Genomic DNA, 138,457 nt, shown 5'->3' with positions numbered 1-138,457 from the left:
ATTATAAACATAACATGTACATAAAGAAATGCACATAACTGGTAATAAGAAAGTTGTTGGTTCAATCCCCACAGCCACCACCATTGTGTCCTTGATCAAGGCACTTAACTTCAGAGGGATTGTCCCTGTAATAAGTGCACTATAAGTCGCTTTGGATAAAAGCGTCTGCAAAATGCATACATGTAAATGTAAAATAAACTGTTACCCATCTGTACATGTCAATTGTCGATAAATACAAAAGCTGAAAGTGACAGCACTGCACCTTTGACAGTCATTCAAATTTATTTATTTGTTACCATGTTAATGATTTCTCTACAGGTTACAAATATGTTTCTGTTGCATAACACATGGCTAATATCAATATTTTCTTGATCTTTAAGTCCTATAAAAAGTTTTACTGGAAAATGCATAAAACAATAGCATGCACAATCACTCCCTCTGTGCAGCTAATATATTTTTAAATTATGTCTTTGTAAAGATGGCAAGGAACATTTTAGCTGGTTATGAATTTTTGCCACTGTGGTTAAGTGTGCAGTGAGGGTGTATTTAGGGGCATCTCTTTAAACACTTTCAGATTAGAGTCATCTGACACACATGCAGGGAAGTACATTGAGATCACACACACAATTTTAGGACACTCATTTTAGGAGACAAAACAGCAACAGGATGAAATTTTAGTTGCATTCATAAAACAACATTATCGTGATTAGTTGTCTGTCTATACATACTGAGAGCTCTGCAGCATGTTTAACTATAATGAAACTCAGCTAGAATTCAGTGCGAAATAGCACAATAGATGAAGTAATGCAGCTTAGTCTTTGATTATGATAATATATGTACATATTACTCCGATGATTAAGAGAAGCAAATGTGCAATGCCCGACATGGTCAAAAGCATTTAACACATCTAATATCCAAGGAATAGAGGGTAGTAAGTGTTTGGGGGAGGTTTGCTGCAGCACAGTCCTGCACACAGGGTTCAAGTGGTGTAGTGGTTAAAGCTTGTGGCTTAGTGAACAGAAGGTTTCTGCTTTGAACCCCAAATTGAGCAATTAATGATATCCTCAAGAGGGAATTCTCCTTTAATAACTTCATTGTAAAGGTATATACAATGATATTGTGAGAAGATCACATAAGTGAATCCTATAGGAAAGACTAATCTCAAATGTAATCTTTTAAATCTCAATTGTTTTTCCTAGAGACCAGCTAGATTAAATGTAGAGCTAATTTGGACTATTAAATCTCCTGCATGCTTCTCAAATTTTTCTCCTGAGTAATAATACCTCAGTAATATTACATTTGTAGAGTTGCAGAAGAGATATCTCACACTCTCCTCAGATTTGCCAAGTCTTCAAAATGAACTCTGAATGAAATTACACATACAGTAATTCCGAACTCTTATTTTCCTGAATGATGAATGGTGACCAGCTTTCCGGATTAATCTATTACAAGAAAAAAATTAAGAAAAAAAACAGAGATGTAGCTCAATCTCAGGTGGGTCAGCATCCTCTGGTTTGATCATCTCTGTGTGAAACTATTTTAGAAAGTGTTTAAGGCCTCCTGGAAGGAGAGGTGTTGTGGTTATCTGTCTCAAATGTGAGAAGAGAAGAGGAAAAAGTAGAGAGACAGACAAGCTATCACATGCGCAGCACCCCCCTGATGACCCTCATCTGAGCTAAAGATGGGAAAAGGCAGAAATTGAATGCTCTTATCATTTCACCGGAACAATGATGGGGTGTACCAATCCAAACCAGCACCTTATCTCCACAGCAACTTCGAGCTGACACATGTGTAAAGTGGGTGACAAGGCACTGGGGTGTGGATCTGGAGCCCTCCAGCAAGGCCATCTGTCCATACTCATCACACCAGCTCTAATGAGGCAGCTAAAGGTTAGCTTAACAGCGTTCCAGTCAGGAATGCCCTTGGCCACCCCATGGGACTGGCAGGAGTCCTGATTACACAAGAGTGCTGTATTACCAAAGGTGACAACTGGAACAATGCTCTGTTGAAAAAAAAACAAACAGGTTATTTATTTAGAAAATATGGGTGATCTTAAAATGGCATACTTCTATATTTTTACAGTATGGATATTTTCTGTATGAATGGAATACCAAATGACAAAAATAGATCTGACTTTACCCAAATTTGAGTCCCACAATGCAATATTCTCAAACTGAACCTCAATTTGTAACGAATGAACAGATTTATTGTTTGATTGAACTGCCAAAAATGTAAGACATATTTACACAAAACTGACACAAAATAACAACATAGTGAGGTCACAAAACAGCAATGCAGCTTTCAAAATTTTGAAACATTTGTTGCATAAATCATGCTGTTCAACATAGTCTCGTGACAACTAGTACATGACAGAAAATCATAAGATACTGTATGACTTGGTTCATATGAAAAAGTATTACTTTTATTCCCATAGAGACACAACAATCAACAAAAATAATAAAAAAATCTATACAATACAGGCATCAGTTTTTACTGGCCTTCTAACCAGTGAACAGATTGTGTTACTCATTCCATATTGATTTATATAATACATATAAGTATGTTAATAACCTGTAACATATATTCTTTATCTCATTCCAACCCCAATGTTATTTGTTTTTCTTCAGTTTGGGTGAGGGATAAAAGGAATAATTCACCTAAAAATGAAAATTTGCTGATAATTTTCTCACCCTCAGGCCATCCAATATGTATCTGAATTTATTTCTTCTTCGATTTTTAAGATTTAGTTTCAGGCCTCATCCTTTAAACAATGCAATTGAATGTACTTTTTGATAGTCGTTAATGCATATTTAGGGTGCATCAACTTCAGTCAACAAATAAAGTTCTTCCGAACCCAAACGATTGATTATTTTTAGAAACAAAACTATACTTATATACATTTTAACTACAAATGTTCACTTCCGTACATCTCAGACGTAAGCTCGTTGGTAAGGTCACCCGTTACATGGAGAAGGCAGGAAGCACGTCATTATTTCAAGAGAAACTTGCACAGATCAAGTGCCAATCACAAACCAAAACAGTCCAAAACAAATTCAAAACAATATAAAATAATACAATAATAATTTCCTAATAATAATAAAAAAAAACATTACTGCAGTAAATAACCATCCTTTATTTTGGAGCAATGCTGTTGCGTTATCTACTTGTGCTTTTTCTTTAGCAGAAATATGTAGACTATATGACTGCCAAGAATTCAAGCCACACAAGTTGTAGTTAGTGAAACCAAGTGCAAGAGCGTTTTACACTGTGAGATCAATGGTACAGGTGATATCACACAGAAGAGAAGCTTCACAAACTGAAGAAGAGGTAACAGGCAAAACAGCAGGGTAAGCACTAAACAGATATCAATGAAAATCAAGAGCAAATACAGACAGGTAAATAAACACTGCAAGTCCTTTGTGTGAGATTTGACAGTGAAGTGGCGTGAAGGTGAGTTATTTATGCAGTGATGAGCAAGTGAATTGTGTGCAGGTGCAGTGAATTAGAAATCGGTTTGTTCTCTCGCACATGGTTTTGTTTTGAAATATTTTTGGACTATTTTGGTTTGTGAACGGCTCTTGGTCTTTGTTCTGTGAAAGTTTGTAAACAATGATGCGATTCCTGCCTTCTCCATGTAACGCGTGACCTTACCAACAAGCTTACGTCATTCCTCTCATGAGTGCGCGTCACAAAGATGTACGGAAGTGAACTTTATTTGTCGACTGGAAATGTGTGGATTATTTTGATGCACCCTAAATATGCATTTTGGACTGTCAAAAAATGGAGTACATCCACTTGCATTGTTTAAAGAAGGAGGCCTGAAATTAAATCTTAAAAATCTTAAATTCTGTTTTGATGAAGAAAGAAACTCATATGCATCTGGATGTCATGGTAAATTATAAGCAAATTTTCATTGTTGGGTAAACTGTTCCTTTAACTGCATTTTAGACTTTAAAAAATCGTATGAACACTCATTCATAACCCAGATGTTTTGTTTTTTTCTGTCTTCCATTCTACAGCAATGATTTTCCTATTAAACTCATGATTAGTTTTAGGCTTTTGGTAAGGGGTCATACAGTATGGTTAGGTTTAGGTTTGTAAAAAAAATCAATCATAGGAACCATTTCAACCAAACAGCCACTGTAGCCAAGTAGATTCATAAAAAACTATTTATATGCACCAAAACACATGATAATAAATTACATAATTTTGTTTAGGTTTAGGATTGGGTTAGGGGTTGAATTTAGGAAAATTTGCAATTACATTGTTTTTTGCTTGGATTCTTTTTTCTAAGGGAATATTTAGATTTTTGGAGAGCAGAATGACCACTTGTGTGTATTGAACTTACAAACTACATCTCCATCGGTCCAACTTCACATCACACTGACTCACCGATGCACTGACAGTCACACACTGCATTGCACAATAATCTTCTCTCTCATTCTTCTGTTCCTCAGTCATTGGCAGCTGCTCTCATATCCAAGTCATTATCAGTATTGAAGCCCATGTGTTTATGGATCAGAACAGAAGACAGATGAACCCTCCTGCAAAGAACCCATAGCACCAGACATTGTCATCATGACATGAGTGGCGCAAAAATATATTTGCCCCCGTTGCCCAGAAGCAGGGGACTGTGACAAATTGAAATCTGCTGGCCATGAATCTTCAATTAGGGTGCAGAAAATATGGAAATGTATTACTGTAACTTTCCAGCTGTCACAAAAGCAGATTAGCCATGATAATGACTTATGGTAGACCCATCTGAAATAGAAATATTCATAAAATGATAGCATGTCAAATGAACTGGTTTCATTACTCTCATCGCTTGAATATCTATAACTCCACATGCATCTCATTGCACTATTATAATACTTTACATGTAGTTAAAAATAAAGCAATTAATTATATTTTCATAGATAATGAAAGAAATAACAAAAAGCTAATTTTAAAAGAATTATAGAACTTTATTTGACTTTCAATTTTTTTCATTAGCTTATCAAGTCTGGGTGATATAGCCAAAAATATATAATTTGATTCTTTTCACACTTTTGAAGATAATCAGTATACAGTATTTATGCATTTTATCTGAAATTGCTTAAATAGTTTAATATATATATAGGAATAACAAACAGTAATGTTGTTCCAAAAGTCATGGTTTATTTAATCAAAATGAGAGAAAGTGTCTCTCTTGTTGCTAAAATATGGGACAATAGCTGCCCACTATGGGACATCTAAATTTCAATCAAAACACAGGACATTTTGCAAACCTTAGCTAAAAGGACATTGATAGTACTAAATCTGGATAAGTATTTAGCCAAACATCTAAAATCACACCATGTGAAACTGGGACTGTCCTAGGTAAAACCGATACACCTGGTCACCCTTACATAAGACTATATTATATAAGACACATCACAGAAGAAAAAATAAAAAAACCTACTTCACACATACTAATCTCTCATATGTGCTAAACATAATACTGCACACATACTCAGTCACGCACATACACAATGTCAGATGTGCAGAGAATGTTTAATCTTCTTCTTGACCTCAGATCTCGCCTCACATGTTTGAATAGTCAGTCCCAGAGCATCAAAGTAAATGTTAGCATTAGCATTTTGGCATTTGAAACACTGAGAGACACACAGAGAGAGAGAGAGAGAGAGAGAGTGTGTGTGTGTGTCATATGAAGAGGTACTTCCACTGATATGCTAGCCTGTGTTAAGTGGTGTACACAGGACAGTTGAATTATATCTGACCTATGCTGTGACAAAACCGTTAGCTTCCACTTTGTGGAATAGCAGGAATGAGAAAAGCCCAACAAAAAATGTTTTAGGTCTCATCTCAATACGCACACATGTTGACCTCTTTGACCCAGCTCAATAAGGCACAAAGGAAGATAGACAGTGTTTCTCAATGCCAAGAATAAATTCTCATTGTTGTGAAAATCAGTCTTGCCTAATTACCTTGAAAGAGCGAGCTCGGAAGACATGCAATGTGACTTTTGAGATGTGCTGCGATATTTAGATTCAAAAAACTATTTTTTGTAGGATTGTAATGATGTCAAACAAGTCCACAAAATAATGCAAAAAGAACAGACAGCAAGAAAGGCATAGAGAGACAAATGGGAAACAGAAATGCTGTAAAACCTGAAAAAAAGAAGAAATTAAAAAATACCTCACTCTGAAGGTATATGGAATTTTGGTCATAAACATGGCTATGTATATATATTATATATATATATATATATATATATATATATATATATATATATATATATATATATATATATATATATATATATATATATATATATATATATATATATATATATATATATATATATATATATATGTATATATATATATGTATATATATATGTATATATATATATATATATATATATATATATATTGTCAGGGTCCTGTCACCTTGTCAGTTATGTTTATTGTGGTGACAGGATCCTGACACATGTTCTGTGTTTTTAATGTGAGTGTTTTGGTGTTTTATTCATTGCCATGCACTCTTCTGTCCAGTCAGTGTTTGCATGTTCGAAGTATGGTGTCTGGATCCTGACTCTTCAGTCTGATTTGTTTTGTTTCTGAGTTGGGATCTGGATACTTGTGCTCGTCTTTGTGAGCACATGGCTTTAGGATTGGTTATTTTTCCATGCACTCCTCTGTCTTGTCTTTTATGTTTTGTTTGAGCACATGATCAGTGATTGTTTTGTTGGTCATGTGCTCTACTTGATGCTCGTTGGTCAGAAGCTCTGGCTTCTGTCAGGTTTGATTTTCATGTGCTCTCTTGTCTGAAATATGCTGAAATTCTATCAGACCAAAATACTGTGCAACAGATCTAGAGGGACAAAATTCAATCTTCAAATGAATCAGTAATTTTATAATTGTATGGTCTTAAAATGCTTATTTTTAAAAAATGGACATGAAAGGGCAAATAAATAAAGAACATGCTTAGAGCAGTTTGAGACAATGAATGGAAAACAAGTCATAACATAAATGTTGCCTTATAACATCGCCTACACACCATGATGCATGTAGGGAATAGCCTTTAGCTGGTTGCAGCTATAATTGTGTGTGAGCATGTGTATGCAGTTGTGTTATTTTGGAATGCAATCATAACAAGGAGTTCAGATCCTACTGTGTCAGTCATTCATGGTGGTCTTTTCTCATTCTAGTAATCATTCCACACATTGGAGGCTAAAAGTTTGATCTGAGCACGTCAGAGAGATATAATTAAACTTTCCTGTGTAGAACACTTAGCTTTGGCTTGCACATCAGCTGAATTGCCACTTCATATGAGATACAAGTACACATAATGGCTGGCTTTATCATTTCACAGTTAATGAGGTATATTTCAGACATATTTCATGCATTTAATGCTACATCCCTACAGATCGTTTTGAGCATTATATCTGACTGGCGTTCATATAACTCAAGTACAGGTGAAACTCGAAAAATTAGAATATAGTGCAAAAGTTCATTAATTTCAGTAATTCAACTTAAAAGGTGAAACTAATATATTATATAGACTCATTACAAGCAAAGTAAGATATTTCAAGCCTTTATTTGATATAATTTTGATGATTATGGCTTACAGCTTATGAAAACCCCAAATTCAGAATCTCAGAAAATTAGAATATTACATGAAATCAATAAAAAAAAAGGATTTTAAATACAGAAATGTCGGCCCTCTGAAAAGTATAATCATACATATGTACTCAGTACTTGGTTTGGGCCCCTTTTGCATTAATTACTGCCTCAATGCGGCGTGGCATGGATGCTATCAGCCTGTGACACTGCTGAGGTGTTATGGAAGACCAAGATGCTTCAATAGCGGCCTTCAGCTCTTCTGCATTGTTTGGTCTCATGTCTCTCATCTTTCTCTTGGCAATGCCCCATAGATTCTCTATGGGGTTCAGATCAGGCGAGTTTGCTGGCCAATCAAGCACAGTAATACCATGGTCATTGAACCAGGTTTTGGTACTTTTGGCAGTGTGGGCAGGTGCCAAGTCCTGCTGGAAAATGAAGTCAGCATCTCCATAAAGCTTGTCTGCTGAAGGAAGCATGAAGTGCTCTAAAATGTCCCGGTAGACGGCTGCGTTGACTCTGGACTTAATAAAGCACAGTGGACCAACACCAGCCGATGACATGGCTCCCCAAACCAACACAGACTGTGGAAACTTCACACTGGACTTCAAGCGTCTTGGATTGTGTGCCTCTAAATTCTTCCTCCAGACTCTGGGACCTTGGTTTCCAAATGAGATGCAAAATTTGCTCTCATCAGAAAAGAGGACTTTGGACCACTGAGCCAGACCAGTTCTTTTTTTCTTTAGCCCAGGTAAGACGTTTGACATTTGAAGCCCATGTCCAGGACCCGTCTGTGTGTGGTGGCTCTTGATGCAGTAACTCCAGCCTCAGTCCACTCCTTGTGAAGCTCCTCCACACATTTGAATGGCCTTTTCCTGACAATCCTCTCCAGGCTACGGTCATCCCTGCTGCTTGTGCACATTTTTCTTCCACACTTTTCCATTCCACTTAACTTTCTATTAATGTGCTTTGATACAGCACTTTGAGAACATCCAACTTCTTTTGCAATTACCTTTTGAGGCTTTCCCTCCTTGTGGAGGGTGTCAATGATGGTTTTCTGCACAACTGTCAGGTCAGCAGTCTTCCCCATGATTGTGAATTCAACTGAACCAGACTGAGAGACCATTTAAGGGCTCAGGAACCCTTTGCAGGTGTTTAGCTGATTAGAGTGTGACACTTTGAGCCTACAATACTGAACCTTTTCACAATATTCTAATTTTCTGAGACTCTGAATTTGGGGTTTTCATAAGCTGTAAGCCATAATCATCAAAATTATATCAAATAAAGGCTTGAAATATCTTACTTTGCTTGTAATGAGTCTATATAATATATTAGTTTCACCTTTTAAGTTGAATTACTGAAATTAATGAACTTTTGCACGATATTCTAATTTTTCGAGTTTCACCTGTATATGTAACTGTCATTGAGCACGTTTACATGCACACCAATATTCTGATTACTCTCTAAAATCAGCTAATTTAAAAATCTTCCAAAGCAAAAATCCATTTTGACCTGGCATTAGAAATAATCACGTTATTCTCTGCTATTAAAGTCAAACCATGATGAGGCATGTGCTCAACAAGTGCACACATTAGATAAGCTGGTAAGAACACCAGTTAAGGTGTTTACATGCCATGTGATATCGGCAAAAATCAACCCGTGTTGATCGGTTTATTCTTACGCCTTTGATTGCGCTTACATGACGTGTTGTCGGCTTATTAAGCATAATTGGTGCATGTAAACAAGCTCAATGTTTGTTTATATGATTCATTCCAATACTACAAAGCAGTGCGTGTTTGTGTAGGGACATAAGCATTTAAGTAAAAGACCAATGAATTTCTTTCTTTTTTATATTTAGAACTTTTTAATATCCGCAGGGCTGTAAATATAGGGCTACAGCAGTGCTTCACACAACAACACAATAACTAAACAAGAATGCGGCATACCATTTATGAATCCAATTTTCTCTCCTGTAGAAATGTAGTAAAAAGTTGACAGTTTTCTGTTAGCAATGCCATTGCATAAATGTGCTAATCTTCATCTAGTGTTTCTTGTCAAACGTCACAGTATTTCTTTATTTAAATATTTTTTTAATGAGGAAAGCATTACTGAGTGCAGCTTTAAGGACTGAAAATGACTATTGAAAGGTTGAAGAACGTTTGGTTACGTATGTAACCTCCGTTCCCCGAGGGAGGGAACGACACGTTGTGTCAGAGAAGCGACACTAGGGGTCTCTCTTGAGCGCCGATATTCACCTCTGACCTATTGAAAAGGGCCAATGAGAGTTGGCAGTCAGTATTTGCATACCCGCCCCGCGATACGGGTATTTAAGCGGGGCAAATCCGAAGTTTAGTCAGGATTTTTCTGAGGAGCCGAAATGGTCCGCCACAACAGTGGCTCGGTTCAGCGACATGGCGGAGGAAAGACACAACGTGTCGTTCCCTCCCTCGGGGAACGGAGGTTACATACGTAACCAAACGTTCCCCTTCTGTCGCTCTCTCCACGTTGTGTTGGAGAAGCGACACTAGGGGACCCATTCCAATCTTGCCATGCGCTGAACCGTGTACGTGAACTGCCGATACAGAGGCGGGCAGGGATTTCATCAAGCCTGGCTGGGCCTCTTTTCTCTCTATGTTTCTCGCATAGAGCAATCACGGACGGGGCCCTTACACGCATATAGGGAAGGGGGTCTTACCCAGACCCTGCGGAGACCACACCTGCCCTTTTTCTTGGGGAGGAAAAGTGGTAGACACGTCACACGGTCGTCTTAGGGCTCGTGTGGAAAGTATGGTGCGGTGGTAGATCCAGCCTCGAAAGGGGGGAGTTGCTACAGCACCGCGACCGGGGCAGCTGTAACTGCCTAAGGGAGACACGGGGGTCCGCTCGTAAGGGGACAGAACCGTGGAATTACACACAGGGGGAGTCAGAGCAGGAGGCCTTACCTGTGGAGCACCTATACCAGTATAGGGTAGCCATCAGGGTACCCGCAGTGGCTTGGGTCGGCGAGTTCCTCCGCTGAACCGCAGACCCGGAGGGCTGGGGAGGAATCGACCAGGGTCCCGACTCGGAGTGGGGCACCCTTGGAAGAAGGCGCACTACTTTACCTTGAAGTCAGGAAAAGGGCGCTGGGCGCAAGCGATCCACCCGGCCGGTCGGTCTCACGTGTTACCGAAGTTCTACGGGCTCGGACCTGACAAAACACGAGACGCAACCGACTCAACGCGGAGGTTGTAAAACCTCGCGAAGGTGTTGGGTGTTGCCCAACCCGCGGCTCTACAGATGTCTGCTAGGGAGGTGCCCTTGGCCAGTGCCCATGAGGACACAACACCCCTTGTTGAGTGAGCTCGGACCCACAAGGGTAGGGGCACGGCCTGGGTGTGATAAGCCAGTGTGATGGCATCGACAACCCAGTGGGCGAGCCTCTGTTTGGAGACGGCATTCCCTTTCTGCCATCCCCCAAAGCAAACAAAGTGCTGCTTAGAGCGTCTGGTGCTCTGTGTGCAGTCCAGGTAAATGTGCAGGGCGCGCACTGGACATAGCAATGAAAGGGCTGGGTCTGCCTCCTCCCGGGGCAGTGCTTGCAGGTTCACTACCTGATCTCGGAAGAATGTGGTAGGAACCTTGGGCACATAGCCCGGTCGCGGTCTTAGGATCACAGACGTATCTGCCGGACCGAACTCCAGGCAAGTGTCGCTGACAGAGAATGCTTGCAAGAGAGAGGGCCCTGAGTCCAATTGATTCAAGTGGCTCGAAGGGAGGTCTCTGGAGTCCTGCCAAGACTACCGAGAGATCCCAGGAGGGAACTAGGCCTGGCCAGGAGGGATTCAACCTCCGGGCGCCTCTCAGGAACCTGAGGATCAGGTCGTGCTTGCCCAAAGACTTGCCGTCTACAGGATCGTGGTGGGCGGCAATAGCGGCAACATACACCTTGAGGGTGGACGGGGACAGCCTCCTGTCCAGCCTCTCCTGTAGGAACAGGAGCACTGACTTGATCGCGCATCTCTGCGGGTCTTCAGTTCGGGAAGAAGACCAATCTGCGAACAAGCGCCACTTTAGGGCGTAAAGGTGCCTGGTAGAGGGGGCTCTGGCTTGGTTGATTGTATTCACAATGGTCGCCGATAAGCCAGCTAGCTCTTCCGCATCCCGTCCAGGGACCAGACGTGGAGGTTCCAGAGGTCTGGGCGCGGGTGCCAGAGCGTGCCCCGTCCCTGAGAGAGGAGGTCCTTTCTCAGGGGAATTCGCCAGGGAGGAGCTGTCGCGAGAAGTCTGAGTTCCGAGAACCAAGTCTGAGTGGGCCAGTAGGGGGCCACTAACGTGACTTGCTCCTCGTCCTCCCTGACCTTGCACAGCACCGGTGCAAGAAGGCTCACTGGGGGAAATGCATACTTGCGCAGCCCCGAGGGCCAGCTGTGTGCCAGCACGTCTGTCCCGAGGGGAGCCTCTGTTAGGGCATACCAGAGCGGGCAGTGGGAGGTTTCCTGGGAGGCAAACAGGTCTACCTGGGCCTTGCCAAACCGTTCCCAAATCAGCTGGACTGACTGGGGGTGAAGCCTCCACTCCCCACCGGGCAGGCGTTGTCGTGATAGCGTGTCCGCTACGACGTTGAGCTTGCCGGGGATGTGAGTGGCACGCAGCGACTTGAGTCCATAGGAGGAGACGGCGGGCGAGTTGCGACATGTGGCGGGAGCGTACGCTGCCTTGGCGATTTATGTACGCCACCACTGTGGTGCTGTCCGATCTCACGAGGACGTGTTTGTCCCGAACTAACGGGAGGAACTTCCTGAGAGCAAGAAGGACGGTCAGGAACTCCAGGCAGTTGATGTGCCAATGCAGCGGGGCCCCTTTCCAACGGCCCGCTGCTGCGTGCCCGCTGCACACGGCACCCCACCCGGACCGGGAGGCGTCGGTTGTGACCAGAACGCGTCGGGACACCTGCTGCAGGGGCACTCCTGCCCGTAAAAAGCAGAGGTCTGTCCAGAGCCGGAGTGTTTTGAGGCAGGCGGGGGTGATCCTTACCCGATGCGTGCCATGGTGCCGTGCTTGTCTCGGGACTCGAGTCTGGAGCCAGTGCTGGAGTGGTCTCATATGCATCAACCCCAGCGGCGCGACCGCCGCGGAGGACGCCATATGCCCCAGGAGCCTCTGGAAAAGTTTTAGAGGGACCACTGTGCCTGGCTTGAAGGAAGCGAGGCAGTCCAGCACCGACTGAGCACGCTCGCTCGTGAGACGTGCTGTCATTGAGACTGAGTCTAACTCCAACCCAAGAAAAGAGATGCTCTGAACCGGAGTGAGCTTGCTCTTTTCCCAGTTGTCCTGAAGCCCAAGCGGCTGAGGTGCCAGAGCACCTGGTCTCTGTGCGGATGCCGGCTACTCGTAGCGAGGCAAGGGCCGCCTCTGCAACCTCCGTTAAGACGCGAGGGGACAGAGACAGGCCGAAGGGGAGGAATTTGTACTGAAACGCCTGGCCGTCGAACGCGAACCGTAAGAAGGGTCGGTGTCGTGGCAGAATTGAGACATGAAAGGACGCGTCCTTCAGGTCTACCGCTGCGAACCAATCTAGATGCTGAACGCCAGCCAGAATATTTCTCTGTGTGAGCATTTTGAACGGGAGTTTTAACAAGGCCCGATTGAAAACTCGCAGGTCCAGGATTGGTCGTAAGCCGGCGCCTTTCTTGGGTACAATGAGGTAAGGGCTGTAGAAACCCTTCCTCATTTCCGTTGGAGGAACGGGCTCTACCGCGCCCTTGGCTAAGAGGGTCACAATTTCTGTGCGCAGGGAACTGGCATGCTCACCATGTACTGCGGAAAAGCGGACGCCCCTGAAGGGGGGCGGGAGCCGGGCAAACTGAATTGCGTAACCGAGTCGAATGGTCCGGTGCAGCAGCGTGATGCATTGGGAAGCGAAAGCCACGCTTCCCAGCTCTGCGCTAGGGGCACCAAAGGGACGAGTATTTTGGATGTACCCGGCGGGGCCTCGCAGCGGGGCGGAACAGATAATGCAGCGTCGGGTGGCTTCGTTGCGGCCTGAGGCTGAGGTGCTGAGAATAGACTCAAAGCACTTACCTTGCTCCGCGCACCCGGCAAGGGGCGGGTTCGTGACTGAGGAGGAGGTCTGATGTTGGCGTCCTCTGGACTCGTCTGAACCGGCCGGCCGGGGGACAGTCGTGGGCAGGCGGAAGGCGGGATCGCCGCGTCCGGTGTACAGGGACTGTCGTAATCTGAAAGCACATTGCCGTGAAAAAGGCATTTGCGGGCCAGGTGACCCAGAGGCAAAGGAAATAGCTCTTTTATTGAGAATGTGGGTAGCACAGCCCCCGTCAGGGGTTGTGGCAAATGAAAAAACAAATTCTCCACCCGGCCCTCCACCAGGGGACGGAGCGGTCTTGCCACCTCCGGAGCTAATGTCTTCAGCTCTGGGTCGACTGTCTCAGGAACGCTTGGGAGCATTCCGGGTCCTAGAGGGGGTTCGTGAGACAGGGGGCGTGCGCCGCCTCCGGGGTGCTCGACGCTGGTGCTGAGATCTGGGCCCGGGTTGAGGCAGAGCAGGAGCTGGTTTCTTCGCAGGGGGACGCCCTCGGCGGGCAGACGGGGTAGGGCCCATAGCGGCAGGTCTGCGGCGGGGCATGATGTGAGAGATGGCCTCCGTCTGCTTCTTCACCGTGGAGAACTGTTGGGCGAAGTCCTCGACGGTGTCGCCAAAAAGGCCAATCTGAGAGATAGGTGCGTCCAGGAAGCGGTTCTTGTCGGCCTCACGCATCTCGACCAGATTGCGCAAAAGATGGCGTTCCTGGACCACTAGGGTGGCCATCGCCTGTCCTAGTGCCTGCGCTGTGGCCTTCGTCGCTCTCAGGGCGAGGTCGGTCGCTGAGTGCAGTTCCTGCAGCACATCAGGATCAGGTCCACCCCCGTGCATGTTTCTGAGTGCTTTGGCCTGGTGGACTTGCAGGAGGGCCATCGCATGCAGGGCGGAGGCAGCGCATCCAGCCGCACTGTAGGCCTTCGCGTTGAGCGAGGATGTTGTCCTACAGGGCTTGGATGGGAGTACGGGGCGGCCATGCCAGGAGGTAGGGCTACCGGGCTTCATAGATGGTACGCAACTGCCCTATCGACCTGGGGAATCGCCCCGTATCCGTGGCGCTCTCCGCCATCGAGGATGGTGAGAGTGGAGCGGATGGCACCTAGACGGGCGGAGAGCGGGGCTCTCCACGTAGACGTCAGCTCGTCATGCACCTCCGGGAACAACGGGACTGGGGGGATGCGAGGCCGCGAACGGCGCGCTGCCCCCAGGAACCAGTCATCCAACTGTGAAGGCCACAGCGGCCCGGGAAAGCATGTTAGACATCTGAGCGTCGGCCTCAGCCTGGGCCTGCTGGCCCGAAGGCGGCAGTCCAGGGGAGTCCTCGGCATCAGACATCACACTCTCCGATGCAGCGGCGAGCTCATCTGCTTCGGGCTCGGGAGGATAGACAGCCGGGCCGTGAGGCGAGCCGTTATCGCCGCCAGCGTAGGCAGGGACCAGCGAGCGTGTCGGGAACGGGAGGTTCGCGGAGGGCTACCCGGCGAAACTGCACCCGCTGCCGCCCCCAAATCGCCCCCAGCGCCAACCGCATCGTCCTCAATCCCGTGGGAAGAAGGAGCAATGCAGGGTGCAGCTGGGGTGGCTTGCTTTCTGTTCAGCATGCAGATCGTCAGAGGAAACAGGAACGTTAAAAAGTGGTGTGTAACTCGCAGCAAACTGCAGACAGACCATCGGCTCCGAAGAAATGTTCTGACTAAACTTCCGTATTTGCCCCGCTTAAATACCTGTATGCGGGGGCGGGGTATGCAAATACTGACTGCCAACTCTCATTGGCCCTTTTCAATAGGTCAGAGGTGAATATCGGCGCTCAAGAGAGACCCCTAGTGTCGCTTCTCCGACAAAACGTGGAGAGAGCGACAGAAGGGGAACCTGTGAGCATGTCAGAGGGGCTATACACTAATGTAATTTTGGCTTAAATTTTCTTAAATATTTTTCTTCATGTGGATCTAATCAGTAAAACAGCAAAGACAGAAGTATAGCAACCAATTCAGAGATTCTATAAGGCAACAGAACAAGAGTTGTGTCCTTATGCATGTACGTACTGATTCTTATTTCACAGCTCAGTGAGATTTTGAGATAAAGGTCATCTATCATATGTGTAAGTGTTGACGAGCTCTGTGGACTCTGTACAAATGAAATGCATAGCGTACCAACTCACTTGTTTCTGCTTAACTGCCTTTTCCTTTATCGTACTGTTTCGAGAATTCCTCAGAAGCACCAAATATGTTTTTGTGTGTGTTTATTTGTGTGTGAGAGTGCTCCCAAATACATTTCATATGCCAGCTGTCGAGTTTGTAACAGCCAAACTGGAAGCTCTTTGAAGTGTGAAACGCCAGAGCTGAGCTGCCTTCAATTATGTGCAAAATGCCTTTAACACACACACAGTCTGTGTTAGGTTCATTGAAGGATGGGTTTCATAATAAGGCGTGTATACACCACAAACTCCCAATTACTGATTAGGCTTATACAGAATGTATAATGCTCTCAAATGCATGTACATGTATACACAAAGACACATCCAAACATAAACACACTATTGTGTCACAAAACAAATGTCTATCAATACAGGATTTTCCATTGAATTCTGTTGTTTTTATACATAGTTAACAATATTTTCTATACCCTAAACATATCCCTAAAACTAAGTCTCATACTGTATAAACCCTTTTGCATTTTTCAGTTTTCACTAAGATATTTGTGTGAATATTCAAGGTGTGGCTCATGCATAAATGAAATTTCTGTGATCTTTTATCACCCTTGTGTTGTTTCCAACCCAGTATGACTTTCTTTCTTCTGTGGAACACAAGAGGACATGTTAGGCAGAATGTCAAACTCAGTTGCCATCCACTATTGTTGTATGAAAAAAAATGTAGTGAAAGTGAATGATGACTGATAGTAACATCTACCATCTCCTTTTGAGTTCCACAGAAGAAAGAATGTCATTGGATCTGGAACAGCATGAGAGTGAGTAAATTATAATAGAATTTTCATTTTTGGGAAAACTAAACTGTTTTTTATGAGGACTGTTTTCTTTTCTAATGTACATCAAATGGTGACTCACAGTACTTTTTTGTGAACAAAAGTAAAAAAAAAAAATCATCCCTAAAATCAAACATTGAAATATATTAACATTATTACTGCAGAGGCCCGATTAAATGTTAAATTGTGATAAAGACGTAGGCTACAATTAAGCTGTAAGTGAAGCTATATACTGTTTGTACTTGTAGTTTGGGTCATACATTATTTTACCTTGCACAGTTTTGTTTATGGTTTTGAGGATGAGGGACTGTCATACAACCTGTCCATGTTGGCATCTACCAAAGTTGGTTAGATTCCACTAAGTGACAGATGAATTTGTGCCTAAATAAGTGCTTAAATAAGCACACAGCATTTGATATCAAATGGAAGAGCCAAACCAATCATTTGTGTAATTTATTTATATTAATAATATTTGCATTTTGTTTATTTTCTTTACATTTAAATATTATGGGTTTAAAGAAGAACATCATTTGTTTCTTTGTAATGTAATGCAAGAATTCTTATTTTATGCCTATTTGTGTATTATTGGTATCGGTTTCAGTTTCGGCTGACCACGCCTGCTGGATGGAACAATTCCAGTGTCTTCGAATAGGTTAAATGTGTGCAAGCAGTATGGAAAGAGAAATTATCTTGGCGGCTGATGTACGGTACTGCCACCATGTTGTCCATCCGGACCAACACATGCTTGTCCTGGATCAATGGTCAAAGCCTCCGCAGGGTGAGAAATACTGCAAGCAAAAGCAAAATTGTTGAGTCTCTGAAATTGTTTCAGTAGGACCGGCATTCTCCACCTGAACGACTTTAGGCAGTTCAGCACCTACTGCGCTCATAGAGACTGAGTCTAACTCCATCCCGAGAAAAGAGATGCTCTGAACCGGGGAGAGATTTCTCTTTTCCCATTTGACCCGAAGCCCCAGCCGGCTGAGGTGCCTGAGCACCAGGTCCCTATGCACACACAACAAGTCTCGAGAGTGAGCTAGAATCTGCCAGTCATCAAGATAGTTGAGGATGCGGATGCCCACTTCCCATAGCGGAGCAAGTGCTGCCTCTGCGACTTTCGTGAAGATGCGAGGCGACAGGAACAGGCCAAAGGGGAGGACCCTGTACTGGTATGCCCGGCCCTTGAAGGCAAATCTCAGGAAGGGCCTGTGTCAAGGCCTTGTGGTGGGGCACAGCCGGAGGGTCCACATCGAGGGGGCTCGAACCCTGAACTCGTGGCCATGCTGAGTCTAGAGACATCGAAGCACTTACTTCCCTCCTGGTACCCACCATAGGACATTTCAGCAACGGGGAGGAGGAGACCCATCCTCGCCATTCATCGTGGGTGTGTTTGTGCCACAGCTGGGTGAGCAGGGGTAGGGGACCCGCCTCCACAGCACTGTGCCTTGAACACGATGGCCATGAACACCAGATGTATGACCCAGGGAAGAGGAAACCACTCTTTTTCTAAAAATGTGGTGCAAAATTAAAAGAAAAGGCAACAAAGGATTCTCCTCCTGGCCCTCCACTGGGGGATGGAGTTGTCTGTTCACCAGCTCCAGGCCTGTAGCGGGTCTCCATGTCCCTGAGTCACCTGTCTCAGGGGCACTTTGAAGCCTCAGGTTCTTGGCGGTGGGCCGCGAGACGGGGAGCGTCTGCTTCCTGCGGGGGGCTGTATGCCAGGGCCGCCCACAGGGGTGGGCTTCGGCGGAGCCAGTGTCGTTGCCTCATGGTAATGTCCCTGGGTACGGGATCTTGATCCATGCTGGGGCAGGATGTGCTGAATAGCCTCCGTCTGCTTCTTAACTGTGAGATCTGATGGACAAAGTTCACGATGGTGTTGCTAAATAGGCCAGCCTGGGAAATGGGGGCAGTCAAGGAATGATCGCCATTACAACGTGTAGGTGCCACATTTGTTTTTTCCTCCCCCTGTCCCCTCCCTCATCCAGGTAGATGCGGATGACCTGCCGGCAGATGGGGCGGAAGGCACGCCCCTCCCCAGGGAGAGGGGGGGGTGTACGTCATGAGAGACGTACCGGCCTGAGAGAATGAGGGAGGAATGCAGCAGGGTGGAGGGCGGGGCCAGGTCGTAATTCCGCACATCTGGCCCCTAATCAGGCTAATAAGCCTCAGAGAGTGATAAAGGCCAACTGGAAGCTGCAGTGCGAAAGAGAGAGAGATTTACGAACAGCTATCCGACACCTGTGTGTGTTTTTCTGTTTGGTTAGGTTTATAATTAAAACATTATTTATATTGTCAAGCAGGTACTCGCCTCCTCCTTTCCCTTCAACCCCTTTACAATATTATAGAGGGCGGGCCGGCTGGAACAATGCACGCCTGGTCCCCAATCAGCCTGATGGGGCGCACGAGGGATAAAGGCGGCCGGTGACGACGGTACGAGAGAGAGAGAGAATTACAGAGAGAAATACATAAAGTATTTATGTTTGTGTGTTTTGTGTGTTTTTGGTTCAGTTTATAATTAAACTACATTTGACAAAAATCCAAATTTGTTTGTGTGGGCAAGGGTCTGCAGTTGCGTGTCTGTGCTTGACAAACAAACAAAAATCTCATTCACCCTCAACCCTCATCAGCCAATCATCAAATAAACGCAAAACAACTATACAGTCCAATCAGACGGTTAGGAGGTAAAGGGGCACAGATGTGAGAAAGCCAATCAGCATGAATAATGAGACCCGGTTATCCAACAGGCCGATGCAGATGTGATTACTGGGTGTAAGATCTAGAGACCAAATGATTGCATTATCCTTGAATTTCTGAGGTGGGAGAGAGATGCATTGTGCTTTCCAGTGCAGTGTAGTTAGTCACAGATTAGAAGAGAGAAAGACTAAACGTGAGATCTTGTGTTTTTTAGTTTTTTTTCATGTTTGTACAGACACAATATACTCTTTTAAAGCACTGTGGCAGTGGTACTGTACAGTGATAGTATCAGATAGTACTGCCATGGTACTGGATTTTCATGCTGCATGGAATTCACATGGCACTCCAAGGTACTTCATGAATCATGGAACCATGGTGCTTTTTTTGTAAGTGTAAGATGCTATTTACACTAAATGTAAAGGAAAGTAAATGCTATTTACACTTAGTGTGTACATTTCATGTTTGTACATTGCATGTCCTTGGGATACATATTTGATTCATTTTAATCAGTATATAGTACAAATATATATATATATATATATATATATATATATATATATATATATATATATATATATATATATATATATATATATACATATATCATTAAACTACGTGTTTGTTTGATCAGTAACACAGTTGACAAATTAAGCAGCTAACATGCTTTTTAAGAAAAATATCTTAAATGAGGCTACCCCGAGTATGCAAAATTGCAAACATATTGAACTGTAAGGGTGCTTTATAAGATCATGTTTGTGTTTTGGGGGAACAAGTTTTTGTTCTTACTGTCAAAAGCCAAATGTACCCCTAATTACAGAATGACTCATTACACTTAGGGCAGAGGGGGCAGATAATTTTGAACAGAACAGATGACAATAAACCAGTGACAGAGTTTTTCTAAAGGCTTGAGGATTTTTCCACTGCATGCTCACTGTCTTCTGTTAGCAAGATTAATTACGAAGGGTTTCATTTGATGTCTGTTTTCTGCACCATCTGGAGTTTCATGTAAAAGAGATCACTCTGGGAACTGCGATCCCTCAGGAGGTTATGCTGTGTTGTTTTTGAAAGATCACTGTGGGGTCATTCTAATAGCATCATGTTCCCTCGTTTTGCTTAATTTTGTTTTAATATAGTGCTGTCAAGCAGAGAATCATATGCCAGAGTCATCTTACAGAGACACTGTACCACACATATGGGTTCTATTTGCTTATAGAATATAAACAAGAGGTTTACTGTACCATCATACCAATAGCATGAGTTAGAATCAAATACTTTCCATTCCAAATATGATTTTCTGTCCATGAAACACAAAAAGGTGAAAGTTTGATTTAATGAAAGTGAGATGGTATGGAGTCTATGCTCCAAAATGACAAATAAGCTCCATAAATATATATTAAATGTAGTCCATATGTCACAGTATATTCCAAGTTTTCTGAAGCCATACAATAGCTGTGTTTGAGGAACAGATCAAACTTTAGGTCATTATTCATTAAAAATCTTCCTATCCATTGAAGCTCACAAATCATATATGGTGCATTATGTCAATTATATTTGTTGACGAGACAGTGAGAACCAATGGCATTTGGAGTCAATGGTGTTGATGTGCTTTTGTACTCCATTTTAGAGCTTCGCTGGAGGAGGAGATTCACAAGCTCTTGATTCGATTCAGTTCCAATTTTGATTTGATTATTTTAGATATAATGTTAATTTTACTTATATATATTAAAAACTCCCTCAGCTAATGCTGTTAATAATACAGGGTACATCATCTTAACTGAGCACATTATGAAAATATAAATGTAAAAAACCTATTAGTTTGATAACATTTTGATCACCTTTAGCTTATATACAGTATATATAGTAATATGTGTTATGTTTGCATGCAGAATGTGTACTATCTACAAGTATTTACAATTATTTGCAAAACATGTTAAAACGGTTCTGTCTCTACGAATACCGGCAGTTCAGTGTGTCACCAAAGTGTTTCGATTGAGCACACATTAACAACGTTTTTACCTCACGTGTGTGATCAGAATAAAATGTTTATTTTTCCATCAACAACTGACTGCAAAGAACATAAAGGATATTAAAAGAGACAGTATTCAATGACAAATGGAATGTGTGAATCTCATTTTTGGATGCTCATTACTTGGAATGAGTCAAACCAAACGTTTACACTCAACATGCAGTTGGAAGGCTCCTTCGCCACTATACTAGTCAATCACTGGTGACTGAAATGTATACATCTACAAGCCAGTGGCTATGCACAGATATGTTTAATCTCATGGAACAAAATATGGTTGCATACAAGTGATTTTCATCTTTATGTTCCACAGAAGAGAGAAAGTCAACATAGAACAGCATGATTGTGAGTAAATTGTTTCTTGAAGTACAGTCACATGCTCAAAACAGCATAGTGAGGTGGACCAAAAACATGCACAGTGTGGGAATGTGTTTGTGTGACTGTGTATCCCCTAGGTTTTCTTTCATGTCTGTTTAAGACAGCCAGCATAAGGCGAGCATAAAAGAAGGAGTTAGCTTCTCTTCAGTAGATCCCCTCAGAGAGAGACAGAGAGAGAGACAAAGAGGAAATGAGTGAGTGTGCATCTGGGGATCTGGCTTACTTATCACACACTGGCAGGACAGACCATTCACCACAGGGACCTGTAATCTTTACTCTTAGTAATGCATGTTTTGGATATATAAAACAAATACTCACAAACACATACAAATATAGAAATACCCATGCATTACTAAATTAGATGACATGTTCATATGCTCCTTTTTAAATATACCAGGGATCGTAAAGAAATAGGAGAGACTGGGAAGTATAACAGCTATGGGTCTCTAACTTTGATGTAATATAATATGATATAATAATTGTAAGTAGTTAGTAAATCTATTTCTTATTCCTAAACTGTGTAAATCTAGTTGACACAACTTAACATGCTAGCAGGGTGGGTTTTAACACTAATAGGCAATATGGCCATTTTACAATATATGCATTAATTTATTGTGGTAATCATCTCTACTTGTTTAAAATAATTGTTATGCCATCCCTATCACCACCCCAAACCCAACCACATTTCATGGAATACGTATTAATTCAAATTGGCAAACATATAGAAAGCATATAGAAAACATTTTAATATATATATATATATATATATATATATATATATATATATATATATATATATATATATAACTAGTCTAAAAACATAACTGACAGTGTGTTTATGTCCGTCACTCTCACAAATGTTGGCCAATACACTGTGCCATTTTGTTCAGTCTTTGTGTGTCCAGATAAAATACTTTGAAAAGCAATGTTACAACCCGCCATGTCTGGTCAGTCATGATATTTCTAGAATAGGTGAAAATCTTTAATGGATGTTATATTTAAGGGATAATCCATGGCTTGGTGTACATTAAACGATTTTAATGCTTGATGTGGAGGTGAAGAACCATCCAACGCATTCAAATCATTAAATGCACACCTAGCCGTGGATTATCCCACTTATAGTCACTTTAGTCACTTGCCAGCATTGCTTAGTTATAGGTGTCATTGATCTTTACAGTGCATATTACAGTGCAAGACTAACATTTTGACTGGAAGAATAACGGTAACGGTTAACTTTATCTATAGGCTATTAGATCTAGGGTTGTAATATTTAATTTCTATTCTTTGTCATTTTCACATAAATGTTAAAAAACTGTCATTACTGACATGACAGTAGCACTTACTCTAAACCTGTAGACTTTAACCTTTGAGACATACATATGGCATTCATTAAGACTGCATGATTGATTTAATTAATAATGAAATCACAATGTGGTCTTACACGCTTAAAGGGTAACTAAACCTTAAACCACCTTTTTTTAGTTAATGATCTGTAAGCATGGGGCTTTATTAGTACTGGTCATTGATTCAAGTAATTTTTTTGACATTTGTGTATAAAGTGTTTTAATTCTACAATATATGGTGTAAAAACATCTGAGTGCTGCCCTCTTCAGGTTGAACGGTGGCTACTGCAGTTGAATTTTCCTATTGGCTGTTGCGGTACTTCGTGACGTAAGCGGTGACAGCTGACGTAAGCAGGTTCCAGCTCACCACGCCAGATTCATGTACATGTCGTCTTGCGACCGTGTGAGGAATAATAATAACATAGAGTCTGACAGCAGCTGTCAATTAATCCGTCACTACGAGTCTCAGGTGACCCCCCCCGCTCAGCCCCGCACTCGGTTCGTTCCCTCTATCCCCGCCGGGGTCTGCCCACTTTTCCTGCATTTTCAAATATTTCTAGTGGGTGGAGTCAGACTTCTGCGCAGGTGTTTAGTTACCCTTTAAAAAACAGCAAAAGGCTGAGTGTAATGAAACAGTCTCAGAGCTTCAGTCAGTGATGTGTGACTGTGGGACACCCTTAAGTGCACATGTTGAGCAGGGCAGCAATTTTACATGATGTTTATCATATTACAATCCAAATCATCTTGCCTTGTCTTGCAGGACAGCGAATTATGCATTTAATATGTCCTGGTTGCCTTCTCTCCCCCTTTATCCATAACAACTGAATGTCAAAGCATCCATTCCTTACAAGCACTTTGGGTAAACAGGGCTGATTAACACATTTGACTTTTCCATGTTTCCTGTAGCTCTTCACAGTTGATTTAAAGATGGCACTGCATGACGTGATGTTATTTTGTGATGTAATGGTTAATCTCATCTCTGAGACTATATTCGGACTCTACTGAGGTCAACTATTTGAGCCTCATCAATCAGGATTTCGAAAATTATACAGCACTGAGACTGCATTGGTGAAAGTCGCTAATGACTTACTAATTGCCTCTGACTCCGGCTCCACGTCTATTCTCATTCTCTTGGATCTCAGTTCAGCCTTCGACACTATCGACCATGCCCTATTACTCAATCACCTCGAACATGTTTTTGGTTTATCAGAGACTGTTCTTGACTGATTCAAGTCCTATTTCACTGACCGCAGTCAATTTGTTTTTATGGGTGGTTATAGGTCCAAAGTTGGTTCTGTTCGTACGGGTGTTCCTCAAGGATCAGTCTTGGGTCCTTTACTCTTTAGTATGTACATCTATCCACTTGGTCAATTACTAGATTCTCTCAACCTTAACTATCACTGTTATGCTGACGATACACAGATTTATATACATACTACACCGGGTCAGCAAGTGAACGTTGGGCATCTTTCTAACTGTATTGCTGAGATAAAGACTTGGATGTCCAATAATGTTCTGTCACTAAACGGCTCAAAAACAGAAGTCATGCTCCTTGGATCTACTCATCAACTGCGAAAGGTTGGGTCCCCTTCTCTATCTGTTGATGGTGTTGCATTGGAGTTTAAGACCAAATTAAAAAATCTGAGTGTCATATTTGATGCCACACTGTCATTTGAGCCTTTTATCCAAAATACAGTTAAAACATCATTTTATCACCTCAGAAATATAGCTCGGCTACGTCCCATGCTGTCCTTCTCGGTAGCTGAGAAGTTGATAAACTCTTTTGTCTTTTCGCGCATTGACTACTGCAATGGTATTCTAGCTGGGGTATCTAAATCATCATTGGATAAATTGCAATATCTTCAAAATTCAGCTGCTAGAGTACTGTCTGGGGTCAGGGCCAGGGACCATATAACCCCGGTCTTGGAGTGCCTGCACTGGCTACCTGTTAGGTACCGTATTGATTTTAAAATCATTATGCTGGCCTATAAATCTCTGCACAATCTGGCACCTCAGTATTTGACTAACTTATTAATCCCTTACTTACCACGTCGCAATCTGCGCTCCTCTCAGAGTGGTCTTTTGGTTGTTCCGAAGACACGGCTTCATACGTGGGGTGACCGAGCATTTTCTGTCTATGCTCCTAAGCTCTGGAATTCTCTTCCGGCCGACATCAGGGAAGCAAAAACTTTAGTGACTTTTAAATCTCTTCTTAAAACATTTTATTTTAGGATCGCTTTTACATGATCATAATGTTATGTGTTTATTTTTGTATTTACATTGTCTTATTCCTCTGCTGTTATGTCTGTCTGTAAAGCGCTTTGAGAAAGCTACTTTTAAAGGCGCTATACAAAATAAATATATTATTATTATTATTATTATTATTATTTGAATAGAGGCATATAACTCTTGCAAAATCTCATTGTGGCAAACAGGGCAGGGCCGAGCAGCGTCTTAGCAGAGCGAGTTCAGGAAGATAAGTGGTGTATGAGTTCCACCTGTGTGCCACAACGGACTCACGTTCCAGTGAGGAGAGGAGACAGTGGCAGACGAGAGAGAGGGACACACGGAGCTGTGTGTCTGTTCGACGTGTCTGCGGAGAAGCAGTACGTGGAGTTATTTATGTTATATTTAAGTGTAAAATAAATGTCTATGTGTTTGTCAAGCCGGTCCCAGCTTCCTCCTTACCCATCTTGTGAACGTTGTTACACTCATTACGAAAGACAGTGATAATAATTTACTGGAACTACCAGTGCATTAAACGGTTTTAATGCATGCATTCCATCCAATCAGAATCGAGTATTTAAATAGGCCATGGTATAAATCAAATTAAACAAACCTCAAATCTAGAAGAAACCAGTTCTATCATGTATATGACAACATCCATTTACATGATCGCAAATTACATTTTTAACCAGACATTTTACTTTATAATCTCAAAAAATTTTCTTTTTTTTTTCGTCTTGTAAACCCTTCATATTTTTGTAGTCCAAAGGTGCTTTCAGATGATTTGCATCAGGATGACAAGTGCCGCTTTGATCTCCACTTGAAAAGTGCTGCAGAGAAAGGCTTGTTTTGATTTTTGTGCTGGCATCACCCACGAAAGCATACGTCATCCCAATTGCCTGTAAGTAGGCTGACACTTCGGAAGGTCAGTGGCAACGGGATCAAAGTTGAAATTGTTGTAAATATGAGGACCATGTTAAAACCATCTACGTGGTGCAGAACGCTGGTTAGTACTGTCGCCACACAGCAAGATCGAGTCCCAGCTCAACTAGGGCCTTTCTGTGTGGAGTTTGTATGTTCTCCCTTTGTTTGTGTTGTTTTCCTGTGGGTGCTCCAGTTTCCCCCAAAAGTCCCAAAAAATGCAGGTAAGTGACTTGGAGACTCTAAATTACCTGTATGTGTGTGAGTGAGAGTCCCCCAGCCACTAGGGGTTGTGTCAGGAAGGGCATCTGGTGTAAAACTTGTGTCAAATCAAATATATAAATGTGCACTATCACAAAGCGGACCCTGCACCTACGCAGGACAAACCTAGGAGAGAGAGAGACGGGAGTCAAATGGAACCACTTGGAACCCCCATCAGGAAGGTAGTGCATGTGTATGGTAATGATTTCAACATGGCAAATCATTTCTTACTGATTAAACTGGCTGACTTGCATTGCATTACAATACAAAGTGCAGGTGCCCTCTACACTTCTCGATAAAAAGCTTCTCAAAACAGACTTCTTGTATTAATAAAGCTGAAACGATTCAAGTAGCAACTCAGCTACTTGAGAATGCAAGGCCAGTCTGCACTGATTTAAGGAAGTCATTTGACAATGTGCAAGGCTTTCCTTCCCTACACACTTATTAAATCCCTTCGATATTGCAGTAGAAAGGAAATCTAATGTAAAACTCCCCTATAGACACACACATGCACACCTCTGAATGTGATTAGCATTGAAACCAATGCCCCACACATGAAAAGTAATTAATTGCTTTGATGATTAGATTTATGGTTACTGTTTAATCATTCTGGTGGGGTAGGGATGGGTCAGGGCTTTTCATGTTGCTTAGTGCTGCAGAGAACAAGTAACGTACTAATTGAGAAGCCATGTTGTGGATCTCTATTGTGTAATAGATCTTCATCAGCACAGCGCTGGACAACCTCTTGTGACAGAGGAGAGAATTAGAGGGACAGAGATATTAATGCTCATGAAGAAACTGCTCACATGTGAAATTGGATTATATAAACTTTGCTGTTTCAATGTGATTGTGTGTTTTCATGTATGTGTGTGTGTAGAACATGAACATAAAGTCTGGCTTTACACCTACATGTGGCATTCACTCTCCACTGTATGAGATGATGTTAAATGTGTATGTACAGTATGTGTGTGTTTGTGATTGTGATTGTGATTGAGATTGAGCAAGAGGGGGTTTATATATCTTAAAGCTAAATAAAACACCTTTGCCATGCAGCCTATGATATAGGCAAGGCTCGAGTTGAGGGGGGATGCGGGGGATGACATCCTCCATGTTCGAAAAAATGACAAAAAGCATCTCCATTGTAAAACCACCTTTCCCACATACCATCCCCTTTAGATTAATTGTGTTGTGTATTATATAAAACTTATCATGCAAATGAAATATTAAAATTCTCTGTGTATTATAATTTACGAACTATAAATAATGGCAATTGGCCAGTCAGAACTCAATATTCCAACAAGCTGCACACAAGGTCACTCAAGTTTTGGTCAGTTTCGTGCTCTTCATAAATGGCCAAGAGAATGGTGCAAGGAATGCTTTTTATATTCTTTAAAAGGAAGAGAACAGAATAGAATATTGGCGTTATTGTAGAGAGGTTTCAACTAGGTCGTGTAAGAAGGCACTCCACATATTCTTTACTACGCATTGTCTCATTCCCCTCATCTCAGGCAATCAAGGTTACGTAAGGAACCGAGACGCTTGTACCTTTCTTTAATAAAGCATTAACATCCATAACACTAAAAAGGAATTTCTGCTACATGGAGCACAAGGAAGAATTTGTATGACTTAACCCTGTGCCTGTAAATCATAATGTTTTTTGTTGCTCCTGCACAATAGACGGATAACACGAATAACACTCTGTACCATAAATACATTAAATACATCTGTGGCAGGGCGGAGGGAGGGGCCGGGTCGTGATCCTACACACCCAGTCCCGTATTAGGCAAATTAAGCCACCGTGAGGGATAAAGGTTGACTGCAGGGGATCGTGCGGGAGAGAGAGACCGTTTACGGACATGTCCGTCATGTGTGTGTTTATGTTGTCTTTTAAGTTTATCATTAAACCATTATTTATATCGTCAAGCCAGTTCTCGCCTCTTCCTTTCCATTGATCCCTTTACAACATAAATTGTATTTTTTAAATAGATTTATACTTATAATTATAATTCACGTGGGTCATTTCTTTCTCCCCTTCCCAGGCACACATCATCCCGTCTGCACCTGCACTCAGCAAACAAATCTTGTCCCGCACTGCTCTGTTGCAGGATGTGTGCTTCTGTTTTTTTCTTTAAGGCTGTAATTCTACTTTATCTAAAAGTGTATTCCTTTATTTTGTTTCTTGGTAATGTAGGTAGTATACTAGTGCATGTGCGTGTGTGTGCATGTGTGTGTGCATGTGCGTGCATGTGTGTGTGTGAGTGTGTGAGAAAGAGAGAGAGAAAGAGAGTGTGTCTGGTGCTCAGTCATACAGACTACAGTTATACATGAATAATCCCTATGTAGATTTGTATTCTCCTCTTTTATTGTCCCCAGATGAAAGGCATGGTCAGGATGAAATGGGAGGTTGCAGCTGAGGCAGTAAGAGTAGGGGAAGAAGGTGTGATTATTCTTAAATCTGATGTTCAGATCTTCACACACCCAAATTTGACTGCTGTAAACCAGTGTTTGGTGGTAATGTATTACATGTAATCTGGATTACAAAATAACTCTACTAATGGATTCTGGAATACTAAAATCAATTACTTATAATTATTTTACACTTATAGTCTAAAATTTGTTTCATCAGATTAGTTAATACAGTTATAGTACTTAGAATTAATGATATTCATTACAATAAGTGATACAAAACTATTATGTATTACCTAAAAAGTGCAATCTAAATGATTTTTACAGCCGGGTTAAAATTGCTGTTGTTTATTGTGTTATCAGTACCAGATTACATTTCAACAATAATCTACCCAACACTGCTGTACACTACAGTAAACAAATTCAAATGTATTTGCAATCTTGTTGCTTTTGTAGAATTCAGTAAGAGGAAAGACGTAGCAGCAGATTTAGACAGCTCTGAAGACGCCAGTCACAGTGAAGACAAGAGTGAGCAGGGAGAGATATTCAAGATTATTTCCCAGAATGCTGGACAGCACAAATGTTGAGAGACAATGCCTCCATGGCTTATTTGCCAAAACAAAAGTCTTGGCTGCTCCATTTGTCAGAAGGTGAATGCATCTGGGCCAGAGGCAGGTTCTGGACACATGCATGTCGCTGAGGAATGGGCCAAAGTAAAAGTGATGCCTTAGGGTTAGGGTTAACCCTAGCCCAACTAAAAACGCACAGTAGAAGTCTCACAGAACATCAAATTACATCAAATCTGCAGAGAAAATTTTACAAAAAGCGCAAGACAAAACCTTAGAAATGTTAACCACTGATATGATGAGGGATAATTTCCTTACCACTGACAGAGTTTTACACAGGGTTTATAAAATTATCAAATCAGGAAGACCTTTCACTGATCTGCTGACTGATTGACCTGCTGGTCTTAAATGGAATAGACATGGGAAGGAATTTACCCTCTTACAAATCTTGTGCACAAAATAGTCAGCACATAGTTTGTGAAATGAGAAAGACAGTGGTGGCAAGGGTCCTTGAAAGTGGAACAAAATTGTTCATTCTGATAGATTAATCCACAACTTTAAGTAAGAAATCTGTGTTGATCATCTATATTAGAGCAAGCTTAGATGGAGATGAAGAGCTGGTTTCACAGAAGCTGTTCAGAAAGAACGTTTTGTTTGTTGTGCTTCAGATGGTGCCTCTGTCATGCACCAGGTAAATTAGGTGTTGCAGCAAAAATCATTCAACTGTTTCCCAATATGCTTATCTAGCACTGCATTAACCACTGCCTTGAACTAAGTGTTGGAGATGCTGTAGATTAGGTTGCTGGCTGAACCAGTTCCAGTTGTTTTTTGACAAGGTCAACCGTCTTTATTATGCTTCTGCTAAAATCCACCGTGAACTAACGTCATGCTATCTAGAACTTGCATTGCAGTTTCTAAATGTAGGGAGGATTTTTGGTACTAGATTGATAGCCTCTAGTTAGAATCATCAAAACTGTATTGCAACAGTACCCAGCACAGTTTCACAAACACTTTTCAGATGCCTCGACTGATCCAAAATGAAGCTCAACAGAGAGATGCCTGTTTATTGGTTTAGCAAATCGTCTCTGTAGTGTCACCTTTGTGCACAGTCTTGCAGTCATGTATGATGCCCTAGAAGAGCTATCACAATTTTCAATGTTACTTCAGGACAGAAACATGATGCTTTCAAGGGCGGACGCATGTCTCGCTGTGCAGGTCCGTGTGTTAAAGTCCATGGGTGAGATACGGAATGTCATTGGAAATCATACGAGGAACGATAGAGACATCAATCAGCAGCTGTTATTTGATGCTTTAGCTAAAAGTCTAGAGAGTAGAATGTGTTTTCTGTCTGGTTATCAGAGCAATGAACAATATGAGAGTTCCCTTCCGAGGGAACTCGCACTGCGTCGTTGAAAACGACTCTTTGGGGAACGCTCCTTAGCGTGCGCCTCTGAAGTATGAATGAAACTATTCCAATCTTGATTGGTGTTGCGTCATGACGTAACATGTGACGGCATAACTGGATGCATAAAAGTGACGCCGGCACACACACACACATTAGCTTTCGCTCTTCAGCAAGTGCTCTATGTATATTGTTTGTCTTATTTGGTGTTGTTTGTCCTATTTAAAAGAATTATGGCCACCGAACAGTTCAAGAAGTGCGTGCACCCCTGCCCTCGTTTTATTACGGGTAGGGACACACACGATTTGTGTGTGAACTGTTTGGGAGCGCAGCACGCACAGGCAGCTCTCGAGGGATCTGCCTGTGAAAGCTGTGAAGCACTACCCATGAGAGTGCTGCGCTCCCGGTTGGCGTGCTTTGATGAGCACGGTCAGGCTCGCGTTCCCCACGGTTCTGGTCCCGCATCTGTTGAGGCAGCGCGGCGATTGAGATCGTGGGGTTCACAGCGGGATCTTGCAGATGAGAATGAGACTGCTCCGGCACTTTCTCATTCTTCGTTTGAGGATCCCGAGCCTACTGTGAGTGGTGCAGAAGCCCGCGTCGCGGCTTCTTCTGCCCACGATCAGGTCCCAATGCTCGAGCTCTCTGCTTCCGAGGAAGTGGAAATGCTCAGCATTGATGTGGACGACCGTGAGCCAAGCACGCTGGGTTTCGGCCAGGCTTATGAGGAGCTGGTTCAGGTTGTGACGCGTGCTGTGGCCAGACTTAACATTAGCTGGCCACAAAATGAGCAGGGAACGCACGTCGGAAGCAAATTAGACGAGCGTTTCCTGCAGCACACGTCACAACCCCAGCGCGGGGTTTGCCGTTTTTCCCGATCTCCACAAAGAGATCTCGAGATCGTGGGATAAACCACATTCGTCCCGTGTCTCCACCCCCAGATGTGGTCGATTACAGCTATGTTTTAGGGGCAAGGGATATGGGCTATGGGAAGATGCCTGGTGTGGAGGAGGCTTTAGCCGGTTACCTCTCTCCTGAGTCGGCATCTTCCCTTAAAACCCCAGCGCTGCCTAGTAAGCCCTGCAGAGATACATCTGCATTAATAAGCAGGGCTTACATGGCGGCAGGTCGGGCTGGTTCATGCCTGCACTCAATGGCGATTTTGCAGGCGTACCAGGCCGATCTCCTGAAAGATTTAGACGAGGGGGAGGGGCCAACTCCCGAAGATATCGCGGAGTTGCGCAGAGCCGCAGATCTGTCTCTCCGGGCCACTAAAGAGACGGCCCGCGCTATTGGCCGCTCTATGGCATCTATGGTGACCACGGAGAGGCATCTGTGGCTAAATTTGTCGGGAATAAAAGAAAAAGACAGCGTTTTTTTGCTTGATGCCCCGCTCTCGCCCTCTGGCCTGTTCGGCGACGCTGTTACATCGGTCGTCGACAGGTTTCAGGAGGAGAGGAAACAATCTGTGGCGTTCAAGCTGTTTCTCCCCCGTAAATCCAAGTCTAAATCAAGTAGGGTGGGGCAAACAGATCAGCCCCAGCCTTCAGTCAGCTCCTCGCACCGCGCAGAGCAAAAGGAGAGCGTTTCCTCTAGAGCTCCTCCTCCAGGAGCTTGGCAACAGAGGAAACGCTCCCAGCGGAAGCCCTCCAGCCAGGGGGCCGACCTGAGGGACGTCCTTTAGGCTAGGAGGGCTTCGGGGAAGAGGTCCTAACCGGGGTGGTAGAACCTCGGAGTGCTGCACCCCCCCAATGCACACGTGCCGTTCTCTTCAAAAAAAAAAAAAAACACACATCAGTTGTGGTCACAAGAACTGTATCGACCAAATCCTGCCGGTATCCCGCTTCAGGAGGTCGAGAACAGTGCGCGAAAAACACCCGAGACCAGCCTCGAGAGGCTGGTTCCCTTAGTAGATTTTGTAGAGGCATGGAATCATCTTCCCAACATATCTGCATGGGTCCTGCATATAATAAAATCAGGGTACAGACTGCAGTTCGGGCACCGCCCCCCCAAATTCTCTGGGGTGGTGCAGACTACAGTGGTTCCGGGGCAGGCTCAGGTGATGGAACAAGAAGTGCAATCTCTGCTGCTGAAGGAGGCCATAGAACGTGTTCCTCATTCAGACAGGGAGTCCGGTTTTTACAGCCGGTACTTTATAGTTCCAAAAAAGGATGGGGGGTTGAGGCTGATTTTAGATCTCAGAGTTTTGAACCGGTCTCTGAGGAGGTTCAGGTTTAAAATGCTTACTATTCCTGTCATCGTGAGTCAGATCAGATCCGAGGACTGGTTTGTCATGATAGATCTAAAAGACACCTATTTTCATGTATCCATCATTCCATGTCACAGGAGGTTCCTGAGGTTCGCTTTGGGGCTGAAGCTTACCAATATCGGGTTCTTCCGTTCGGCCTAGCACTATCTCCCGCACATTCACCAAATGTATGGATGCAGCTCTTGCTCCACTGAGACTTCAGGGCATCCGTATACTGAATTATATCGACGACTGGCTCATTCTGGCCCAGTCTCGAGAAATGGCGGTTCGGCATCGAGATGTCGTTCTTGGCCACATTCGAAGTTTGGGGTTGAGACTCAACACAAAAAAGAGTGTGTTACAACCATCCCAGTGCACAACGTTTCTGGGCGTTGTGTGGAACTCGGTTACGATGCAGGCACGCATGTCTCCTGCACGTATCGAGTCCCTTATGGCGATGGTGGCCGGGTTAAAGCTAGGCCAGGCCATCACTGTAAAGCAATTTCAAAGACTGCTGGGCCTCATGGCAGCGGCATCCAACATTGTACCTTTGGGCCTTCTACACATGAGGCCCCTCCAGTGGTGGCTGAAAGCCAAGGGGTTTTCCCCCAAGGGGAATCCATTTCGTATAATCAGAGTAACGCGCAGGTGCCTTCGTTCTCTGCTAATATGGAAGAAACATTGGTTCATGTCCCAAGGGTCAGTGTTGGGAGCATCATGTCACCAGAAAACCGTTTCGACAGACGCCTCCCTCACTGGCTGGGGCGCGGTCATGGACGGCCGCTTTGCCAGGGGTCTGTGGCAGGACCATCATCATTCTTGGCACATAAACTGTCTAGAGATGTTGGCTGTGTTCAGGGCTCTGAGGAGCTTCCTTCCAGACATCAAAGGTTACCATGTCCTAGTACGTTCGGACAATACATCAGTGGTAGCTTATCTGAACCAACAAGGAGGACTCAGATCGCGCCCTCTGTGCAGACTGGCGCATCAGATAATTCTTTGGTCCCAAGGGAAAATACTGTCTATCAGAGCAATATATTCCGGGGGTTCAGAATCAGGGAGCAGACATCCTGTCGAGGCAGGGGCTGAGGCCCAGGGAATGGAGACTTCATCCAGAGGTGGTGAAGTTCATGTGGGACAAATTTGGACCATCGAAAGTGGATCTATTCGCGTCTCGAGACGTCCCACTGTCCACTTTGGTTCTCCCTCTCACATCCAGCCCCACTGGGGTTGGACGCCATGGTACAGGCTTGGCCGAGGCTTCGCCTGTACGCATTTCCCCCGATCGCTCTGCTCCCGGGAGTCCTGGAAAGGGTCCACCAAGAGGGCATCAGTCTTCTTCTGGTTGCCCCGATGTGGCCGGCCCGAGTATGGTTCTCAGACATAATTTCACTCCTGATAGCTCTGCCATGGCAGATTCCTCTGAGGAGGGATCTGTTGTCTCAGGCAGGGGGCACAGTCTTCCACCCTCGTCCAGAGCTGTGGAAACTGTGGGTCTGGCCCCTGAGGGTGTTCAGTACCTAAATGCTGGTCTATCAGCGGGGTGGTTGAAACCATACTTAGCTCTAGGGCTCCGTCTACTAGGAGATTATATGGCCTCAAGTGGAATGTGTTCTCCACTTGGTGTAGAGAACATGAATTAGATCCAGTTAACTGCCCGGTGGCTTCAGTTCTGGAGTTTCTTCAAGATTGTTTCTCTCGTGGTCTCTCCCCTTCCACACTTAAGGTGTACGTGGCTGCCATTTCGGCGTTCCATGCACCACTGAGTGATGGGCCTCTGTGGAGGCACCAGCTGGTCATTCGTTTTCTCCGTGGTACATGGAGGTTATCCCTGGCCCCCTTCGAACCCCTTCAGTCGGCAACCAGGACCTGGCGTTCAAGATGGCTTTCTCTTAGCTATTACCTCTCTAAAAAGGGTGGGTGATCTTCATGCCCTGGCAGTGATGCCAGCTTGCTTGGAGTTTGCCCCTGGCGGAGTTAAAGCCATTTTGCACCCGAGACCTGGCTATGTGCTGTGCTAAGGTGCCGTCTAACACGGCACAGTCTACGGTCCTGCAGGCATTTCATCCTCCACCTCATGTGTCGGCAGAAGAAGAGAGGCTCCATTTGCTCTGCCCTGTCAGAGCTTTGAGCGTTTACCTCGAGAGGTTCTCTTCCTGGAGGAGGTCGGACCAACTGTTAGTGTGTTTTGGGTCACCTAGGAAGGGGCTCCCTGCCTCGAAACAAACCATTAGTAATTGGATTGTTCAGGCTATTATCTCGGCCTACAAGGTGCGCAATTTGCCTTCACCTTTGGCCGTAAGGGCTCATTCAACTAGAGGCATGGCGTCCTCTAGGGGTCTCTTATCGGGAGTACCCCTCCAGGAGATCTTTGAGGCAGCCGGTTTTGCTACCCCACACACTTTCATCAGGTTTTATAGTCTGCACCTCCCTAGTATGCCTGGCGCACGTGTGCTCTCGTCCTAGCTGAGTGCCTGAGTTCAGTTTCACCCTAGGGCAGGCCTTTTTTCGGTGCGTGGCCTAGTGGGCATTCGTTCCCCAAAGAGTCGTTTTCAACGACGCAGTGCGAGTTCCCTCGGAAGGGAACGTCTCGGGTTATGACTATAACCCTTGTTCCCTGAGAAGGGAACAAGACACTGCGTCGTCCTGCCATGCCCCTCAAGGCCTGAGAGCGGCTTGCTTCATCGCTAGGCTAATGTGTGTGTGTGCCGGCGTCACTTTTATGCATCCGGTTATGCCGTCACATGTTACGTCATGACACAACACCAATCAAGATTTGAATAGTTTCATTCATACTTCAGAGGCGCACGCTAAGGAGCGTTCCCCAAAGAGTCGTTTTCAACGACGCAGTGTCTCGTTCCCTTCTCAGGGAACAAGGGTTATAGTCATAACCCGAGACGTTTTCTAAACAACATCAAAGCATTGGATCCCTCTATAGCTGGCCAGAAGTGTGTGATGTTCGTTATGCTGAGAATGAAGTACAGGAACTCTGCTCCCATTTCCAGCTCCACAATAGTATGGAAATACAGAGCGGCATGAGGGAAAACATTCGACAATGTTAAGACCACTGGTAAATGCAGACCCCCTAAAGAGCTGAAACCCCTCTTGCAGACGGTAAACACACTGGTTATTTTCACAGCAGAGTGTGAGTATGGCTTTAGCCTAGAGCTTCAAAGCCTTTCAGCGCTACTCTTTATTTATTTACGTGTTGGCCCTCCACCAGAGACGTTTTCTCCAAGACATTACGTGAGGTCCTGGATTCAGAAAAAACACTGCTTAGCTGATAATTCCATGGCACAAACCAGAAATTCTGTGCAACACGTTCATGGCTATGAACCACTCTGGAAAATATTGTGAAGCAGTATATGTTTAATTCAAGATTGCTTTGACCGGCATCTTTTTGTTCAAATATGTTTTGTTTTGACTGCTTAAAGTTCATTTTATAAAGCTTATATTTTGGTAAATTCAAATGTTTTTAATGATTAGGCAAATTTTGTAATCATTGTGTAACTTACCCCCTCACACCAAATAAATATTTGACCACACTATCCCCTTTTAAGTTTTCTATAATATTTTTTTACAAATTAACATGATGGTAGCCATTGTTGACCAAAAAACAATAAAACAGAGCAGACAGCTTTAGATCCTCATGACTGAGCATGAAGTTTTAATACATTTTTAAGAAAAGACACCTTTTGTTCAAGTCATGTGGTGGGACCCTGAGAAAACTCCTTGATATTCTTAACTGATAAATTCATAATATTTTTTTTTTTTTTAAAAAACTACCTTGAAAAATGTGTTTGAAAACTTTTTAGTTTATTGTTTTAAACTAGATTTTTAAAAGATAATCCCTAACCCTTAACAACACCTTCCCCCTTGAAATTGTTTTACAAATCGACCACTGGCTATAGGTGGCTTCCTGCTGTGTGCAAATAATAAAAATAGACCTCTCACTATCGAGCAAACAGCTCAGCTATTTTCATTGAAGTATAAAATCTATATCACTGGTTCCCAATTGGTTTGCATTAAGACAAATATAAAAAATTGGACATCAAGTGGTACCCTCACACAAAACCAAAATTGTTTATTGTACATAGGTAAACAAAAATGTCTTTCTTGTGTTTCCCCTCTATCTGCGAAAATCTATGGTCACGACCCAGCAGCCGAGAACCACTGATGTGTTATCTGTTCAAAAGCAAATGTACACTCTATTTTATTTTCAAATAAACACTTGATTAATTTTCATCATTTCCAACATTTATGTGAAACAAAAACAAAACAAATATTTAAATATATATATATATATATATATATATATATATATATATATATATATATATATATATATATATATATATATATTGATATGCCACATTTTAGATTAAAATACAAATATCATGAAATTATGCCATGAAATTAGTGTGTTTTATATGAAGTGTGTTTTAGATGCCAAGGCCATTACTTTGTTGGGAGATCACTGAGTGAAGCATAAATAAAACTTTGGTTTCATCTGAGTGCCATGTCAAGCCATCAAGACTGATGTTGCCTGGGTCCTAATAAAACAAAAACGAAATAATGCTGATAGTTTTTATTATTCCCACAGTTACTAATATTTGATGTATGCTAAGATAGTTAGGACTGTAGCCTTAGGTTCCATGGTTTATGCATTCAGGAGTTGTGTTCTCCTCAGACTAGATTTGTTATATTGGAGAGGAGTTGAGACATGTCCATTTAAAAAATGGGGGTCTCCTCTGATATAGATAGAGTGCTTGTGGCACGACCCTGTCAATCATCAAAGTGCCATTGTGACCCAAGTCTCAAGAAAAACATTTGTTGTACATTCAGTCAGTCCAGATTGTGCAGCTTACACCTGTCACTGAAATAGGATATTCATGCCATGACACATGCCTGGACAATACATTGCCTGGATCCGCTGCTGGCAATATACAATTATACTACTTTACAGTAAGGTTGCATATGTTAATATTAATGAATGCAATAGTTGTCTTGAACAGTATATTTACAGCATGTATTATTTTTTGTTAATATTAATTTCAACAAATAAACTTCAATAAAAATTTATATAATACATTACAAACTAATATGAACAAAAATGAACAAAAGTATATTTACAAACCACTTTTTATACCATTAATCAAAATTAATAAGTGCTGTAAATTATTTTTAACTGTAAGTTCATGGAATGAATTAAGTAATTTTAATGTATGGACATACAGGTATATTTGCCCAATTCTTTTTTTTTTTTTTCTTTTCTTTTTTTTACTACATGGGCCATGGATGCCTTCACAAGATAATCCCTGACTGAGAATCTGAAAAAGATTCAATATTATTGAGCCTTGTTATTGAGATTATCTGTATTAGCCTAAAACAAAGAGTGGCAGAATTTGTAAAACATATTTACATGAATAGTCCAACCATCCCACTATCCCTCTCTCTTTCTTTTACTGTATGTTTTCAATGCCTTTTTTCTCTTCCCATCTGTCTCACTCCTCTTTTTCTCTCTTCTCTCGCTCCAGGGAAGCATCTATCAGAGGGAGGCACATGACTACAGGAAATTGGTAGCATGACTCGATAAGGCTGGACATTAATCTGATCGGGTTTCCAAGCAACCTTATGGCCTTGTGAAGAAATATAAGTAAAAGAAAGTGTACAGGGAGCAAAAGTCCAGAACTAAGAACCCTAATCACAGTAACAAGAGGAAGGAACCATGAAAACACACTTTAAATAATAGCCTACAAAAATCTTAAGCAAGTGGGCTTTTGAGTAAATATTTTGTATTGATTAAGTATTTAGTATTCAAATAAGAAAGTGTGTTGCAAGGTTTCAAAGGTCCTAGTGATCAGCTTGCATTTGTCAAGGGACCCATGGGCCCTTGTGGTCATCGCACACTTTTTGGGCTAAAAGTACTGGTGTTAAGCTTCCCTTGCAGTCATGAGCCATGCGGCCTGAGGCATTGGAGGCAGGCCCACCCTAACTCCCGACTGGGCCCCTGAAAAATGATACCCAATAAGAGGTATTTGTCGTGGGCAATGCACGTGGATGATCTCTGGATGGCGTAGCAGGGATGATACGTTTTCAGGGGTGTTGATCTATCTCTCTTGCCCTCCCCCCAGTTGTTGGACCCCTGAAAGTTGTCTCCTTTTTCCCCCTTATGGCCTGCCAGGAGCCTCCAAACAGGGCCGTTTGGAGGCTCCTGGCAGTCCGAGGCCCTGAGGCACTGGGTGCAAATACAGACACACTCAAAACACACAGAGTGATTTCAGTAATGGATGGTACAAAAAAAAAGTGTGCTTTAGTGTTCTCTCTTAATGAGGTGGATATTTCAAGAAGAGATGTGAGGACAGACTGTTTGTTTTGAAGCTCATTAATTCTGAGATTCTGCATTTTTTAGCTTTTATGTTCAGCAAATAAACCCACATACTGGCACTTTCATGCCAACATTGAATATAAACACTGAAATAAAATGCTTAAAACAGTGTTTAGCACTGCTTGAAGTGTGCAGGTACCTGCTGGTACGCAGTACCAGCACTTCTGTAATATAGTCTACAGGCAGTTGCGTACCATCACTTTTCAGAGTCTTCCGGTATGATGTCATTTCTTTATTTCATGTCAGACAGTGGCTGATTCAATGCAACCCACTAATCACTTTTACCTGACCCACCGACTGATTTTGATAAATTCATGCACTTTCCATACAAAACTCAGCGATGAGTTTAACAACACTCAACACTTGCAACAGCATTAGTGGTCATCATAAGTGATCTGTGGTCCAGTTCTGTCATGCTGACGCATATGGAAATCCTTTTTGACGACATAGCTGAAACCCTTCTACAATAATGCCAATTCTAAGACTGGCTAAGGAGTTTAAGCCTGCCCTTTTAGTCGTGAAGCTGTCCGATATATAAACGGCTGCGTAAACGCCATTCCACAGAATTTTCTGACTGAGGGAAAAAGAGTGTATCGCTCATACCTCAAAAAAGTCTGTAGTGTGGCAATCTTACGCAATGTCTCGTTCCCTTCATCTCAGGGAACCGAGGATACATACGTAACCAAGACATTCTCTTACAATTCAGTTCACTTGACATTGCATCGTGCAGAAGCATATGGGAAACAGAGTCCCATCACGCCATACTACACGACATAACCCTCACAGAGAGTGATAACGAAGCAAAATACTAAAAAGAAAATGACACCACAGTCCAGCTGTACGGCATCCGACATGAGTATGCCACAAGTGAATAACCCTCATGGTGAGTCTGGAGGGGAGCACTTAGAATGGATATAGTCCATTTATAATGGAACTGTAGTCATATAATATGAACTAACCCCTTCACAAACCAAGTCAGGAAAGGAGATTTATTTGACTTTATTGTAAATACAACAGTCTGAAGGCAGGCAGTTGTGTAAAATTACGGGGGAGCCCGTACTTAAAAAGGGGCACAAGTTTATGTTTGGCTAACGAAATAGCAAGTGCTCTAGACAGAGAGGACTTGCAAAGAGAGAGACATCACGCCTAGGTTGTAAAACCTTGTGAATGTGTTTTGAGAATACCACCCCACTGTAAAACATATGTCTTGTAGGGACACCCCGTTTGTCCATGCCCACGAAGAGGCCATGCCTCTAGTTGAGTGTGCTTTAACACCAATTGGGCAATCTTCGTAAGTTCCAAACATGTAAATGCTTCACGCTACATTACCAAAACATTATTATTCCGCAAGACACATGCAGTTTTATTTTTTAACTGCTAGAGGGCCAAAAGTTACATTGTAGTATTCTTGTGCAGTGTGTTGAAACTCTGACTAAACACCAAGTTAAATCATAGTCATAGTCGTAGTAAGTTTGACCATTTACTGTCACAATTCCTCATTAACATGCTGATGAAAACTGTAAATAAAAACAATACAAAATATTCAGTGTCCATGTTCTTGACTAAACATTACATTGTAAATAGCTGTAAATAGGAATATACTTGCACTATAAGCAGCAATTGAGGTACCAAGTACCAACATGGCTACTAGAATTGCTGTTAGCTAGTACACAATTATTATGTTGAGCTTTGCTGCAAATTCAATTTCCCCTTGTGGGACAATAAAGGTACTTTGAACTTTGAACTTTGAACAATAGTAAACAAACCGTTCTTTTAATAACTTATCGAACATAATTTTTCTTTAACAAAAACATTACTAGCATACGATCTTTAACACGTCTAATGTCAAATAAATGAACTTACAGCATTGCCTCTATGATGCTACATAGCGAATGCAAATGTATTATTAGAGCGAGCACAACATGACTGTCTCTTCTCTTTTCCACAGAACCAGGAAGCGCTTAACAGGGAGTGACGTAATAATACATTTATATTTACAAACAAGTTTGTTAAACTGTAAAGTAACGATCAACTTATTTTAACTAAAAATAGGTACTAGCAAATGTTTAAAGAAGCCATTTGAGAAAGTTAAACAAATTCCTTTAGGGCAACACATACATAGTGTAGCTTTAAATGAGGATGAATGGAGGAATCAGTTTTCTGAGAGGCCAAGTGTCCCTGGAGGAATAAAACATTGTGTCATGAAGTACAATGATAGGCTTTTGCTGATAGCATATGTATATATATATACATGACAACATGTGTATGCATATACAGAATATATACTGTATATATTAGGAGGGTTACTTTTTAAATGTATTCCACTACAGATTAAATATGGCTGCAAATAGCATTTACGCTTAGCGTAAAGCTGACAATTTACACAAGGTTTATTTCTATTTCTTCTGCTCCAAATTTGGGAGGATGGTAAAGTAGCGCCTATGATTACGACCTGCTCCAAATTTACTTCAAACTAACTTCTCTGAATACAAGTAACTGTATTCCACTACAGTTACAATTTAAGTAATTGGTATTTAGAATACAGTTACATTCAAAAAGTATTATGAATTCTTTGAGATTACTTTGCATTTTATTGCCATTTGTTTAATTTAATATTTAGTCCTTTCAGATGGAAAACATTTATAAATATAATGATGCATTCCAAAGTGCTTTTGAACAGAGGTGAAACACTTTCTTATGATGTGTTACATTCATACAACAGACTGAGAAATACGTTTGAAGTTGAAAAATAAATAAATTAGTAACATTATATTTGTTACAACATCAGTATCGGAAGTATCAATACTTTAGGATCGTTCCGCCCATCCCTATTGCGTGTGTTTGTGTCATATTTGCTGTAATGAGTCGTTGCTGAGATTAAATACTGGATCTAAATACAGGTTTTTAATGAAGACGATGAAAGTGAAACAAACGTGAACTCAAATAGCAATAAACAAGAACTGACAAAGAGGGAACAAAACTAGAGGGTATTTATACACACACAAAGGCAGGATGGAGAACAGGTGCGAACAATCAGGAAAATATGGCAATGATGAGAGCAGTGAAATATGGGAAATGGTGTTCGGGGGAAACAGAAGACAGAGGAAAAAAACATTCCAAAACAAGAGTCCTTGGAAACACAACGGAAACACAATGTGACATACTCAAGCGCAAAACAGTAGTGCTCAACTCTAGACCTAAAAACAACAGCAGACATTTGCTTAACTGTCTTTACTCAGTTATTGCCCACTTGACATTCAAAACCTGAAACCTTTAAGTTGCAGGTTTGTAAGCTTTGGTTCAAGGGAACTATATACTCCTGTCAAACTAGAAATTCTATGGAGAAAAAACAATTAAAATGTCCTTCACACCTTTGTAGTTTGCAAATATTTATTGTATAGCTATGTTTCAGTCAAAGACATTATTCTGACCTTATAAACTGAGCAATCAGATTATTACTCTGGTGTTTTAAGCAATTGGAATTGCAAGAATCTTGGACTTAATTGTTAATACTAATGATCATTACTGTTAATTGCTAAGCAACACCAGAGAAACTTCAGCAAGGCTTCTATTTGATGATGTTCAGCCGCTATGTTTGCCACATGCTACCCAGCAGGAAGTGCTGCTTATAGTGACAGGCTTGCATGTGTCTGATTAAGTGTGAGCATGGCATTCAATTAAGATACTGTTGATGCACACACAAACAACTCCACACCGAGAAAGAGATCACGCATCATGTTCAATCAGAAAAAAACATTTCTCAGGCTCATTGGGGCTATGACAGATTCGGCAGGCACCATTGTTATGTGTTCTGTGTGTGTAAGGCTGCTTGAGTGAGTGATACACTGCATGGCCAAAAGTATGCCGACAGCCCTTCTTGTTCCAGGTCCTTTAATTTCAGTGATAACTATGTTCAAGGTTACGGCATCAAATAACATTCTTGAGGATTGTGTGCTTCCAACTGTATGACAGCTGTTTGGGGAGGTCCTTTTTCATTCCAGCATGACAATGCTCCTGCATGGTGCACAAAGCGAAGTGCAAAAAGTAATGGTTTACTGAGTCTGCTGTGGATGACTGGCCTGAACAAAGTCCAAACATGAACCCCAATGAACACTTTTGGGTTGAATTGGATCACCATACATGCTGTATGCCTGACTACACAGATGCGTTTGTGTATGAATGGGAGAAAATCCCCACAGCCATATTCTAAAATCTTCTGGGAAGTTTCCCAGAGGAGTCAAAGCTATTAGGGAGGACCAAATCCCTGATGGTTATAGTGCAGAAGCCTTCCCAATTCATTTCATAATGAACAGTTTTTCTGATCTGATCTATGATAACCTTTTATACTTTTGACATTTTCTGTACACTAATGCATCATGTGCTTCTTTCTCAATTCCTGAACTTTTTTGATAAGTCTGCAAAAGTGTCCTCAAGCATCATATCAATTAGTCCAGACAGCTTAGTGGGAGGTGAACTCCATCTGAGACACACAAAGGAGTGTTGCAACTATTTAGAGAACAGACATTACAAACAAATTAATCAGAGAATAAGAGGAGCATTACATTACATTTATTCATTTGACAGATGCTTTTATCCAAAGCGACATACAAAAGAGGAAAACATAAGCGAATTATCTTAAGGAGACAGTGGTACGATAAGTGCAATACTAAAAAACTTCACTAGCATCAGAATAGTATACACAACAGATTTAAGTGTTTTTTTGTAGTAGTGACTGGTTAAGTGCTCTTGGAAAAGATGTGTTTTTTGACGTTTTTTGAAGAGAGTGAGTTGGGAAGGTCATTCTCACCAACGTGGTATGATGAAACTGAAAGTCCGGGAAAGTGTTTTGGTGCCTTTTTGTTTTGGTATGACAAGGCGACGTTCTTTAGCTGACCACAGGCTTCTGGCGGGAGTGTATTTATGCATAAATTATTTTAGGCATACTGGAGCAGACCCAGTGACTGTTCTATATGCCAGCATCAGAGACTTGAATTTAATATGTGCATCAAACGGCAGCCAGTGGAGAGAGACAAAGAGTAACATGTGCTCTTTTGGTTCATTAAAGACCAGACGTGCTGCTGCATTCTGGATCATTTGCAGAGGTCTAATTGCATATGCAGGAAGGCCTGCAATGAGAGTGTTACAGTAGTCCAGTCTAGTTATGACAAGTGACTGAACAAGCAGTTGTGTGGCATGTACAGAGAGGAAAGGCCTTATCTTCCTGATATTGTAGAGTAAACCTACATGATCTTGCAGTCCTTGAGATGTGGTCTGTGAAATTTAGCTTGTTATCGATGGTTACCCCTAGATTTCTGACTGTTTTGGAAGGCGATACTGTAGTTGTACCCAGCTGCATGGTGATGTTGTGTTCAACAGCAGGGTTGGCTGGAAAGACAAGGAGTTCGGTCTTGGCTGGTTTAAGATGAGATGTCAGCGATTCGAGCAGTCACTGTGGTGTCGTTGGGCTGAAAAGACAAGTAGAGTTGCGTGTCATCAGCGTAGCAGTGGTAAGAGAAACCATGTGACTGAATGATGGGTCCCAGTGACGTTGTGTATATGGAGAAGAGAAGTGGCCCAAGCACTGATCCCTGAGGTTCCCCAGTAAGTAACTGATGTGGCTTGGATACCTCACCTCTCCAGGTTACCTCGAAGGACCTTCCTGAGAGATAGGAATTAAACCAGCCAAGCACAGTTCTGGTGATATCCAGAGTAGAGAGGGTGGAGAGTAGGTTCTGATGGTTGCATGGAGCATGACTTAAAAGGTCTGTTAATATCTAACTATTAATAGTTCAGGGGACACTATAATCATAACATACCACTCTCCCAGGTTATGCATCTATGAATGTGCACATGAAAATGTTTTTGTTTAAAAATGTGTGTATGCAAGTGATACATGAGGGAGAAAGAAGATGGTGATTTGTTACTTGTCATCATGATCATAGGTATGCAGATTGTGTGTGTGTGTGTGTGTGTGCGTGCATGCGTGTGTGTATGTGTCTCCTTGACAGCAAAAGGTGAATAATCAGTACTCCCAGTACTCTGTAATTATTAAAATTGAACTAAAATTCAATCACTCATAGGCACAGGTGTAAACAGACTTAATTGAAATAAGACCTTAGGAAATATGATTTCAGGTCAATAAAGTTATTATGTATAAAAAATATAAAATAAAAATAAAAATCTATTTGCAAGAAGTGGAAAATTAAACAGTAAAGGCACCTTTTAAGCCCAGGCAACCATTAGGAAAATGGATGAGAATGAGACAATGAAATGTACTGATTGTGAGAGAACAAAACATCCACCTCTTTGAGGGATAGGGTTTTTATATGCCATGGGTCTCTCTCTCCCTCTCTCTCCCCAAAATAACGTTGAACCTTGAATATTTGTTTTGGATATTTACCAGTTTAATATGCAGAGACAACTGTAAGTTATGCATTGGTAGGTTGATTCTGCTGAAAATTGTAAAATTTTGGCACTGTCGTGTTTTCTAAACATCACTCTGTTTGTTTAAGCATCCCTACCAACCTGACGTAGCAACATTTGCTCAACCAATGACATGTGTTATGTGCAGGACACTCTATTTGGTTGACCAATAGATAACAGAGGAAGTGTTTGGCCATTATTTTGCAATTCCATTTGGTTATGCTTAATGCTTTCTTATTTTGTCGAGGCGATTACAGAAGCATCATATGTCTCATCTCTCTCTCGGAGCCTATTTATTCAGAAGCAAAATGAAATTGAATGATTTTGATGCTTGTGTTAAAATTGTTGTTCCCTGTCACAGTAACAATCCAGCACTTAGTTTGATGCCTGGGATCAGGGATTCAATTGGGACAAAATCACTGTCAAAGAGGATCCCTGTTGTTATTGTGATATGTGACACATTATGGTTGACTTTTCAACAAAACTCTGCAACATAAGTTGAAAAATTGGGAAGCACCACCTGTTCTCTGTTGGAAAGCACCACCACTGATACTTAAACACTATGCATCTGTCAGTCACATAATTCTTTCTCCTATTCGTGCTTTCTGAATGCCAAAAAAAAAAAAAAAAAAAAGTAATCGTTATGATTAGTCAGCTTCTTTAATTGTTCAACCATACTGCATTGTTACAATTCAAAACAAGGGTAGAAAAAATGCATGCATTTCAATATTTCAGTAAATACGTGCAGAAATGATAAAACTTGTACTGCTCTTTTATTAAAAGCAACAACCAGAACAAGTATTTGTTCACCATAACAATTATTATTTTTAGTTTGACAACATTTTGGTCATGTCACGATTAAATATTTGAACAGCTACTGCCCCCGTGTGGTCAAAAGCACTCAATACAATTTAGTTGATTCTAGTAAATCAGTTTAACTTCAAGGGATATTTCATCCAAAAATGAATATACTGTCATCATGTACTGACCTCCATGGCTTTCAAAATAGGTAAAATTTGGAACACAAACACAAAAGAAGAGGCAGAATGCTCAAACTGGACACCGATGGGACCCACCTGTTACAGACATAACAGTGCAAACATCTGTTCAGTTATATGTAATATAAACAGATATGCGCTGATTCAGCTTACCCAAAATTATGTCATCTTTTACTCACAGCTGAATTTCCAAGCTGCATTTAGCAACAAAAGTGAATAACTGGTGGTGTAAAGCTCAACTAACATGACAATGTACTATGAAATTTTTCTCAAATCGTTTTGGTGATGAAAGCGACATGAAGAGAGCGCTCTCTCCAAAGCAGCGCTCGACAGTTAAAGGAATAGTTCACCCAAATATGAAAATTATCTCATTATTTACTCACCCTCATGCCATCCCATATGTGTATGACTTTCTTTCATCTTCTGAACTCAAATGAAGATTTTTAGAAGAATTTCTCAGCTCTGTAGGTCCTCACAATGCAATGGGGGCCCCAGTTTGAAAATCTGCTAAAAGCCTCCAAAATGTAAGGTCCATCCCTGAAACAGACTGGCTATTTTGCTAAGGTCTCTCTCTCTTCAGGCAGAGATTTGTCACACATTTACAATTGTTCAGAATTGAGAGGACGTGACACATACCTGCGGTTCAAATAAATAAGGCTCGTTATAGAAATTAATCTATTCTTCGACTTCAAAGTCTTCAAAAAACATTTGCAAGGTCTGTTCCCCTTCTGTCGCTCTCTCCACGTTGTGTCAGAGAAGCGACACTAGGGGTCTCTCTTGAGCGCCGATATTCACCTCTGGACTATGAAAAAAGGCCAATGAGAGTTGGCAACCAGTATTTGCATGTCCCGACCCCGGACATACGGGTATTTAAGCGGCGCAAATACGGAGTTCATTCAGAAATTTTCTTCGAGCCGATGGTCGGTGTCTGCAACTGCTGCGTGTACACACCGAGTTCCTGTAATCCCTCTGCTGCATGCTGTTGGATTCTACGGCGCACAACAGCGGCTTTCTCCTGTTTGCACGGCTGTGCATTCCTGCCCCTGGGCGCATCGACAGTGCAGATTTAAAAACTCTCACAAGTTTTTTCCCTAAAAGAGTGATTTTATTTAAAAGAGTAATTTCCTCTAAAAGAGCAAAACACTTTATAAAGATGCCCTTCCGCCCCTGTGTTGTTCCTGGATGCGGTAGAGTGCTCTCCGCTTCCGACGGCCACAGGCGCTGTCTCGTGTGTCTGGGTAGCGATCACACCCAGGCTGCGTTTGTGGATGGTTCATGTTCTCACTGCGAGAACATGACCATGACAACGTTGTGGTCGCGGCTTGCTTACAACCGTGAGCAAGCCACTCCAGCCGCCCCCCGTGTCGCTCCTTCTTCCCACGGGATTGAGGACGATGCGGCTGCCGATGGAGGCGATTTGGGGATGGCAGCGGGTGCAGCTCCGCCGGGTACGCCCCCTCGGACCACCCGCGCCCCGACACGCTCGTTGATTCCCGTCAGTGCTCGAGGTAGCGGTGACTCGCCTCACAGCCAGTCGGCCGACCCTCTTGCGATGGAAGCCGATGAGCTCGCCGCGGCATCGGAGGGCGGGTTATCTGATGCTGAGGACTCCCCTTGGCTGCCGCTTTCGGGCCTGCACGCCCAGGCTGAGGCCGACACACTGATGACGGACATGCTTTCCGGGCAGCCAACAGCGTGGGCTTGGATTGGAACCCTCCATCCTCCCCACAACCATCACAGCTCGACGACTGGTTCCAGGGGTCTGGGCGCCGCTCACAGCCTCGCCCCCCCTGGTCCCGTTTTTCCCGGAAGTGCATGACGAGCTGACGTCTTCGCGGAGAGCACCCCTCTCCACTCGTCACATCGCCACAGGCTAGTCCGCACTTGCCACCCTCGATGGCGGAGCGCGCCATGGGTACGAGGCGATTCCCCAGGTGGATAGGGCAGTTGCGATCCATCTATGCCCCGGTACCCCTACCACCTGGCGAGGTCGCCCCGTACTCCCTTCCCGGACCTGTAGAGCAACCTCCTCGCTGACAGCAAAGGCCTACAGCGCCACCGGACGCGCCGCTTCCGCCCTGCATGCCAAGGCTCTCCTGCAGGTCCACTAAGCCAAGGCACTACGCGACATGCACAGGGGTGGCCCTGATCCCGACACGCTGCAGGAACTGCGCTCAGTGACCGACCTTGCCCTGAGAGCGACGAAGGTCACAGCGCAAGCGCTCGGGCAGGCAATGGCCACGCTAGTGGTCCAGGAACGTCAACTGTGGCTGAACATGGTCGAGATGCGTGAAGCTGACAAGACTCTCTTCAACGCCCCTGTCTCCCAGTTCGGCCTCTTCGGCGACAGCGTCGAGGACTTTGCCCAGCAGTTCTCCATGGTGAAGAAGCAGACGGAGGCCATCTCTCACATCATGCCTCGCCGCAAGCCTGCCACCCCAGCCCATGCCCCGTCTGCTCGCCGAGGGCGTCCTCCCGCGGCCAGAAGGCAAGCCCCTGCTCCGCCTCAACCCGGGCCCAGCTCTCAGCCCCAGCGTCGAGCAAACCGCGGGAAGCGCACGCCCCCTGTCTCACGGACCCCCTCGAGGACCCGGAAGGCTCCCAGGCACTCCTGAGACAACGCACCCAGAGCCCAAGACGTTAGCTCCGGAGGTGGTAAGACCGCTCCGTCCCCCGGTGGAGGGGCGGGAGGAGAATCCTTTGTTTTTTCATTTGCCGCACCCCCTAACACGGGCTGCGGTACCCAAATTCTCAATAAAAGAGCTATTTCCTTTGTCTGTGGGGCACATGGCCCGCAAATGCCGTTCTCACGGCACTCTGCTTTCAGGCCTCAACAGTCCCGCCTCCATGGACGCGGTGTCCCCGCCTTCAGCACCACAACTGTTCCCCGGCCGGCTGGTTCAGACGAGTCTAGAGGACGCAACACCAGACCTCCTCCTCAGTCACGAACCCGCCCCCCGCCGGGTGCGCGGAGCAAGGTAAGTGCTTTGAGTTTATTCTCAGCACCAGAGCCTCGGGACGCCACGTTGCCTCCCGACGCCGCGTTACCTGTTCCGCACCGCTGCGAAGCCCCGCCGGGTATGTCCAAAAAACCCGTCCCCTTGGTGCCCCAGCACGGAGTTTAGAGGCGTGGCTTTCGCTGCCCAACCCGTCATGCTGGCTGCACCGGACCATTCGACTCGGTTACGCAATTCAGTTTGCCAGGTCTCCGCCCCCCTTCGTGGGCGTACATTTTTCCACAGTACACGGCCAACATGCCCTCTCCCTGCGCGAAGAAATCGTTTCTACAGCCCTTACTTCGTTGTACCCAAGAAAGGCGGCAGCTTACGACCAATCTTGGACCTGCGAGTTCTCAATCGGACCTTGTCCAAACTCCCGTTCAAAATGCTCACCCAGAAACAAATTCTATCTGGCGTCCGGCATCTAGATTGGTTCGCAGCAGTAGACCTGAAGGATGCGTACTTCCACGTCTCAATTTGCCCTCGACACCGCCCCTTCCTAAGGTTCGTGTTCGACGGCCAGGCGTATCAGTACAAAGTCCTCCCCTTCGGCCTGTCTCTGTCCCCTCGCGTCTTCACGAAAGTCGCAGAGGCAGCTCTTGCCCCGCTCCGAGAAGCCGGCATACGCATAGTCAATTACCTCGACGACTGGCTCATACTGGCCCACTCCCGAGAGTTACTATGCGCACACAGAGACCAGGTGCTCAGCCACCTCAGCCGTTTGGGGTTTCAGGTCAACTGGGAAAAGAGCAAGCTCTCCCCGGTCCAGAGCATCTCTTTTCTCGGTCTGGAGTTAGACTCAGTCCCAATGACAGCACGTCTCTCCAACGAGCATGCTCAGTCAGTGCTGAAATGCCTCGCTTCCTTCAAGCCAGGCGCCGTGGTCCCGCTAAAATTTTTCCAACAGCTCCTGGGGCATATGGCATCCTCCACGCACGCACAACATAAAAGTTACCTCTGCCTGCCGCCAAACCTTCAAACCCTGGACAGACCTCTGCTTCCTAAGGGCAGGAGTACCCTTGCAGCAGGTGTCCCGACGCGTTCTGGTCACAACCGACGCCTCCAAATTGAGTTGGGGCGCCGTATGCAACGGGCGCGCAGCTGCAGGCCGGTGGAACCGAGGACCGCTGCGCTGGCACATCAACTGCCTAGAGCTGCTGGCTGTTTTTCTGGCCCTGCAGAAGTTTCTTCCGTTAATTCGGAACAAACACGTCCTAGTCAGGACAGACAGCACCACGGTTGTACCCTACATAAACCGCCGAGGCGGAGTACGCTCCCTCCACATGTCACAGCTCGCCCGTCATCTCCTCCTTTGGAGTCAGCAGCAACTGGAGTCACTGCGCACCACTCACATCCCCGGCAACCTCAATGTGTTAGTGGATGTGCTGTCAAGACAAAGCTTGCCTGGCGGAGAGTGGAGGCTCCACCCCCAGTCAGTCCAGCTGATTTGGGACCAGTTCGGCAAGGCTCAGGTAGACCTGTTTGCCTCCCAAGAAACCTCCCACTGCCCGCTCTGGTATGCCCGGACAGAGGCTCCCCTCGGGGCAGACGCGTTGGCACACAGCTGGCCTCGTGGGGCTGCGCAAGCACGCATTCCCCCAGTGAGCCTTCTTGCACAGGTGCTATGCAAGGTCAGGGAGGACGAGGAGCAAGTCATTCTGGTAGCCCCTTACTGGCCTACCCGGACTTGGTTTTTGGACCTCACGCTCCTCACGACAGCCCCTCTCTGGCGAATTCCCCTGAGGAAGGACCTTCTTTCTCAGGGATGGGGCACGCTCTGGCACCCGCACCCAGACCACTGGAACCTCCACGTCTGGCCCTTGGACGGGATGCGGAAGATCTAGCCGGCCTACCACCGACCGTCATAGATACAATCAATCAAGCCAGAGCCCCCTCTACCAGGCATCTCTACGCTCTAAAGTGGAGTCTGTTCGTGGACTGGTGTTCTTCCCGAGCCGAAGACCCGCAGAAGTGCGCAGTTAGGTCAGTGCTCGTGTTTCTTCAGGAGAGGCTGGAGAGGAGGCTGTCCCCCTCCACCCTCAAGGTGTATGTCGCCGCTATCGCGGCCCACCACGACACGATAGACGGCAAGTCTCTTGGTAAGCACGACTTAATCGTCAGGTTCCTAAAAGGTGCCCGGAGGATAACTCCCTACTGGCCTAACCTGTTCCCCTCCTGGGATCTCTCGGTCATCCTTATGGGACTCCAGAGACCCCCCTTCGAGCCGCTTGACTCAGCTGGACTCAGGGCCCACTCTCTCAAGACTGCCCTGCTGATCGCGCTCGCTTCCATCAAGAGGGTCGGGGACCTGCACGCGTTCTCTGTTAGCGACGCTTGCCTGGAGTTCGGTCCGTCAGATACTTTCATGATCCTAAGACCGCGACCGGGCTATGTGCCCAAGGTTCCTACCACGCCCTTCAGGGATCAGGTAGTGAACCTGCAAGCGCTGCCCCGGGAGGAGGCAGACCCAGCCCTTTCACTGCTGTGTCCAGTACGAGCTTTACGTATTTATCTGGACCGCACACAGAGCACCAGACGCTCTGAGCAGCTCTTCGTCTGCTTTGGGGGACAGCAGAAAGGGAAAGCTGTCTCCAAGCAGAGACTCGCCCACTGGGTTGTCGACGCCATTTCCCTGGCTTATCACACCCAGGCCGTGCCCCCCTTGCGGGTCCGAGCTCACTCCACCAGGAGTGTTGCGTCCTCATGGGCACTGGCTAGGGGCACTGCCCTAGCAGACATTTGTAGAGCAGCGGGCTGGGCAACACCTAGCACTTTTGCAAGATTCTACAATCTCCGAGTTGAGTCAGTATCGTCCCATGTTTTCTCAGGTACCGAGCCCGTAGAACTCGGTGGCACACCCACGATCTGACCGGGTGAATCGCTTGCACCTAGCGCCCTTCCCTCTAACCAGGACAAACAGTGCTCCTTCATTCCCAGGAGATCTCAGGTTTGGGACACTGGTCGATTCCTCCCTAGCCCTCGTGGGTCGCAGTTCAGCAGAGGAACTCGCTGACCCAAACCACTGCGGGTACCGCAAGCTACCCTGTACTGGTATAGGTGCTCCACAGGTAAGGCCTCCTTCGGACTCCCCCTGTGTGTAACACCACGGTTCTGTTCCCTCTGGCAAGCTGACTCCCGTGTTTCCCTTAGGCAGTCATGGCTGCCGTGCTGTATGTTCCCCCTCTATGGGGCTGGATCCACCACCGCACCAACTTTTCCACATAGGCCCTAAGCAGGCCTCTGATGGTTTTGCCACTTAAACTTGCCTCCCCTCTCGGGTAGGCGTGGCCCCCGCAGGGTCTTCTCCACCCTGGATAAGGGCTAAGACCCCCTTCCCTCAATGCGTGTAAGGGCCCCAGCCTTATTTGCTCTATGCGAGAAACATAGAGAGAAAAGAGGCCCGGCCAGGCTTGGCCCGTTCCCAGGTTGGCGGCCAGCACCTTGTTCCCCTCCAGGGTAACGATAAGGAATCCTGATGGCTTAAATGGGGCATTGGGGAAGGGTACGTGCAGCCTGATACAGTTGGTCGTCCTGCACGTAAGAATACCTGCTCACTCCTGTATCAGCAGTTCACGTACACGGCGCAGCGCATGGCACTTTTATAAGTGGACCCCTAGTGTCGCTTCTCTGACACAACGTGGAGAGAGCGACAGAAGGGGAACGTCTAGGTTACGTATGTAACCTCCGTTCCCTGATGGAGGGAACGAGACGTTGTGTCTCCCTGCCACGTCGCTGAGCCGAGCCACTGTTGTGGCCGGACCATTTCCGGCTCCTTAGAAAAATCCTGAATGAACTCCCGTATTTGCGCTGCTTAAATACCCGTATGTCCGGGGGCGGGACATGCAAATACTGGTTGCCAACTCTCATTGGCCTTTTTTCATAGTCCAGAGGTGAATATCGGCGCTCAAGAGAGACCCCTAGTGTCGCTTCTCTGACACAACGTCTCGTTCCCTCCATCAGGGAAGGGAGGTTACATACGTAACCTAGACGTTCTCTTGCACTCTCATGATTGCGCACCTGCAGAACAGCAACGGTCGGTGAAGACTTCTCACTTAACTTTATCATATGCTTTCACAACAATCATGAGTCTTATGGTAGAATTTATTAGACTTTTGATTTTTGATTTTTTTTTTGCATCTTTTGAAGCTTGAAAAGTTGGTCTCCTTAACCTGCCATTGTATGACATCATTGAGCACTCCATTTTTCCCTTTGTGTTAAGAAAAAGAAAGTCATACGGGTTATAACAACACAAGGGTGAGTATACAATGACTCAGTTTTCATGTTTGGGTGAACTATACCTTGAAAGAAATCTCAAGGATACTCAAGTACAAATTGGTTAACTGTCACTTGCTTGAGAACAAAGCTGAAGACAACCACAAGTTTTGCTTTTGAGGCAAGTGGTTACAGTTGGGGTGAAGAGGAAGCCTCTGGTGATGCTGTTTCACACCCACAGTAGCTGGATTTACAAATAACAACTCACAGTGATCTCACACATAAAGAGTGCTTTTGCATTTTGCCTTTTGTTGGTTGTTTTTATGACCATGTACCATAGTGATGCCGTTGTCGTTCCTGCAATAAGTTAGTATGTTGTGCTGGTAAAAATACATTGAGAGTTTGCTCAGCTTGTTGGGTTACTTAGGATGAAGAGTACTATATGCAAAAGCGTACAAAAATATTTTAAAACACATTGGGGTGAAATAAAAGGTAATTTGGTAAGATAAATGCAAGATGAAACTAAACAAAACAAAAATGATGATGTTGTATTTAAGCTCATCCACAATATGTACAAACAACAAATGTGAAATGGAGACTTAAATAAAGAGCAAATGTTCGGTTGAAGCCTTAAAACTGATAAGATACGAAAATCATGTAGACCTGCCTGACATTTAGAGAACATAAGCAAAAAGATCAAAATATTCAGAAATTTTAATGTAAAACCTCAATTTAAGTGGGACATCAGTGAGTGTCAATTAAGAAATCAGACATTTCCTCTTTATTCTTTACATTACTGAAGGTAAGTCCAGGTTTTTACATATTTTACATAGTTCTAAACATAAGTTCAGGAGGAGCTTGTTCGGCTAATCCTATCATTTACATTTCATGGGTATATAAGTGGTAACTTACCTCACACCTTATCGCGCTATGGGAATATATGAACCAGCTAACTAGTGAATATTATTGTGTAAGAATTAAAGGTTAAATGAATCAGTCTGCAATGGCTGTGGTTCTGTGGTAGTGCTCAACTGAGTGATATTGATGGCTGTGGTAACTTCTCATCCCATGATTCATACCATGAAATACCCGTGACCAGGAGGAGGGCATGGCTGGGCTGCGAGGGTGCATGGCTGGCGCTGAGTCAACTAATCAGCGGGAGAGAGAGAGATAAAGGGGAGCCGGAGATGCCAGTTCCGCTGTGTTTCTGTGTTTTATGTTGAGTTTATGTAATTATTTTTGTCATTATTGTTTATGTAATTATTAATTAATTTATTCATTTGGCAGACGCTTTTAGCCAAACAGATATACCAATGGAGGAGCTCAATCCTGGAACAGTGAACAAACATAGTGACCAATAAGAGACAGCTTGCTCACATGTGACTTTTATTGACATAGTTTTTGTCCATTTTGATCGGTTGCCTTTTGAAAGCAAACTGAATCAAGAAGAAAATGCAACATTGTCACAATTTAGTCCCTGTTTTTGAACAAAGCAATGGTCTACAGGTCCGAAAACACCCTTGGTTTTCCTTTTTGTTGCGCTATGTTTTTAAACATTTAAACCCGCCTTTAACATGAAGATGCCACTAGACTGAGATAATAGTTGGCCTAATATGTCATTCATCAGCAACAGAGCGAGAATCACTAGATAGGCAAAGCAGGTAGAAAATAGTATTGCACTCATTCTGACTTACCCTGCCAATCTGTGATTTGTTTAACATTTCATTTGGAACCGGTAAAGAGTTTGGTTTGATGTTCAGCAGGGCTCCACATTAACGCTTGCCCTGGACAAGTGGATTTTTGAAGGGGCAAGTAAAGGAGAAATATAGCCTGAATGTCAATAATGAAAAAATAACCTGCTATATTTGTGATATAGCCAAGGCCTTATTACAAAGTTCTTATTCTTATACTGGTGTTAAAAATAATCCAGAGTAGCGAGAGGCCTGGGTAGCTCAGCGAGTATTGACGCTGATTACCACTTGAGTCACGAGTTCGAATCCAGGGTGTGCTGAGTGACTCCAGCCAGGTCTCCTAAGCAAACAAATTGGCCCGGTTGCTAGTGGGGGTATTCTCCTCGTGGTTACGATTAGTGGTTCTCTCTCTCAATGGGGCGCGTGGAAAATTGTGCATGGATCGCGGAGAGTAGCATGAGCTCCACATGCTGTGAGTCTCTGCGGTGTCGTGCACAGCGAGCCACGTGATAAGATGGAGGCAACTGAGACTTGTCCTCCACCAACCGGATTAAGAAGAGTAACCGCGCCATCACAAGGACGTACTACGTAGTGGGAATTGGGCAATCCAAATTGGGGAGAAAAAGGGAGACAAATTTTGAACAAAAAATAAAGAAATAATCCAGAACACGTCATTTTATAATTCGCTAGTGATCTAATAATAGCTGCACACTTTCACTGACGGGCAGCTTTTTGTGCGCTTACGTGTGTGTGTGTGCTCTGAGAATGATTGTAATGTGAATACGCATCTGAAATACATTTCAAAATTTTGCCAATATGTCCATTTTGGTGAGGTATTCATGTAAACTCTGAGAGTGATGTCTAAAGGGAACGTAAACAGTGGATAAGCTGATTTGTATCAAAACATCAGACTTGTAAGTGTTAATGTAATCTAATAGACCTGCTGTTGTCTGTGTGTTGTTAATTTCAAACAACTATAATGAGAAAACCACTCACTGTTCTAGACTGGATAACTTTATTAGCTTTAAAAAAAAGTATGAATGTATTTATACTGTACATTATACAGTGAAGATCAGAAGTAGTTTTCTTTAGCATTTTATTCTGAATGTTTACTTTAATACTTGATACTTCTGTTAAAAAAACATTTAAAGCTGTTATCAAAAGCACTGTTTTCTGAATTTTGTATTTGTGGTTCTTTTACTTTTAATTTATTTCTATTCATTGCTGAATTGTTATTTAATTATTTACTGTTTAGTAGTCCAGAATAATTATTTGGGAATAATGTTTACATAACAAAATTGTTAGTGTTATTATTTATTGTGATAAGGTGGTATCACCTGGGCCGGGTCGTGATTCAGCACACCCGACCCCTAATTAGGCTGATGAAGCCTGAGAGGGATAAAGGCGACCGGATATGGCAGTGCGACAGAGAGAGAAAGTTACGGGCAGCTGCCTGACACCTGTGTGTGTTTGTCTTTTTGGTTAAGTTTATAATTCAATTATAATTTATATTGTCAAGCCGCCTCAATTTTTGAAAGTTAAAATACTCACTTTTTCAAAGATATAGCCACAACAGATAAACAATATGTGTGTAAACATGATTTTAATTTAATAAAATAATTTACTTACCTTTTATGTGTAAAGTTATAGTCAGTTTTACAACTTTGTTGCCATGACAATGTAATGTCAGATACTAAAACTGGGTATATGTTAAAACAACAAATGAGCAAATATGTGAGTAGGTGCATCCTTTAGTGTGTGAATATTACACTGATCACAATGAGAGATTTTCACACTGATTGGTTTTACAGTCCAATACAAATATAAAATTGTTTATTATATTTGTTCATCTGCAGGGATTAATCTGACTACTTTTTAACAGCATGTTATAGTTTGTGCGGTCTGTGCAGGACTTGACACATTATGAAAGCCAAATTTTCAATACAACCCTGTGCCGAACACAGAACCTTTATAACATAAATAGCCAGTCTGTTCCTTACTAACAATGATAATTATTCTCTTCAATTGCCTGGTCCAGTTCTTAATGGCAAAACTGGCCTGACCAAATAATCAGTGAAGAAGATTAATTAATTGAAGCTGTTATAGCGAGCAGCTCCCTCTGTTGGTCAAAATAAATGGCACATTTTAGGCTTTGATGCTTGGGCTAAGTTGCTTGCAATGTAATATTTCACCATGCGGGCAGTTTTGAACACTCTGGAAAAACGGGGACATTTCCGGAGACAGCTCCAGTTGGGGATAGACCACCAAAAACCAGGATTGTCCCTGTAAAACGGGGACGACTGGTCACCCTATTCTACAGCTTTCTAAAACATGAGCCCTCTTCAACGAGAGCTGTGAAGTGAAACTTCTCTCTGTTCAGCTGACACTGATAATTACAGTCATGTTTCAGCCACTTCTGTTGGTTTTGTTTATCTCTTTGTGGCTGAATTCTGACACTCATATTTTGTGTCATGTTGTGTGAACACATGGATTTGTTTGGTTTCATTGCCATGCGTTCTTGTGTCTTGTCATTTGCTGTGTGAGAGCACTTGGCTTTGTGTTTTCTCATGTACACTCGTGTCTGTTCAATCGTGAGTTATACCACGCCGGCCCCTTAGTACCTTGTTATCAGTTTATTTGCCTCACCTGTATTCCCTCGTTACCCTCCTCATTTCCTCCCCTATTTAACCTCCCTGTTTTTTCTGTCCCATGCCAGTTCATTGTGGATCTTTCTCTGTCTAGGTTGTTTATCTGTTGTTTCCTGTCCCAGTGTGATCATGTTTCTAGTCTATTGGTTCCTGTTGTGTGGCATGGAGCCACATGGCCTTTGAGGCTCCCCTCTCCAGCCTAGCCTGTCACCGGAGTGTCTCCCTGGACTGTGATCCTGACAATTACAGCTTGGAACTGTATTTATAATTTTGATTACATTTTAATGCTTCTGCTAAGCTTCCAAACTTTCCATTTATAGAGCTAAACTGGGATAAAAATTTATTTTAATAAAAGATTCTTTCATTTTTTGATGATTAGTGGGTTATCGTGATTTTCAAAGTAGTTATTAATGGAAACCTAATCCCAAAACATACAGAAATGGCATACTCATTTGTAATATTTAAGCGAAATATCCAGAAGAACCATATATTCCTATAATTATATTCTACCAAGCACTGTAGTAATTTAAAGGAGTTATTTCTTTAAGTTTATTTCTGGTTGAAGAGCACAAGAGGGACACTGTCTTGCTTCTGTAGATATTTTCTTTATTTTTGTCACTAATTAGATTCATTTACATGTAGTCATTCCTGGGCTGTAATTTACATCAATGACATCATGAAGCCTTTCCCCCTCTGTCCGAAGAAGAAAAGAAAAAAATCACTGAAAATAAATCACTGTAGGCTACAATTCATATGGCATTTATGGTAATGTTGGCTGATTTGGTCCAGTATTCCTCCTTGACCCTACAGTGATTACACCAAATGCTGACTGTGGGATCTTTATTAAATGTACTCTATGCAGCGTTGGGTCTGATGCATTAGTAAGTAATTGATTACTGTAATTAAATTACTTTTTCATTTAAAAAAGTAAAGTAGCCTATAGGATTACTTTTAATTTTCAGTCATTTAATTACAGTTACTTCTGATGTAATTGTGTTAAATACTCTATAGACTATTGAATAAGTATATAAAATAAAAATGTAACATCTAATGTTAAAATGTATGTTTTCTAATTTAATGCAGCCCCTTAAATACTTTGGCCAGTTCATGAATAATTAATTTGATTTTATATGATTCATTTGAAAGAATTAAAAGAACAGTTTAATGTCTATCCTTCTATTTTTCATTTGGTCGAGGCTGATAAGTGTTTTAGAAAGTAATTTCCAATGCAATTACTTTTCAGACAGAGTAATTAGTACAGTAATCTAATTACACTGAAGAATATGTAATTAGTAGATAGTAATATTACTTTTTTTTAGAGGAACTTACCCAACACTGACAGTATGTAATAATAATTATCATGGCTGTGACCTGTTTATTAACAGTTAATTAAGTTCACATGTTAGTATAGCCCATGAGTGAAATTAAGGTAAACAGATATGACTTGCTGTAGGGCCTATAGACTCAAGCACCAGACTCGACTTGAGCTCTAAGCTAATTAGTTCTCTAAACTAATAAGTTCACTCTTATTACTTACTATTTAGTCAATCACAGTATATTGTTAGTTAATTGTAGCTAGTAACTATACAATTTTAATGTTTTGTTACTCAATTGTTTCTGTGTATTTACCCATTAATGAAATGTGCTATTTTCTGCGATCATACGTAAAAACTTGTGAGGACTCGTTCATGACACCTGGTGGCTCAAACGTTCATTGTTCTCGTCTGTGAGTGTGAGAGCGCGCATCGGCAGGATCGAAGTACACCGTCCTGCGCTTTATCGCCTCAGGAGCGCTGCGCGCTCCCGCTCTGGAGATCTCCGTGCCGTCGCCACCCACACGCGTTTTGTTTCGTGGAACAAACATCATAAAATGGAAAAGATGTATAGGTAAGATCCTAAATTAACTTAACTTAAGTTGCTAGACATGGGTTAATTCATTATTGATATGTATTCGCAAAGCAAGTTAGATTTTAGTTTTTGTTTTTACAAGAACACAAATTATGCTATCAAGTTCTTCTGCTATGCTCGGTTGCAAAGACTGATGGTGGTGTGAAAACTAGAGTGTTCAGATTTGATTAGTGTAGTAGCCTACATGAAAATTAGGAGAGTGGAAAGTGTATTTTCTTACAGGCTAGTACACAGGAATAGAAGAACAGGCAACTCAATTACATTTCTCGGCTTTCGCTTGCATTTAATCAAGTTAAAAACACTAACGAAAACGAACATTTCAACCCCATTACACGGTTTTTGATACCTTCTGTTACATACTATAAGACTCCACTGGAGTTATTATAGATGGATGATTTGTTTCATCAGTGCAGCTGAACGAAGTTTTACTTCTTTGTTCAACACTGAGCACAGAGGTAAAAAAAAGGCTTTCAGTATCCATTATTCCATAAACATAATATCCTATAAATAGTCTGAAGTACAAAAGATTATTGTGGTAAGGCTTGAAACGGTGAATTGGCTCTTTGCCAATATGCCAATGCTTTTTTTTTTTAATAACACAAATAATTTATATATAGTAGTTTATATTTTTAATAATTATATTTTAAACCCATAAATTACACACACACACACACACATATATATATATATATATATACATATATATATATATATATATATATATATACATATATATATATATATATATCGTATATATATATATACATATATATATATATATACACACATATATACATATATATATGTACATACTTTATTTACGTTCATACTACATACTTAGTAGATCAGTACTTCATTAATCAATACTGATATAAGATACACAGGCTACAGTATGAACTTGAATATATGAAACATTTTCAGATAACCTTCTCAAAATGTTGTCATGCACTGGGCTTCCGGTTCCTATTGAAACACAAGACTGTTCATTCAGCACTGTAATTTCATCTTAAAAGCACTCCTTTCAGTGCATTTTGAAAACTAAATTTCTCCTCATTTGTAATGCATTTCAGTGTGTTTCAGAATAACTTATTTGATCACTGCAACATTTGACATCAATTCCTCAATATTGCATTGGCTTCTTGGAGATGAGTTTTCAATCAATCATTTTTAAACATGCAAATAGCACAATGAAAACACATCACAACCATCTGTTGTCTTAGTGCTTTGGCCACAGAAACTTGAACTGAACTATATAGATTTTTCATCAATCAAATTGCAGTTTATTTCAGTTGCGTGGCCACTGACACATGTTTTTTTAGATGTATGAATAATTCTGGGCTTACTTCTCAGTGTGTGTTTGCATTGCTTAGTGTATTACACTTTTCAGATTTACATAATTAGATGCTTTTTATTGAATCTAATTCGCAGGTCCATGGCTGGCCTACTGAGAGGCTGCATAACTGCCATAACCACATCCTTGTCAGACTAATGTTCAAAATGCTAAAGGCTTACCATTTTTGGTCTCTCCATCCTTGTGAAGCTGTGAGAATGCAACTTGTGTTTTTTAGAGTTTGTGTCCCCAAAAGTGCTAGTCAAACCAGCAACGATTAATGTGTTGTCTTTGAATGCCAGGGTAAACTTGAAAAAGCACTTTTTGAGAGTGCAGAGTACGATACAGCCAGGGGAGTGCAAATTAATCAGATTAGTGAATTATAGCATTCCAAACCAGAATTTCACATAATCGTCTTGATGCAAGCGCTTCTCATATGTTGTAATTGCTTCCCAGTGTGAATGAGCATTAATTCAGCTGTGATTAAACAGATAATGGCTTTATATTTGGGCATTATAAGTCAAATAGACCTATTGAATTGCAAAAGTATTGACTGAAGGAGTTGTTAACATTAAATAAAATGGTATATTTGTAACTTCATGACTCCAAAATATATGTTCAATAAATGGAAAAGGGAAAAAGAAACATTTTGTAGGCCTACGTTTATGTTTATTAATTACAGTAGATATGTTTTATCATAAAATATTTACAAATGTAGAATATGGCTTTCTTTACACACATTAAAATATTCAGTTTTGTTGCTAGTTTGACAAATACACCATTCACATTCTCTAATAATAACAGTGATACTCAACATACACATGGTGCCAGGCTATTACATACAGGATCCACCAAGACTGTAGCAAGGTTAATAATTGACTCATTTCTGGGATTAAAGGTCTGATGGGTGTGATCCTTACAATGACACACTCTTTATTGTTACACATGTTCTTTTTTTTACATGTTGGTTCTTGGACTGCAAGTGCATGGTAACTACAAATAAATCCAATGAGGCCTTAGACAGAAAGAGGATGCTTTCAATTAAAGAGTTTTACAGTTTTCATTTAGAGATAAAAAAAAAAAAAAAAAAACAAGAGTAGAGTGATCAGAATAAATGCAGAATTCAAACTGTTATTGTTGTATTTAGCAAAGCAGCAAAAGAGTAAATGCGCTGTAAAAAGTGCTATTGTTACCCATAGGCGGAAATCTCGGGGGTGGGGGGGGGGGGTCAGGATTGTCCCCCCCTAAAATATCATTACAATATGTGTATTGTAAATAATATAATGATATATTCTTAAAATAATTGTTTAAGAAATAAAATAATACAAATGCAAATGGGGCAACAACAAAAAACCCTTTGGTGTCCCCTTCAAAAATTGCTCTTGAGAATTGTTATGTTTATTGTCCCCCCCAACATTTTGATGAAACTTTCACCCCTGTTGTTACCCCTTAAAATTGACTTTGTATGAGTAGCCTAATGGATGCAGTTTGGTTCAGTGATGTTTAATACATTACAGTAATACTTAGTTATTTTTCTGTTTAGATTATTTTTTAAGATTCAGTTCAATCTGACACTGAAGACCAGAAACTAGACATCACACAGCACAGTTTTCAAATTAAGAGAAAAAGATATGACAATATCTCTGGTTTTGTTTCTTATTTTTGGCTACGTGTGGTTATTTTCGACAAAGTTAGACCAACCAATTAACTAGAATATGAGCTTGATGAGTAAAGTGTGGAAACTCAAAATGACTAATTAAGTAATATGAAATACTGGTTAATACAATATTTTTGTTTACAATATGTGAAAATAGATAATGCATTTTGAAGGCTCTGGTTGTTTTATGCATAAAGACGGAATTTAAAATGTAAAATTTTCATCTCTTTTTCATCAGATAGATGTCTAATTTTGTGACTCCAAACTCCAACCAAGCAACTCTTTGACAATCCTCATCTGTATTGTTCATCATTACCTAACCATGGAGACGGTGGTGATTGTGGCCATAGGTGTGCTGGCAACCATCTTCCTGGCATCATTTGTGGCACTGGTGGTGGTGTGCCGCCATCGTTACTGCCACCCTCCTGACTTTCTACACCAGTTTGATTCCAAGTATGTACCTGAGTACAGAGAATGTTATGACATGATCTCATGGCCCACACTGAGGATTAGGCACATATCCCCACTTGGCATTGTAACATTTCAGTAGTAGACAGGCAAGAATGACCGTCTCTCACCAACCCCTTAATTTTTCCTCCTATTTCAGACCCACAGTGGATCTTATTGGAGCAATGGAGACTCAGAGTGAACCATCTGAGTTGGAGTTGGATGATGTTGTCATCACGAACCCACATATTGAGGCCATGTTGGAGAATGAGGACTGGATTGAGGATGCCTCGTACTGTCTTCTCTATACACTCATCCTTACAACATAAATAATCACCATCACTACAAGAACATGCATTATTAACACTTCACTGATCTCTCTCTCTCTCTCTCTCTCTCTCTCTCTCTCTCTCTCCTTTAGTGGCCTTGTGTCTCACTGCATTGCTATTCTGAAGGTAGATTTTTGTGTGAAAAAATATTTTTAAAGATCAAATATTAAATTATTTACTAATAAATATGGTAGAAATTCAAATGAAATATAGTATCGAAAATATCAGAACATTTCAAAGTTGTGGAAATTAATACAATTATATAAGTTATGGAAAATTCTGTAGTGAACAAAAGACATTTTCAATAACAAACATTTAACTCAATATATAATATGATATACAGGTATAATATAGAAATGTTTAAAGACATGTAAAATAAAGTTTAATTATGTACAACAGGTTTGCTTTGTTTTAATTATAGCTGGTTTTTCTTCTGCACAGATATGCCATACACTCACCGAAAAGCTAGTTGCCATGACAATGGGTTCTGGAGCAAAGGTCAAAGCACCTGCCAGCCTGAATGACATCATAACAGTGGCTAAGCGCATCAGCCCAAGGTGAATAGTTACTCTTAAAGGAGTTAATTTGATATGATATGCATGCTAGTGTGAATACTTGCTGAATACTGATACTGAGATGCTATGTGCTGTCTCAGGGTGGATGATGTGGTTCGATCTATGTACCCGCCACTGGACCCCATTCTCCTGGACGCCAGGTAAATTCTTACTTTCTTCATGCCAACAATAATCATATATGTTATACTTAGTTAATATGCATCACTAATACACAGTCAAATAGGATGTTCAAAAAGCAGTGTAATTTCCCCCAGGGCCACTGCATTACTGTTGTCGGTTAGTCACTTGGTACTAGTCACACGGAACGCCTGCCACATGTCTGGCTGCCTGGACTGGATCGACCAATCACTGCATGCAGCCGAGGATCATATGGTCATACTGAGAGAGGCGGCTTTAGCTTCCGAACCAGAGAGGGCTTTGCCAGAGAGGGAGCACACTATCTGACTCACTCAAAAGCACATGAGACTAAGACTCTGTAAACACACATGTATATGAGCACCTGAAAAGAATATGTTATTTAGTGAGCTCAACAGATCTCAACAGATACCTGAAATGGGTTTTTTAGTTGAAGAAAAAAGCATCACCCAAACACATACATATTAAAAAGATAGTGGTCACTCTTACATCCTTTCTTTTGAATGTTGTTTCTCTCTCTCTCTCTCTCTCTCTCTCTCTCTCTCTCTCTCTCTCTCTCCCAAGCTCCATCACTGTTACATTTCAGTTCAGTTGTTAAATTGTGGTCATACTGTCTGATGTTTCCTCATGCAAGATACGGATTCTGCATTAGTGCCGGAAACAATCAAATATATAAATGAATAAACCAGATCTAAATAGTTGCTGATTAAAATTGCCAAGTTTTTTGGCTTAACAATTCGTAGTGCATTTTTACACAAACATCTTTTCTAGATAAGTGTACTGTACATATTGTGCTATTATGTTATAAAAGGATGTTATGTGTTCAGTGGAAGTTAAGGCATGATGTTGAGTAGGCCTACTTAAAAATTGTATTTCAACTCACCCCTTGTTTTTTTAAGACAAAAATCACAGTTACAGGAAGGTACTTACAATGGAAGTGAGTGGGGCCAGTCCATTAATATCAAAACACACAAAGCCACAAATAGCCACAAGCCATTAACAACATTTGTTTTAACATGCTTTAATGTTATAAACTCACTAACCTTTTCTGTTTAAAGTTATATCCAATAATTCAACTTCAAAGTCAAGATGACGTAAAACAGGTAAACCCTTTATTCTTGTAAGCACTATTAGGCTAATACATTTTTAAAAAGATTTAATCACATTAAAATCATGTTAGCAGATATGTTACATCTTGTGGCTATTATGACTATTTTAATGTTAACAAACTGGTCTCATTCACTTCCATTGTTAAAGCCTAATTGTAACTGTGATTTATTTATTTTCATCCTTTTTTCTTTTTTTAATAAATGAGGGCCGAGTCAAAGTAATTTGTGGTAATCAACATTATGCCAAAAATGCTATCGACTGAGCTTACTTGTATTGAACCAAAACATTCCTTTAACACAAAACGTACAGTATATTTTGATGGTATATACATGGTTTGCATATCTTCAATGTTAACATTTTCAGTGACATATAATGGTAAGATCTGTTCAGTTTTCTGTGGCTGATGTGAGTAGCTGTTAGGCCAATATCTTACAAGTATACACTAATTCTGCTGTGGAAATTCAGATTTGTTTCCATTATCAGTTTAGTCTCATTTGCAGAACCGTTTGTATATACTGCAGTAAATTAGATGTAAAGAGACATCTTCCAAATACACCAGTGTATTCACATCTCAAATTCAAGATGGCTTTTGGTGAATGTACCTTGTTTGTAGTTAAAAGTCAGCTCATTATTCAGCAAGAGAAAAAAATACACACTCACATTCTTATCTCTGTCTGCCATCTAGAAGTGGCCTATAATTTTTCACCAGAGTCACATGAAGTCTAAATCCACACTAATTCCTCCCTCACAGTCACAGTGTTCACAATCCCCCACTACACTTACACTTTCCTCTTTCAAATACCACACACACACACTCACTGCATCTACAGTACAATAAGCAGACACACAGGACCCTGCAATTCATATTTCAAGTATCACATACAGTTGTCAGTCATTTAATGTTCAGTTTCAATGAAAAGAATGATAATTTTATCATAATTAGCACTCTAGTTACTGATGTTTCTCTTTTGTTGCTCTATTTGTTCTTTGATTTTCATCCTGTTTATGTATTTGAGATTTGTAAAGGGGAATAAAAGTTTCACACTGAAAATATATCATTATGTTTTTATTTTGAAACTAACATGACCAAATTCAACTTAAAGTTCAGTTAAACACCCATACCTCTTCTTCACATGTGCTGCTTTGTTTAGAGAGGACAGAGGAGGCAGACTGAAGGAAAAAGAGAGAAAGAGGGAGGGCAGAAACAGCTGCAATGGAAGACAAGGAGGGGAAGAAAACTTGAGAAATTAACATGGCAGCTATTTCTCTAAGGCAGAGTAAACAGTTATGTCTAGATTTGAGCTTTTGGACAAAATGAGTGATGGACATTATAGGCATTAAAATAATCAGACTGAAAGGACACATACTGACACTCACAGTTACAGTACACTGTACATGGGATTGCAATACCTTCCAAGAACAATCTTACAAACACAACTTTTAAAAGTATTTTCTGCTGAGACTAGGCTGCAGTGCTGCTGATTTAGTAAAGTCCTTTGCTTTTCTTAAGGTCCATTTTTTGTAAATCTGATAGACAGTTGTAGTCCTCCCATGTCATTTCCAAAGCAACCTAAAACAAATAAACAAGACAGTTACTTCAGCCTCTCTGTCTCTAAAGCTCATTGCAGCTAATCACTTTGTCTCTTTGTCATTTATATGACTTTATATACAGTGGGGCTCAAAAGTCTGAGACCATATTGAAAATCTGGGATCTTTAGGTTTTACACAAACTTGTGGAGTTCATGCCAGCTCGAGAGCATGCTGTCATTAAAGGATAGTTCACACAATAATGAAGAGAATTTTCATTTTTTGGTGAACAATCCCTTTAAAGCAAAAGAGGGACATACCAAATAGTCTTTTCAATTCAAATGTTCACTCAAATTGTTACGTTTTTTTAGTGTATAATTTGTAATGGGGGAAACCGTATTGCATTCGAAATTTTAATTAGAAGCATTTTCACGAGTGGACATTTAAATCCTACTGTATATTAAATATGGATATAAAATATAACATTGTGTGGCAGATCGACACGCCCCTCCCTCTCGTCATCGTCATGCCGCCTCCCTCTCATCCTTCAGAAAGGCTCACAACTGGAGTGGGAAGGAGAGAGTCGAGGGCATAATTAATAACCCTTGTTTGGGCAGCGGGTTGGAACAAGGCACATGTGTGATTGTTTGGCCTCGTCTCCACTGCCATATAACTGCAGAGCGCACCTTTTATTGCTAGCTCTATTCTCCATGTGTGCACACACTGGGTCCTCGATAGAGCAAGGTGGGGTACCGGCCGAGTTAGATGCACGCAGGACCCGCTCCCTTGGACACCCCGGCACGGGATAGCTAAGTCGCCGGGGAGCATCGCTTGCATCGCGGCAGACGGGCACGGAAGGTAGGCCGCCACAGAAGCTTGAACTTTTTCTTGAAGCTTGAAGTTCAAGAAAAATTGAACTATTATGCATAGCAAAGTCTTTCTAGCAAGTCAGTCCACTGCTGGCCATCATTGGAACGCTCTCGGGAGGCTATTTCCAGTCATGAAAATGCTGCTATCTACTTGAATGGGGGAACACTGAAATCTTAAAAACAGTTGGTCAAGATTACGATCAAAGAATATATTTCCAATCAGAAATCAAATCTGACAATACTGTAATAATAAATTGTGATGGGTGCCTGGGTAGCTCAGCGAGTATTGATGCTGACTATCACCCCTGCGATAACGAGTTTGAATTCAGGGCGTACTGAGTGACTCCAGTAAAGTCTCCTAAGCAAACAAATTGACCCAGTTGCTAGGGAGGGTAGAGTCGCATGGGATAACCTCCTTGTGGTCACGATTAGTGGTTCTCACTAATGGGGTGCATGGTAAGTGGTGCGTGGATCGTGGAGAGTAACATGAGCCTCCACGTGCTGTGAGTATCCACAGTGTTGTGCACAGCAAGCCACGTGATAAAATGCATGGATTGACGGTCTCAGAAGTGGAGGCAACTGAGACTTTTCCTCCACCACCCGGATTGAGGTGAGTAACCATGCCACCAAGAGGACCTACTAACTAGTGGGAATTGGGAATCCCAAATTGGGAGAAAAGGGGGATAAAAAAGAATAATTATAACAATAATAAATTGTGTTTCTTTACCTTATATTACGCTAAAAACTTAATTTTCTCTGCTTGTATAGCTAATGCTCATGCGCAGTTGATTGACAGTTGATGTCATCTAAAAGGTTATATGCTCTTTTAACTGTTAGACAGGACTATTGACCACTAGGCATGAGAGATCCTTGGTTGAAGTGGCCCATCTCTGCTATATAATTTCTGATGTGTAGTCTTTAACCTTGAAATCATGCTGTGACAGGTAGTTCTCCAGGTGCAGTGGATCCACTCCTTCAGGTAAAGGTCTCTTCAGCAGATCCTGAAGGGGAAACTGGATCTTGTTAATAGCTGCTAAGGCATCTTGCACCAGTACCAGCTTTTTATGCACTATGCAGTCCTGGAAGGATACATATACATATGTTTCAGACACTGTGTATGCAGACACGTTGATAATTGGACATTGATAAAAATGATGAACGCCTCACTCACTTGTAGTTCTGGTTTTACCCTCATCTCCCATGAAGGGAATATATTAGTGAAGGTGAGAGGCTCTGCTCCTTCATCAATAAGGTAAGCAAATGGAGGCCTTCTGGGATTTCTCTCTAAACACCAAACACCAAAAATACACTTACATAATACAGACCTAGTACCAAACTATTGCATCACAATTACTCAATAGACACACAATAGACAGTAATGCAAAAATAAATCTGTGCTCCCTTATATGTCTTTACCCAGCCCATGCGCACCTCTGCAGTACTGTAAGGCGGTCTCCATGGCACACTTCTTCTCTTTGTCCCAGTGGGGGCACTGTGAGACTGAAGCTTCACCACTTTGCCATAAATACACCTCCAGATAATTATCCAACAGAAACAGTGCTGCAACAGAGAATGTTAAAACACAAGAAAAAAGCACATATTTTAACTGTTTGTTCTACAATGCCAAATGTATCTACAGTATACTGGGCATTTCATTTTCATTTTAACCCTGGATAAACTTTATCCTGGGTTATTTTGTTCCATCTTTCACACTTTATTCTGGGTTGGTAATTACAGTAATCCTGGGTAGTCAGGTTGTGAGATGTCACACTTAGATTTTACATTTATAAACCCTGAGTGAAACATTGTCAAGGTCTAAAAGGTGCTTTAACCCAAGTTAAGAGTTAAAAAGATAGTTCACCCAAAAATTTAAAATATATTATGTACTCACTGTCATGTTATTTAACAGATCCAAATAACTTTCTTCCATAAAAAGGATAAAAGAAAGACTTACAGGTTTGGGACATCATGAGAAGTAAATGATGACAGAATTTTTATTATTATCCTTTTAAGATAAGATTAAAAATTGTGCAAAAAGCTTTTATGGTGTTTTGTGCACTTGCTCACTTGGATGTGGTATAGCATACATCTTGTCCTGGAGGAAGGGCATTGCTGTAATAACACCATTTACATGGGAGGGACTAATTAGCTCCACCCCTTTGAAAGTTCCCGATTGGGCACTCAGGTGAAAAAGGCGGGGTGTAAACTTATATTTACCAGGATCTGAAAAGAATACAAAGCCCATGTAAAGTAATGCTTATGATATTATGCTATAACATTTTATTTTGTTTGACAATTCATATTTCATTGGTTGTGGTGGGCTGCAGTCACACCTTGTAACATGCAGTCATACAACTTCCTGTCCTGTGGTCCAATAACTTGCCAAAACGCTGCTGACTCTCTCCCCTCTTCAACTTCCTGGACATTCACACATCTGCCAGTGGTTAGGCCCAGCTCAGACGGGCACCTAATCATTCCATCAATCACATTTAGAGATGTGCCAATATCCCATCATCAGTCATGTTTTACAGGTTCTTGTGAGGCTTATTATACCAGATCTGTTCTTGATTCTTAAGATAACGTCAAAACTGTTTTGTGTGAAGTGATCCCTACATTTGTATGAGGCATTGGACGGTCTGCTTGGCCACCTGACGGGCTCTGCTGTGTGCTTTGCAGCCATGCCACAGGTACAGCACCCCCTGCTGGCTGTTCAGCAGGAGCAGAGAGCCACGAGACCTCAGACTGGAGCGGGAGCATTCAACCTCCAACAGACTGCCCTCCACTGGCACATCCCCTCTCACACAGAACAGGCGCCAACCATCTGAAAAAAACACAAATGTTTACTCTAACAAATCTGATCAGACATTAGTCATATACTAAGTTCTGATTCTATGATATTATATGATAGATTCTGATATACTAGGGTATAAGATAAGGCGAGAAGTTGTTCAGTCATGACATCAATTTATAAGCCATCCCGGAAGGCTAATTCCGCCATGGGTTGCAATAGGTGTTTAGAAAAGAAGTTTTCAATTGTTGAGTAAAATAGGCACCCATGGTTAACATTACTTGAAGACTTTCACATTTAGTTCAAACAAATTTGAAAACAAATTTGCAAGTACTGTAAGTTGCTAAATAAGGTCTACAAATTACATAACATAGATACATACAAGCTATTAACAGACCTGTATCTCTGCTGCTGTGTTGTCTGTGAATGACCATTCCTCCCTGAAACAGTTGCAAAAAACAGGGTGGCTCCTCCCCTTCAGTTACAAACACCTGAGAGCTACACTGATTGGTTAGTGTGGGTGACAGGTCCCGCCCACTGATATTTGAGTTCCGCCCCTTCCAGATGAAAAGTGCAGATCTTTTCTGATCTCTTGTCATCTGGTCCACTGTAAATTACATTTAGTCAGACAATTAACTGACTAAAGATTTCTTATAGACATTTATGTATGCAAATGTAACTGTATTTTTGCATATAATGTATACAAATACAAAGCTTTTCAATACAAAAGACCATAAAATACATTAAAAAAAAAAAGCATCCACAAAAATGATCTCATATTCTCTTTCTTACACACTCACCCAAGGGCGTGAGGCTGTACGTCCAGCGTAAAGCATATGTGTTGCCCTCATGAAACTGTCCAAAGCTCCCTGGGGTGACCTCACACTCTTCACCCTCTGAAATAAGCCACTTTTTTACTGCAAGAGTACATAACTCCGCCTGTCGACCATCACTCAGAGTGACTAGGCCATGTCCCATTCGTACGTCCACACCATCCAGAATGATTTGCGACACCCCCGAGAGATAGACTCCACCAAAGAGAGCTTTGGCATCACATGACCACTGCTCAACAAGTATTGGTTCTGAAGGAGATTTGAGCAAAGTGGTCTGAACCAAAACCAAAGAGTAAGAGAAAGAGAATAAAATAAATCAAAAGTAAAAAAGACCTGATAATAAACTGATCATTATCAGACATCAGTTTTTGAAATAATCCAAAATTCAAAAAAATTAGAGAAGATAGAGAGAAAAACAATCAAATATATCACATTAAGGCTATAAGAAAAATATATGGACATTAATGTTTGACCTGGACTTCTTCTTGAATTGAGGGTGCAGTGTGATTCTTATTCACTTTTGTCTGTTCAAATGAGTTAGCAAACTTCTCTTTAAACAGTATAGTCTCATTTTGGTCAAATACACAGCCAAAAAGTGCCCAGCCTGGCCGCCCAATGCCTTGCCTGCACACATACATGCACAAACAACTTAAATGTAATTTATGTTTGAGTAAAAACAATAACTTAAAGCAATGTGCTGTGGTTATTGCTGCTTCTAATAAAAAATATTGATTGCTTGCAAGGCAGCACTGTATTGATATACCTCAAACATTCGGCTGCTGGAACACTGGAATAACCAAAAGTATTAAATTTCTGCAATAAATTCAGCAGAAGTCACTTAACACTCAGACTTTTTTGTATACTGAATGGCAATTATCCTTGCATATACAGTATTTAACCATTTACACTGCACAGTGAATGTTAATTCTTGTGTGAAACTAACAGAAAACAAGATTTGTGTCACTTGCTGCCTTGCAAGCACTGCTATTTCCTTCAGTAAATGGATATGTAATTATGAACTCATTCAAACTCATAATGTACTCACTTAAAAAGCATAATTTTAACATGTAAATATACTTATATTAAGTTTATGCATGGTTGATGTTTATGTGTGCACATACTGTATATGATAATTACAGTGTACCTACTTCTTAATGGGTGCATTGCCAGCAGAGGGATCCAGAGGGTTGATCCTGCAGTTGCTGTAGTCATAAACTCCATCCCAAACCTGCTGAGCCAGCTGCAGTGCCAGCTTCCTCTTGCTGGGACCAACGTCTTTCCCATACCACAAATAGAGCTCACTGCCGAAGTCAAAGAGTAGAGTCTGAAACAAAAACGGGAAAAGCAATGTAAATAAATTTCACTTAACACCCACAAAATTAAATGCAGTTTTGTCACTCATGTCTTAATGTATTAAATGACAAGCACATCCAACCAAAACTAAGGATTATACAGCACTTATTCAAATGTTTATAATTAAGTAAAATAGCAATAACAATGTGTAATCACAATATTTAGGTAGTTAAAAAGTTGACGTGTCCTGCAGTGTGACATGCTTTACTTCACCCAAAAAACTGTTTTATAGCATTTTGCTAAATATTATTTGGCATGTACAGTGCATCTGAGTAATCACAGCGCTTTTGGAACCACAAGGACTCTTCCTAGAGCTGTCTGCCCACGCAAACTAAGCGATCGGGGAAGAAGGGCCTTTGTCAGGGAGGTGACCAAGAACACAATGGTCACTCTGACAGAACTCCAACATTTCTCTGTGGAGAGAGGAGAACCTTCAAGAAGAACAACCATCTCTGCAGCACTCCACCAGTCAGGCCTGTATGGTAGAGTGGCCAGACGGAAGTAAAAGGCACATGACAGCCCGCCTGGAGTTTGCCAAAAGGCACCTGAAGGACTCTCAGACCATGAGAAACAAAATTCTCTGGTCTGATGAAACCTTTGGCCTGAAAGGCAAGTGTCATGTCTGGAGGAAACCAGGCACCATTCATCACCTGGCCAATACCAACCCTACAGTGAAGCATGGTGGTGGCAGCATCATGCTGTGGGGATGTTTTTCAGCAGCAGGAACTGGGAGACTAGTCAGGATCGAGGGAAAGATGAATGAAGCAATGTACAGAGACATCCTTGATGAAAACCTGCTCAGGAGCGGTCTGGACCTCAGACTGGGGCGAAGGTTCATCTTCCAACAGGACAGCGACCCTAAGCACACAGCCAAGATAACAAAGGAGTGGCTACAGGACAACTCTGTGAATGTCCTTGAATGGCCCAGCTAGAGCCCAGACTTGAACCCGATTGAACATCTCTGGAGAGATCTGAAAATGGCTGTGCACTGACACTCCCCATCCAAAATGATGGAGCTTGAGGTGTCCTGCAAAGAAGAATGGGAGAAACTGCCCAAAAATAGGAGTGCCAAGCTTGTAGCATTATACACAAAAAGACTTGAGGCTGTAATTGGTGCCAAATGTGCTTCAACAAAGTATTGAGTAAAGGCTTTGAATACTTATGTACATGTGATTGATTTTCATTTTTTATTTTTAATAAATTTGCAGTTTTCAAACAAACTTCTTTAATGTTGTCATTATGGGGTATTGTTTGTATAATTTTGAGGAAAATAATAAATGTAATCAATTTTGGAATAAGGCATATTACAAAATGTGGAAAAAGTGAAGCGCTGTCAATACTTTCCGGATGCACTGTATATTTGTATAATTATTATGCATATAGCTTTCATTACCTAATATTATTGAGAGAATATTCATACATTTTTTCTCTCCCCTTTTTCCCCAAATTGAAATTCCCCAAGTCCTCGTGGTGGCATAATGACACCGCCTCAATCGGGTGGCGGAGGATGAATCTCAGTTGCCTCTGCGTCTGAGACCGCCAATACGTGCATCTTTTCACGTGGCTTGTTGAGCACTTTATCGCAGTGGCCTAGCGAGTATGGAGGCTTCAAGCTATTCTATGCAGAATCCACGCACAACTCACCCCACCGAGAGCGAAAACCACATTATGGCGACCATGAGGAGGTTACCCCATGTGACTCTACCTTCCCTAGCAACCGGGACAATTGGTTGCTTAGGAGACCTGGCTGGAGTCACTCAGCATGCCCTGGATTCGAACTTATCACTCCAGTGAATATGCATCATTTAAAAAATTTATTTGCCACACCACAAGACCATTGAAAACAAACACGTGAAGGAAGAAAGTGATTACAAATGATGAAATACATATACACCATTTTTAACCAGTCACAGCATCTAAATTATACACTTACATGCATATACATTTAAACCTAAACTTAAAACTTGTTTCGATGTTGATAAAACAAGAAGTCTATGGACATCTTGTGCATGTATTACCCACTTACATATTAAGAACATTTCATTCATTAGAATTAGAGGTTGACCGATTGCAGATTTTGCCGATACAGCTTACTAGGTTGTGGAAAATGCAGATAACCTATTTATCATATGTTTTGTTTTTAATAGTATCGATTTATAGAATGTAAAAAAATATATATATATCCTTACAATGACGGGCACTGATAAAAATGCTGCAAGATTCCAAAATGAATAAAATCCCAGATATTTTACTAGCTAAATCCTGATAATAACCAGAACAAATTGAAGATTTGGTGCATAACATGGTACTTTTAACTTTTACCTCCTGAGACCCGAGCACGAGCGACTGCTGTGTGCATTTTCCATTTCCCTTTTTGATTTGTAATTAGTAGCACCTAATAAACATGCAATAATAATAATAATAATAAAAATCTACTTTGGCAACAAAATCTCAATGTTCTCTCTTTACACTGTCAAACAAGTGATAAGCCAGTGCTGAAGCATTTTACAACATTTTAGCATTAATCAGAAATGAGAGTAATACATTCAGAATTAATTTTAAAAGTAATGGCCAGCATCGTATAATCACTGCCATCCATGTTAAAATAAAATGTAGCATAAAAAAATTCTTAAAGTACTGATCACAATTGTCCCATATCTGCCAACCATGTTGAGTGGTCCACACATCATCAGCAGCCTGAAACTGAAATTTTGGTCCAAAAGTAGAAAGTGCAAACAGAGCCTTTATTACAAGCTTTTGAAATGTAAGATAAAATATGGGTCAATTTGGGGACTTCATCGTTAAGACCATGGAAGGGTTGAAGAAAAAACATAATCTATGTCCATGAGAGGGGTTGTGTCTCAGGCATGAGGATAAAACAAGTCTGAAACACACTGCAACTCTTATTTTGAAAGGATCCAGACTTGGCTCTGTTACAATGCTCTACAGTTAAAAAGGCTGTTTACCAAATTAAGATTTTTATAGCATATTCACCAGATGAAGGGTTTTATATATATATATATATATATATATATATATATATATATATATATATATATATATATATATGTACATACAGCATGAGGAATAATGTTTAATATTATTCACAAGAAAATGATTAATAGTTAGAGACACAATGTATGTTCTGACGAGCAACGTTTTCATGTAGTCACATTTTTCTTTACATCCCTCGCTTCAAATTAGCACACTTGATTATCTAATCAAAATATCTAAATATGCATTTAAGTGAGGATACATATATGGAAGAATAATGTCAATAATGACCAATGTAGATACAGCAAATCCCCATGAGGTGTCAGTGATTGTTTTTATTTCACCTATAGAGGCACCTGTTAAACTGTAGAATCCTATATATATAAAAAAAATATATATATATATATATATATACATTTTTGCCAATAAGCAATAGTTCCAAAAAGCAACTATCAGCACCGCTTAAACGTTAAAACCGATATATCGTTCTACCTCTAATTCGTTTTTACTCAGAATTTGGTACTTGCAATTACGTGGGCATAGACACTTTACTGGAAATTGTGACCAAACTTTCTTTAATAGAATTAAATGAGATAAGGACCTGGGAGGAGTCCAGTAGAGAAAGGAGTGGTATGGAGCCCCAGCCCTGTTCATGGGGCATGAGTCTGTCTTCCGGCAGCCTATAAATACAGTTCGACTCTGAAATGGATTTCTCATAGAGCTCATCATCATCGGCACCATCTGGACCTGCAGAGAAAAAAACCCCACAAAATGTGTTTTAAGCAGCTTCATATAATTCAATAAGAGTTTGAGAGACTAGCACAGGGGTGTGTGCAACAGTCACTTGCCATTATACTGTGTCTGTCCCCCGAGAATGTTCCAGAACTCTGCTGCCTGCAGGCAGTCTGTATTTACACCTTCATCCAGGTGAATGACACCTGTTGCCTGACATCCAAGATCCCTCTGGGTCACAATCAATGAAGCCATTTCAGATGCCTGAAACAAATCATCAGTCAGTCTCCTGGAACAACTGTAAAAACCCACCAAGAATTCTGAATATCACACCAATACCAAAAGAACACAGATAACACAATGATAACATACACTTAACTACTCTTAAACTACTTAAGGTTTAAAAACAGAACATTAGAATTAAAGCAAAATGTAGTATTTCAGATTAAGCAAGCTTGTTTTTGAAACAATAAAACTTCCCAAGTATTTAAATTATTTTCATACTACAACACCCAATATTATTTCAGAAAGGGTGCCCTGGTTGTGAACATTATTGCACTGGCTCAAACCAGAACAGCACCTTTTCTGTGTAAACTGATGGAGGTACCTTTTCTCTCTCAATGATGTTGGAGAATTTGCCAGTCCAGAGGAAGCAGTGTGAGGGTGTGACCAGTAGAAAACAGTCGCCACTGTTAAGAGACCGCGCCACCGGCTCTACCAACCGCACCTGCACCTGCCTCCATCCTGGACACAGATAGAACATACGGTACTACCTTGCCTACCAGTACATTGTGCTGGAAATAAATTATTTATTACACTGCTCTCTGATATACTCCATTCTGATTGGTCAATGGCACCATCTAGCAGTCTGATATTTCTCAGTAACAACCACACATCCACTAATCAGACAACTCAACAGAGTATTTGCAAGTCATCTTTCATGCTTCTCAGATCACTGTACGTTTACTACAAGTATACTAATAAAATAATTACAACTCAAATAAAAGTTTTATACATATTTCTTTATTTATTTGACAAATAGTCTTGTAATAGGCTGGATAATGAGGAGTCAGACAGTCGTTTTTACAAAATAAACACCAACAGAGCTCCAACGCAAACCGATTTATGCTATTCAGCGATTACTTTCTTGTTACATAATTTCAATGCAAATCAATATTTTATGTACATGTATTTATTTATATGGTTAGTAGCCATGTAATAAGTGGGATAATGTACAGTTACTGTAATAGACGGTTGTTAAAAACCTTAAAGGTGATAGCCCGTAAGACATTTTTCTTATGCGGAACAAAAAAGGAGATGTTTAAGTGATAATGGATATCTTGGTCAGTCTTTTCAACACAATAGCAGTTAATAGTGCCTTAATTTAAAGTAAAAAAAAGCACCCAAATTATCCTAAAAGTTTTCCATGCAGCTTCTGAATATATGAAATTTATGTTGTTTTACAGTGAGAATCTTGATGTCTCTTGCACATTTATACGCGCTATGAGAGAAGCTCATTCACAGTGGCTCATGTGTTCAAGGGAGAACTTGTGCTGTTTAGCATTAAAAAACAGCTTAACTTATCGTTCTACCACATTTAAGTTTGGAACGACACGAGGGTGCGTAATTATGACAGAATTAAAATTTTAGGAGAACTGTTCCTTTAAGCAAACATGAATAATGTTGGCATATTCAGTCTTCTAAAAATGATAAGCAAGTAAGTAAATCAATCTACAAATATAACACAATCTCTTGTAATCAACAAACTTTGTGAAAAAAGACAAAGAAAAGGTAGACATCATACCTTTAATGTGTATGAGCATAAGTTTGTTGTATGGCACTGTGGGTCTGCTCACATTGCCAGAGGAAGTGACATCAATTGAGGTGAGAGTAACTGAGGTGCTGTTTGAATTTTTCATAGCTTTGGGGAAAAGAAACTGAAAAAGTCAGGCTGACAAATGACAATTAAGGAAGGAAGGCTAAAAATTAAAGGTGATGGACACAATTGTTGTTCTAAATCTTTGTACACAAGTCATTTGTTGTTTTGGATAAATTTGTCTTTCAATATATTTGGGACATTTCATTTTACAATTAACTGACTGACCCCTCTTAGTTTCAATTTCACTGTCATCTTCAGGCTGCATGAAATCATGTTGGATGTCTTCTCGAGCAGCAAGAGCACGTAATGGATTCCTTGAACCCTGAGTCCTGCGGGACGGCCGTACTGAGCGCCTGTGCTCGGCTACAGCTGAGCTCAATCTGAACACACACACACATACAGAGAGAGAGAGAGAGAGAGAGAGAGAGAGAGAGCATTAAACCTGTATGCAATCACACATAATGAAAACTCACAAACATATGGCAAAGTCATACATTTACACCCAGATGTCTTTTACACACAAATGCAGGTTTACATTGGAGTGTTTGTTTGACAGAGCATGCTCAGGTCGGGCTCTGTGTTTCGTCTGGTCTGACACACTGGCAGTGAAGAGGGTTCAGAGGTCGCCACATCTTTAGCCATCTCAGTATCAAACTGCAGACTCTCTTGGACCTCATTGGAACATATTGTTTGTGCTGCTGTAAAGACGAGATTGGCAGAGTCTTCCTCCTCACAGTTTGCCTGATATAACATAGAAACACACGTTTTGTCGATGTAGTGACACTAGGGGTCTCTCTTGAGAATCTCGGTAGCCTCTGAACTTGAGAAAAGGCCAATGAAAAATTGGGGAACAGAATTTGCATGTCCCTTCCCCAGACATACGGGTACAAATGAGGGCACAATACGGCTGTTCATTCAGGTTTTGCATTGAGGAGCCGAGAATAAGGTTCAGCTGTAACAGCGGTTGGTACAATCTTGTGGCAAGAGGGACACAAGGTCTCATTCCCTCCATCAGGGAACGGGGGTTACAACAGTAACCTAGACGTTCCCCTTCTGTCACTCACTCAATGTTGTGTCGATGTGTGTGTGTGTGGGGGGGGGTCAAGCGACGTGATAAGCATGGGAGCAGGCAGCCCAGCTGCGGCCTTTTCTCTCTCTATGTTTTCTGTCCATTGAGTGTTAGATGCGGCTGGGGCCATTCTTTCAGGGGGAAAAGACCCCGCGGAGACCACATCCTGCCCAGGCTGGGGAAGTCAACATGTGGAAAATATGTCACATGCGTGGCTGTGAGCGGCACCCTGACCGGAGGAACTAATCGTCTAGCTGGACATCTGCGAGTCGGCCTCAGACTGGGCGAGCAGACCCGAAGGTGGCAAGGATGCAGCGCCGATATTCTCATCCAGCTCGGGGGGTCCGAAGGAGACATCAGACTGGCCGTGGGGCGAGACGTGCTGGGGGGGGTCTCGTGGGGATTTACTCGGCGAAACCGCTCCCGCTACATTCCCCATATCGTGTTCATCGCCAGCCGCACTGTCCTAAATCCAGTAGGAAGGCACGGCGCGGGGGGCGGCTGAAGTGGCTTTCCCTCAGAGGAAGGAAAGCCATGACCGCAAAATTGCCATGGTCATGTTCTTTCAATGAGATCATGAACCATTCATAAACACTTCCTCAGTGTGATCGCAGCCCAGACATGTGTGGCAGCGCCCATGGCCGTCAGAAGTGGAGAGATATCTGCCGCAACCAGGAACTACACAAATGTGGAAAGGCATCTTTAAAAAGACGCATCTTTAAAAAGATGCGTCTTTAAAAAGACGTTCAATTCCAATGTGTACTCTTTTAGAGAAAATACACTTTTGGAGTTTATTTGCTCTTTTAGAAGCACTGTCAAATCGCCCAGGGGCATAGACCGCACTGGCGTGCAGAAAAGAGAAAAGCCATTGGTAACGCGCCATAAGATCGAACAGCAAAGCTCTGCAGAGGTGAGTGGAACAGTAGTGGAAACGTCAGCTTGCTGAACACACAACCGCTCGGCTCTGAAGAAAAAATCTGAATGAACAGTCATATTGCGCCCTCCTTTTTACCCATATGTCCGGGGGAGGGACATGCCTTTTCTGTTCGCTAATTTGTCATTGGCCTTTTCTCAAGTTCAGAGGCAACCAAGGCTCTCAAGAGAGAACCCTAGTGTCACTACATCGACACAGCATCGAGGGAGTGACAGAAGGGGAACTAATATTACATTTCAATGTTTGTTTGTGTGTGTTGGGATGGGGTCAGGTTTTACCTACAAAAAGAGGATAATTAAACCTGAAGTGACTACACAGAAAATGGCTTAATAAAGACACAAAATAGATAATAAATCTCTTTAGTAAAGTCCAAAAATGCAGAAACATTTCTGTGAGGGTTGGGTTTAGGGGTAGGTTGAGGGACAGAAAATATCATTAGCTCAGTACAAAAACAATAGAAGTCAATGGGAAGTCCAAACCATGATAGAACACTGCAAACAATTTATTTCAAGTGTTTTCCTGTAAAACTATATAAACATTCTTAAAATGTGATTTATTTTCTTGTCAAGCAAAATGGCCCAAGATGTTGTCTTGTTGTAAGAGAAATCTAACAAAATTAATTGAACTTCAGACTTCAACAAGATCAAAAATCTGCCAATTGAGTAAGAAAAATAAACTTGTTTTCTCTTTGAATTTAGTTTATTTTTCTTCAGTTTTTTTCTTGTTTTAAGCATTTATCTTCCTAAATTTGGTTTGATTTCTCTCAATATGAGAATATTATATTTTAAGTATATTTGCTTGTCAAGTAAAGAAATCACATTTTAAGAAAGTTGTGATAATCTTACTGGATAACAAGAGAAAAATACTTTAATAATAACACACATGTTGTTTGCAGTAAACAACATGTGTGTATCTTAATAGTACCTTGACTTTGCTCTTCACCTGTGGTTGGGTTTGAGTTGGTGAGGAAACCTCCTGAGCTTCATAAGAGAGACTACTCTAAAGGGGAGTTAGAGAAAGAGGCAGATGTATTATGGATAATAATGGCAATTTACAGTACTAGCTCAAATCAAATCATACACTAGTGGTAAAAAGTTTGGACACACCTACCATTTTGTTCTTATAATTACTATTTTCTACATTTTAGAATAATATTAATTCAATAAATAAACAAATAAAATGAAAAAATATATATATGTCTTACACAGCATTTTAGCTTCTTTAAAGTAACCACACTTCATCTAGATTACAGCTCGCACTCTTTGGGCTTTATCTCATTCAACTTCATGAAGTTCCCCCCAAATGCTTTTTAACCAGCATTAAAGGAGCTCCTCTTCATTACATTCTCCAAGTCATTAGCATGAAGTTATGAGTACGGCATGCTTAAGTACAGAGCCCTTTAGAGCACAGGGTGGGATTGCTTTTTTCTAAACATGTTTGGGTTCCCTCGCAATAAATGTACCATGGTGTTACTATAGTAACATTGTAGTAACCATATACCATGTTTTTTTGGCAGAAACCATGATTTTGCTATAGTAACATTGTAGTTACCATTACTGTAGTAGGCAAACAAAGTTTACCTAACGTAACCTCGGTTCTGTCTAGATGAGGGAACGAGTATTGTGTAAGCTAGCTTATGCTACGGGAAAGATTCATCTTTTCTGAGATATTGAAGCCAAAAAATTATCCTTAATTTTTGTATCCATTGTCAACGCAGTGCGGCAGCTGCAGACCTTGAGAGGGCTAGCTAGCGAGCTCATAGGTTGCTCTGCGGCAACTGCTGCAGCCTATAGATGAGCTTGGGCGAACTCGCATCCAATGAGAGGCGTCCGCGCACTCACTGCATCAAAGCCTGCCAAAATGGGCGTGACTAGAGTGCATATAAGCGTAGTTCGTAGGCTGGAACCCTGATTTTCATTGACTGAAGCGTAAAAGTCGCCGTGGCGCGAAGCACGGCCGGCTACGCAATACTCGTTCCCTCATCTAGAGAGAACCGAGGTTACGTTAGGTAACCGATACGTTCTCTTACGAGAGGTTCTCTCGTATTGCGTAAGCTAGCTTACGCTATGGGAACCCATTGTCAATGCCGTGCGCGCCAAGCATCCACTGAATGAGCCCCAGGGAATTAAGGGGGACCCGGGGAGCCCTTATGAGTGGGGAAATAATATTTGGCCGGCAAGAATGCGGGTCATTGATTGTGTAATACATAAGCACATAGTGGGAAGGAACGACAGAGCGGCGGTGCCGGTCTGTGTGGAATGTGTCCCATCATGTGCAGCTCACCAGGGGAGCTGTAGCATATTAAACCGCTAGTAGTTTTGCCTGCAGAGCGGGCACTTCCATGTTGTAAAATCTGACAACGGTGGAGGGGGAAGTCCATCCCGCTGCCACACATATGTCGTGAATGGAAATCCCGCTGGACCATGCCCATGAGGATGCTATGCCTCTAGTGGAGTGAGCCCTAATGCCCTACGGGCATGGCAGGTCTCTTGACGCGTATGCAGCAGCAATAGCGTCCACTATCCATCTAGTGTCTGTTTCGAGGCGGCGAGACCTTTGGTGCGCCCTCTGAACGAAACGAAAAGCTGCTCAGAGCGTCTGAAAGCGGCGGAGCGCGCAGTATACAATCTCAGTGCTCTGACCGGGCAAAGGAGATTGGCGTCGCGTTCGCTATCGGGTGCTGGCAGCGCCGATAGGGAAATGACCTGTGCTCTGAAAGGAGTACCGACCTTGGGAACATAGCTGTGTCTAGGCTTTAAAATGACCTTGGAGTCACTTGGTCCAAACTCAAGACACGCAGTGCTGACAGACAGCGCGTGAAGGTCTCCCACACGTTTGACTGATGACAGGGCAGTCAGAAAAATGGTTTTGAGTGAAAGGTATTTCAAATCCACGGATTGAAGTGGTTCGAAAGGGGGGGCTTTCATAGTTTCGAGAACTATAGAAAGATCCCAGATAGGAACCGATGGGGGGCACGGGGGGTTCATCCCTCTAGCTCCCCTGAGGAAGCGGATGACCATCTCGTTTTTACCCCATGACTGGCCGTGCAGGGGTTCAGCGAACGCCGCAACGGCCGCCACATACACTTTGAGCGTGGATGGGGATCTGCCCTTATCCAGCAGCTCTTGTAGAAATACGAGCAGCGACGACATCCCACATGTCCGTGGGTCCAGGTCTCTGTCGGTGCACCATTTTGAGAACACAGACCATTTTGACGCATAGAGTCTTCTCGTGAAGGGGCTCTAGCGTGTATGATGGTGTTTATTACTCCTTCTGGCAGAGCGACGGGTAGTCGTTGATCACCCACGCATGCAGTGCCCAGCGCTCTGGGTGGGGATGCCAGATTGTGCCGCGAGCTTGAGAGAGGAGATCTGCTCTCACTGGGATGGGCCACGGCGCTGTCAGTGACAGCTGCGTAAGCTCTGGGAACCATGTCTGATTCTCCCAACGCGGGGCTATGAGGAGCACCGAGTGACGCGTTTCCCTGATCCTCTGCATTACCTGTGGCAATAGCGAGAAGGGAGGGAAGGCGTAAAGCGGGTGTCTGGGCCAGTCCTGGGCCAGCGCGTCCTCGCTTTTTGAGAAAAATATTGGGCAGTGAGAGTTCTCTTTGGACGCAAAGAGGTCTATCTCTGCTCTGCCGAATAGGTGCCATAACTTCTGGACTGTTTGAGCGTGCAGGGACCATTCCCCTGGGGGAATATTGTCTCTGGACAGTCTGTCCGGGCCGTCGTTCAGGTGGCCTGGCACGTGCGTCGCCATTTAGGTAGGATACCACAGATCTGTTGCCCGAACGGACCAGGACGTGGTGACCCTGAATGACCGGGAGAAAGCGCACGAGCGCGTACTCGACCACTATCATTTCCAGACAATTTATGTTAAGGAGCTTTTCCTGAACTGACCATAGCCGAAAACCGGAGAGCCCTCACAGACCGCGCCCCAACCCGTGTTGGACGCATCTGTCGAGATGACTTTTCGGCGAGATACAGCTCCCATTGTCACTCCCCGCTGATACCATTCGGCCACTGTCCAGGGCTGCAGAGCTGAAATACAGGTCTGAGTCACCTTGATGGGCTGGCGGCCTGTGGCCCAAGCCCGGCGAGACGCTGGTGTTTAGTCAATGCTGAAGCGGGCGATGTGCAGTAAACCCAGCTGAAGTACTGCTGCGGCTGAGGCCATGTAGCCTAGCACTCTCTGAAATTTCTTCAGAGGTGTGAGGCTGTTCATCTGAAATGACGCGGCTAGTCGCTGCACACGGCGCGCTGTGTAGATAAGCGAGCCGTCATTGCCACTGAGTCTAGTTCTATTCCAAGGAAGGAAATTGCCTGACTGGGCTGTAGTGAGCTCTTGGTCCAATTGACTGCAAGGCCCAAACTGTTCAGATGACTGAGGAGAACTGTCCTGTGAGACAGAAGCTCCGTATGTGATTGTGCCAAAATCAGCCAATCGTCCAAATAGTTCAGAATTCGCAAACCCTGACTCCGCAGGGGTGCGAGCGCCAGGCCCATGCACTTCGTGAAAGTACGGGTGCTAAGGACAGGCCGAACGGAAGGACGGTGTATTGATAAACCTGGCCGTCGGCGAATCTCAAGAATGGCCTGTGACGGGATTTATCTGAATCTGAAAGTATGCATTTTTCAGATCGAGAGAAATAAACCAGTCCCCTGGCGCACATGCGTGAGGAGTTTGCTGTTGTAAGCATTTTGAACGGTCTTTTGCAAGCGCTTTGTTCAAAACCCTGAGATCTAATATTGGTCTGAGGCCGCCGTCTTTCTTGGGGACAAGAAAATAACGGCTGTAAAACCCTGACTCAGCTCAGGGAGGCGGCACTCTCTCTATGGCCCTTTTGCACAGAAGGTTTGCTATTTCTGAACGAAGCATGCACACTGCTTCCGTGTGCATAGTAGTTTCGAGCACGCTCTGAAGCAAGGAGGACGGCGATCAAACTGTAGCAAATAGCCCTGTTTTATTGTGCTTAACACCCATTCGGATATCCCTGAATATCTTCCCACGCTTTGAAGCGTAATGTTAGAGGGTGAATGGCCAAATCGCTCTGATTGCCGCACACAGCGCTGAACAGAATGTGTGAGCGCGCTTACTGTGCTTATGCTGGACTGCTCGCAGACAGCATGGACAGGCTGTTCTGTGAGTGACTTCCGATTGAGGTGAATGGGGAAAGAGTCACGTCTGTTAAGTGATCGCAAGTATAGCCACGGGCACGGGACTTACATACAGAGAAGCGTTTGCTGGCCGTGTGACAGAGCGGGCAGAGAATGGGCGCCGCGACGTATTCGTGAGCGCATTTATTGACTCTAACACTCGAGTGGTTCGTAACCGCTTTTGAGTGTGCTCTGATGGGGACACGGAACGTGTAATGCTTGTGTGTAGAGGTGAACACTGGATTGTGGGCACATTTTCTACACATAAGGCTGGTCGTGTGACAGAGCGGCCAGAGAATGGGCACGCTTATTAACCCTAACACTCGAGAGGGTCGTAACCGCTTTATGTGAGTGTGCTCTGATAGGGACACGGGACGTGTAATGCTTGTGTGTAGGGGTGAACACTGGATTGTGGGCACATTTTCTACACATAAGGCTTTATTTTGGGTCGCCGTGGAAACGGCGTTTGAGTGCAGGCAAGCGGGTAATATCACCGGCTTGTTGGCTGCTGAATCCACCACTGCAGTAGCCTGAGAGAAGGGGACTGACAGGAGGCGTACGGGGCGTACGGGACTACAGCTGGCCGTGTGACAGAGCGGCCAGAGAATGGGCGCGCTTATTAACCCTAACTCTCGAGCGGGTCGTAACCGCTTATGTGACTGTGCTCTGATAGGGACACGGGATCTGTAATGCTTGTGTGTAGGGGTGAGCACTGGATTGTGGGCACATTTTCTACACAAGGCATGTTTACTCTTTACAAGATTTCTTTGGGTCGCCGTGAAAACGGCGTTTGAGTGCAGGCAAACGGGTAGTATCACCGGCTTGTTGGCTGCTGAATCCACCACTGCAGTAGCCTGAGAGAAGGGGACTGACATGGGGCGAAGCTTTGACGGTGGTCTGGCCATGGCGGGACTGAGCCGTCGTTTTCTCAACAACGCTAGGAGGACTTCGGTTGCTCAGGTTTCAGTACAATCTTAGGCCGAGGCCCGCAGGGGGTGGCGGTCTCGCGGCGGCTGTCTGAGCTGATCGAGGGCGGCCGCCCTGTCGACGCTGAGAAGTCTGGCTTGTTGAGCTGGGCGCTGTGAAGAGGCTCGTGCAGGAGGCTGGTCACGTGGGCGGCCTGCAGAGGAGCTAGCGCGACGAGTCAGAAAGAGATTCATAGCTTGGGCTTCGAGAAACTGTCAACAATGCCACTCACCGCGGAACCGAAGAGACCGGACAGAGAGAGCGGCGCGTAGTGCGTTCAGCTTCTCCCATGTCGGCTAGTCAGATCTGAAACAGCCTCTGTCTGTAAGACGGCCATGGAATGCAGAGCAGATGCGGCTTGGCCGGCGGCGATATAGGCGCGGCCAACACAGGCGGAAGTAGTTCTGCAGGCCTTAGACGGGAGCACCAGCTTAGACCGCCATCTCGCGGAGGGCGGGCAAAGGTGCGGCGTGGAGTCTGTTGGGAGCCTGCTCAGGGGCGGTGACCACTCGAGCCCGAGGCGGTCGACGGCCTGTGTGAGGAGGCTCGTTAGTTCCCCTCGACTCGGCGCGGGTCCTGCTGGATTCCTGGGCCGAGGAGGAGGCGTGTGAGCCTGACCACTCCTCGCTGTCGAAGCCATGATGGAACAGCCCTTATCCTCCGCTTCTTCATCCGAGATGGCAGCAGAGCAGCCGCTCGGCGGCAACTGCGCGTCCCGGTGGGCGGGGAGGGTGAAGGCGATGCTCGAGGGAGGGGCTCCGGCGAGGCAATCGCTTCTACCACTGGTTCCGGCAGCCTTTGAGAGTGGCGCTTTTTTCTGCGCGGCTGAATGGAAGGCGGCGGCGGCTCGGTCCTGAGCGCTCGAGTCGAGCCCGCAGGGTCGACATCGAAGCTCCTCGCAGAGATCGCATCCGCCTTCAGCGAGGGCGAGCTCTGCATGCCCCAGTCCCAGGCAGAGAGCGCCAGATGATGTGGCGGTCTCCGGTGCTGAGAGGGCGCAGCATGAGGCGCAAGTGGAGCGAGGCATCTTTAAAAAGACGCTCGTACTCTTTTGTGAAGTTCGTAAGAACTAGCTTGCTTTAAAAGGATACGTCGCCGGATGGCGTAGCTCGCAGGACGGCTGAAGGTGGCGAAGACGGCCAGCTTCTTCGGCGCTGTCCACACTTGCTTGATGCCCCTCGAACGGCGACGCCGCTTCCAGTTCAGAGATGCGAAGAGCTCGCTGAAGAGATGAAAATCAGGGTTCCAGCCTACTGAACTACGCTTATATGCACTCTAGTCACGCCCATTTTGGCGGGCTTTGATGCAGTGAGCGCGCGGACGCCTCTCATTGGATGCGAGTTCGCCCAAGCTCGTCTATAGGCTGCAGCATTTGCCGCAGAGCAACCTATGAGCTCGCTAGCTAGCCCGCTCAAGGTCTGCAGCTGCCGCACTGCGTTGACAATGGATACAAAAATTAAGGATAATTTTTTGGCTTCAATATCTCAGAAAAGATGAATCTTTCCCGTAGCGTAAGCTAGCTTACGCAATACGAGAGAACCTCTCGTAAGAGAACCATAGTACCATATACTGTATCCATATAGTAATCATGGTTAAACTAAGGTCACTGTAGTGAAACGATAGTTAAATTAGGGTATTTGTAGTAAAACCACAGTGGCCATAGTTTTTGTTTTCTTGCTTTATTCATATGTTTCCACTAAGAATACCATGGTTAAAATAAAGCTATTGTAATAAAATCATGGTAAATATATTACGAGGGAGTGCAAAACTATTGCAAGGGAACACAAACTATTGCGAGGGAACACAAAACTATTTCAGAAAAAATCCCACCCTGTCCTCTAAAGGGCTCCATATTTAAGCCATTGCATTAGATCATAATAAACATACATTTTGTCAAGTTCACACATTAATCAAATTTACAAATTTAGACTTTGTTGCATGAGTAGTGTACATGACCATGCCATATAGACAGTAATCTCTGCAATGTGTGTGGCTCAAACACTCATATGACACATTATTGGGACACATTACAATAAAACACATGAATAATGTTGCGTGAAAAGCACATGCTTAAGAGTATTGGTCATTTATTGATACGTTCAACTCATTCAGTCACATTCTGAAGAGAACACACTAAATGTTTAATATTAACATAAACAGATGTTCAGAAATACACACACACTCACATTCACAACAACAATGTGCTCACCTCATTGAAAAACATCACATACTGAGGTGTGGAGCTAGAAGGAGAATACACAGAGGAGAACACAGGCTTCTGAGGAGAGGAGAGGAGAGGAGAGGAGAGGAGAGCAGAGGAGAGGAGAGGACTAGCTGGTAAGCATGAACAATCTAAACACAAAGTAACAATGGCTAATGAATATCTCACTCCCACACATAAACATTATGTCAGACTAATAAACAACAATAAATGGTCACTATGGTCAGTTGAAAGAGATTTGCACAGGAAATGTAAACATACAGAAAACATATTTCTCAATGAAACTGTTATTGCAACAGACACTCACACACACACACACACACACACACACACACACACACACACACACACACACACCTGTGCCCAAATGCTTGGCGTGATATTGCTCCTTGCCTCTGTCTTCTTCTCCTCTTCTTCCTCAGGTTCTCTAGAGTCCATCAGTCTAAAAAATAGATTTTTCACTGGATATTCTGGTCATTCTCTCAGGACATACATCAAACCAGCCAGTTAACCAGCAAATGACAGTGGCCCTGTCCCAAATGCTACCCTCAGCAGTTGTGGCCCTTCGTTTTTGTGATGTACTGCCAAAAATATGTTAGAGGTAGTAGTCCACTGTAAAACCTGCATCAGCCACATTGGTGGTGGTGTAGTGGTCTAAGCACCATAACTGGTAATCTGGTTATCAGAAGGATGCTGGTTCGAGCCCCACATCCACCACCATTGTGTCCTTAAGCAAGGCACTTAACTTCAGGTTGCTCTGGGGGGATTGTCCCTGTAATATGTGCTCTGTAAGTCGCTTTGGATAAAAGCGTCTGCCAAATGCATAAATGTAAATGAATCATAAAGTGACTAATGGGGCACAATTAGTCCCCTTTTTCAACTTTTTTTTAAGTTTTTTGACTGTCCAGCTAAACGTTTTGTACATATAAACGAGATAGACATAGATTTTCCATGTGCCCTAGCCTAAACTTCTGACGCCTCCTGGACCAACAGCGAACCATGATCAAGGACAACCAACCTAAGCACAATTGTCAAGGACGAGCCTCGACTGGTCCAAAAAAGGATAAACAGTTGCCCACCCTAAAGATCAAAATGTATATTTACTGCACTTTGATTTTGCATGGTACAGTTTTGTGAATTTCATGGACACATGCAAGTGAAGACTTGGAGACTGCTAGTCCTTATCAAGTGCACCTTTTGGGAAAGTGCCAATGAAGACAAAAGGAGTGTGCAGCTAAAGATGGACAGAAACACAAAGAGCGAAATAGTGAAATATATAACCTGTGAGTGATGGCTTCATTACTGCTGTGTTCTGTGGTATGCATGTCTGCTGATAATTTTGGGCATCCATCATGCTTTGGAGCAGATCTTCGTGTTTTGTGAGTAGAGGCATCCTTCCTTGCTCTCTGCCTCCAGGGAGCGCTGGAGAGTTGATCTAGGGGGGAATCCACTGGTGATGCAGATGCATGCCTTTCCTCTTTCACCTCTCTCACTTTCCTCTCTTCTCCATTTGGTTCTAGGCCATGTCCATTCAGGTCATCCCGGTCCTTGCATTCAGTCCTCCACACTACTCCCACTGAAGAATTCTTTTTCAAGATGCCTTTAATTGCAGTGCTTTGCTGCACTGCATTCTGAGAGTTGCTGTCCTCTATAGAGTTCTGATTTGGTGCAGTGTGTTCACTGGAGGAACCCCATTCCTTTGAGGAGCTCAGTCCAGAAAGACACACTTCACTGGGCTTCAGATTGATGGACAGAGCCTGTTGTTGTTTGGAAAGATGAGGTGTCAGATGAAGACGGTGAAGCTGAACAGGCCCTTTCTGAAGCTAAAAAATGTAAAAGGTTATTAAAATCTCTGAAAGTACCAAATGACAAGTACTCAAGAACTCGAATCTCAATCTCTCATTATTACGTATAAACAGTCACAGACACATTCATGTGTACCATGAAAGAAAGAAAGTTGGCTTTGAATTACTCTCTAAAATAAATAATATAGATCATTTGTGTGTATGTGTGTGTTTTTTTTTTCCAATGAGCATGTTGGTCAGCCAGCTTCACTAGTTAAGTTTTGCCTAAGATTCACCACCTAGACCAGCACTAAACCCGAATTTGTTGTCTAAGCTGGTCTTTCCACAGGGTCAGTAGATCTGAAGCACTTGCAACAGACACTGAATTGTACATCCTACATAATCAATGACCTGATTAAATGGTTTCACCACAAATGGCATGCATAGTTTACGAACCAAATAGACTTACCAAACTGACCTCATCCACGGTAATGGGCTGTGTGCGGTAGCGTGCTCCTTTCTGCCTGCGTCTCTCAGAGGCCTCTAGAGGGCAGCCGTATCTCATTGGACTCCCCACAGGTCCTAATATGGGCTTTGACAGTTTGTTGAATAGAGCCAGTTTCTCACTCATAGACATCTTAGAGCAGGCATCATCCTCTGCCTCAGGCTCAGTCTCCAGACACTTGGATTCGCTTGACTGAGGCCTTAGAGAATAGTAGATACATTAAGATTGGTTGTTGAATAAGGGTGAAACAAGCAGAGAACTAGGGTTCAAATAGTTTATACAAAAATACAAATTATTTTACCCCAAAAACGTGTTTTAATTGGTCACACTTCATATGATGAAAGTGAATGAGGATATTTGACTAGAGAGCTACAGTGGTTGGTAACGTTTTTAGTGAATAATCTATTCCATACTACAGTATGTTTTCAGAAGCCTTAAAATAAAGGGCCATGGAAGTCATATATAGCCCTTTTCCACCGACATGGTTTGGGGGCAGGTTCCTGGGCCAGTGTGAATTCTCAGACTGTTCCACACATTTCCACCGCAGTAAAGGCCCCAAAAGCTTGCTGGTCTCCACGTAGGAACCGTTTACTTCGGAGCGGAGGGTGGAACAATGATTCATTACCAGGTAAAGTTTTCTAAACAACAACAGTAGCTACTGTCTTCAGCAAAGAGCTCTTTACTCTATAAAAAACCCCAAAGAATTACCAGACATCAAAAGCGCTCAGGTAACGTGGACGAAATGAACTTGTTCCTTGTGATATGGTATGATCCGAGATAAACTAGAAAGATCGCAGTGGAAAATGAGTCTACCACGAGATGTGTAAAGAAATGATGCATGCCAGCTTTAATCGGATCGATTGACCAAATCATAAACAAATTGATAACACTTAAGGGAGTGCAGGAACCGTAAGAAGGACCTAAACAAAAGTGTCAATGGACGGAGCAACAATGTTTTAGACTCGGCCAAAAACCAGCCTGATATCTAGCATTGAATTCAGTCAGTCACGCTAAAGAAAAACGAATTGCTGGTGTCATCAGCAGCTGATCTCAGTAATTTATTATATTTGCCAACTTCGCTAGATTGCCTTACACTGTTGTCATTTTATTTTGTACAATGTTCAGTAAGGGCATTTTTGACCAGCTACTTACTATGTTAAGAAGATCGTTTTTGTCTGTTAGGTAAATCAGTGGGATTCTCAATAAAGATGTAAACATAATATGATATACTATGGCAAAAATCCAAATATAACCATCTGCTACACCAATATTAATAATGATTTTACTGTTACAGTTTACAGAACTTAGCAAGTTTAGCCATAGTTCATACAAAATAATGTAATTACATTACCTGTCGTCTTTAGCATAGGTGTCGTCTCTGACAATCTTGTTGAACAATGTAATAACATTGGATTGTATTACTCTGTATGTTTAAATATGTCCTCAAAAATAAGAGTAAAAACTGTACACAAACATTGTGACGCACCATATTTGTTAGTGGGGAGGTTCTCAATCAGTGGAAAAGCACGGCCGGTTCAAAGGGCTACAGATTGCCCCAGCCGTGAACCAGCGGGCACAGGCTCAGCACAAGAACCATCGCCATTTTGGTGGAAAAGGGCTAGACTACGTCATTATACTATTACTGTGCTTTTTTGCCATTTTTAGAGCTTGACAGCAACAGTTCTCTTTTGCTATTTATATGGAGAACAGTTGGCAAGATGTTCTGTAAATATGCTCCTTTTGTGTTTAATGGGAGAAAGAAGGACACGAGGATGAGCAAATGATGACAGCATTTTAATAACTTTGGAAAACTATTCCTTTAAGGTGATAATGGCACTGTTGCATTCATTATGGATAACACTTTTTGATTGAGTGTTAGGCTGCAGGTAATTAGTTTGATAGATCAAAGAAGTCCTGCCAACCTCACTGCCATCATGGTTTCCTCAAAGGTGATTGGCTGAGTGAGTGCCCGAAAATCTTTGCCACGGCGAGCTCTACACTCATGGAAAATATTACTGGAGCGAGGTTTGAGGAATGAGGAGGCTTCAGATGAAGCGGTTTTCTCCAACTCCTGGTGGCAGGACAAAAAGAAAAGGAGATCGTAAAGTCAATGAAAGGAACTAAGCTAATGTTGCACACAACTGCCACCCTTAATGGGAAAGTTTTTCATGAAATATTATTTTAAACCATTTTCATGCCTCATAAGAGAAAAAAAAATAAGTTCCTCAATTTACCTTCTGAACTAAATAGAAAATGTAATTCGAAAATTTACAATAAATGTGTCTCGATTCAAAGCACTACATTTGATTATACAGAGTACAGTGGCCCCAACACATGTACACTGAACAAATGGCATATATTTTTAGGAAATACAGCATACAGTGAGTAGACTTTAACAATGTATGATGTTTTAAATCATGGAACAACTCATATGCTATTTAAAGCTTAGACAAAAAGTATTTGAGCACTTTTTGGTCATCAGTGAATGAGGTAATAGGAAAAAAAAAGTGGATGAGAAAAGTTAGTTATGAGAATAAAGGGTGTAGCACTGATTGATTGCAGATGCCACTTGATTTGATATTATTATTATTGTTATCTAATGCAATGAAAATAAATTGATGCAGTTTTATGTGTCTTTATGTTCTAATACATTTTAGGACTGCTGATATATAACATGAAGAGTTCATTTAGTATAGGGTTTCAACAATTTTTTGTCCAACCAATTTTAAGGTAAATTTGAGTCTCTGTCTCTCTATTCGCTCTCTGGTGAAGTTGGCCATGGGTAGATTAATAAAATAGAGCCTGGGCTGGCAACTTGGGTAAGGAAGTCATAGTAACAAATGAAACCCTGTGGGTCATGTTGTAACCAAACACTTCTGGTGTCCTTTTACCAAAGGTGGTGGAAAAATTGTTATACTGTTTTGTTTTTTAAATATCACCAAAAACCTGACAAAACCTCCTTATAAGGATCTCTCCACAAAAAGGTTCATAAAATTAATAAATCATGTCTTAATTTATATGGTTATGGATATGTGAAGGTATGGTCTATCAATAGTCATTATAATTAGCTTATATTAGGAACAGTAGATTTGATTGGGAAGTCCCCTCAAGGCCATGCAAATACATTTACATTTATGGATTTGGCAGACGCTTTTTATCCAAAGCGACTTACAGTGCAGTTATTACAGGGACAGTCCCCCTGGAACAACCTGGAGTTATGTGCCTTGCTCAAGGGCACAATGGTGGTGGCCATGGGGTTCGAACCAGCAACCTTCTGATTAACAGCCCTGTGCTTTAGCCACTACGCCACCACCGCTCCAAATATACTGTATATATAAAACTGGTTTCCTTTCAGGGTCTTTTCCATTCAATCCATGGCAATGACCTTTTTTTTCTATTCAGGCTGTCACAGTTGCTAAAGAGATATGGTGGGGTCTTTTTTCACCTACTTTAAACAGAGACATCTTGGCAGCTACACTCATCTTGGCTCTGTCATCTGTTTGCACATCCACTACAAGAAACAGAATGCACAAAATGACAAAGGGAAAAGTGTTTTAAACTCATGCAAAACTGAACACATTACATTACAAAAAATACATGAGAACAGACTGCATGGTAAAATGTGAATGATGGGAACTGCTCATGCTGATTCACACAATGCGTGCGCACGCACACACACACACACACACACACACACACATTTAATTTGTGTTAGATCATAATGTTTAAGTTTTTGTCTGAGATCATTAATGACTAACAGTCTTATCATACACATGAGACATCTCTCTCACACGCACACACACACACACACACACATACATTGCTCTGTACTTGGCCAAATGCACCAAAGCATGGCAGATATTTTCTTGCTGCATTTGACTGGGAGATTAATGATCTTAAATACACATACATACACCCACACAGTTCTCCTTTTGTCTGATGATGCAGTCTTACTCCATGAAGCTTCACTAATGCTACTCTTTAAAATGTATCCCTCCAGGTCATTATAACCGTTTACAACGGTATTAACAGTATCCACTTACACAGAATGTATACATGTGAATGTTAGTGAGAGTGTGTTTGATTTCCTATGGTGTGCTACACACTTCCTCTACACTCATACAGTAGTCTCATTTTGATTAACTCTATTATTCCATCATAAATCCCATACATGGTACTTATAAAATGTGAAGTTTGTTTAAAACGTTATTACGTTCTTGTTGGCAAATTTTTTGGTAAAGATACCAAAGCTTGTCTAATGCTTTTAGGTAAGCGTCAGCCAAGCAATGAAATACAAAACTAGAAAGACCAGATATTATGCCAGTCAGACAGTTTAAACATGCATTTAGGGCGAACCTTCTTTTTTTTTCTTATTATTTTTACAAATATATAGTGGTCTTAAAAGTGTCAGTTTTTGGACACTTTTAGACACTTATGTCATGTATAAAAATATATTAATATTACTGCATTATATAAATATCAAACAGAGTGGCATCTAAAACAAATGATTGTAGGTGTTTTCTCAGAAGTAACTTCACTTTTCTTGTTTTTCATTTAGTTTCATTTAGTTTTTACATTAATGTACTTTTAACCAACTGGCTTTAATGTATAAAAATGAATATGCATAAAGATGTGCAGTATATATATATATATAATAATGTAATATATTTACATATATATATATATATATATATATATATATATATATATATATATATATATATATATATATATATATGTGTGTAAAGTCAATTCACCTAAAGTACACATTGTCATCCTAGCAGAGTTACCACATATATAGTTCATCCCAACTATGGACACATAATGTTTAACAACCATAAAATGTGCAAATACTCTATATTTGTCTTCATTTTTAATAGATACCTATAATTAAATTTTATAATATATATATATATATATATATATAAAGGTTTTGCTTGAAAAGTGTGTTTGTGCTGTAATTCTATAAAATAATTTTTAACTCTTTACAAAAAGGTTCCATTTGCTAACATTAGTTAACATGAACTATCAATGAACAATATTTTTACAGCATTTATAAATATTGGTTAATGTTCATTTTAACATATACTAACAAATTTGTATGTCAACATTTGTAATGTTAAAATTAGTTAATGCACTAAGAACTACCATAAACTAACAATGTACAATTGATGCATTAACAAATATATGGACACTTTTTGTAAAGTATTACCGAATAAATTCAACTTGCTTTGATATTTTGTTATACAAAGTATTCATACATTTTTAAGTGTGGCTTAAGTGTCCAAACACATCAATAATAAAGACAAATATAACATTTCAGGATAAGCGCCTACTTTTTGAAGAGTCCCGATTTTCATCGTCCATTATTCTGTGAAAAGAATTTAGAAGATTCAGAATTAAAGGAATACAATCAAGCGTATGCTCTCAACCAACTCACTCATTCTATTTTTTGCATAGTGACTGACACAATAAAGTGAAATGACTTCACACCAGATCTGCTTTAACAAGCCTCTCCTTCACTGCAGGCATTATGACAGACACAGTCAAACACATCTGTGCAAGTTAGAAACATGACAGAATAATATTAAAAGTATGAGCTTTAACACCCTATTTGATGACATAAACAAGCATACGTAATACATGAAGGAAAGGACTGATTTAACTCAGAGCTGTCTATGGCATCTTTTAACACATTCTAGGCATTTGTGATATTGGATAACTTATTATAGTTTTTACAATAGAATATATATATATATATATATATATATATATATATATTATTATATATTATTATATATATATATATATATATATATATATATTATTATATATATATATATATATATATATATATATATATATATATATATATATATATATATAATATATATATATATATATATATATATATATATATATATATATATATATATATATATATATATATATATATATATATATAATAATAATAATAATATATATATATATATATATATATATATATATATATATATATATATATATATATATATATATATATATATATATATATATATATATTATTATTATTATTATTATTATTATTATTATTATTTCTTTATGAGATTAGGAGAATATCATAAATATCAAAATAAATATAGGATATGGGTAGTTGATGCATAATCATGCCCATGCACTTTATTTGACTAATTTAAACATCTATATTTAAGGTTTAAATGAATAAAAATTTATAAGGGAATGTGTGCATCTTACTGCTGTAACTGGTCACCATTTAAAAGTTTTCATTCAACATTTTAAATAATTTTTTGCCTTCAATAGTTGGCTAATATTTGGTCCTGCGGTTAGAAAATTAATTTCTGAAAGTACAAATATTCAATGTAATCTTTAAATTAATAAAGTCATAAAACGGCATGCTTCATAATTACAAAAGAAAGAACAAAATGCTGTTTAACATAGTTTTGAATTGAGTAATTACAGGACATGTCAACGTCACAAAAGTATTTCATGAAAACTACCCATGTAGTAAACAGTACATTGATATTTGCCTTGTTAGATAGGAATTGTTGAGCATGAGGTGGTCCAATATATAGTTGCTTTTTAGCATCCTATTAAGGTCAATGCAACTTTGTAGTAAGAAAAGTAATAGCAAAATAACTCTTATTAGCAGTTGTTAATCAGCACACACACTGCACAATAGTGAGGCACACAGACAGGCCTGTGATCATGTGATCAAGCCTCATTACAGTACTAGTAGTGCAATGTTCTACTAAGCCCCTTTCACATGGAGATCCTGGGATGAATCCCGGGAAAGTCATGCCGGAATCTGTTCTGGGACTGCGAGATATTGATCATTTGCACTGCCCGAGCTTTCCCGGAATCTGTGCTCACATTCATACACGTCACGAAAGAATTCCAAGACAAAGGTGTACAGCATCTCAAATTTACTTATAACCCGCATTTTTTCATACCTTACCACAAAAAAATAACGTTTAATTTCATCTGCTCTGATGGTCCCGGTGTGAGATTTGCATGATAGCCAATTTTATTAATTTTAATTGGTTGAGATCACTGTTATAATTAGCTAATAAGATAATTTTTATATTGTTCAGTGTTAATTGCTTTTGGCCAATAAAGGATAATAAAGATTGAAAATGAAAGTGAAACCCATCCAAAAATATATGTATTAACGTGTCACGGTGCATTGCAATATTATTCATATTAAATAATAGAAAAAATAAACAAATTATTTTCATACTGCGCTGCAATAGCTAAAGATGCATATTTGATTCAGTATTTGCCAACCATCCTTACAAAGACAATGTAAATCTATGCTTTTTTTTCTTCAGCATTTCTTACAATCAAAAATGATTATTCAGTTGGAGTTTCTTTGTTGGTGCTTTTTTATTTTGCACTAGCACTGTCAATTTTTTTCTTTTCAATCTTTTTCAAAAAGTATGCTATTTTACTAATAAAATGTAACTCTTGAGCTGCCCCAAGGCAAATGTCAAGGACAGGTTTTTTTTCATGATATGGTTCTAAACACTGTAAAATTGAAAACAAATTAAATTATGTTCCCCTTCTGTCACTCTCAACACGTTGTGTCAGAGAAGTGACACTAGGGGTCTCTCTTGAGCGCCGATATATACCTCTGTTCTATGAAAAAAGGCCAATGAGAAGTTGGCAGACGGTATTTGCATATCCCGCCCCCGGACATACGGGTATTTAAGCGGGCGAATACGGGAGTTCATTCAGAAAATTTATTTGGAGCCGATGGTGATGTATGCAGTTGCTGCGAGTTACACACCAAGTTCCTGTTTAAATCCTCTGACGCTCTGCATGCTGTTGGACTTTACGGCGCACAACAGCGGCTTTCTCCTTCGTGCACGGTTGTGCATTCTTGCCCCTGAGCGCTTCGACAGCTCAGACAACTCGAAAGAGTTATTCTAAAAGAGTAATTTCGCTCTGAAAAGAGCAAAACACAGCGGCGTTGAACGTCCTTCTCAGGATGCGTCTTTTTAAAGACGATTCTTCCGCCCCTGTTTAGTTTCTGGATGTGGTAGATTTTTCCCCACCTCTGACGGTCATGAAAAGTGCCTTGCATACCTGGGTTGCGATCACACGCAGGCAGCGTTTTTATGAATGGTCTATGTTTTCAGTATGAGAACATAGCCATGACAGCATTGCGGTCGTAGGCTTTTTCTTGTAGTGAGAGAAAGCCACTTCAGCCCCGCGCCTCGCCTCCTTCCTACGGGATTGAGGCAGGCGCCGCGGGCGATGAAAACAATCTGGGGACAATGACGGGCTCCGTTTTGCCGGGTGAACCCCCTCGAAACCCCCCGCCTCCCCGGTACGCTTGCTTGTTTCCGTCCGAGCTCGAGATGAGCATTCTCTCCAATGGGTTATGTTTTCAGTGTGAGAACATAACCGCGGCAGCGTTGCGATCTCTGCTTTCTCTTGTAGTGAGAGAAAGCCATTTCAGCTGCCCCCCGCGCCTCGCCTCCTTCCTGCGGGATTGAGGCAGGTGCCACGTGCGATGAAAGACGATCTGGGGAGAATAACGGGACGCTTTCGCCGGGTAAATCCCCTCGAAACCTCCCACCTCCCTGGCACGCTTGCCTGCTTTCCCCGAGCTCGGGATTAGTGCGGTCTGCTTAACGGCCTACCGTCCGGTCCCTCGACCTCCCCGGCATTGGATGATGACATCACCGCTGCATCAGAGAGCATAACAGCGGCGTCGGATGCGGATAACTCGCCTGGGCTGCCACCTTCGGGTCTCCGCCCAGCCTGAGTCTGACGCACGGAGGTCCGCTATGCTTCCCCGGGCTTAATTGGTTCCGCAGGCATGTGCCCGCAGGCATGTGCCCCCCCCCTTCCCGGACGTGCATGACGAGCTGAGCAAGCCCAGCTTCCTCGCTCCTCTCGCTACCCTCGGTGGTAGAACGGTCCCAGACCGCTCCCCCCTGCACGCCATGGCCCTCTCCTGCAAGTCCACCAGGCCAAGGCACTTCAAAATCTGCACTTGGGTAGTCCTGTTCTTGATGTGCTGCAGGAACTGCACTCATAGAGGCGATGGCCACCCCCCGTGGTCCAGAAACGCAATGCATGGACAGGACCTGGTCGCAGTACAGGAGGCAGACAAAGCACGCTTTCTCAAAACGCCCCCGTCTCCAAGCTCCGTCCATTCGGTGACACCACTTGATGACTCCGCCCAGCAGTCCTCAGTGGTGAAGAAACAGACGGAGGCTATTTCACACATCCTGCCCTGCCGCAAACCTGCCGCCAGGGGCCATGCCCTGTCTGCTCACCGAGGGCGTCCTCCTGCAGCTTTCAAGAAAGAAAGAAAGTGGTGCTCCGCCTCAACTAACAAAAGAGAGTGGGCCAAGCTCTCAGCCCCAGCGTCGAGCTCCCCGCAGAAGTTGGACGCCCCTCGTCTCACGGACCCCCTCGAGGACCCGGAAGACTCCCAGGCGCTCCTGAGATGACCGACCCAGAGACCGAGACCGTAGCTCCGGAGCTGGTAAGACCGCTTTGTTCCCCGGTGGAGGGCCGGGAGGAGAATCATTTGTTAAATTCATTACATTCTCAGAGCTATTTCCTTTTGTTTCTGGGTCACCTGGCCCGCAAATGCCGTTCTCATGGCACTTTGCTTCCAGGTCTCAACAGTCCCGGCATGCTGGATGTGGCCACAGTCCGCCTTCAGCCCCACGACTGTTCCCCGGCCGGCTGGTTCAGACGAGTCCAGAGGACGCCAACATCAGACCTCCTCCTCAGTCATGAACCCGCCCGCTGCCGGGTGCGCGGAGCAAGGTAAGTGCTTAAAGATTCCAAAAGATCCTGGGGCATATGGCATCCTCCGCGGCATGCATAATGTGAAAATTACCACCGCCTGCCACCAAACCTTCAAACCCTGGACAGACCTCTGCTTTCTACGGGCAGGAGTACCTGTGCAGCATGTGTCCTGACGCGTTCTGGTCACAACCGACGCCTCAAAACTGGGTTGGGGCGCCGTATGCAACAGGCACGCAGCCGCAGGCCGTTGGAACCGGGCCCCGCTGCGTTGGCACATCAACTGCCTAGAGCTGCTGGCTATTTTCTTTGTCCTGAGAAAGTTTCTCCCGTTAATTCGAGACAAACATGTCCTAGTCAGGACAGACAGCAACACAGTGGTAGCCTACATACATTGCCAAGGCGGAGTACGCTCCCTCCACATGTCACAGCTCGCCCGTCATCTCCTCCTTTGGAGTCAGCAGCGACTCAAGTCACTGCGCGCCATTCACTTCCCCGGCAACCTCAATGTGATAGCGGACGCGCTGTCAAGACAAAGCTTGCCCAGCGGAGAGTGGAGGCTCCACCCCCAGTCGGTCCAGCTGATCTGGGACCGGTTCGGCAAGGCCCAGGTAGACCTGTTTGCCTCCAAAGAAACCTCCCACTGCCCGATCTGGTATGCCCGGACAGAGGCTCCCCTCGGGGCAGACGCTTTGGCACACAGCTGGCCCACGGGGCTGCGCAAGTACGCATTTCCCCCAGTGAGCCTTCTTGCACAAGTGCTGTGCAAGGTCAGGGAGGACGAAGAGCAATTCAAAGGATACATAGTTCAATTCAAAGGATACATATTTCAAAGATGCAAGATTTATTGTTGCATGAAAGGGAGATGCCAATATATTTTAACATTTTTAATTAAGTGTTATTTGTTATTAATTATTTACATACACCAGAAGCACTCCCCCGTGACATCATATCCTGGTTCGTAGCGTTGTCCGAAAAAGTTCTCAAAGCCTATTGTGACCGCCCCTTTAAAGCTGTTGAGTTATTATAAATCTTTCAATACGTACTGGTTGCGTTTCTTATTTAAGGTGAACTGTAATTTATTAGACTATAAACTTAATGTATTTACAATTACATTCATCTTTGCATAAGTTAGCAAATTTCTTGGGAAAAAGCTCATGGAGATTGCACTTCTTGCATGAGACGGCTTTTTTCGACACAGTTTGGTTTACCATCATCAACATTTTTAAAATCCAAAGTATTCATACATCTCAAATTTCAACCATACCGCTCCGACATTGGGTGTGCAGTGCTATGAATGACAAAGTAATTTATTTGATCATGGCAGGTTAGTGATGCTGTAATTGTAGCTGATTGTTTCTTTGTTGAACGGATATTTACAATGAAAACATTCATTCCTTTACTGGGATTTGGGACCATTTGGTTCACCGTTTTTAACAGAAAAACACACATTGACCTTCTAACATGTTGTCACACTATATGGGTAAATTGTCACAATGAAATCTGGCATTAAACTTGTGCCGTAAGTTTTATGTGAACTTTGGGGGGACAAGTTCCCCTGCACCACCACCTAGGGCCGTAGCCAATGGGATGAAAGGTGGTAATGATTCTAAGGGCTTAAAGGTCCAGGGGGAGCCACAACAAATTAGAAAAACTGTAATACTTTGGGAGGTAAGGGGCCCAGAGCAATATACACCTAAATATATACAATATATACCACATCCTCCAAAACGAAATCTATGTCTCTTTAAATCTACACCTGCATGACAGTTTTTCCCAATTGTTTACACACGTTTGCTGAATCTTTGGCCTATTGTCGCAAAACTCTAAACACAAAACTCTACAAATCTCTAGCAAAAGCAAACACTGCATTCAAAACTGTTTTATCTCTTTTAAAATGCTTTTTGCATCAAAATGACACACACACATATGAATAGATCCGTGTACCAGCCAACAACACACTGATATGCTCAACACAAAACACTACTATGAATATCCCATCAGTATGTTTCTGCCTTTTGCATTGTCAGTTGTTAAACTGTAGCTGGTTGTAAAAGATTGTTACAGTAATGTATACTTACTCAAATATACATAAATAAACACACACAAATGCAATACAGTAACACAAATATTGCCATTTATTTCCAAAATGCAGTATTTTTGAACACGTGTTTTGTATGTAACAGTTTTCACACCCAACAGGAAAAACCTTCAGTAAGATAAAGGGTTTTCTAAAGTGGCTCATTCTTCTATTTTGGTCTGGCCACAGCACCTGCCTCCAGTGAAATAGACCTAGAGCAGTCAATATGGTGAGGCAAAATACACTGGATTACAGTACTGTAACGTGTCTATACAGTGCTGATATGATAAATTCACAGTATGGTACTGTAAAGAAGTCAATGGAAAGGAGGAGGCAAGAACCGGCTTGATAATATAAATAATATTTTTAATATAAAACTTAAACAAACACACACATGACGGACATGTCCGTAAACGATCTCTCTCTCCCACACGATCCTCTGCAGTTGACCTTTATCCCTCTTGGAGGCTTAATTAGCCTAATACGGGACCGGGTGTGTAGGATCACGACCCTGCCCCACCCTCCGCCCTGCCACAGGTACTTACTTGCAAATATTCATAGCGCTGTTCTTTAACCATATCTGAGTTTTGCCCTGTAGACCTGATTCATCTGGATTCGTTTGCGCTGTAATACACAGTCTAATGTAGACAAGACCATCTGATGAATGTCATTGAATATTGTGTTGTCTGCATTTATGTGGTTCTGGATTTCTAGTAGTCTAAAGGTATTGTCTGCCACCACCATGTTCACAATAACGGTCCCCTGTTCTGGTGTGAACAGCTGGTGTCTTCCACCTTGGCCTGGCTGTCTCTTAGTTCTCCAGAAGTTCATACCACAAATATGATATGATTGGTTACTGTAAGCTAAAATAATCTATTTTCTTTGAATATGAAATTACATTACTGTAACATTGGACAACAATCACTGAGTAAAATAGGCCTACTGATATATTGGACTGCAGTATACTACAGTTTACATACCCAAAGCGCATAGTATAGCTGGTAGGTAACTTACCGTTTCTCATTTCTGAATGTATGGATGATAGATGCAACCGTGTAGCAGCTCAGGTTGGGCTGAACTCTCTGCCCATCCTCCCTCATACTCAATCCATTGCTGAGCACATGGTCAACCAATCTGACCCTGATCTCATCTGAGACAACCGTCCTTCCTCATCCTCATCCTCATCCTCCTCTTACTCTCACTCCTGCACCTCTAGCTCTTGCTTCACCATTGACTTCCATTTTCCTCCAAAACAGGAGAGCTCATCTGTGGCCTTTTATTGTGCTAAAGCTCTTATTTCTAAGTGAACAATTCAGCAACTAGTGTTTACACCTGTGAGAAGTGGGTGTTGACAATTGGTATATAGAGCTATGCATTGTGAGTTGCGGTACTTTCCAAAGGGACTAAAGAGATTATAATTTTGAATGTTGTGCCTAATGTAAAGAACTGTGTGTAGTGTTTTGCAAAAAGTGTGATACAGAATTGAAAACTAAGTGTAAAGCAGGATTAGGTTTAGGGACTTGGTACATGAGTTTCAGGTTTCGGTGATTGCATTTCAAGTTCCAATTTTAGTGTGTAAACTATTGGGAAAAACTGTAAACAGCTTATTACTGAAAGGCTTTTCAGCAAAATTCTAAACTCAGTTATGAGGTACAAAATTAGTAAAGACACACCAAAAATGGAAAAGGAATTTTACAAAAATATCAAATCATTGTTTTGCCCTACAAATATTGCAAGTGATTTAAAACTCGTGACAACCTGTCCTGTTAAAAATGTCACAAACATGCCCCAACCTGAAAAATACTTTTAAGAACACGTTTAATAAAATACAGCATATGACCTGAATTGATGCCACCATGGTTTGATTATTTTCACTTGTGCTAGGCTATCACAAAAATATGATTTATAAATATGATATAATTATAAATTTACTTTGAAATATAAAATGTAATTATTCTAATTTACAAGAGTTTTGAACAAGATAGAAACCAACATACAAAACCTCTACTAGAGAAAAAAACACATTTGTACAATTGCGATTTTGACTGCAATTTCTTTCATTACTGTGATACAGCCCTTGTGACAACTTCGCTGAGAGACAAACTGCCCCCGTCTCCTCTATAACATAAAATTGTCATAATGGTGCAAGCCACTAGTTGTTAGAGTACGCATTGCCTAAACAAATGAAAACCTTTTCCCTCAGCCTGTGGTAATACACACAGAATAATGCAGGACATCAACAACACAAACACACTGAAGCATCCCTACACTTTATCAGGTCCAGCTGGGTTCGAGGTTTGCTGTAGCAGAGTGCTCTTCAACTGACCTACAGATACATGAGTGTGTAACTGGGGAGTGTCAAGGGAGTCTGAAGGGTTTTCCTCATTCCTGGAGAAAATATAGACAGAGTGCAAGGATAGAAGGAAGGAAGGATTAAGAGACGTATGTCAAAGGAAAGGGGTTTAGAAAGAAATTAATGAAAGAGTATAGCTCGAAAATATAATGCACGTTTATTAGTTGTGGCATGTGAGTATCCCGCGAGCTGTGAGCACTGTGTGATATCTGTCTGAATCTGTTTCAATGATTTTCAATAACTTCCTCAATGCAATATTAATGACAAGTTTATTTCTGACTACTGCCTTAAATGGCATACATAAAGCCCTTGGCTGTAAATTGATGGAAAAATAAACATTACAAAATGTGACGGCAATAGGAGAGCTCACCTGTTTGGCTGGTTGTTTTCTACACTGGCATTCACTTTACAGCCATTAGAGATATTTGTAGAAACAAGCCTGTCTTCTAGCGGTGTTCTTCCATGCCGCCCCGTTCCTCCATTAATTCCTCCTGAAATGTACTTATCTGCAAAGGTTGAGTCATGGACACCACGCCCCTCCCACTCTCTTCTTGACCACTTATATGGAAGCTCCTCTTCCTGGTTGCCATAACGTTCAGCCAACTCCCGCCTTTTTTCAGCCTTGTAGCGAGCGATCCGTTCAGCTCTGGACTCCTGGGATAAATTTTCCATTTTATCCATAACATCAATTTCTGTTTTGTCACTTTGTATGTCTGATGTCTTATGATTAAGTAAGCAGAACAATTCCAGGTATATGATGACTGCCAACACCACAATCTGCAAAACAGGGTGGAGTCCAAAGGAGGTTTGATTATTTAAAATCTCAAATTACAGCAGGTTTCTCTTATAATGTGTTTGTCTATCATCCTGATTCCTCCCTTTAGAACATGGCACTGTTGGAAATAGCAAAACAAATAAAAGAGTTATTGTTATAGCAGCATCATACAATATATACATTCATCAGCACAATATACAGAGGTATATTTACAAATAAACAAAAGGACAGGAATATCTTCTTACAGCACAAACTTGCACAAAAATCTTTAAACACACGAATATACATCATGTTTAGTTCTTATTTCTCAGTCCACAAGCAAAGCTATCAATGTTAAAAAACCCATTAATCAAACTGGGTTTGTGGCTTTTAGTCCATGTCTTTTAGCTTTGAAGTAATATTTATGCTAGTGTACTCCAAAGCAATTGTTTTGCAGATAATGCACACACCAATTTTTTTGTAGATAATGCACACACATTTAAAACTCAAGTCTTACTTTGGTAGGAAAACAGACCGAAAATAAATATATCTTCCACTTGGGGCGTATGCAAATGTTTGTCCATTTAAATGCAAATGTCCCTCCCCCTACTACCAGCTGCCTCTGATGAGCAATAGTAAGTAGCAAATTATTGTCCACAGCTGTGAAGTGAACTAAAGCCTATTGGCTAGTTAGAAAAGGGACAAGCCCTTCGATATCACGCCCCAACTCCCTGTTTTGATAAGAATTTTGTCATAACAGGAAAGCAAAAAGTGCTGAACAACAGATTTCATGGGGTCTTTAACTAATAACCATGCCTGCTTCAAAATTAGCATATTGCTAACTTTCCACAAGTCAAAGTGCCATCTGAAGACAAATGTCTCTGTAGTGTGATAAATTACCTACTTGGTTGTGCTGCACTTGCATTTGGGAAACTCCCCTAGCACTGACACTCTACACCTCTGAAGCGCAGCTCAGCTCAGCAATCTTGGAGGGCAAGCCATTTATCAGACAAGCTTATCCATCAACACAGGTGTATATTTTGGGATATTTGAGTCCCAAAATCAACAGGGTTAATGCTGAGGCCTACTATTACACATTTAAAGAAATATAAATAAATAAAAACAAATAGTCCTGTGATTAGAACTCATTGCCTGTACTGGCATGTTTGCAAGGCATGTAAAATATAAATAACTTAACAATGGCATTCTTTCAGTTGTTTCACCAGAAACAACAATCAGTCCAATATTTAAGTCTGTATTAACAAAAAACCAAACAGAAGCCCACATTTGGTTCTAAAAATTAGGGCAAATGAAACACTTTTGACTCAAACACGCAAAAGAGATTCCTGCTGAAAAAATAAACAGCTGAGAACAGTTCAGATGATCTTAACTGGGCAATGTTTATGGCCCATCTTTGATGCTAAAACAGCATGAAGGTACCCAAAACATACTGTATACGGGTCACCAACAAACAGCATTGCAGAACATGTTTCCCAAATGCTCCAACTATCTGCCAAATTGACACCACATATAGAGCCAATTTTTCAACCGAACAGAAGCAACAGAGCCGCAGTGTTTACACTTTTTGATGAAAATCAACCTACACCTGGGCTGGCTTAAATATAGTTGACTCTGCTTATTGTTAGTCACATTCAGCCATAATACATCTTAAGTTACCCAAACAGGACTGGTCAAAACATGCCCTCCTTTAAATTAGCGCTCATGATTTCACAGAGGTGGTTTCCCACAGTTACTAGTTGCCATGCTGCCATAACAACACATAGCTTTACTCATACATAAATACTGACATCATCATGTTATCACCCAACACCGATATAACATGTACTTGGCATGTGTGTCGGAGATCACAGAGCTTTCCAAGTATTTAATTTGTTTGTGTAGAATAGGGAATGTGCGCTTGTGTGTGTGTGTGTGTGTGTGTGTGTGTGTGTGTGTGTGTGTGTGTGTGTGTGTGTGTGTGTGTGTGTGTGACCAATATGGGTGATGAGGGAGCGAGATAGAGATAGTTAGTGGTAGTGTGTGTATTTGCAGGGGCTCCTCTGCTCCTAAATAAGCAAACTCTAAGCATCAGCATTCTGCCAGATCCTCTCACAATTGCAACACAATAGGTACTATAAAACAAAAGAGCAGTGCTATACCAGAGAGAGGGGTACAACTACACTCAAAATGCCATACATGGTGTTTGTAATGTATATACACAAATGCCAATAAAAAAAGTCAGCAATTAAAGTACATTTTGCAATATTAATAATATTTAAGTTATTTCTCCTGAAGGCTAATCATCATGGTCTAATCATAGTCCTTTCATTATGGAACCCTGTTGCATTTGACTGTTTATTGTTTTTCTGTAAAAAAAAATATCTAAAAATCCTTAAAACAAGATTAATTTGATCATGATATTTATGTTTTTCAGATTTTTAACATGTGTATTTTGTCTTACTATACTGGCAGAGTTTTTATATACAAAACAAGTGAAAAATTCTACCAGTGCTGATGAAGTAATCCACAGTATTTAGAATACGTTACTGACTTTGAGAAATCTAACACAATATGTTACAAATTACATTTTACAGCATGTCTTCTGTAATCTATTGTGGAATATATTTTAAACTAACCCTCTCAACCCTGGTAATATAATATATTTGTATATGATATATTTAATTTTAAAAACAGGGACTGAATACTTTCCAAGGAACGAAAACTGGAAACAGGAACGAAGCCCCTTTCTATTGTTCCGGAGAGAAACATTACATTTAAATGTTGATAACTGGTTAAAAAACAATTAATTTTGTTCTGATATTTATTTTATTTTTTTGTCATGAAACCAAGCACATGCTTTGATTCTGAAGGAAACTGCTACATCACACATTTCATTGCCTTGATACACGTTGTGGAAGAAGCCTTCTGCAACATGCTAAATGTTACTCATTGAGGAAAGCCTAAGTCTCCCCTAACATATAATAGTGAAAGAAGGGTACTATCTGTGTGGCTCATAACCTCAGTATATAAATTAAAGTATAATGCACTTTTTATGCAAATGGACAGTAAAATGTGAAGAATCATAAAGCATGCAGTGTGTGCATGGCATCAAGTTCATCATTCTCACAGACAAACTTGAGGGTTTGACAAAGAGGTTTATAGCCTATTAGACCGTTTTAGTTTTTGTGAGGAAAGGACACACTCAAACCATAAGCAAATATTTTGTCAGTGTACAACATTTTTCAAAAACTCTTCCAAAAGAGTTCGTGTAAAATTACAATGTCAGACTACAACTTTTAATGTCTGTAAAAAACAAGTGAATGAAAAAGGTCTGTTCAACATGCACACAAAAAATAAAACTAAACAAAAGAGTAAATTGTGAGACTCTATTTAAAAGACTCCAGTCTTTAAGACCCTCTACGGTGAGAGACATCCTGTGACATCCATTCTGCTTTGTTACATCACAAAGGATTCAGACTGGAGCAAGTTCATGAACTTATAATTACATCCATGTTGGGATTCCAGCCCCCATACTGGGCTATGATCAGGTAGTGCAATGTCAAAGTTATATTTAACGCTGTCGAGACTCGTGACAGACATGATATTAATTCTAATACAGGCAGTAAAGAGAATGGCTAAACAACAACATCATAATTATGTTTTTTTCCCAGGAGCAGTCTGAATAAACATAAACAAACAATAAATAAATGGCAATGAAATGGCAGAAATGGCATAACCCTTGACCTTGGTTATACACACACAACATTCAGGTCACACATTCGTAGACATGTCATAACCCTCAGAACCCTAACACACACCAACACACACACACACACACACACACACACACACACACACACACACACACACACACACACACACACACACACACATATCTAAAGTCACTCATAATCATAAACTCATAAATAATAACTCCTTTATCAAGAAGCAAGAAGACTCAATGGCACAAATCAAATTGTTCTTAAATTTTTGTCATTCTAACAATTCCCTAGTGCAATACAATTTTTGTCAAAAAATAAACAATACATTGTTATTGTGTTATATATACATACATACATACATACACACACACACACACACACACACACACACACACACACACGCACACACACACACTTAGCATTAGAGACATTCATAATGTCTTATATAAAATATTGTTGTACATACCCAATAAAACCACAATAAAATACATGATAATATGGCTTTAGTGTGTACTGTAATGCATGATAACACATGATATAACACATGACATTGGGTATTGATCATGTGGTATAATACAATGTACAGTACACTTTAGAGGTAAAACAATGGATAGATGAGTATTATAATGTATTATATCTGTGTTAACAAGTATTTACAGGAACATACAACTATTGATTATGAGATACAACTTTTAATTACAACATTATAAGCAAATAGGAACACATTAAGAGTATTGGTAACACTATATCATAAGGTTCTGTTCATAAACATTAGTTAACACATTCATTTACATGCACAATCAATGAACAAAATTTTTACAGCATATATTAATTTTAGTGAATGATTATTTTATTTGTAATACAATAATGCGTTAATGCATTATGAATGTGAACAATGCTAAATTTGTAAATTTACATTAACCACAATAAATAAATAGTGTAAAACATTATTGTTAGCTTATGATCCCAAATGCATTTACAAATGTAAATAAATACAAAATATGTTAGCCTATTTTTTCAGATTTACAGATTTCAATTTCATAAAAATAATTCCATCAAAATGAATAATGTAATTTTTAACCAATTTAAATGAATAAATCTTAAAATACTTTTTTTATTACTCAATTAAATTAGATTTTTTTGATATGAAAATATCAAACATTTTAGTTTTGATATGAAATTGAAATGCAAAAACCTATTTTATTTTATTTAATTTTTTTGTATATAACCTTATTGTAAAGTGTTACCAAAATTATCTGAATTACTGTATATAGGCTAAAGGTACACAAGCATCAAGTAAAATATAAAAAAAAAAAAAAAAAAAACTTTATGACCTTTGCCACTCATCAAAATGCTTTTCAACTGAGGAAATGTAGGTAATGGCCTATAGCCATGGCCACAAATATTGGCAGTGACATACATTTTTCTGCTTCAGTTGTTGAGATGTTGATTCACATTGTTTCTAGATTATTATGCAGAGTAATCAGATGCATTTTAAATAATTGCAAAAAGCTTAATTGGCCAAAAAAATTTACTTTATTACAAAAACCCAAATTTCACTGTTTTTTGGGCCTAGCACAAAATGACCAGCCAACATAATTTCACTAATCATATCAGCAGCACCTGGGAAAGTGTGAACGAGTACTAGTCAGGTGAAATCACTCTATCATTCTGATTGGATTATAAGAGCAGACTGTGTACTATAAAAGGATGAAGAAGTGCTTCCATTGTGTCATCACTGTGTTCTTGTTAGCAATGGTTACCTCTAAAGAAAGACGTGCAGCCATCAGCGCTTTGCATCAAAATGGCCTCACATGCAAGGAAATTGCTGCAAAGAATATTGCACCTGAAAGAACCATTTACCGGACCATCAAGAAGAAAAGAGAGAGGTTCAACTGCAGTGAAGAAGGCTTCAGGATGTCCCAGAGTGTCCAGCAAGCGCCAGTCACCACCAGGGCAGAGCTTGCTCAATATTTGCTGCAGGTTGATGTGAGTGCATCTGCACACACAGTGAGGCGAAGAATTTTGGACAATGGCCTGGTGTCAAGAAGGGCAGCAAAGAAGCCACTTCCCTCCAAGGCAAACATCAAGGACAGACTGAAATTCTGCAGGAAGTACAAGGATTGGACAGCAGAAGACTGGTGCAAAGATTTTTTCTCTGATGAAGCCCCCTTCCTAATGTTTGGGACATCTTGTCGTGCCAACAGTGATGCATCCTGAGACCATCCATGTGTGGGGTTGCTTTCATCCAAGGGAGTGGGCTCTCTCACAATTCTGCTAAAGCGTCCAGCAAGAGCAACTTTTTCCAATGATCCAGGAGCAATTTGGTTGATGATACATGCATTTTCCCAAGGCAAGAGTGATAATGAAATGGCTCAGTGATGATTACATTGAAATTTTGGATCTTAGGCAACTGCCCGGATCTTAATCCCATATAGAGAACCTGTGGTCAATCCTCAAAAGGCGAGTGGACAAACAGAGGCTCAAAAATTGTGATCAACTCCGCGCACTAATGAGTCAAGAATGGATCACCATCAGTCAGGATTTGGCCCAGAAACTGATATCCACCATGCCAGAGCGAATTGCAGAGGTTATGAAGAACAAGGGTCAACACTGTATATATTGAGTCTTTGCATATATTGAGTGTTTTTGCCAATAAAAGCCTTTAAAACTCATGAAATGCTTATCATTTTTTCCAGTATACCATAGAAACATGTGAAAGATTATCTACAAATACTGAAGCTGCAAACTTTGCAAAACACAAAATTTATTTCACTGCCAATATTTTTGGCTGTACAAACCGATTCACAAAACAATGAAAATAAACTAGCTTTACAGAATCATACAAAAGGAACAACTGTAAATTAAAAGATATTATATCCAGATCGTGCTATAGTAAACATGCTGAAATGAGAGAATGAGCGCAGTCATGCTTGAGGTGTACAGGTGAGCGTTCGCTATGCTCAAAATAGGTGCAAACAGAATTGCAAATATCCAATGAAAAGCACAGTCAAACCGAAATCATGTTACCCTGATTATAACAGACGCGTAAATCTCTAATATGCGCAACAAAATGAAAACTTCAAATTTAAGACTACGAGCTTTCAACCATGCTCAGAGAAAAACACATTTGTACAAAGCTTGAACTGCCAAAGCATCAACAACTTTATGAAATCAACTTGCAAACGAAAGGAAGCTTATTCTCAAATTGCACCATAAATGTAACAGTACAACTGAATGGACGTACTTACTCGTTCTGCGCTCGGATCAGCCACTAACACTCACACCGCCCAACTGAGAAAATGTCAAAAGCCCTTTTAGGTTTTTGGAGAGAGAGAGAGAGAGAGAGAGAGAGACACCTCCATGACTGGGGCAGTGGGCCTGCCAAATTCCATTTTAAGGGGCCACAACTCTGCTTATTAAAAGACTGAACCAGGTACGCTACTTAGTGAACTACTAAAATTCTGAAATATTATTCCTAAAGGGGTTAACAAACCAGACTGACAAGACCAATGATCAGAATCAGAATGAGCCTTATTGCCAAGTATGCTTACATAAAACAAATATTTTTCTTGGTGACAGAAGCTTCCAGTGCACAAACAATACAGTAACAAGATAAAAAAGAAAAAAAGCCAATAGAAAATATATAGAACTACACATTAAGAAAAATATATATACTGTATATATTTCACAAAGTTCAAAAAGGTAGTGGGCAGGGTGAGTGGGGACCCAAATTATTTTTCCAGCCCTTTCCTCACTCTGGAAGTGTATAATGTAGATCTTGAGCCAATAATCAGCTCAGCAGTCCAATCTGCCCCTTCTGATGTCCGATTTAAAAGCTGAACCAAGCCAGACAGTTGTTGAAGTGCAGAGGACAGACTCAATAACAGCAGAGTAGAACTGGATCAGCAGCGCCTGTCACAGGTTGAACTTCCTCAACTGGCAAATGAAGTCACCCTACCGAGTCAATGTGGGTCTCCCACTTCAGATCCTGTGAGATGGTATAGAGGAACCTGAATGACTCCATTGCTGCTACAGTGCGGTTCAAACTGGTGAACCAAACTGGAAAATCCATATAAAATCAGGACTTAATGACCCCAGTGTTGTAAATTGTATGGGAATGGAAGCTTTTACACTATAAAACTTGGAATTATAGTAAGTTGTCCTTCAGTTTGTGCGCTAGTGGAAAATGACTTAGTCATATGCGATTTGAGTGTGGCAAGAGTGCCTCCCAATGGTCACTATCCATAAATGTTGCAGCTGAATATGGAATGTGATATTCATGTTGGCTCTTTTCCATTTAGATGAAATTACCTAATTAAAATTGTGACTATTAAAAAGGAACCATAGCAAACATGTAGAGGCTGCAGTTTTATTGCCACATACATATCAAGATGCTCAATGACTAAATGTCCATTACATTACATATTGGAACTGAACATAAACAATTTGTTGTTGCAGTATGTGTATTGTTCATAACAATGACAATTTAGAAGAAAAAAATGCAGTTGAAATTAATTGGTTATTTACACAGTTATCACAGGTCATAACAATGACAATTTAGAAGAAAAAAATTGTTGAATTTAATTGGTTATTTACACTGTTATTACAGGTCATAACAATGACAATTTAGAAGAAAAAAAAATAGTTGAATTTAATTGGTTAATTACACTGTTATTACAGGTCATAACAAAGACAATTTAGAACACATACAGTGTGATTTAATTGGTTAATTACACTGTTATTACAGGTCATAACAATGCCAATTTAGAACAAATACAGTGTGATTTAATTGGTTAATTACACTGTTATTACAGGTCATAACAATGACAATTTAGAACAAATACAGTGTGATTTAATTGGTTAATTACACTGTTATTACAGGTTATAACTATGCCTAAACCAAGCTTGTTGATGCAAAAAAATATCAATCTCAGCACATTTAACAACAGACATGCACTGTTGGATCTAGTTTGTGTTCATCTTTAATTCATCAAAGAGGAACAAAAATTTCAAACTAAATTCCCAATAGAGGCTTCTTTCTTTTCTTTCTTTTTTTTTTACACACAACTCACTTGGCTTCAAAAATTCAACTTAGTAGTATCTTCACATTTACTAAGAATATTTGTACCCCAAGTTAGAAAGATAAACAAAAGAACCACCCATATGCTTGATATCAATTAAACTTAATCAAATCAAACAGTTTCATCATTGATCAACCAGTGCTGGACAGTGCTATTTTTATTTTTTTTTTTCATTATAATTTTTTTTTTTTATCAAAATGTTCATTCATATTTCTGTGACAAATAATCTTACAGATCTTGTGGCAGAAAAAATATTGGTGGATGGGAGAAGTCCAGTCTCAATCTGCAAATATGCTCTCTTCACTCATCAATGTTCAGCTTTGTGCTGACACTAGGGTCCTGCCAGGAAAGGGTGGGCCAAAGCTTTGCAGGCCAAGATGCGATGAGTTCGATTAAATGTCAAACATTGCTGCATGGAGGGGGGAAATGTTAGATGTGATTTAAATATACTCTATGTCACAAGGACTGGTCATTAAAATCTCTCTGGAGACCAGTTCCTACAAGTAACACTTACAGACAGTAAGTGATTCTCCTCATGGGCTAGGCTGGGGAGTAGCTGTGTTGTGGACTATTTCCCAGGCAGGACTGAAGCAAACAGGACTTTCTTTGGGCCTGTCCTCCTATAACCCTGTGAAGTGAGAGCACATGAAGGAGTAAAGTTAAAGTACAGATAGTTCCGGTCATTTACTCTGAGTTGACAAAAATCATTCCAAGACACCTGATATTTACAGTAGTATGACAGCACTGGGACATTTCACTGTTTGTTCATTTTGAATAGTTTTAGTTAGTTGATATAGATCGGCTACATGCTGTAACACGCACACACACACACACACAAGATGAGACAGTCACAATGTATGTCAAAACTGCGTTTATTTGCAGGCAAACAAAAGTACAGCACGGAAAATCCAGAGGGAGAATGGTCAGGGTAGCGTAGGGTCAAAAGCCGGGGAATCAAAGATATAAACAAGGGGGCAAATCCAATGAGAGTGGTAGAGGGAAGCGAGGGTCAAAGCCGGGGTAATCAGAATCGAGTAACTAGACGGGACTAGTGGGGAGCAAAAGACAGGGGAACAAGGGGAGCTGGCAAGCTAAGAGGAGGACAAGAGGAGTTCAAAACTAGACGAGACTAGCGGGGGGCAAAGACACGGGAAACTAAATACAATAACCAACAGGAGTGAGACGAATGTGCTGTGGTATTTATAGAGGCGAATGCAGGTGTAAACAATGATGTGGTGATTGAGACGAGTGCAGGTGTATATAATGTTCTGGCGATTGGGAGCGGGCATGTGAGCCCGAGGGGGGAGATAGTGTACGAGCATGTGAGCTCGTAGGAGCAAAAACGAGCGTGCAAGCTCGAGCGAGCAAAACGAGAGTGGAAGCCCGAGGGAGCAAAACGAGCGTGCAAGCTCGAGGGGGCGGAGCGAGGGAGCGGGGTTCGTGACAGTACCCCCTCCTCTAAAACAGACGGCTCCTGATGGCCGCGCTCTGTTGCGAGGAGTGCGACCTCTGGGAAGTGGTGCTGGACGATCCCAACAAACAAAAAACCCTGAACAGACAACCCACAAAACACACAAACAAAACTGAGGGCAGTCCAAGGGGCACAGAGGGAAATGAGACAGTCCATGGGGTCAATGGGCAGTTTCAAGGCAAGGTCAGGGGGAACATAGCGGACAGGCGGGTGGTCGGGAGATCTAGGGGGCATCCAAAGGGCAGAGACTGGGTCAGGGGGTCTGGAAGGCGACTGGAGGACAGGGACTGGGTCCGGGGGTCTGGAAGGTGACCACCGGACAGGAATAGGGTCCGGAGGCCAGGGAAGAGGCCACAGGACAGGGAGGGGGTCAGGAAGTCCGGGCTGAGCCGTGAAAGGCGGTGCCGTCAGAGGCGGCACTGTAGGCGGCTCTGGAGGTGGGGTTCTGGAAGGCTCTGGAGGTGGAGCCTAAGGAGGCTTTAGGGGCGAAGGCCTGAAAGGCTCTGGAGGTGGAGCCAATGACGGTGGCGCCATGGGAGGCTCTAGCGAGGTAGGCCTGGAAGGCTCTGGAGGTGGAGCCAAAGAAGGCTTTAGGGGGGAAGGCCTGGAAGGCTCAGGAGGTGGAGCCAATGACGTTGGCGCCGTGGGAGACTCTAGAGGCGGAGGCCTGGAAGGCTCTGGAGGTGGAGCCAAGGAAGGCTTTAGGGGGGTAGGTCTGGAAGGCTCTGGAGGTGGAGCCAAGGGAGGTGGCATCGTGGGAGGTTTCCGAGGCGACGGCCTGGCAGGCTCGGTAGTCTCGAGGGGTAGAGCCGTAGGAGGCTCGAGAGGCGGAGCCCTAGAAGGCTCTGGAGTCTCTGGGAGCAGAGCCGTGGGAGGCTCGGGAGGTGGAGCCGTAGGAGGCTCTGGAAGGGGAACCGTAGGAGGTCCGAGAGGCGGAGCCGTAGGAGGCTCGAGAGGCGGAGCCATAGAAAGCTCTGGAGTCTTTGGGAGCAGAGCCGTGAGAGGCTCGGGAGGTGGAGCCGTGGGAGGCTCTAGTGGCAGAGTCCTGGAAGGCTCACGAGGCTTGGGAGGCGGAGCCCGAGAGGGCTCGAGAGGCTTGAGGGGGGAGCCAGGAAAGACTCGAGAGACCAAGCCCTGAGAGGCTTGAGAGGGGGAGGAGTCCTGGAAGACTCGAGGGACGGAGCCCTGAGAGGCTCGAGAGGAGGAGGAGCCCTGAGAGACTTGAGAGACGAAGCCGTGAGAGGCTTGAGGGGTGGAGCCATGAAAGACTCGAGGGGAGGAGCCCTGAGAGGCTGGAGGGGAGGAGGAGCCCTGAGAGGCTCGAGGGGAGGAGGAGCCCTGAGAGGCTCGAGAGGGGAAGCCCTGAGAGGCTTGAGAGGAGGAGCCCTGAAAGACTCGAGAGGGGAAGCCCTGAGAGGCTTGAGAGGGGGAGGAGCCCTGAGAGACTCGCGAGACGGAGCCGTGAGAGGCTTGAGGGGTGGAGCCATGAAAGACTCGAGGGACGGAGCCCTGAGAGGCTTGGAAGGAGGGGGAGCCCTGAAAGACTCGAGAGGAGAAGCCCTGGGAGGCTTGAGAGGCGGAGCTCTGGGAGGCTCGAGGGGTAGAGCTCTGGGAGGCTCGAGAAACGGAGCCCTAGGAGGCTCGAGAGGAGGAGCCCTGGGAGGCTCGAGAGGAGGAGCCCTGGGAGGCTTGGGAGGAGGAGCCTTGGGAGGCTCGTGAGGTGGAGGCCGCGAGGGCTCTGAGGGGCGAGCAGAGGCTGGCAGAGCCGTGGAAGACCCTGAGGGCGGAGCAGAGGCTGGCAGAGTCGTGGAACTCTGAGGGCGGAGCAGAGCCCGGCAGAGTCGTGGAAGACTCTGGGGGCGGAGCAGAGCCCGGCAGAGTCGTGGAAGACCCTGGGGGAACCTCTGCGGTCTTGAGCACAAGACGAGACTGGGGAGAAGGGGCCCTCTTCCTTCTCTGACGTCTTCGGCCAACAGGGGATGTGGCCATGGGGACGGTCGAGGCTACAGGCGCTGGCTCTGGGGCGGTCGAGGCTACAGGCGCTGGCTCGCTGACCGTGGCGGACATGGGCGCTGGCTCGTTGGCCGTGGCGGGCATGGGCGCTGGCTCGTTGGCCGTGGCGGACATGGGCGCTGGCTCGTTGGCCGTGGCGGGCATGGGCGCTGGCTCGTTGGCCGTGGCAGGCATGGGCGCTGGCTCGTTTTTTTTACACAAGTGTAACAGTTAAATTTGTCTGTTTGTTTTAGAAGCAAGTTCCAGTAGCTGGTCTACTAAATAAAGTGAAGCTTTCAAGCAGAGTATAGAGTTAACGTAACAAAACATACCATCCTCCATCATGGCTGAGTCCAGGGCACTCTCCCTCCCATTGCTGGTCTGTTTAGATAGCGTCCATTTGGTCGCACCACATTTCCTTGATGGTTCTGTAGTCACGAGTTCTTTTTTTTATTACATTTATCTACACTGTTGGTAGGTCCGGTGGTACCCATGTGCGGACAACAGCTGAGACCCATCCTGAGAGACTCTTTCTCGCTCATTGCTAACGAGTAGACTGTCTGCACCTCGTTTATTGACCACAGTGTGTTTTTTTTACTAACTTTAAAACTAGCGGGTTGATCGGAAATCCAGTGACGCTTGTAGTGACTATTCTCCCTGACCACAGATGCAGATCAGTGGTGCTGGCAGGCTTATATATTAATATACAATATAAATAGGGTCTGAATACTTAGGACCATGTGATATTTCAGTTTTTCTTTTTTAATAAATGTGCAAAAATGTCAACAATTCTGTGTTTTTCTGTCAATATGGGGTGCTGTGTGTACAATAATGAGGAAAAAAAATTAACTTAAATGATTTTAGCAAATGGCTGCAATATAACAAAGAGTGAAAAATTTAAGGGGGTCTGAATATTTTCCGTACCCACTGTATATTGTTTTGTGTGAATGATTGATCAGGATAGTTTTCACATTTTTCAGTAGCAAAAACTCTAGACTACAAGATCCAGTTCTCAAAAGTCTTGCGAACAAGTGTTTAGTATGTGTTATATGGCCTTATTTCAGTGACTTAATTTGTAATTTTTTTTAAACCACGCATAAACATTATTGTGGCAGGGCGGAGGGCGGGCCGGGTTGTGATCATACACACCCGGTCCCTCTCGGATGCTTGATTAGACTGATAAGAGACCGGGTGTGTATGATCACGACCCGGCCCTGCCCTCCACCCTGCCACAATTATTTTCTCAAATATAATTGTGGAAGCTGTAAATTTGGACTGTAAAAAAAAGCTGTAAATTTGGACATGTTTTGAGAACTTTAGATAATTGTTTATTTTAAAGCATATCTTGACTGAACAACTGATCCTAAAGATAGATTTAATGTATTGTTCTTGTGTAGGAAATAATGATGTCTTAACAGCCACACAAACTGTACTGTACAAAAAGAACTACATGGAATATAAATAAACATATTTATTTGGACATAAATTATAATTATTATATACAAAATTTCAGTGTTCTCTGTAAAGCAACTTTAAAACAGCATGTATTATTAAAGCACTAGCTGTACAAATACATTTAATTGATACTGAATTAATGTCCACACTGTTTTCCAAATCATATTTTCCCCTTAAAAGACAAGCACATTCTGCAAAGACACTAAAAAGAAAGTGAATTGCAGGCAGGAAAAACACAGGGCAGAGGAAAATCAGAATAGTTAATTTCAAACGTGATAAAATATCTCACTACTGTACACGTGTCATCTAATAATTATGGTCTTTCAATGTAGAATTTATCAATTTAACATCACAGCATAAAAACAGTAGAAAACATCGTCATACACAGTTCAGGTATTGTTCACTGATATTTCAATGATTATGAAGTAGCACACACACCGGTATTTATGTGTAACTGGTAATTATTGTTTTTTTTGTTGTTGACATACTTGACTTTCTTGGCTAGGGCAAAGGTATCCAGGTGAAGATAACGATTCAGGAGAACTGAACCACACGTCAATGCTCCGGTCAATGCTCCAGCAAAACCACACAAAAACAAATCCTGGCCTGTGAGAAAATTCCAGAATCAAAAAAGCTTGTACAAGGCAGAGAACGATGAAGAACTGTACTCATCATCAATACAAGTTATTCTTATCAGCTAAAACATAATACAAAATATTGTATTATCTACTTGCATATCGTCACATTTGCAAAATATTATACTCATGGATGACGAGATTGCATACATAAATACACACATGCAGACTAAGACACGCTCACCTGTTAGGAAGAGGTTCTTAATGGGTGTCCGAGGTCTGATGGTGGCATTTAGTTCCACGCTAAAGCGAGGAAGTCCATGATCAGCACCGTAGATCTCCCCTTTAGGTGCGCCAATGTAGTGCTGATTTGTGATTGGGGTGCCTGCATCCACAAATTCTATCTACAGAGAGAGAAAGAGAAATGACAAACATGGAAAAAGGTGTTCAATGGAAGGAAAATCTAAAGGAGACAAGATTACAACAGCAGAGTGATGCAATAAAAAGACAGAAAGATGCACCATTTATGTGGAAGTTCTTACCCTGTCCTGTATCTTAGGGAAGATCTGAGTCACCGCCTCAACAACACTATTTATGAACATCTCCTTCAGTTCCTTATAATCTGCACTTCTATTCTTCACTTTGTCATCCTTCCACTCTTCAAACCACGCATAGTTAGCAAAGCTAACTACAGTTAGGGTGGATTTACCTGTAGGGGGAGACAAAATTCAGAGCAACAGAACAGGTATAAGGCTCTCAAATGCCAAATAGCACTCAGATTTAAAAAAAGACTGATTCAAAACATAGAGAGCTGCCTCATGCCTGCATACGCAGCTGCCATCTAAGGCAGCATCCTAAACGACACGGAACCTCATACTGTAAGTGATTTGAAATGCTCTACATGGGCAGCAACTCTGTAGGCCACAAAAAATTATTCCATTCCACAGCCTTTTTGTTTTGAGCACACCTACGATACTCTAAAATGCAGACTCTGGAGGCATGTCACTAGGATTCTGAACAGAGCAATAGACTTCAGCATAAAGGATTGGAAAGGCTGTTATTTGTGTATTGTGGAACTGGTTCTTAAATCCTACTATTGAACCAAAGAGTTTAGTAATGACTCTACATTTCAATTTCCTTCTATTTTTCTCAGTCTACCTGGACTTCTCTCCTGCCAGGTTAGGTCTTTGGCAGAGGGTGAGGCCACAAAAATCACAGGGACATTCTTTGCAGATTCTTCCCTGTTCCCCTTCATGTACCCCTCCACCCTGATGAAACAGACAATGTGGATACAGAATAAGAATAGCTCTACTTGTTGATGTGTACAATGGACAAACATACACAAAACAAACAGAGCAGTTGCATAGATAGGTCTGCACTTACAGGTCATCCAAGTTGTTCTCAAGAAAGATCCAGTAATTATCTGCTTTTAGGCCCAGCTCCTCTTTCGTCCCATCCAGACCAATGAAAATACTGAGACCACCATCTCCGTTCTGCACCATACTCAGCTGTTTCTGGATCGTTGCACAGTTCCACCACAAAAAGATCATACAATACACTCACAATAAGAAACGTTCAAAGAGGTTTCTACTTCACTGATGTCATAGGCCCTGTGTTTAAAACGATTCTTCAGAATCTTCAGTCTTCAAAAATAATGATGTAAATAGCTTTAATTTAATCACTAAATGTCATAAAAAGTCCATAAAAAAAGCTAAATCAATATTCAGTGTGACCACCTTTGCCTTTAAAACAGCACCAATTCTCCTAGGGACACCTGGACAGTTTTTATTGGTTGTTGGCAGATAGGATGTACCAAGATTCTTGGAGAATTTGCCACAGTTCTTCCATCTATTCCATCAATTGCTTCTGTCTCTTCATGTAATCCCAGACTAACTCAATGTTCATTGGGGGGCTCTGTTTAGAATGTTCATCATGACATCTTTTGCAGGGTTCCCTATCCTCCATTTAAATTTTTTCTATTTGCAAAAGTAATGTTTGGGAGTCTAACATTTATTTTTCCTATTGACACACTAAAGCTGAAGATATACATAGCCATTAACCATTTAAGACAAATGCTTTTGTGAAACATTATGTGCCTAAGAATTTTGCAAAGTACTGTATATATATTTGAATGATGTGTCAAATGTTAAAACATTTTTGCTATATAGCAGGGTGTGAATTTCCAAAACATAGGACGGCAGGGAAAGAATCATTTATATTCATGAGGAAATCGATTCCTGATTGGACAACTGATACATTTTTATCAAGAAAGCGATACCTGATTGGTCAAAGTAACTATAATCAAACCCTAAATCAGGTAGAGCATACCCTGCCATCCTACGTTTTGGAAATCTGCAAGCAGGGATGCTCAATCCCACTCCTGACAACTGTTATGAACCTGATTATGACATTAAACCTGAATGTTCCACTACTACACTAGGAGAATGTGCTAAAAGAGCCCGGATCTCAATCCCATTGAGCACGTCTGGGACCTGTTGGATCGGAGGGTGATGGTGATGGCTAGGGCCCCCCCATATTTACACATGTTAAGTTGCTGAAAATAAAAGCCGTTGAATGTGAGAGGATGTTTCTCTTTTTTGATGAGTGGGGGGGGGGGTGTCATCATTTTTATACAATATATAGAAAATCAAATGGAATGGTACAAGAACGTTCTAGTGATCATTTAAGATTAATTTCTAAGTGGAAATTTTACTATTTAAAAACTTTGAATGGCCCATGTTTCAAGAATCCGTGCCCAATGTAAAGCTCTCTCTGACCTGGCATGGCCTGCACATCTTTTGGTAGGAGCTGCTGGTAGGTTTTAAAGATTCCAGCATCTGAAATCACCATGGGTGCGTGTATGTACACCTCCTCCTGCCCCTTCATAACACTCACACCTGCATCAATGCCAACACAACAGTATAGTCATTATATAGATAGAGAACGTCTTGTAGCTTAGAAATGTATAAAAGTAGTCTCATTTATAATCAACAGTAAAATGTATAATTTCCAGTCTAAGAAAATGCTGCAAAAATAAATAGTTGAATGACAACTTGCATATAAAATGCTATATGCTTATAAAAGCGATAGAGGGGCAAGAAGTTTTAAGTACTACCAATAGCCTCTTTAGCGTTGTTGAGGAGTATTCGGTTGACAGGAGCTCTAACAAGCACCGCCCCTCCTGCCTTCTCAATGATGGGGATCATGTGGTAGGCAATCTCACTAGCACCACCTTTTGGGTACCACGCACCATTCAGATAGTGGCTAACAAGCAAACTGTGCATTCAGAAGTTTACCTGTTCAGATACAAAAACAAACATTGGTAAATAAACCAAAATAATTATCAAAAACTGCTGAAAAGCTAAGTACATAAGTCAGAAGCTGTGACCTATGTTTACTGCAAAACAACAATAAATATATTTACAATGTTTTGTTTATCGGTGTGATCACTGATAAAGACCTCAACCACCTAGACAAGCCATGCAGGTGGATTATCTCACCATAGGTTCCAAAGATGTAGCAAAACACGGCTCTTAAGTCCTTATTCTGTGTAAGTTCATTCACCACATCAGTCAGGCTACAGGACGCGTAGCGAAAGAAGATAGAGAGGCGCTTGGCCAGGCCTGTGTACACCAGGAAGTTTGCAAGAGGAACCGGGAGTAGCTTCAACAGGACTATGAACCACACGCCATTCCCTACTTTCTGACAGAAACATTAAGAATCAGGGTTACAGAGTTATATTCACAGTGTTCTACTTTGTGACTTAATGCTTTTAATGGATGATTTGCAAAAGTAAAAAAGGTAACCCTTTTTTAAATGCAAAGACAATCATTATAGCCCCAAAACAACAGAACTTAATGAACATGTGTGGTCTTCAGTATCCCAATTCAACCTTTGGTGCTTAAAAATATCACACTATTCTTGGATGAATGCATCTGCCTGTGGCTATAATTGTGGGGGAAAGGTCACAGCTGACTCAGAATTCCATTAAAAACCTTCTATATCTTTTAAGCACTGAATGGCTAAAACAAGTGTTTCCTGTGCCGCTGTTCAGTTACATAGGAAATTACATTTTACCCGAGTTGTGAACTTGATGGTGGAATTGAATGTGATGAGTTAAAAGAAAAGATTGTAAAGAGCACAAAATAAAATCAAAACCAACATGTCTTTCTATTGCGTTGTGTTTGTTTGTTGCGCATAAAATCATGCAGCATGACCAGTGTAATCCAATTCATGAACAAAGGACTCCTATGAGCCATTTCTTTAAATCAGTGTTTCCCAAACTGGGGTACGTGAGGTGACAATGGGGGTACCCAAATGACATTCTGAGATTCTTTAAATTTCTTCACAGTCTAAAATAACATTCAAACCCAGTTCATGTATTTCTCACTGGCAAAAATTATTTTGTGTATCCTCTAGTGTAGAAACACCAAAATGGTTGTGTCATAAAGGTCAGAAAAATATGCAATGATATAATCCATTATTTTGCAGTAAAAAATGCATTTACTCATGCGTCACACAAGAATCAGCCCAGCCCAGTGCTTGGTGACGTAGCTAAGTGATAGCAAGTAAAATACTTCACTGTTTTTACTAGACTCGCACATGTCAGTCATCCACGATTTTAGTTTATTTTTTTCAGCAGTTTTAAACATAATTTGTATTTAAGGTTAGATGCATATGGAGTTTTTATTCTGATGGTATAAGTTAATAAGCTTTGATGACAGGTGTCAAACATTCAGCAGCACCAAATAATGTCAAGACCCAAGACCACGTGGTCAAAGGGATTTTCCAGTGGCTCCCACTGCAGCTGTCCATTGGTTAACTGGTCAATTGTACAGCGAAAGGGCTTGTGATCCAGTAGTTCCCCAATGTAGTGGATTCCTGATATTCAGATGACCACAAACCACTGAGAAGGCCATTAGGAAATCAATGTGTGCAGTGCTAGGTTTCAGACTAATTAGATTTAGATTACTGAATGATATAAAAATCCTGAACCTAAAAATGTTTATGTTTTTGCTTTGTACTTTTAATATGGAACTTAATGAATTAACTGGACAATCATGTTTTTTAAATATGCCTACACATGCACTGTCACAGCAATTCCTGATTTGGTTCCAAGCAAATGTTTTGTCAGATCATCATCTGGGTACTACATGGCTGATCAAAATGATACAAAGTGGTTCTTACCAACATCAAACTCAAAGGCTTGCTCTGTGAAGGTGTGACAGCATCCTCCAGCCCGGTCATGTTGCTCCAGAACCAGAACTCTTTTACTCACTTTAGCCAACAGAACAGCAATGGCCAGTCCACCAATCCCACTCCCAACCACTATTGCATCCAAGTCCTGGGGGATCTTACTAGCCAAGAAGCCTCAATATGAGAAAAAAAAAAAAAAAGTGAAGTTATACTATTACGATGTTTATTGAAATTCATTGCAAAACAACATGTAATGCAGGAAAAATGAATATGCCAACTGTTATCCATAAACTGCACCCTCCAATTGCAGATATCAATCTATTGCGGGTTGAGGTCATTACCACGTGATGCATGTCATATTCATCACTCACCTTGTTTCAGCAATTTGTTCTTCAGCTTTCGGTCCAGCACGATTGGTTTTGGCGGCTCGCGGGTGTCAATATCAAAAGGGTTTGGTCCAGAATTTCCCAACATAAATTTAACAACAACAGTGAGCCACATGTTGTGCTGTTCAAAAGTGCTGTCAAGTTTAACTTTTGCTACATTGGACATCCACACAGCACTTCGCTCTAGGATATAGACTCCTCCCCCTCCTCGAAAGTAACTGAATAATCACATGAACTGTTTTTGAATGACTGTTTGTTGTGAGAAGGGCGGAGATATCCACAGTATCCCTGAACAACCACTGGGCGGAAAAATTATGATGATGATTCTTCTTCTCTTGTTTGGGCGGTTGGCAAACCAGCTTTTGGTGAATTACCGCCACCAACTGAACTGGAGTGTGGAACACCGATTACGGAAATACGTACATACACAAAAATGTATTTTCTCGAATTTAATCCTGTTGCTTTCATATACCTCAAAACATAATCTGTTATATCTAATTTCCCTTGTTTTTTCGCTAAAATGCATTTAAATGACATGCCTTGGATTCCCTTTGCATGCAATTTTGAGTGTAATTTTGTCTTTGTTGTAGGCTCTGCAATGTAGAATAACATGTTTAACTGTCTCTACTTCATCACAATGACTGCATAACCCATTATGGTTCTTTTTCATTTCATACAAATTTCCATTTAATCCAGTGTGACCTATCCGTATTCTTGTTATTATTTATATTATTCTAAATAAATCTGTGGTTCCTCCTGTAGGCTACCATAATTTTCTTGTATCTTATGTGTCTACCCTTTTTTCTCTCCATCCCAAAGTTTCTGCCTGATATAATTTGCAGCTTTACGAATAAGTGCCTTGGCTTCCGATTTGCTCATGTGAATTATGAGTTTGACATTATTACATTTGAATGAGTTTTTTGCTAGTTTGTCCACAATCTCATTTCCTTCTACTCCTACATGTGCAGGAACCCAGAGGAAACTAAGTGGCGGATTTAGGCATGGGCGACATGTGCATCTCTGCTTTCAATAAAATGCATTAGTCTGTCAGTTATCATTCTTTCCATAAGCTCACATATTTGACCTTAGTGCTGTTGGTCTATAGCTAGTGGCTTCAGAATGGTCTTTACCAGGTTTTTTAATAGGAATGACAACTGAATGCTTCCAGCTAGAAAGTATGCCTGTTATCCACATTTTGTTGTACAATTTTTGTTTTACACGCCTCATCAGACAGGTGTTCAATCCTGCTGTAACATATCTCATCATCCCCTGGGGATGTTTTCTTTGCCCCAGCAACAGCTCTTTTAAGTTCAAATAATGAGAATGGAACATATATAGAGCTTTCATTCATATTACACTTCATTTACACATCAGGATTTTCTCTTCTTACTTTCTCTCTGGATTTCTTTGCTTCTTCTGTCAAATTACTATACTCAACGAACACTTTAGCTAACATTTCAACTTTATCATTGTTGAAATAACAATTTCTTTCACCATTTTTATGTACAGGCATAGTATAGTTTTTCCTGATTCCTCCCATTTTCCTCATTATATTCCAGATGTCAGATATCTGTGTTTCCTAATTATTATTAAAATTCTTCCAGTATTTCTGCTTTGCAGCTCTAATAGTTCTCCTGACTGTTGATTGGGCTTTTATGACTAATTAACAAGACCATAAAAAGCACATGATGATTTAAATAAGATATAATACTGGTTCTTGACCATTTACTATATCTAACCTTGCACCAATAAATCATTAAAACAAATCAATCCTTTTTCAACAGCCATTAAAATCTGTACTAGTAGGCTACTCCCCACAGTATATTATGGGCATTAATATCACCACACCATATTATCTTATGATTATAGGAGCTCCCAATATCTTCAAGTATATCTTTATTACGTCTGTTACATAGATTGTAAAAGTTGACTACTATATTGCCACTATTATCTGCCCAAATTTCTATACCTACTACCTCTAATTCATTGTTGTTTTTAACACTAAATCTCAGACCTTGTTTTAAAAAAGTAGCCACTCCACCTCCATTTCCAGTTCCCCTATTCTTACGTGCATTTACATATACATGCAAAACAAAGTTAAGGTGTGGTTTAAGCCATGTTTGTATGCATATGACATCAAGTTTCTTCTGTAATTCATCAGTACATTTTTTAAACTCTTGACCATTTGCACTGACTTCTCGCATTCCACTGAAGTACCATCATTCCTTTCATATATTTTCCACACTGGACGATTGTGTGCCTGCTGGTCCGGCTCTAAGTGCTTTATTAATCGATTCTATAGTGATATCTTGCACATCCAGATATTTTTCATGAACGTTAGAAACTGATGTGTCCACCACTAGAGATTCTTTATTTACTCTACAATGACTCCTCCTCTTTCTCAGGTATCTTAACAGCATTTAAGATGCCATGACAAGAATGCCGTTCTGTTCTTGACTCTCTCAATGGCCTCAGCATATGAAATCCCCTCTGTTATTTTAATGTTATGTACCTTTACTGTTCTTTTCTTCACAACACATTTCCGCAAGTAGCAATCTCTCCAACAATTAGAGCATTTTAGATTTATTCCCTATCCACATGATCCATACTGATGTTCTCCACCACATTTCCCAGTGTTGCTTACTATTGCACACAGCTGCCACATGACCATATCTTTGACAATAGAAACATCTCATTGGTGGTGGTAATCTCTTACTGGGTAGCTCATAAACCCAACCATAACATAAGCGGCAGCTTTATCTCCTGAAAATGAACCAATACCAACAAATTGTCCTTTTTCAATTAAATTCTCACATATTGCAGTCGTTTAACCTTTGTAACTTTTGCTCCAGTAATGTTGCTCTTAATCACCTAATGTTGCTTCTACACACACCGGACCCACTTTTTCTCTTCCCATTTTACTGCTTTGCCTGCCAATGATTTTAATCGAAGAGCCATGTCATGTTGCTATCACTACAAAAAATATGTACATTTCCATCAAGTAATGTTTTTGCATGATCAATACTTCCCAATTTTGATTTCAGCACTTCTGTCAATTTCAATGGGTTTCTATAACCTTGCAATTCAAATTTTATAACAAACTTATATTCTTCCTTAATTTTTTTGAGCATGCCGATTTAAAAAAATGTTTCGTCATCACTATCCATAGTACATATATTTGCATGAGATTTTCCCAGTAGAGGATTTACCCACCACGCAAACCACGCAATTGGCTATATGCACGGTTACTTCCTGGTTTAGATAAGCCAGCTCGGGCATTTCCGGTCAACTGTCATTCCTGAAAAAAATGTCAAAGATGTTCTATACTCGCTGCCTGCAGGATCTACCTCAAGTCAACATAAATGATGTACACCGCCTGATTCAGTCAAATTCAAAGACTTCATCAAGAAAACATGAAAAGGGATTTAAGCTGTACATATCCAGCTATATCCATGACTACGAAGGTAAGTTAGCAAAAGTACGCTATCATTATTTTGTTCTGTGAGCTAGCTATAGACAGCTAACTTAGCTAACGTTGTCAAACGTAACTGTTAAGTTGACCAACGATAGCTTAACATTAGCATTGGTAAACAGAATATAACCGCTAAGTTGGCAGCATTTAGATATGTAGATCTGTCTCCCGCAACTCTCCTTGACATAACCACGCTTGGCACTAGCATAACATTTTGTCTTGCTATGTGGTCCTTGCTTAATTAATTGCCTCTGTTTCTCAGTTTCTGACAAGAATGAGGCAGGAGAGGTGTCTGTGAGAGTAGAGACAGGTAGGTTGCCAGCATTTGACATTGTACACAATGAGCATGTTTAAAATACTATCTACACTGACTCCATGTAGTTCTGTTATTAAATATTTCAGTAATCTCAGCTACTCTTAATAAAATTATTTACCTGAACCTCAAAACACATAAGCTACAGTATTAATTTGATAATTATTGTTATTTTTTTACAGGTTGTTCTCAAAGACTCTAAACCTGTTGAGCTGTTGGCCTATAAATAATTAATAATAATTGTACCAAACAACTTTTCCAAAGTCTGCTCTATCTCCTCTATTGTGCAGGACATTTTTGCATTCCTTGCATTGTTTGAACATGTTTTATGCACAACAATAATGCTCTGTCAGCATTAAGGGAAATTTAGACCTTACACATAAACTGATTTTAATGTTATTGTTTCAGACATTACAATTTAAAAGGGTGATCGATCAGTGTATTGAAAATAACTTTTTCATCTTTTCCTTTCTGTTATCATGTCTCCCTTTTATTTTTTTTTAATCAGATGCATGTAGTGTTTATCAAAGTTAAGTTATGTATTTTAAAAGTTGGCATACAGTGTTCATTATAATGGGGCATAGGTTTTGCAACTCTGTCCTCAATACACACTAGTCATTAATACTTTTAAATGAGCAACACTTTTACTCTTATTTGAGAAGTTTTTTGGACAGCTACTTTTACTCTACTCACACTACATTTTTTGGGAAGTAACAGTACTTCTACTTGAGTATGATTTTTTTATTACTCTTTCCACCCCTGCTATATTAAAACATGATAGCTTGCAACTTATTGAATCATAATATTTGTCACTGCGCAATTCTTATTGTGAAGAAAACTGGCAATACTCAGCTTTATTAATAGGAGAGAGTTTTTTTTTTAAAGTATATTAGTTTATTATAAGTATATTAAGTATATAAATATATTATAATTATATAGTGAATATATATATATATATATATATATATATATATATATATATATATATATATATATACATTCACTAACACATATGGGCAATTTAGGGTCTCCAATTCACTTGACCTGTGGGGGAAACCAGAGCACCTGGAGAAATTCCACACAACACTGGAAGAATATGCAAACTCCACACAGAAAGGCCTAGGTTGAGCCATGACTCAAACCAATGAACTTCTAGCTGCAAGGCGACAGTGCAACCCTCTGAGCCACCATGCCAATGCCACCAGAAAACAGGGCCAGAGAAGTAGAATTAGACCATTGCAGTGAAATGGATGTCTAACAAATCTGAAATCAGATAAAAGCATCACACCTGCTGAAGGGACACCTCTATCCAATAAACGTTTATCAATAAACTGGTGGTTAGTTAATAATTACAAAAAAAGCTGGAGAACAGACATAATGGCATTACTGTCCACTTGGTGATTCAAAATTTTTCATTTAAAACTTTACAGAGACATGACATAAAAATGCTCTAAGAATACCAAACAATTAAAATATCTAAATAACAAGCAAAGGAAGATAATAATATTGCTATTAACAAATTAATTTACAAGATGTGAAAATGAACCTTCGTGTCTTACCTACAGTAACGTTAGTAGCCTTCTCTCCTGTACCTGACCGTGATGCACATCAAATCAGATGTGCATCGGCGGCTTTTCTTTCGTCTGGTCTTCAAAATATAATCACTTTTCGTCAAACGCGCATCTTTGTCTATAATTGCTTGTTATATATCTCTCTGACAAGTATTACAGGTCACCTTCCACGGTGGCTGGTACAACAGCAAAATACTCGGTATGAAAAATCTGCATTTGGTGGGTTTTCGTTTCAAACCTTGTTCACCAGATGTAAGCTGCAAAATTCGGGAGAAAGGAAACCAAGTTTTGCAATTGCACTCACACTTTCTGTTGGAAAAGTACTGTATCTCTAGAAAGTTTTAAATGATCATGTGTTGGTGAATGGTTGGAGACCCGGCAAGCCACGATTTTTAATAAAGATCGAGTTCTTGTGGCTCACGAGCCATAGGTTCACAACCCCTGAATTATAACAACTATTGCTCGTTCAGTGCCACAGCCGCTGACTTTAGCATCCCTAATTTGCTGTCATCTGTGCTCTCTGAGACGTGTCTGATCATAGATTTTAGATATACAAAGCGAACAAACTCCAACTACAATATCTCAAAAATCTATCTGACGCCAATAATGCACTTCAGTTTACGTCATCTGTCAAACACCGATATGGCGGAAAAAGAGCCAATCATCCATTAGTAAAGTCATCGTGTCACTGCAGATGTTAAAAAGACCTGGAACCCGAAGTAAGAATGGGACCCCGGGTCCTTGAGTTCGGGTGGACCCGTGAAGACCTCTAATTCTGGGTACCTGCTGCTGGAGTGGAGAGTTTGTGGTTGTTCCTGTCTGAATTTCGGAGTTTGCTGTTCTTTCATACACAGAATTGTCAACAAAAGATGTACAGATGTAATCTTGTTTTATTAAAATAAAAATAAAAAGTTGTATTTGGACAAATCAGAATCCAAAACCTCTAAAAACTAATGACAAAAAGTTACCACTAGATCAATCATTCACATTCCTAGTTAAAGTGCTGATCTATGTATTCATCTACTGATAAGCAAAATCCCAAGACTGATAGTGGCAAATGTAGAGATGACATTACCATATTATGTGAAATATTTATTTGGGTGCTTGAATCAGTCATTAAGAATGTTGATCAAAACAGGTAATTTAACACCTTGACACCCCATAAAAAATTCTAGATCCACCAATGCAATGCCTAAACACTTACAGTATATCATAACACAGAAAAATCATTCGACAAGATAATTTAAAACCTCAACTCATTTTCAGAATAGCTTTGAAAATTAAAAATAACCCAAATGTAAATACAACCAATAGAAGTTGGAATGACTAAATTTCCAATCAAATTTGCTATACATGCAATTTGTTTGACCCACACACAGTTGAGAGTTGCTTCATGGTGGAGAGCATGGGATTTCACATATCCTTTTCTCCAACCTCAAACAGGAAACATCTCCCCATTTATCACGTTTTAAGATAACACAGTCTTCACCCAGAGGATTTTCTACTTTCCAGTCATCTGGGGAAGACTCCCATCTAAGTAAAGAAAACGTATTGACATTGAGAGTTCAAAATTGACTAAATACTGTTAGCTAACCAGAAGCTTACTTAGCTTTATGATTTTTTGCTCACAATCTCACTGTAGTGGCCACTAATTAATACAGAAGTAATTCTAAGTATATCAGAAATTATATGAATACAACAGTAAAAGACTGAGAGGCTTACGGAATGTAACTGGTTAAAGGGGCATTGTCCACCCAAAGCCAAACCCCTTCATTCTGGATGTCAGTCAATCCAATCCAGTGGAAGTCATAACCATTGACTTTTTCAGAGAGAAAACTCTAAAATAAAAAGCACAAACAGGTTATATATGTATATGTGTCAAGTGCTTTTGTCATTGTCTTGGCTCAATTGTTGGCTCAAATGACTGTCTCTCTTTTTCTCCTACACTGTCACATTCCTATCTATCTGTACCTGCTCTTCTTCATTGTTGATAATAACCAGGTCTCCACCCAGAGCCTGACAGCGCTCTCTGCTGCTTTTCCAGTCCTTGGTATCAGTGGAAAAAACATAGAATCTGCCCTTTGCTTTGAACCACTTCTCTGTTAAATCTGTAGAGACAGTTTGCTTAGTGTTAATGAAGATGAAAAGGAAATGTACACACTGAAGTAAAAATAAATAAAAACAGTTTTAGTTTGTGGTCAAGCTGAAAATTGAGAGCAATCGATAAGTGAAAATAAAATGAAATATCCACAAAATGTGTATTTATTCTGCTGTATTTAAGGCTGATTTAACATTTCTTAATGTTGCTGGTCAAATTCTTCTGAATTCGAAGAATAGAAATATGGACCATTTGGGTCTTATGTTCTTGAGCGGATTAACAATGTCTTTATTAAATGTCAAGCATATTTCTATGAAATTGACATGCTCCTTATGGAAAATGTGGTGCTCCTCAGGACTAATTGGATGTAGGCCTAGGCTGCATTAAATTATTTTAAGTACAAGCATTCATATTGATCGACTGACACAAATCATGGCTTGTATTAAAAGTGATTGATACCTTTGATATCCTCCACTGGTGGAATCAAACTTCAAATTAGTAACTGAGTTTAGAATTTGCGCCAAGAAAAGACAAGGTTCTCAGAGGTCTATAACACTATGACCCATTTTTTAGGGAAAGATTTGCACCACATATAGCGCAAGCACAACCCCTGCCCACTTGAGTGTTGCGCTATTGCGAATGTATGCTTAGAAGAGCACTCTCACGAAAACTGGATAAGACTTTGAGCACAGTCATGAAAATAGAGCGCACAATCTCACACTGCAGTACTGACTTTTATTATTTATGCTAATTATAAATAATATGGCATGTTTTTACCTGAACAATAGTTTGGTGGACTGTGGTTTTTCAAGGAGATGTTTGGATGAACATCTAAATGAAAATATGTGGAAAGAGTGAAATTAGTGAAACTTAGGGTAATGTGTAGCTTTGTAAGAGGAGTAAATACTCACATACCTGAATTCAAGCAGTTTTTTATTGGTTCACAGGGCCAATTTTCATATTTGTTGTGATCTGTGAAGCATCATAATGAAAATAAAATTATCAATGTATTGCTTCTAAAATGTAATATAACATATGTTTGTGTATCTGTATAGGATACTCACACAGGTATGCCAACCCCCCATTTGCCAATAAAGACAGGAAGAGGAGAACAGCGAATAGCATCTGCATTGGTTTGGAACACTGCCCTGCATAAATGTATACACTGCTTTAACGTATAAATTGAACTTAATAAAATGTGGCCTATTAAAATAAACATTGAACGATTGCAACTTGCTTAGTGTTAAAAGATGCTTATGTTTGCATGGTCATGGTTGTTTAGTGTAGATTTTTGAAGCAGGTGGGCTTTAACCCTAATGATTGGAAAGGAAATTATCTCTGTATCAAACAAAGCCTGCAGTGGTTTTCAAAAGTCATAATATACAAACAATAACAGGAATAACTGGAGAGGTAATAATAGAAGAATTAATTGTATTTATATTAGTAGACAATGCAGGAGAAAGACCTTTTGTGAACCAAAATTTGGTGGTAAATTGTAATTAGAAAAAATGAAAAAAAATAAAAAAATAAAATGCAGCCTATACAAAAAGGGAACAAAATAAACATTAAATGATTACAACTACGTGTTCTACACTGTCAAAAATATTTTCTCAGATAACATAAAATTTGCTTTTTGAGCTAATAATTAAATGTAAAAAATGCTTTTTGAAATGGTCTAAATCAACTTCAACACATATCTAAGGTTACACCAGCAAAAGTAATTTTTAAGGGTCAGGTCAGGTAAAAATAGCTTAACAACTGAACAATTTTTACCTTTTACAGTGTAATGTCTTATTAATTTAACTAATGTATTTTATGTGATAAACTAGGACAAGAATCAGAAACTTACCCCCATCCTTATGTTTAGAGTCTGGCTTCAGTTCGGAGTCTGATACAAAGTTTAAATAAATATTTTCAGCCATTTTAAGCCTGAAGAGACTATATTCCAGCACTGAAGGGTAAAATGGAAGAACACGGTCTCTCGTGATAAATACTCTGAAGAGACGCAGCTGTCTGGGTGTATCGGTTAACCACATCGACATGTATGTATGTTTTCAACAGACTGGTCTCAGATCATGTTATTTTCAACCATGCAAGATAATTAGCATGCCTAATAGTTTACATTATTTTCCAACCAAATTTTTTTTTATTGTGTTGAATATAAAGTTTATTCATAAATAATTTTGTCTTATAGTTAACACTAATTCATTCTTAAAGCATTATTCTCTAGTCTACCAACTTATGTAAAAAAAAATATAACAACCTGTTGTCAATGGATGAAGAGCTTTCAAATAGAGATTTAAAATACTTAAAAAAAACATGGAGAGCATAGAGTCAAGAGAAAACTCTATGACCACAGTTACAGTATGTACAGTAAAACAGAATGGTAGAATTGAAAGGATGTTGAAGGAAGTCGGAGAGATGTAATTAACCATATAAGAGTGAGGTATCTTATATGGTTAATTACAATTAGAATAAATGTAAATGGCAGCATATAAAGGTAAACTGTAATTATTCAGTTTATATAAAATGGACATAAAACATGTAAAATAAAACATCAAACATCTCCCACCTCCAGTGACTGAACATAAATGCTGCTCACAAACATGCTGTTAATTCCATGTAAAATGGTAGCTACTGTGATATTTTGGTGTAACAGAACAAAAACTCAAGAAGGGTTTACTGTCCAAATACTATAATTATAACTATTACATTGTAACACATCATAATACATTACAAAATTGAAATTGAAAAATGACAAATATTAAATACAATGTATGATTTATTTGTATACACATTATATCTTTTTTACATATTTATTAAGTGTGGTGCATATAAATCACAACAGTTTTACACATTGTCTTTACACAACAACGAAATCAAATTTGGTATTTCAGTAAATTGCATGTAGTTGTAAAAATACAAAATTTAAATATATAAAAAAATATCTATTAATACTAAATCAGGGTAGACGGCACTTTGGCATTAATCTGACACTTTAAATTATCCACTAAAATACAGCCAATAAATTATTTTTCATTTAATCTTATTACCAAACCTCATGTTAGGAGTCTGACCAAGTGTGCCAATCCTTTCTTGCATTGAGGGTTTAGAAACGTAACCTAAAGACTGTATGGCAGGACTGAAAATCAGATGTAACTTCAGTGTGTTTAAAGCATTTAGACAGATGCATATTTGCTGGTATGCATAATTTCCGTGCAGTAATGTACGTTAGAGTGTTGATAAGCTAGATGTCTCTACTTTCTGTGTCTATCTGTAAAATGCATCATTGGCCTTATCCAAAGCAGCATAGGATATTTGATGTATAATACCAACCAAATAAGCAACTACTCTCATTCAATGGATATTTATATAATTTATTGTTGCCATCTTAGCTAACGGCATCAATAAATCGTTTTTAAAAAGTTTTAAAAGTGACAGCAAGCGAACATGTTTAATGTACATCGACATGTTGAAAGATGCTAAGGTATGCATTGCCATGTTTGTTTGTCAAAATGAACCAAATCAGAAGTGTAATACAAGAAACAAAAACACAAATGCAATTAAGCAAAAATAAAAAGGCAATTTTACTTTATACTATAACTACAACATCCTGTGTTTAATTGAGTACAGTGAAACACAAAAACATCTTCAACCATACAGTACAATGTCATCAGTAATCTGAGTAGTGTCTATTGAAGGCATGGAATTTCACAAATACTTTTCTCTTCTCTCAAGCAAGAAATGTCCTCTTGTGTATGTCCTTTAAGTACAGCACAGTTCCCCTCCCTCTTGTCAGACCAGTATAGACTAGATTCACCAGAAAGACATTGTCTCTGAGCAAGAAATTCCTACATCACAAACAAATGATTGTGAAAATTGAAACAATTTCTGTATTTAGTATTCATAATGTTAAGTGAAAAGTTATTTATTTATAGATATTAAAATAAAAAGATCTACTGCAAGGATAATATAGCATATATGCATAGAGATAACTTTCTTTCATTCTCTGCCTCAAACATTATATACATATGGATTGTTCATGCTAACTTCTATTTGTGAAACTCTTTTCTCTAATTTGTGAATACTCTTTTCCTCGAATAATCTAATTTTATTTGTGGTGGCTACTGTTAGGGGTTTCTCACCTTATGTTTTCACACCTGGATGTAATGGACTATTAAAAAGATGCAGAGCAGGGGCTATAAACAACATTATTTGTACCTTTTCCTCTGTGTTGTTGACAATGACCAGATCTCCACCCAGATCCTGACAGTACTGTTTGCTGGAGCTCCAGTTCTTAGAAAGGCTGGAGAAAACATAAAAACTGCCTTTGCCTTTGAACCACTGCTCTTGCAAACCTACAGACAGATTTTCTTTTTGTTAATCAAGAGGAAGCACACATGTACGGTGCACTGTTTCATTTTACATGTGTTGGCATTTAATCGGGTCTGTGGTTTGGCTAAAAATACATTTGTAGGTTGGAAAAAAGCTGCCACCCTGCTGAGCTGCACTATTATATGCACTATTAATGCAGAGCATGCAGAGAAGCA

General features: G+C 41.3%; 4 protein-coding genes across 12 annotated transcripts; 1 reads left to right on the top strand and 3 right to left on the bottom strand.

The window, feature by feature from the left end:
• The first annotated feature begins 60,266 nt into the window (after positions 1 to 60,266).
• On the top strand, positions 60,267 to 65,232 carry tmem98 (transmembrane protein 98). Of its 2 annotated transcripts, none has more exons than XM_052132699.1 (7): positions 60,267 to 60,379; positions 63,626 to 63,840; positions 63,995 to 64,126; positions 64,256 to 64,289; positions 64,605 to 64,720; positions 64,819 to 64,878; positions 64,993 to 65,232. In XM_052132699.1, exons 2-7 carry the CDS (start codon positions 63,710 to 63,712, stop codon positions 65,180 to 65,182), a joined length of 663 nt encoding a protein of 220 aa, XP_051988659.1. In that variant the 5' UTR covers positions 60,267 to 60,379; positions 63,626 to 63,709; the 3' UTR covers positions 65,183 to 65,232. The 2 variants fall into 2 exon arrangements, with proteins under 2 accessions (XP_051988659.1, XP_051988658.1); XM_052132698.1 differs by having other exon boundaries at positions 60,303 to 60,379; positions 63,630 to 63,840.
• Positions 65,233 to 65,384: 152 nt separating this feature from the next.
• Positions 65,385 to 113,585, bottom strand: LOC127648082 (supervillin-like). Of its 8 annotated transcripts, none has more exons than XM_052132682.1 (28): positions 113,546 to 113,585; positions 106,189 to 106,711; positions 105,734 to 105,853; positions 96,933 to 96,967; positions 95,046 to 95,107; positions 93,519 to 93,667; positions 91,561 to 91,795; positions 90,589 to 91,130; positions 89,665 to 89,749; positions 89,296 to 89,364; positions 81,886 to 81,960; positions 79,494 to 79,699; positions 79,184 to 79,338; positions 78,884 to 79,000; positions 77,687 to 77,823; positions 77,196 to 77,343; positions 76,949 to 77,094; positions 73,149 to 73,324; positions 72,474 to 72,624; positions 71,968 to 72,274; positions 71,565 to 71,774; positions 70,993 to 71,200; positions 70,713 to 70,846; positions 70,447 to 70,602; positions 69,811 to 69,939; positions 69,551 to 69,663; positions 69,303 to 69,458; positions 65,385 to 67,553 (listed from the first exon to the last, which is right to left on the bottom strand). In XM_052132682.1, exons 2-28 carry the CDS (start codon positions 106,497 to 106,499, stop codon positions 67,467 to 67,469), a joined length of 4,419 nt encoding a protein of 1,472 aa, XP_051988642.1. In that variant the 5' UTR covers positions 106,500 to 106,711; positions 113,546 to 113,585; the 3' UTR covers positions 65,385 to 67,466. The 8 variants fall into 8 exon arrangements, with proteins under 8 accessions (XP_051988642.1, XP_051988641.1, XP_051988644.1 ...); XM_052132681.1 differs by having other exon boundaries at positions 106,189 to 106,595; positions 113,546 to 113,584; XM_052132684.1 differs by having other exon boundaries at positions 81,904 to 81,960; positions 106,189 to 106,595; positions 113,546 to 113,584.
• Positions 113,586 to 114,980: 1,395 nt separating this feature from the next.
• On the bottom strand, positions 114,981 to 126,747 carry LOC127648090 (all-trans-retinol 13,14-reductase-like). Its single transcript, XM_052132697.1, has 12 exons — positions 126,439 to 126,747; positions 126,059 to 126,241; positions 124,372 to 124,573; positions 123,987 to 124,167; positions 123,649 to 123,768; positions 122,255 to 122,385; positions 122,030 to 122,139; positions 121,414 to 121,580; positions 121,116 to 121,275; positions 120,785 to 120,902; positions 115,893 to 116,006; positions 114,981 to 115,787 (listed from the first exon to the last, which is right to left on the bottom strand). Exons 5-11 carry the CDS (start codon positions 123,706 to 123,708, stop codon positions 115,919 to 115,921), a joined length of 834 nt encoding a protein of 277 aa, XP_051988657.1. The 5' UTR covers positions 123,709 to 123,768; positions 123,987 to 124,167; positions 124,372 to 124,573; positions 126,059 to 126,241; positions 126,439 to 126,747; the 3' UTR covers positions 114,981 to 115,787; positions 115,893 to 115,918.
• Positions 126,748 to 132,691: 5,944 nt separating this feature from the next.
• LOC127648093 (CD209 antigen-like protein E) lies at positions 132,692 to 135,851 on the bottom strand. The gene is made up of 7 exons (XM_052132700.1): positions 135,757 to 135,851; positions 134,972 to 135,055; positions 134,823 to 134,879; positions 134,685 to 134,738; positions 133,781 to 133,917; positions 133,532 to 133,647; positions 132,692 to 133,342 (listed from the first exon to the last, which is right to left on the bottom strand). The coding sequence occupies exons 1-7, from the start codon at positions 135,827 to 135,829 to the stop codon at positions 133,201 to 133,203; spliced, it is 663 nt and encodes a 220-aa protein (XP_051988660.1). The 5' UTR covers positions 135,830 to 135,851; the 3' UTR covers positions 132,692 to 133,200.
• Positions 135,852 to 138,457: the final 2,606 nt, after the last annotated feature.

This window comes from Xyrauchen texanus, chromosome 8 (genome assembly GCF_025860055.1).
Source record: "Xyrauchen texanus isolate HMW12.3.18 chromosome 8, RBS_HiC_50CHRs, whole genome shotgun sequence".
Taxonomy (NCBI): Eukaryota; Metazoa; Chordata; class Actinopteri; order Cypriniformes; family Catostomidae; genus Xyrauchen; species Xyrauchen texanus.
Note: the sequence above shows the minus strand (reverse complement) of the source record. Positions and strands in the feature narration are given on the sequence as shown.

What these genes read in the sequence shown, in the direction of transcription:
- LOC127648093 (XM_052132700.1), bottom strand. Translation starts at nt 135,829, where the DNA reads ATGGCTGAAAATATTTATTTAAACTTTGTATCAGACTCCGAACTGAAG. An exon ending in AAAAAACTGCTTGAATTCAG is followed by an intron (nt 134,739 to 134,822) that starts GTATGTGAGTAT and finishes ATTTTCATTTAG; the next exon opens with ATGTTCATCCAAACATCTCC. An exon ending in TCCACCAAACTATTGTTCAG is followed by an intron (nt 133,918 to 134,684) that starts GTAAAAACATGC and finishes CTGTCTCTACAG; the next exon opens with ATTTAACAGAGAAGTGGTTC.
- LOC127648090 (XM_052132697.1), bottom strand. Translation starts at nt 123,708, where the DNA reads ATGCTGGAATCTTTAAAACCTACCAGCAGCTCCTACCAAAAGATGTGC. An exon ending in TAAGAACCTCTTCCTAACAG is followed by an intron (nt 120,903 to 121,115) that starts GTGAGCGTGTCT and finishes ATTTTCTCACAG; the next exon opens with GCCAGGATTTGTTTTTGTGT. An exon ending in GCCCTAGCCAAGAAAGTCAA is followed by an intron (nt 116,007 to 120,784) that starts GTATGTCAACAA and finishes CTCACTTCACAG; the next exon opens with GGTTATAGGAGGACAGGCCC.
- LOC127648082 (XM_052132682.1), bottom strand. Translation starts at nt 106,499, where the DNA reads ATGGATAAAATGGAAAATTTATCCCAGGAGTCCAGAGCTGAACGGATC. An exon ending in CGCCTTACAGTACTGCAGAG is followed by an intron (nt 69,664 to 69,810) that starts GTGCGCATGGGC and finishes TTTGGTGTTTAG; the next exon opens with AGAGAAATCCCAGAAGGCCT. An exon ending in TGTCACAGCATGATTTCAAG is followed by an intron (nt 67,554 to 69,302) that starts GTTAAAGACTAC and finishes TATTTGTTTTAG; the next exon opens with GTTGCTTTGGAAATGACATG.
- tmem98 (XM_052132699.1), top strand. Translation starts at nt 63,710, where the DNA reads ATGGAGACGGTGGTGATTGTGGCCATAGGTGTGCTGGCAACCATCTTC. An exon ending in ACTGCATTGCTATTCTGAAG is followed by an intron (nt 64,290 to 64,604) that starts GTAGATTTTTGT and finishes TCTTCTGCACAG; the next exon opens with ATATGCCATACACTCACCGA. An exon ending in GCTAAGCGCATCAGCCCAAG is followed by an intron (nt 64,721 to 64,818) that starts GTGAATAGTTAC and finishes GTGCTGTCTCAG; the next exon opens with GGTGGATGATGTGGTTCGAT.